General features: G+C 42.5%; 3 protein-coding genes across 4 annotated transcripts in view; 2 read left to right on the forward strand and 1 right to left on the reverse strand.

The window, feature by feature from the left end:
- Positions 1-10,840: 10,840 nt before the first annotated feature.
- On the reverse strand, positions 10,841-25,972 carry anapc11 (APC11 anaphase promoting complex subunit 11 homolog (yeast)). Its single transcript, XM_052141102.1, has 3 exons — positions 25,903-25,972; positions 11,171-11,284; positions 10,841-10,986 (listed from the first exon to the last, which is right to left on the reverse strand). Exons 2-3 carry the CDS (start codon positions 11,277-11,279, stop codon positions 10,841-10,843), a joined length of 255 nt encoding a protein of 84 aa, XP_051997062.1. The 5' UTR covers positions 11,280-11,284; positions 25,903-25,972.
- A 264-nt stretch (positions 25,973-26,236) lies between these two features.
- On the forward strand, positions 26,237-94,535 carry ccdc40 (coiled-coil domain containing 40). The gene is made up of 20 exons (XM_052141339.1): positions 26,237-26,431; positions 26,537-26,639; positions 26,854-26,938; positions 27,217-27,347; positions 27,555-27,638; positions 27,762-27,981; positions 29,177-29,334; positions 29,485-29,607; positions 40,082-40,203; positions 40,294-40,537; positions 43,325-43,507; positions 46,035-46,280; positions 46,874-47,087; positions 47,836-48,005; positions 66,247-66,338; positions 66,792-66,912; positions 67,104-67,292; positions 69,502-69,660; positions 82,858-82,995; positions 93,749-94,535. Exons 2-20 carry the CDS (start codon positions 26,541-26,543, stop codon positions 93,863-93,865), a joined length of 2,895 nt encoding a protein of 964 aa, XP_051997299.1. The 5' UTR covers positions 26,237-26,431; positions 26,537-26,540; the 3' UTR covers positions 93,866-94,535.
- Positions 94,536-97,033: 2,498 nt separating this feature from the next.
- Positions 97,034-144,179, forward strand: part of card14 (caspase recruitment domain family, member 14) — a 50,265-nt gene continuing 3,119 nt past the window's right edge. Inside the window, exons 1-16 of one of the 2 annotated variants that reach the window (XM_052140210.1) lie at positions 97,034-97,366; positions 97,772-97,909; positions 122,275-122,481; positions 122,685-122,803; positions 125,416-125,574; positions 125,674-125,793; positions 126,107-126,232; positions 126,822-126,971; positions 127,159-127,284; positions 130,203-130,306; positions 130,690-130,760; positions 130,943-131,000; positions 131,102-131,309; positions 133,284-133,410; positions 136,495-136,732; positions 136,977-137,040. In XM_052140210.1, the coding sequence (XP_051996170.1) occupies positions 97,156-97,366; positions 97,772-97,909; positions 122,275-122,481; positions 122,685-122,803; positions 125,416-125,574; positions 125,674-125,793; positions 126,107-126,232; positions 126,822-126,971; positions 127,159-127,284; positions 130,203-130,306; positions 130,690-130,760; positions 130,943-131,000; positions 131,102-131,309; positions 133,284-133,410; positions 136,495-136,732; positions 136,977-137,040 (2,226 nt within the window). In that variant the 5' untranslated portion in view covers positions 97,034-97,155. Of the gene's footprint in view, positions 97,367-97,771; positions 97,910-112,886; positions 113,781-122,274; positions 122,482-122,684; positions 122,804-125,415; positions 125,575-125,673; positions 125,794-126,106; positions 126,233-126,821; positions 126,972-127,158; positions 127,285-130,202; positions 130,307-130,689; positions 130,761-130,942; positions 131,001-131,101; positions 131,310-133,283; positions 133,411-136,494; positions 136,733-136,976; positions 137,041-144,179 lie in introns of those variants that run through there. The other variant, XM_052140211.1, reaches the window with a different exon arrangement.

Raw genomic sequence — 144,179 nt, forward strand, 5'->3', positions numbered from 1 at the left:
CTTTTATGAAAATACTGATACATAAAATACATTTGAAACGGGACATGACTTGGTATCATTTCTTAATTTATCTCATTGTCGCTGTGTAACTTCAAACGCTGTGTTTCATGAGCATGACGTTTTATTTTGCAAGCCATCTTAAACTGATCATTAACTTTATATGTCATTCTTATGATAAACACAGTTAACTGATGAACACAGTTACACATACTTAGACTATACATTACAGTTTACATAGAGATAGATGGATTCACATTTATAATATTTATTTTAACAAATAGCATCAAAACATATTTACATACATACAAGCTTGTCCTGTATTATAAAATAGTAACAGAACTTTTACTAGAAGGTAATATTACTTAAATAATAAACCAATCTGATGCCATTTTAGTACTTTCATCAGTTGACCCTCACAATGAAATGCTTACTGTTTTTCTTCAGTCAATGAATCAGATCATAAGCAGAGAATATGAAATGTAAGTACTGAAGCACTCTTTTAACATTTTAAAAACATGTTTTCACTGTAATGTTCTTATTGCAAAATAGACTGTAGAAGATAAAAGTTGAGTTTTTAAGCTTTAATATGATTCCAAGTTTCTGAACATTGATGACATTTTTAATATCAAACAAAACACTCAAACTCAAAAAGGGCATGAAAGACAGCCTCTGCAACACCCCATGTCACCAAAATTGTAATTCTCATCAAGCTAGACAACTTTCAGAATTATAATTATTAGCTCCACCCATCAGGAAGTCAACTATGTTGCATTCTTTGAATATTGGATTCTAGGAACTTTTAAATACTACTAGGGGATTCATGTTGCCATAGCGAGGCATTAAATAATGGCAAAATGGGAAACAAGAAGTGTCTCATGTCTTCTTATGTGCAATGTGTGATTTAGATTAAAACTGAGATGTTGGGGCTAATCAGATGAATTTTCTCTGCCAGCCCCTTGAAAATTGGATTTTAGGAAGGCCTTTTCACCTAGTCACTAACTTTGTACACATATAGATCTCATCAAGCTGGACAACTTTTACCCTCATAGTCATAGGCTCTGCCCAACTGGAAGTCTGCCATTTTGCATTGTTTGAAAAATGCATGCTCTGGAATTTGAATTACTCCTCCTAGTGGATTTATGTGAGGCAATAAATTAATGGTGAAAAATGAAAAACAGGAAGTGCTCATATCTTCGGTGTGCATTGTGAAATTTAGATCAGAACTGAGATTTATGTTTGGTATTGGGGTGTATGACTATTGTAGGGAACAGTCATAGCACCAGCAACTGGCAGCAGGAAGTGTGGCACATTTTACAGACTTTGGAATATCATTCTTATTTTTATCTGAACTGCAAATTTTTTTTATAATAATGTCAAGACAGTACAGATTTAAAATTATGAAGGGATTTTCGATATCTTAACTACTGTTGCCATGGCAACACATTAAACACTATTATTCCTTTTTATGTATATTCATGTTTTTGAGGTACTTAGCATGCTTGAATTTTTATGATCTTTTGCACACACATCAGAATCGTCGGCCAGTAGGGCTGGGCAAAGGTTCATTCATTGGCATGTAGAGGGGACTCTGTAGTGCCAAATAGAAAATGGCCATGTTCAGGGGACTCTGTAGCACATCCCTTTTCAGCTACAGTCACCAAACTTTGTACATACAGTATGTAAATCTCATCAAGCCAGACAACTTTCACACAGCAGACATTAACTTCACCCAACAAGAAGTTCTATCTACAAGAGTCTGCAGTTGTATATAAGTGTGTCTATTTCATTGTTTTATATTGTTACAGAGTGGTTTTCATTGTTAGATTTGTGCTGTTTGTCTTCAACTCACGTCACTTAAACGTGTTGTTGTGTGTGTGTTATATTGTTTTGACTTGTCCCAGAGTATTCACTGCTAGATTTAAGTTTATGTAAAACTATTGTTGTTTTTTTAGTGTCTGTAAACAGTGTTTTATTTGCGGTGTATGGAAGTCGCGTTTGTTCCCGTTCTTGTCACCTCACGCGACCCTTAGTTTCAGTTGACCACGTGACAAGATTTGTTGTGCTAAGTAGCATTAAGCGTGTCCTGCTTTAAATCGTGTATATATTTGACTGAATGCTGACGTGGCAGCGGTAGTGGTAGCCCTCGTGTAAAGCCCTCCTTGTTTGAAGAACTTTTTGTGTTAAGACTCTACCGAGCAAGGACACAGACAAGGCTCCACTCACCATTACACTTAAGTATCATTTACTTTTATCTCTTCACTTACAGTGAGGAAAATAAGTATTTGAACACCCTGCTATTTTGCAAGTTCTCCCACTTGGAAATCATGGAGGGGTCTGAAATTGTCATCGTAGGTGCATGTCCACTGTGAGAGACATAATCTAAAAAAAAAAATCCAGAAATCACAATGTATGATTTTTTAACTATTTATTTGTATGATACAGCTGCAAATAAGTATTTGAACACCTGTCTATCAGCTAGAATTCTGACCCTCAAAGACCTGTTAGTCTGCCTTTAAAATGTCCACCTCCACTCCATTTATTATCCTAAATTAGATGCACCTGTTTGAGGTTGTTAGCTGCATAAAGACACCTGTCCACCCCATACAATCAGTAAGAATCCAACTACTAACATGGCCAAGACCAAAGAGCTGTCCAAAGACACTAGAGACAAAATTGTACACCTCCACAAGGCTGGAAAGGGCTACGGGGAAATTGCCAAGCAGCTTTGTGAAAAAAGTTCCACTGTTGGAGCAATCATTAGAAAATGGAAGAAGCTAAACATGACTGTCAATCTCCCTCGGACTGGGGCTCCATGCAAGATCTCACCTCGTGGGGTCTCAATGATCCTAAGAAAGGTGAGAAATCAGCCCAGAACTACACGGGAGGAGCTGGTCAATGACCTGAAAAGAGCTGGGACCACCGTTTCCAAGGTTACTGTTGGTATTACACTAAGGCGTCATGGTTTGAAATCATGCATGGCACGGAAGGTTCCCCTGCGTAAACCAGCACATGTCAAGGCCCGTCTTAAGTTTGCCAATGACCATTTGGATGATCCAGAGGAGTCATGGGAGAAAGTCATGTGGTCAGATGAGACCAAAATAGAACTTTTTGGTCATAATTCCACTAACCGTGTTTGGAGGAACAAGAATGATGAGTACCATCCCAAGAACACCATCCCTACTGTGAAGCATGGGGGTGGTAGCATCATGCTTTGGGGGTGTTTTTCTGCACATGGGACAGGGCTGACTGCACTGTATTAAGGAGAGGATGACCGGGGCCATGTATTGCGAGATTTTGGGGAACAACCTCCTTCCCTCAGTTAGAGCATTGAAGATGGGTCGAGGCTGGGTCTTCCAACATGACAATGACCCGAAGCACACAGCCAGGATAACCAAGGAGTGGCTCTGTAAGAAGCATATCAAGGTTCTGGCGTGGCCTAGCCAGTCTCCAGACCTAAACCCAATAGAGAATCTTTGGAGGGAGCTCAAACTCCGTGTTTCTCAGCGACAGCCCAGAAACCTGACTGATCTAGAAAAGATCTGTGTGGAGGAGTGGGCCAAAATCCCTCCTGCAGTGTGTGCAAACCTGGTGAAAAACTACAGGAAATGTTTGACCTCTGTAATTGCAAACAAAGGCTACTGTATCAAATATTAACATTGATTTTCTCAGGTGTTCAAATACTTATTTGCAGCTGTATCATACCAATAAATATTTAAAAAATCATACATTGTGATTTCTGGATTTTCTTTTTTAGATTATGTCTCTCACAGTGGACATGCACCTACGATGACAATTTCAGACCCCTCCATGATTTCTAAGTGGGAGAACTTGCAAAATAGCAGGGTGTTCAAATACTTATTTTCCTAACTGTATTTTCCTTCTACATACTAACATGTCTACTTGAATAACACATGCCTTCAAGCACATCCCTTTTATCTGTTGCAGACCGTTAACACGATATAGATGCTAGACCTAACGCAACCCACACAACCTATGGCCACTTTGCACTTCAGCACCTGCTCTGCTCACATTCTCAGTGGGACTCTGGAACTGCCAGTCAGCTGAGAACAAAGCAGACTTCATTCCAGCCTTTGCCACACAGTCCACCCTCAGCATTCTGGCACTGACGGAGACATGGATACATCGAAAGGATACAACAACACCTGCTGTTCTCTCCAACAACTTTTCGTTCTCTCACACCCCTCGACATACCAGCAGGGGTAGGGGGAACAGGTTTGCTCAGTCATAACAACTGGACCTTTTCACCAAAGTCTTCACTATGTAACAATACATAATTTTAATTCCATGCCATTACTACAATGCAACCCACAAAAATGCATGTTGTTGTCATCTATCACCCTCCAGGTCAGCTGACAAACTTTCTTGAGGAGTTGTATGTCCTGCTGTCCTCCATGCCAGAGAATGCTAGGCCACTTGTGGTCCTTGGCAATTTCAACATACACCAAGACAAGCCCCAGGCCACTGAACTGAATACTCTTCTCACTGCTGTCTCTATCCCTCTTCCCACAATAAATGTATTTTCCACGCTTGATGTAAACACTGCCATGGACACACTAAGCTCTACTTTGACAACCTGTCTAGACAACATCTGTCCTCTCTCCTCTAGGCCAGCACATACTACTCCACCCAGCCCCTGGCTCTCTGATGTCCTTCGTGAACATCAAAACCTCCTATTACCAGACCAAGATCAACAGCACCACAGACACTCACAGCTTGTTTAGAACATTCAACACACTTCCCTGCCTCCTCCTCAATCAATTGACACATCACTGACAACAGATATCTTCACCAAATTTTTTACTAATAAGGTTACAATGAACAATACATTCTCAGCACCACACCCTGCCAAACACCTGTCTCCTGTGTGCAACTCTTCTGTCTCTATGTTCTCTCCTCTGACTGTCACTGAGGTCTCTAAACTCCTCCTCTTCAACCACCCCACTACCTGATCCCTTGACCCCATTCCTTCCCATCTTCTCCAGGCCATCTCTCCATCCATCCTACCTGGACTCACACACATAATTAATACGTCTCTACTTACAGGCACCTTTCCCACTACATTTAAGCAGTAACCACACTGCTGAAGAAACCTGCACTTAACCCCACACAGATAGAACACTAAAGACCAGTCTCTCTCATCCCATGCATGGCAAAAACACTTGAAAGGGGAGTTTTCAATAAAATCTCAAATCCAGATCATCCGTCCTGGTTCTGCTGGACCTTTCTACAGCCTTCAACACGGTCAACCATCAGATCCTACTCTCCACCCTCTCCTTGCTGGGCATCACAGGAACTGTGCTTGACTGGTTTACTTCCTATCTCTCAGGTAGGTCTTTCAAGGTAGCCTGGAGAGGTGAGGAATCCGAGTCACATCAGCTAATTACTGGAGTACCTCAGGGCTCAGTGCTTGGGCCACTTCTCTTCTCTATATACACAACATCACAGGGACCCATCATTCAGTCACATGGTTTCTCTTACCACTGCTACACTGATGACAGGCATCTCTACTTGTCTTTCCAGCCCAGCGACACCATAGTGAATCACTACCTGCCTGGCAGACATCTCGGCCAGGATGAAGTAACACCACCTGCAACTCAAACCGGCCAAGACCAAACTCCTTGTCTTTCCAGCCAACCCTGCTGTTGAACACAACATCGCCATGCAGCTGGGTACAACCACCGTATCACCTTCCAAAATGGTCAGAAACCTAGGGGTAACCATCGATAATAAGCTAAATTTCACAGACCACATCTCAAAGACCGCAAGATCATGTGGATTTACACTCTACAATAGCAGAAAGATAAGACCCTTTCTATCTGAACATGCCACACAACTGCTTGTTGAGTCACTTGTCATAACTAGACTGGACTACTGTAACTATCTCATTGCAGGCCTGCCCGCAAATGCAATTAGACCTCTGCAAATGATCCAGAATGCAGCAGCACGTCTGGTCTTTAATGAACCAAAGAGAGCACATTTTACACCACTCTATGTCTCTCTCCACTGGCTGCCGGTTGATGGACATATCAAATTCAAGGCTCTGATGCTGGCATACAAAACAGTCACTGGGTCTGCTCCAGCATACCTAAAATCATTTCTGCCTGCGGTCGGCTAAGGAATGTCACCTTGTACCAACACAAAGAGGCACAAAAACACTTTCCCGGACTCCCAGTTTCATAATACCACGTTGGTGGAATGACCTTTCCAACTCCATCCGTGAAGCTGACTCACTCTCTGGCTTCAAAAAATGACTTAAAAGCACATGAGCACTTAACCAGTCACAAAATAAATAAAAATAAATCTTGTTGCACATTAATCTGTTTTGAATACTATTCTGATGCTAGTGAAACTTTGTAGTATGGCACTTTTTGTACCACTGTCTCCTTAAGATGATTCGCTTATGTTATCCTCTTTTGTAAGTCGCTTTGGATAAAAGCATCTGCCACATGAATAAATGTAAATGTAAGTCGGCCATTTTGGATTGTTTGAAAATGGTATGCTCTGGATTTTGAAATACTTCTCATAGGGAATTCATCTTACTAGCACCAAACTTAGGCACTGTCATGCCAAAAATTTAATATCCTAAATTGCGAACAGATTGTTTATGTCTCAAATTGTGTCTCCATGGTGACATGATAAATTAACAAAAAAAATGGGAAGAATTTTCTCATATCTTCTGCATGCATCATGTGATTTACATCAAAATTGACCCGTATGTCTGGCCTTGAGGGCTGATCACATTGATGTATGTACTGTGGGTCACGGTCGTAGCGCCACCAACTGGCAGCAAGAAGTGTGGCCCTTACAACAGTCTTTGAAAAATCCACTTACATTTAACCTGTTGACCCCCTTTTTGAGCACAAACCATGAAAATGACATACCTGAACTTAAATGGTTGTATTTTACTGGACCCTTTGGAGTATGGACACAGTTGTAGAATCTTTTGAAAGAAGACACTTCAGCCTGTATTTCCCAAGTTTCAGAATTAAGTTAGAGAAGCTGAAGTTTATAGTAATGGAAATATTTTGTGCTGAACATGTTTTTATAATGTAAAAAACAATAATAAATGTGCCAAGAAAACCCCAAAATACTATGTTCTCAAAGCCACAAGTCTAAAGAAGTTATGTTTCATATTTGAAGATGATCGAACAAAAACATAAGGTTCCTGCGAGCTTTTTTCTCTGTAAAATCGCTGGAAGCATACAGAGTAAAATTAAGGCTCTGATTTTCAAGACAACACAAAATAGGATTGCACTGCTTGGCTATTATGAATAAAACTATGCCGCATTTTTTTAAAATAGACTTTGGAGACAGGCTTGTTTTGTTTATGAGACTCTAATATATAAGATAGTATAAAGTTTTACAACATGAATGCTGCTCAGATTGCATAGTTGCCACCTAGAATATGGTCATGTTCGTGGAGCTATGTAGCACATCCCTTTTGAGCTTCAGTCACCCAACTTTGTACACATATACATCTCATGAAGCTTGCTCAGGAATTTGATATACTCCTCCCAGGGATTTTATGTTACAGGTACCAAATGTGGGAGACATCATGCCAAGACATTGACGATGCTAAATTGCAAAAGGGTTTTTGATAAAATAACAAAAAAATGAAATAAGGAAATGACTTACATCGTCTGCATGCATGGTGTGATTTTACATAAAAATGTTGCCAAATATTTGTCCTTGCAGGCTGATCACATTGATGTTGCTATTGTGGGTCATGGCCATAGTGCCACCAACTGGCGGAAGGAAGTGTGTCACGTTTAACAGACTTTGAAATATCCCTATTATGTTAACCTGAATTGCTTCCAAAAATTTTGAATAATGTCAAGACAGTGCAGATTTAAAATTCTGAAGGGATTCTTGATATCTTTAATACCGTTGCCATGGCAATATATTAAATCTCATCATTCCTTTTTGTGTATATTCATATGTTTTGAGGTATTTTGCAATTTTTGAATTTTAAATACATTTATTTAAAAAAAATATCAAATTAAATGTAAAAATACTAGAAAACCAAAATCATATTTCTAACCCAGTGCTGAATGGCAATTACAAGAAATTAGAGGGAATCCAAGCTCCATTGTGATCTACACTGTGAATGATTCCCAACAGAACACTTCTCAGTCAAGAAAGGGCAGGGACTGCTTGTGGGAGTTCATGAGTTCTTTTCCAGATGAATTCAACAGACAAATGCAAACAATTGTGTCCCCACTCAATATATACATCAACTGAGGTGCAGATGCAATCTTTGTTGATTAATATGTTAATTAATAATTGATATTTGTTTTATATGGATGGATTAGAACCTTTAACATCTTATTAATTAGCACTAGACCACTCAGTCGGACTCTTTTTTTTTTATCAGCGCTGATTTATGTACTTCTCCACTGACGTACAATATCTCATGACCTACAATAGCACACATAGACTTGAAGTTATCAAATGTATTATGGGAATCCCATCTTTTTCCTTTATGTTTGACAGAGGCAAATCAAATGCTTAAAGTCTGAAGCAGTCGCAACATTTCCAAATATACAGTAGCTATTTGTATAATCTACATATTAACGACGTATCCTTCTAAACATTCACCTGCCTGCTGAGAATGAGACACAATTTAAATTATAATTACATTTCATTGCACAACTAATGGGGATTTTAAGTGAATGTTAGGGATTTTTTGTATAAATGCGCATTTATACAAAAAATCCCTAACATTCACTTAAAATCCCCATTAGTTGTGCAATGAAATGTAATTATAATTTAAATGGTTATTAATACAGTAGGAGAGAGCGGGGCACAAAATAAAACTTTTTGGTTTTCTTACGTTTGAATAAATGTACTTGGGGTTCTATGTAATTTTCTTAGCTCATATTAATTTCACACGTGTCTTTTACACATATGGGGTCTTGTTTCATGAATACAGTGTGTACTTTTTTCGCAATCTACCTCGAAAAAAAGAATGTGAAACAGGAGAGGGACACATTGTAGCAAGACCATATAACAGCTTAAAACCCCCCTCTAACAACTGTATCTGATCTCACAAAAGACATAGAAGATAAACAAAATTTTCATGTCAATAAAAGCCATTTATTAACTTTACTATAATTTTGACACTTGATAATATATACACAACAAAGCCACAGCATTGACCGAAATAATGCGTGGATTGATGAAAAAACACACACACATGACATAATCAATAAATGTAAATGACATATCTGATTGCATGAAACTGCATATCGTTTTTTGGAATTGGGGCAGATTGCAACGCAGTGTTACAACGTGCCCTATTGGCGCATCTGAGATTTAAACCTGTCTGGTCTCTTCTGCTGGCTATCTGAGAATTAAAAGTGCAAGATGTAATGTAAGATGCTAGCTAAAAGATTGGAGATTAAAGTGATACCAAGTTTGCCTTATTTTAAATAAACAGTAAAAACAGAGATTAAAATTGATTCGTGTGAATTTTTACGTTTGCTACTTTAAAATAAACTTTTGGCGATATCTTCCAAAGTTTTTTTAATTTTTCCGCAATTTTTTTTTATCTGCACAGTGTTGATATGCAACAAGTAACAAAGTTATGTTTCGTCTCACCAGCATCCGTGGAAACGTTTAAACCACGTGTACGACAACTAACCCCACGTAAGTTTGTGCCCTGCGCTCCTCTACACTAAGAATCTGAAAACTCGAATTGTATTTGAGTTTGTGGTCGTCACTGTCTGAACTTCGGAGTTCGCTGGGTTTATTTATTTATTTATTCAAATATAGAATGGTCAATAAATGTATTTCCACTATTCTCATCTCCCCGCATCTTTTATTGCATTTTATTTTTAAAGTGTAACACCCATCCACTGACATACAGAGGCAGATATATTGATTTCTTTGTATTTAACAAGACAGATTTTTGGAGCCGTGAATTGATTCCAAGTTTTTTCGCAAGTGAACAGCCACAGTATTCAGCTCTGAATACGTTTATTAGTTTTAATTCTACTAGAAGCTGGCGCGACTTGTGTTGACGGTGTTTGTGTAATCACGTTATAGTCATATTAGCTAATATTAAAAATATTTTTTTTGCAGTGTTTGAAATCCTGTCTCGTGCCTTTCACATGCTTGAATACATATGTGCAATGTGTGATTTAGATACAAATTCAAGAATTCCCATTTGACATAATCAGGGCAAATTAGTGAAATACTGGTACAGATCATGACAAATATGCATATCACATTCAAAAGTTAATTACTTTCCTGACTTCTGAGCTAAAAGACTAGACATACCAGTCATGTTTAATGGTCATTACTTTATCCTTTATTAATGAAGGCAAGAGTTAGTGGGATGTCGATTTTAAATCAAATTTGAAATTGTGTGATAAGCTTAAGTTTCATGTTCATGACAGTGTAGTCCCTTATTTTAGATATGCACAAATACTGAGCATGGACAATGTCCTGTGACCTATCATTATATACGGTGTTAACAATATAAAATTACTGTCCCTTGGGCTGGAGAGCAGTCATATGTTATTTCTATAGTTAGCCATTTAGTACAAAACCTTACCATGTCATTTTTATTTTACTATATTTTATTTGGTAGGATATGTAAACACAGCTGCACTTTAGGATGTCAAATTTTACAGTGTAAAAACAAACAAAAAACAAATAAAAGCACCAATCTCTTTGTGTACTTAATCTCCTCATGAAGTTTCTCCCCTAAATGAAAGAAAGACCATACATTATTGTGAAAGTCATCAAGATATATTTTAAAGAGTCGACAAATCTTATGGTAAAAAAATCAGAGTGTGGTGTTTGACAGGTGAGCTCACTCTTTAAACTTCCACTCCTGACGGCACATGGGGCACTGCTGCTGCACCTGCTGGGAGTTCAGCCACTTCAGGATGCAGTGCATGTGGAAACAATGAGAGCACTGACCCCAGACCAGCGGGCAGTCGTCTCCTGGAACCTTACCTAATTAAACCAGAGAACATTTCATTGTGTTTCAACAGTGAAATATATATATATATATATATATATATATATATATATATATATATATATATATATGGCAGTGGCAGAATTAGGGTTTCAAAATAAAGCTGTTTAGGTGCAGATGGCATTCTTGTCTTTGATAAAGTCAGATCAGGTCACTCACAATCTGGACAGCAGCCGTTGAATGGTGCTCGGCAGATGCCACAGTTTTCATCATTAGCCACCCACAACCAGGATGCCACACCATTCCACTGCTTAATTTTTACCTTCATTTTCTCTGGAGATTTACAAAAAACACAATACAGAAAAAACACTTGGTAAATTTTTCATAAACAAAAATCATACCCTGACAAAAAAGCAATCCAGCTATATAATGGTACAGAGCTGGTATTTGATGGTACTCGTTCAGTGCCATGGTAGTACCATTTTCATATACCATGGTATTAAGGAATAGTTCACCCAAAAATGAAAATTCTCTAATCATTTACTCACCCTCATGCAATTTAAGATGTGTATTACTTTTGTTTTTGCAAAACACAAATTAAGATTTTCAGAATATTTCAGCTTTGTTGGGCCATACAATGCAAGTGTATGGTGACCAAAATTCTGAAGCTCAAAAAAGCACGAAGTCAGCAAAAAAGCAATCCATAAAACTCCAGGGGTTAAATCTATGTCTTAAGAAGTGATATGATATGTGTGGGTGAGAAACAGAAGATCAATATTTAAAGGGTTAGTTCACCCAAAACATTTAAATTCTCTTATCATTACAGGTGTGTATGACTTAATTTCTGTTCAGTAGTACACAAACAAAGATTTTTAGAAGAGTATCTCAGCTCTCTAGGTCCATAGAATGCAAGTGGATGGTGATCAGAATTTTAAAGCCCAAAAAAGCACAGACAGTCATAGCAAAAGTTATCCATACAACTCCAGTGATTAAATGAATATCTACTAGGGCTGGGCGATAAAATGTTATCGATATATCATGATAAAGAAAATCCACGATAAGCTTTTGAGGAATTTTCGAACACAAGCAGTTGGGCTTTCTCAGGCTGCGTTTCCACTGGGGTGGACGATCTTACAATCCACCTTGCGAGCATGATGCTCGGCTTTCATAGGAATTAATTGAAAACGCTCTCAGCTTCGCTCACAACACGCTAGTGGTAACGTAGGGTCAGACTGGATGAACTTGCTAATGCTAGCTTCCTTGCTAACAATTAGGTTACGTCGGACACCGGATTGATTCCATCCGCACCACAAGACTTCATGACAATGGTTGCGCCCTCTCATCGTCTCTAGTAAAGCGTGCAACAGAACAACAGTGATGTGGACAATAGCTCTGATCTTTCTGCGCTGTAATCTTGAATATTGTTCTCTAGCACCAAACATGCATAATTTCTGCCCTCTTTACCCTGCATGTGTGTAGACATGAAGCGCCGCATGAGTTAACGTGGTTTCAAAGCACCTTTTAGACCATATCGGTTTTCCCTTATAAATGTATCTTTATTAATCAGAATGTTACGAGCCTTTAATAATAAACAAATCGAATAATCAAATCGATTTCTGTTCTAATTTTGTGAAAATTTATTTGATGTCTGGAACGGATAAGGAAAGACTAAAATTACTAGTTGGTAGACTAGTCTCACTTTAATGAAAATATACAAATGTTTTTTTTTTAAAACGTTTTCTAAATGTTATCTCGGGACACCCCTGAACCCACATTCAGCATCATTCCACAGTCACAAGAGCTTCTATGCCCCATACTTGGGTATCTGAATCTAAAGAAATATAAAAAATATTTCATTTTAATGTAAAAATATTCCAACAAATACTGCACTGCTGTCACTATGCTTCAGAACAAACAGATGAGCCTTTAACATTAATTTTCAATTGATAAACGGTAAAAGACGGTAAAATTGGTAAAAGATCCCACAGACCCCACTGCTTGGCCATCTCTGGACCCCCTGTGCAGTTTTGTAGAGACTAATTTGACTGTTTGTATTTTTTCTTCTTTTCTTCCGTCAACTTTGAAATAAAAAAAAAAGAAAAGTGCAATGTGTAAATGTATATCGTGGTAAAAAGCGATATCGAACAATATGAAAAAGATTATCGTGATTACAATTTTGGCCATATCGCCCAGCCCTAATATCTACTAAAGCAATACGATCACTTTTGGTGAGAAACAGATCCAAACGAGTCCTTTTCACTATAATTGTTTACTTCTGGTCGCTCTATTCCTTTAATATTTCAAAATACATATCTAAAAAAAAAAAAAAAAAAAAAAAACTTAATTAACATGGCACTACTATGATACTATGTCCCAGGTATGCAAACTCATGGGAGATGAAAAAGGTGAGAAAGTCAAAGCAGGTGTTCCGGCCGATGCCAATATCCAGAGAGCAGGGTGGCCGACAGGCAAATACAATGCAGATACATAACACAATTTAATATAGAAAATAACATAAACTTGCTAAATAATTATAATAAACTCTTATTTAGCACTATATTTATTCAATTACGCACAAAACTTTAACTTTGTAAAAACATAATCCCAAAAAATATCGTATTTTAAATGGTTGATAGCAGTTTCTTCTGATTTCTGTTTAGTTATCAAGTTAGTAGTAATTTTTTTGCACATGAAGAAATTGTTATTAGGAAGAAGGAAATAACAGTACACACAGTTGTCCAGCAACCATGGATGGAATGTGCACAATAACAATTGCATTTTCTCAAAACATATCGAATCAAACCAATTGTACATACAGTGCATAGTGAAGAAGTAATTTACTTATAGCGCACGTGAAGCGCTTTTACTTTGTTAAATAGTCTCTGGTGCAACTTCAGAGGCGAGCCACATCTAATAAAATGAATGGGACAAATGAGAATGCCCAACTGCAGCCAACAGTCAACAGACGAATATAGGAAGTCCTGCTTTACAGGTTAAAGAGCCAATCACCTTTTAGATACAGACATCTCATGTCGATCAACTCGAGAACACGCATTAGCTATAATGTTTTATATATACACATGTAAAAAAAAATTGTGTAATCTGAGGTAAAGAAGCACCTTTTATAATACCAGTGTTGACAGATTTTACTGCCGATTTGAAATATGTTCTTTGATCGTAATCTTGACAAACCGTTTGAGATTTTGGTCTTTCCTCATTCAAGTTAATAGGAGCTTAACTTTCATGACTGGAAAAAGCCTCCTGAGAGCATTCCAAACATGGCCTACAGTGGACTAACTTTCTAGAAAGACTTTGGTTGCACTCACATGCTCATGTTTAACCAGCCCAAGCAGCAATCTCCTGACAGTTCGATTGGCCTGGATTACCTGCTTGGATTGTCATCATGATTTGTGAATCAGTGGAACTTTTGATCTTGTGCCTGGTTGCATAAAGCAGTTTCCCTTAAACTTTAGGGTGTTGCAGAAAGTAACCCTTAAGTGTTACTATAGGTTTTCCATTAAGTATTTATTTTTCATTTAAGTATTACACCGATTCTAAAAAAGAAGATTATGGCTGAGCTTTGCAATGGAGCATCTTAGCAATGAAAAACTGTTGCAGGATTACCGATTTCACCATTGTGCAATGGGGCGACCATGACCACACAGCACTACCACTCACTACCTGATAGCTGATAGCAATGCAATTTTTTTTTTGTTTTGTTTTGCAACTGGGAGTTTCCAGTCAGTAGTGGGAAATGTTTTCCACATACATAAATAGTGAGTAGAGTTGTTCACCGGGTTGTAGGACCCCTTTGCCATCATGTAAATAAATGTACAATTAGTGTGCGACAATCTGTGCAAAAATCACAAATGTTGGTGCATCGTGGCCCGGAAGCATACACAACTCAAGGATTTTCTCTTTTGTAAGTCGCTTTGGATAAAAGCGTCTGCCAAATAAATAAATGTACATTTTGGCAGAGAGCAAGATTAGGAGAGACTTTGAAGCTGGAGTGCACAGTGGCCTCCTGCTCGGGGACAGAAGTTACCCCTGCCGACCATGGCTCATGACACCCTCCATGAATCCCCTTAACTCTGCACAGGTATGTAAATTACACATAATGAAACACTTATGTATATTTTATTTAAATTAAATTAATTAGTGCCTAAAAGATTTGCATGCGCAAATATTTCTTTTTTTTTTAAAATGTCAATCAAGTTGTAAGCATAAGATATGCAGTATTATAATATTTTACATCGGTGTATAAAGTGTTGTGAATCTGCATCTCTACATATTTTCACAAGATAAATGTGACCTGTATTCTTCCAACTTTAATTTTGTGCACTTACACTTTTGGCAAAAACATTCGCAAGCAGGGTACATTTTGAGCGTGAGCAATCATTCTCTGAGCGAGAGAGCAAGGAGAATGGCATTGTTGAGATCCTTCACCCCTTTCTTCTTTATCAAATTGCTGATCATACCTTTGCAAAACTTTTGGCCTTAGAGTAGGGAAAAAAATAATAATTGCCAAATGTGTAAGTGCACAAAAATGAACGTTGGAAGATTATGGATCACATTTATCGTGAAAATATGTATAGTTGTAGATTCACTGTCTCCAGCGTGTTGAGCCTTCAAGGGCTTGCATAATTATTTTTGCCTTAGTAGTGTTATTCAGATACATTTTTTTATTGATTTCATATATTAACAAATAAAAGCAAAAACATTTACAAATAGAATCAATACTTAACCCCACCCCCTCCCATAAAATCAAATATATATTATTTTTTTTTACATTTAATAAAATATAATAATCACACACAACATCTACACCTCTCTCTGTCCCTCCCCGAGAGCCATCCAAAAATGCCAGATATTTCCCCACTTTCCCAAAAAACAAGTCCAAGCTGCCACCCTCTCCATCTCCACCACAGAAAAGATGACGCTCCGTCCGACTTCTAACCCCTTAAAATTACTTGTCTGCCAATCATAACACTTGTCAGAACCCAATGTTTTATAAATATGTCCCCCAAATTTATGACCGCCCCATCGTCCAAAATACAAAGTCTGGGGCAAAATAAAACTTAGTGCCCAAAACATTACACAAATAACTCTGAACCCTCAACCAAAAATCCTGAATCTTAACACACCCCGAAAAGACATGAGTTATGACTCCAACTTCTTATTGGCAATGCCACCAGGTGCGTGTGTCTTAAAACCAAGCCTATAGCGGCTGGGAAGGGTCTGCTGTCACAGGATGAGAGCGGCCCCTATAAGCGAAATAAAAACCATCACTGATGCCTCGGTTGTTTTGACACGTGAGACTGCACGTTGAATGCAGCGGAACACTGCACGGAGCTGAACAATGCAGATTTAAAACACCAACAACTAAAAGGTATGTATACAGTACATGTTGTCATATCATTATAAAGTAATTCATTTCTTGAATAGATGCTGCATAACAGCAGAATGTTTGCCGACAAGGCTGAGAGGACGCTAACATTAAAGCTAACCTCAAGCGGTTAGAACAATGTGACAAAAAACATGCCTAGTTCGACCCAAATGTTTAAGAAAAATGTATTACCATATATTTGCATTAGTTTATATACAGTCGCGTTTAGGCTTTAGCCAGCCAAGTTATATATTTAAAGGTAGTGAGAGATTTAAGAAAAATATCTTAAGAAAAATGTATAAACAAATCAGAAATGCATCTGATTTTAATGAATTTTATTATCGTCACGGTAATATGTAGTTTTGTCATTTTAATAAAATAATCATCAAGTGATCAGTGTGTGACGAGTTTCTCACGGAGAATTTAAACGAGCATAACAGCGAAAATACAAACAAAAAACATCTCTGAATCTTATAGAAGCGTTAAAAAAAGCATTGCAATTAATTTATTTGTTTGCCCTTCTCACCAGAAATGAAGTGATCGTTGTCTTGGTTTTAGGGTAATAGAGCATTTACCTCATGCTTTTCATGAGAAGAGAAACCCTAAGGCATGTAAAAAGTGACAAATATAAAATACAGCATGTAAAATTATGTGTATACTGTTCATTTCAACATTTATTGAATACATTTTTGAAAAATGTAAGTTATATCTCAACATTAGTTAATCATCCAGCAGTTCAATTTGGATGTATATCTATTATTTACTTTAATATTAATTAATATAGTTCATATATATATATATATATATATGTGTCACGTGTGTCTCTTATTGTTAAGTAAATCAGCGATACACAGCTCTATTAAGAAAATAGAGTTTGTTTTTGTGAGTTAAAGATGGATCAAAGTGAAAATAAAGGTCAGAGAGTGTGGTCTTAGCCCATTATACACTAAGACTACACAAACTAAGTTTTTGATCAGTCTTTTTTGGCTTGTTTTCCAAAAATAATATCTAAAACTCCTTTAAAACAATGTACATATACATTAGTGAAGAAAACATTGTTATTGGAGAATGTTGAATACAATATTTAATATTTTTAAATATCTAAAAACAGCTTAATTAAAACAAGATACATTTACCTGAGAAGCAACATATAAGATATTTAGACTTGCTTTTAGAAAATGTGGAAAACAAAACTCTTGATTACAATAGGTTTTTTGCAGTGAATTTTTACTGAATTAAACTTAAGAAAAAGTTTTTTTCCCTTGCAATTCAGTTAATGTCATTTAGAGATATTTTTAAAAGATGATTTTGTCCTCTTTATTGATAGTAAGCATGTTTAATACAACCTTTTAAGTCTAGGCACAAGCTGAATAGTCGGTTAAGAGCTAATGATTAATCGTTGCAATCAACCATATAGTGGAATAATCATTCTAATAATCATTAGATTAGTCGATTATCAAAATAATAATTAGTTGCAGCCCTACTCTGAATTAGCAGGGAGTAATACACAGATGCCTCATAACCTTTTCCAAAAGCAGTAATCACCTCTCCCAAAGCATCTGCCACCTTAGGGGTGTATGTGCTACTCACAAAGAACGTACGGAGCATGTGGCACAGCTGTAGATACCTATAAAACTCCCAAAATTATGACCAAAATTCTCAAAAGATCTCAACACTCCTCTCTCATACAAGTCACAGAGTGTAGCAACCCCCTCACAATCCACTCTGACCAACAGAAAGGGGACTTATTGATATATAATTTGGGTTCAGCCATGTGCTTGAGGCAACATTTAAATAAACGTCTGAATTAAACACTCTGGCCACTCTTGTCCAAATCACGTGCAAATGTGAGATAACAGTTTGTGACTTAACTTTTCAGATTATTTTGATAGAAAGGATTTGCAATGGCGAAATAGGGGCAAGGACTTCTTTCAGGTGGAATCGTCCAATGAGCCAAATGCCTGAGACCGAATGCATAATAATAAATCAAAATCATGTGTAGGCCTAGCCCACCTTTATCAATCGGTCTATATAATTTGTTGAAATGTAGTCTGGTACGTTTACCATTCCAAATGAAGGACTTCGCTATGCTGTCACATTGCTTGAAATAAGAGTGGGAGACATCTATAGGGAGTGACTGTAGCAGGTAGTTGAATTTTGGAATACAGTTCATTTTAATAAAATTAATCTTCCCAGTCATTGATAAATGTAATGAAGCCCACCTGTCCGCAGAGCTAGAAAACCTTTTAATTAAAGGGTCAAAATTAACTAACTAAATCAGACAAATTTGCTGGGAATAAAATAGACAAATATTGAATGCCCTGTTTGGGCCACTGGAAGGCACCCGGCTGGAAGGCCGTAACTGGACAATATGCTGTCAGAGCCAAAGCTTTGACAATTTGACAATTAATCATGATTAAAATGGTCACGGTTATTAAACCATAAGAATCTGGAAGCTATGGCTAAAAACCTGAAAAAAAACACCATGTTCTATATTTTTTTGTTTTTTTAAACATTTAACTGAAAAGGAGTCTTTCAGTGTGGGTCTAACTACTGCGCAAATGTATCCTGCCCTCTGCCTGGCTGGCTGTGAGGCTGTTAATATGGTAACAGAGTTCACAAGGTGATTGTCTAGGTAAGGCGGGCGTGTGCAGAACCTGAACTTTCTCTACTCTAATAAGATTTCAGTGAGCGTAAAAGTGCTGTGATTATCCGGCTTATCGTAAGATTACTGAATAAAGAAAGAAGGTTCTCCTAGCCTAACACAGTTTTATTTTAAACATATGGTTTAAGTTATAGATGTTTTTTTAGTTTTTGGTTATTTATTTATTTTTTATTTATTGAAAGGGTATACATACTTTTTTGTTGAAAAGGTAAAGTACGTTTTGGTGTCAGAGGGCAGACAGAGAAAATTGCACCTACTTAAATAGAAGTACTTTACCTACTTGTTGTCAACTTGTTTTCAGTTAAAAGTAGGAATATATATGTTAACTGCATGTCCTAATGAATGCTGAAATAAAACTTAAGTTATGATATGTTTGTGGAGGTTTCTATTCTTGCATAATAGGTAAATTTGCAAATAACAAATCGTGAAATCATGATTTTTTTTTCATCAGACAATAATCGAACCAATACAAATTCACATTGTGACATCCCTAATTTAGACCAATTGACTTTGTATCCTGAGAAATTGGAAAAGGAATTAATAATTCTGTGGAGGCAAGGCATATATCTACTAGGGTCAGAGACAAATAATAATATATTATATATATATATATATATATATATATATATATATATATATATATATATATATATATTCACAAAAAGCTATTCACATAATGCAAAATAAAAGTATGCATACGTAAAATACATTTTGCAAATGCAAAACATACTTCATAGATATACAACTAGTCGCAAAAAGTTTCGAATGTTTAAAATGTACGAGTGTATCAATGAATCTGAATGTGCAAATCATCATTCACGTGTGAATCCCCTCGGATTTGTGTGTGTGTGTGTGTGTGTGTGTGTGTGTTTTTGAGACTTTCCTGGCAGAGCTCTCTTCCCACGTGGGTCTGTCGTACTCTTTAGACAATCAGATGCGAGCTTAACCAATCATATCATAAGCCACTGAGAGTGCATTCAAGGAGCACGATTCTGCACACCTTTTGCACAATATGGATTAATTAGAACGGAAATGAAGCCTTTACATCAGTAATCCAGCATGGCAAACGAAGAACAGGAAGCACGGGTAAGTGAAGTAAAATGTTTTTGGACAATAAATGTATTGTGACTGAAAAAATAATGAGGATAGTATTGATAATGAAGCATGCAATTTCCCTAGTTTAACTAAGCACATTGTTTAGCCTAATTAGGAGAATATAGAATATAGAATATTTTTCAACATTCAGAAATCATAGAGTGAATTATCAATGATTAGATATTGTAGCGGTTTCACCAGTGATCAAATAAAATTGCACTAGCATTTCGAAAACTTGTCAGAGTACAGCATTATACTGTATTCCTGTCATTATGGTTGTCTGGTCCAGGGATGCTTTTCGATTCTGTATTTGTGCATTCTGCTAAAGTTGTTTTGCAGATGTTCAGATGAAGTCACAATAATGGCAGAAGCTTTCTTTGCCAAAACATTTTGAAGTAAACCAAGCATAAGGTATTAAGTAACTACAGCCAATAAAAAAAAGGTATAACGTATAGAATTGTTGATTTAACATTAACTCATGTAAGGTTCTTGAATTACATTTTTTGTTTGACAGGCATTATCATCAGAAGTGGAATCAGCTGCAAGGGCTCTTATTGATGTGTTAGCCAGGGGCCTGGCTCCATCTTCAGCTAGTAGCATTGGTACATCAAGGAGTGTTAATACACCAACAAGAGAAAATGTGCGAATGAGTGGAACAAGTGCCATTACTCCTTTGCCGTCAGTGCCAGCACCAGAAAATAGGGTGAGGCAGGCATTAAAAAGGTAATTTTATGTATTTTCATTTAAACATTTAGCATTACTGAAATATTTTAAAAGATGGTAATGACACATTAAAACATATAAGAGAAATAACTTTTCCTCCAAAATGTGTCTCTTTGTCACTCTGGCCGTAGGCAGTTCCCAAGTATGTTTAGGACTGAAAATGACCAGCCTAAGGGAAAAAAACATTTCTCTTTGGCCAAACCTGTCAATGTGAAAAAGACAGATTTTCAAATATATATGCTCTCCGAACCAACCACGTTTACTCCAAAAGGAGATGAAGACTTAGAACTTGTACGTGCTGGGCTTGAGAAAAGGCTGTTAAGTGTTCCAGACACCTTTAAACACAGTGAGGTAATTGCAAACATAAACAAAACACGAGTGAATGTGAAGTAATGTGAGCTTTTTTTATACTGTAGGTGCGCGACAGCACAGCCAGACTGCTCCTGTCTGTATCTTTAACTCAGTGCTTCTCAACTGGTTTTGGTTTAGGACAGATTTTACATTGGACATCAAGTGTCGACCTGCCATAGATTAAACATAACCTGTATTTAATGTATTTAACCTGTATCCTGGGTTGCATTTCCTTTTATGTTGTATAGTTTTGTTCATGGTTTTCCAGTAGAAGGACATGCATCAAGTGACATTATCGAAACACATCTTGAAACTTTAACTAGAACTGCCACTGTTGATATAAAATGAAGTCTAATAGATTCTACCTTTAGATTATTTCATATGAAACTATAACATTTTGTCAAAATATTACTATTAAAATTTTTTTGCCGCATAGAATAGTGTTGCTCTTTTCTTCAGTGCTGTTTGGCATGTCAGGGCTGCTACTGTTTGAGAGGTTCGAATTGACAATCTCCATAACACTTTAAACTAGAAGTCTCGCTAGAATTGAAATCGGTCACAGTTTTGATGTCTGCTCGCCACAATATCGAGGGAAGCCCGGTCGTTGAACGCGCGAGCCAGTGAGAAGAGCAGATCATTAGCGCGAGCTCATTACACTAGCGAAAGTGCAGATGAGAAGTCTTTAGCTGTTTGCAAGATTATCATTAAATCTGCCTCGGCAGGTAAATACTCGATCACTTGGGCGGCCGCCGAAATATCTTCAATGGGAGAAGTTACCATGGCATTGTTATTTCCCTGCTGTCCGCGACCCAGTCCGAATAGGCCAGTTGAGAAACACTGCTTTAACTCACACACACACACACACACACACACACACACACACACACACACACACACACACACACACACACACACACACACACACACACACACACACACACACACACACACACACGACAGACCCCCTCGCTGCAGACATCTGCTGCATGTGTGTGTGTGTGGGGCGCAAGTTGACGAGTCTGACAGACAGTCGAGAAGGAAAGGAGATGTGCACGCGCATGTGAGAATCTCCATCCGGTTGCATTTTTTTCTCTCAATACCGTAGATAAGCAAATGTACATGGGATGATAACCGTCCATTTTCAAACCATGGTATACCGTGAAACCGGTATACTGCTGCAACCCTAGTAGGCATGTAGATATTTTTCGGCCATCCTTAGTATCTATTGTCAATCTGGCCGGGGAACTCCAGTGCAAAAGCGATCCTCCGTCAATGCAAATGTTTCTTGAAGGAATGTTATTCCACAAAACAAACTCAAGCCGCTAGGCGGAACCAACAGAAACAAAAATGGCACCCAGCTTCCTCAGACAGCCAGAGTAAGTACAGCGAGTTAATCCACTTTGGAGCTACATGAGAAAAACCTAATGTCTTACCCATTGTTTCTTTGAAAAACAGTGCTTGTTTGGGACATGAAAATACTTTGCGACCATCCATAGCATCTATTCTTAGTTTGGCCAGAAACATCAGTGCAAAAGTGATCTTCAGTTTATGTAAGAGTTTCTTACATTCCTTGAATCGATCGTGTTTCTCTCGTCAAATTCGCAAAGTCAGAGAACAAGAAAATATTTTGATTTTTTCCAAGAAAGCTTTCCTTTGCTCCAAGATCTTTATCGGATGACCTCAGAAATTTGGCCAGAATTGGCTCAGCGGATCTCAGAGTCAGGACTCTATGAGCTTGCTCGATTTCCAGCTTGTGGCATGTTATTTCGAGCAGACTCAGAAGAGCTCGTCTAGGAATTTCACCAGATCTCTGCCTTCTTCATGCTCAGGAATTCCAACAATTATTTTTTTTGGATCCTATTTTCCAAATCTTCCAGTTTTTCCAAAGTGCCCTCCATGTCTATTTTGGTCACCAGTGGATTAGCGGCCAATTCCCTTTCCGATGACTCCAGATAATCAATCAGTTTCTCAACATCTGCCACTCTTGTAACAAACTCAAAGACTTTTATTGCCATCGCCATAAACGATCAACGTATTACAGCGAGATCTTACAAGTCAGCTACAAACTTCGTTAGTATCAATGACATGTTGGACAGTTGACGTTAGATTTCACCCGCCAAGCCGTTCAAATCGAGTCCCTGGTCCGCAGGCCCATCAGGGGGTTTCAGCTTGAGCATGCAAGTGTCTTTTAATGTCTCCAGAGCATGAGTATTTTGACGTATTTGCCATGTTTACCTCCAAGAACTAATATGTAGCTGGGTGTATCGAATCTCACAAGATTATAACATAAAAATTATTAAAAACAAGGTGTTTAACAGCAGCTCTTCCCCACAGTGCTGAAAAGGTCTACGTATGAAAGAAATATATATATGACCAGTTTGGAAACACTTAACTGAATTTATGTCTCTCAAGATCTTAAAATAACCATGTATTGGCTAAGCCACAAGATAAAGTGTCATTTTGCTGATATGAGAGAATAATGTTGTCTCGACCTGTGTTACACTGATCCGCTGGCTCAGTTTCATTCTCTAAACTGCCAGGACAGGTGAGTCTGCCCCAAGGATGTCTTGCACCATCTTGGTAGAGTCTGACAACTCAGCTGGGGATGGCCCTCCACCTGTTTATCAATTTTGTTGACGTTAGCTCTCTTTGATACTTTATGGCAACAAGTAAACGCACTCAGCACTATGGTGCAGTGACAATAATACAAACTTAAAGTATAGTACAGTTTTATCTTACCAGTTTATCTGGACTCCCTCCTATAAACGCTCAATTCTTTTTTAGCGACCACAGACATGTTTTCATATTTTAATGACCTCCTGGTCAGTCCTCTTTACACAGATTCTTTGTGTAAAGTTTTTCCATTATTTCCTCCCACAGTTTCTGTTTTTTGACAGCAGTTACAATTGGATTAAAAAAGCTTTTTAAAATGTCTTTTCTTTTCCCATACTTATCTAAAAGTATACATTTCTCCTCTTCTGTCCAATTTGGGTTTTTTTTTGTTTTACTTATCCATTTTTACATTGGTTTCTGCCAAACTAACCACATACTGGGTTAACATATTGTGTCCATGGTAACTGTAGAATTAGTTTACGGCAAATCCTTGCTCACTCAAGTAAATCCCTTAAGGGTTTCTCTTAAGAGAAGTGCATAAGGCAGGGGTGGACTGGCCGCGGGCATTTTCCCGGCGGCCCGCTGCATCATTTGGGCTAGCCCATTGCGAGTGGAGTGGTGGTGTAGTGGTCTAAACCACATAACTGGTAAACTGGTAATCAGAAGGACGCTGGTTCGATCCCCACAGCCACCACCATTGTGTCCTTGAGCAAGGCACTTAACTCCAGGTTGATCCGGGGGGATTGTCCCTGTAAGAAGGGCTCTGTAAGTCGCTTTGGATAAAAGCGTCTGCCAAATGCATAAATGTAAATGTAAATGTAATTGCTGTGCAAGTACCGGACACTCCTACAGGCAATATAGGCGGCCACCCTGGGCTCCAACATGCCTGCGCGGACCCAATTACAGAGTGAATATTCAACAAACTTGTTGTGAAAAACTTCACTTATTTTTATTTTGAAATTACTTACAAATCGGAGGGCATTTCCGTATGTGTGCATTAACACCGTATTACACGTGGACCTTATTATTTGACATACAAATCACAATAATGGTGACAAAGACAACATTAAGTATAAGATGAGCTCTGAATAAATCACAAAATGACAAATAACTGCAAGTTAGAACAAATACAATAACATCAGCGTATATAAAATCTGCAAAAAGTAAAGCTATGAGCAGTACATAGCATAATTTATGCATACGGCAGGGAGCTGAAGTGTGGCTTGCTGAATAATGCTCACCCCTGATACAAAAGCAGAAAATCAGTGATGAAAAATATTACTTTGTGGGTATTGGAGTCTTTGAGGCTTACTTTGTTTAAAGGATAGCAGAGACAGTTCTTGTCAAAGCATAGGGCTTTTCACTTTTTCTCAAGAATAATCTGGGTAAGGAATTCAAACACAGCAGATATAAAGACTTAAAAACTCACATAGAGTGAAAATATGAGCAACAAATCTGCCAAATATCTGCAAAGATCTACACAAAGAGGTATGTTTATTTTGTTTTACATATATTTATATGTACAATTTGTTTTAAATAAACATTTACACGTCGTTATGTGAGTAACTGACGTGAAATGTTAAGCATGGTCATCAGTGTACTGCTGTGTGACGCTTGTAACAGCACCTAAAATACACACTTTCCTGTGTACTTACATTTTAAACTATATCTGAGGTTAAAGTAACCCTTTCCAGATATTTTAATGAGGAAAATGTAGAAAATGCAACCAAACATTTTGGGAAAATTAGCTTCAGAAAAGGTGACTTTAGCTGAATCGTGATTAGTTTGGATCCCTGATGTCCAAAAAGCATGTTACGTTTTGTTAGAGTAGCAAGAAACCAAACTGAGTGGTGTTCTACAACACTGTGACTTAGGATATACACACATCAAAACGTGTCATATGATTTTCTGAAAATATTTTTAAATAAGCAGCACAAACAAGAGCTGTAAAACCACTCAAGAAGCAGCTCTCAATACATATTCACACTTTCAGGCAGGCTAATGCCAGTGAAAAAGAAAATGGTCTGCATCTGTAAACTCGAAAATAAAATAAATGCAAACATAAAATACTTAGTACAACAAAGAAGACATAATTAAACGATGTTTGAACGTACTGACCCCCTCAAGTACGATCACGTCCTCCATCTGATTCGCGCAAAAACAACTTCAGCTTCTTCCACGCGCGCGATGAAGCCCACTGTAAACATAACACCGCCATCTATTGCATGGTAGGACACATAGCTAAATATATTTAAACGTTTCGCATAGATTTAAAAAATATATATTTTAAAACCTTAACGACAAAAACAAAACAAAAAAATATATATAATTTATTTTCTTTTAAAATAATTTTACATGTATAAGTACATTTTTTATTTGGTGTATTTTGTCTTGTACAGAGGAGAGCGTCCGGAAGAGTGTCGTTTCTAAGCAACAGAGAAGGAAAGAAAACATTGCAGGTCTACCGCTGCTGTAGGATTGGAGAAATAACACAGAAAAATTTATTTAAAGACATAAAATCATGCTCTTAATTCAGTTGACGAACTGCCTTGTTATATAGCCAATTTACGAGAACTGAGAAAGTGAAGAGAGAAAAAAACATTAGTTCATTACAGCTCTGCAAGTGACGCGAAGGCAATAGAGACAGGTGAAAATGTCAACACTTTAACAATTTATTATCCTATTCGATCAACGTATATTTTCAAGTGTCTGTGTATTTATGTTATTTTTATTTGTTTACGTATTGTTTTAGAGAGATGGATAGCGATGGAGGTCTGCAGGAGGATCAGATGAACAGACAGGACGTGACTCCTCGCCGTCCTGATGAAGTTACTGAACTCACTGTGCCTAATGAGGTCTAGAATTTCACCTGAACCTTTAATTTCCAACAGTTTAAAACTACATACTGTATATGACTAATTATAATACTCAAGAATTTCATAGATATGGTTTCAAAGGTGGTTCCAGTGCTTTTTTACCCTTTAGGGCAATAGGGCAAACCATATGAACTGAAGAGGTTTATTTGAGATTTTAGTTTGAGAGTGATGGTTTTTAATTATTTTCTCATAGGCTGGATCAATGGAGTGGTCAGACAGGCATGGGGGAAGCATTGGTCACTCTGGATCCAGTAGACCAGTGCTGTTGGCCAACTCTGGTGTGTGTCATGTGACTAATGATAATAGAATATAATAGAAAAGAAAAATTGTTTGTATGGACTAAAATTATGAATGAAATGGCAGTACTGTTTTCTGTTACAGATCCTAAACATTTAGTCTGTTACAAATCATAAACTTTTATGCTTTTAGAGTATTCAGTGTTTCTTTATCATGACAGAATATCAGCTTCATACACTCATTCATTCATCCTATCCAAAAGAAAATGCAAATGATTTGCTCCTAATATTGAATTTTTTTATTTGCTCCTTGCTTTTAGACAACATGAGATCACCTGTGCTACCCCAGCACTCCCTTTTGCTGGAGCTGAGTAGCAGTGATGCAGAAGGGAGAGTCAGAGAGGAAGAAGATGAGGAAGAGGAAGAACTTGTGGTTCTGGATCCCGAGCATGTGTGTGAACATGATCAATTGTGTTAAATGTACTGTATCTAAAGCAGTGACTGAATACCTTTATTCTCAATGTTATTTGGACAGCGTAGTATTTATCATCAATGGTAATCTTAACAATATATTGGCTCTGAGTAGTTTGATGCATGTACCCAGATCTAATGTTTTTTTTAATTTTTTTTTATTTTTTTACCATTTTGTACCCATCAGCCTCTAATGAAGAGATTCCAGTCTGCATTAAAAAAACACTTCAGTAATCATCTTCAGAGACTGAACCTTGAGCTTTGTGAGAAGGTAGTACTAGAAATTGATGCACTATTTTCCCTTATTAATGACTGATTCTGTTCATTTGAAGATATGTGCTTGCACACACACAAACAGAGGTAAAGAAAACTGATCAAAGCTGCTCTACCGCAGATGGAATTGGAGAAGGCAGAGTCTCAGAGGCGTCAGAAACTTGCTGAAGAGGTGTACATAGTACAGGAGATGTTGGCTAGACTTCAGGCATCTCTGGAGGCCACTCATGATGCCAACGCCCAGGCTGCAACGCAACGGAGATGGGCCCAAGATCAACTGGATGGAGTGAAGAATCAGTACCAAGCCACAGCCAATCAGGTGAACAAACAACGTACACAAGGTAAGAATTATACTGATTGAAAATTGTGATTTCCAGGCCTAGTAAAAAGTATGGAAAATAATAAAATCTTAAAGGGATAGTTCACCCAAAAATGAAAGTTCTCTCATCATTTACTCACCCTCATTCCATCTCAGATGTTTATGACTTTCTTCTGCAGAACAGAAATGACGATTTTTGAAGGATATCTCAGCTCTGTAGGTCCATTCAATGCAATCAATCGTGACCAGAATGTTGAAACTTCCAAAACCATATCCAAAAATCAAAATAATCTGAAGCAATATGATAGGTTTGGGTGAGAAACAGATCAATATTCTTATCATTTTTACTGTAAATTTCCACCTTTGACCAGCCACGACCAGTAGGTGGCAATAAGCACGAAAAATACAAATCACCAAAAAAAAAAGAATGAAAGTGGAGATTTATGGTTAAAAAAGGACTGAAATTATCTGCTTCTTACCCACACTAATTATATCACTTCTGAAGATATGGATTTAACCACTGGACTGCTGACTTTTGATTATTGGATCTATTTTATGCTGAATAATGTGATTTTTGGAGATTCAAAGTTCTTGCCACCATTCACTTGCATTGAATTGACCTACAAAGCTGAGATATTCTTTTAAAACATCTCTATTTTTGTTCTACAGAAGAAAGAAAGTCATACACATCTGGGATGTCATGATGGTAAGTAAATGATGAGATAATTTAAATTTTTCGGTGAACTATCCCTTTAAAAAGTCATAATAATTTCTATAGCGAATAAATATTTTTAGCTCCTCTGCACTAAATTATTTCATTGGCTAGAATTTGTCTTTTAGACTGGAATCTTTATATATATATATATATATATAAATAAACAAATAAACCTTATTGAGTCATTATGAACAAACTTAATGGTTCAGAAAGTCTGGGAACACTACAGCAGAGAGGATAATCCTCTCACAAAGAGCATCAGACCCTGAATAAGGCCTAAATCTTAGAAGATAATAATATGTTTAATGAATGATAGCTGCAGCTAAACATTATGTTTTGGCTGCATTAGGTGCTGTAAAAAGAACTTATTTATCTTTCCTTCATCTCCTGTTCTTTATTAATGCTGATCTCTCAAATAGCTATGCTGCTCTCCTCTATCCAGTCTGGCAGAGAATCAGCAAAATTGAAAATCTTGCCCTGATTGCCTGTGCTCTCTTTATAGTCTCTGAATTACAGTCTCAGGTGGACAGCTTTGCCCTGAATCTGCTGTACATGCAGGAGGCCAACATTGATCTGCGCTCGGACATCAAAGCCATTATAAACACTTCACACAAGGCCCAGAGGGAGAGAACTCAGGCAGAGGCGCATAAACACCAGCAGGTTGAGCTATGTGGCCTATACTGTATACTGTATGGTCAAATGTAACAATGTAACATGTGTTTTGCTATTTTAGCTCTCATTCATGACTTCAATTCTCACCAGTGCACTGAAACTCATACAAATATTCAAACAAATCTTTCTCTTTCTCAGGATCTTTATGTGGAGCGCTTGACCAAGCATGTGGAGAAGCTCTCAGAGCAGATCTCTCTTTATGAGGTTCAGATCATTGCTCAGACTGAGGAGACAAAGGCTGCAAAGGATGGTCTTTCAGAGGTTAGAAACCTCTGCTCGTGCATAACAATCAACTCTGCACTGACACTTTTTTATTTTTCAACATGAATTCACATTAAAGGGAGTCAGACAATATTTCACATAATTCCTTGGCTCCTAATAATAATTTTAATAATGGCTTGTAGGGGTGAGTGTTATGAACAAAATCTTTTGAAGGTATTAGTAATTTTATATCAGGGTTACAGCATAAATAAAAAAAGTTTGCTTTAGTTGCAAATTCAATGAAAAAATGGCTTATATTTGAAATAACCACATGGCAATGCCTATTTTTGGGCAGTCCAGTTAATTTAAAGGGGTCATGACATCTTCTGATATATAAGAGTTCATTGTACTATAAAAACATACGTTTGGTTACATATGTAACCTCCGTTCCCCGAGGGAGGGAACGACACGTTGTGTCGGAGAAGCGACACTAGGGGTCTCTCTTGAGCGCCGATATTCACCTCTGACCTATTGAAAAGGGCCAATGAGAGTTGGCAGTCAGTATTTGCATACCCCGACCCTGCATACGGGTATTTAAGCGGGGCAAATACGGAAGTTTAGTCAGGATTTATCTGAGGAGCCGGAAATGGTCCGGCCACAACAGTGGCTCGGTTCAGCGACATGGCGGAGGAAAGACACAACGTGTCGTTCCCTCACTCGGGGAACGGAGGTTACATACGTAACCAAACATTCCCCTTCTGTCGCTCTCTCCACGTTGTGTCGGAGAAGCGACACTAGGGGACCCATTCCAATCTTGCCATGTGCTGAACCGTGGACGTGAACTGCCGATACAGAGGCGGGCAGGGATTCATCCAGTGCCACGCATCGTCTGTACCCGGCTGCACGTACCCTTCCCCAATGCCCCATACGAACATCGGGATCCTTCTAGTTACCCTGAGAGGGGAACAAGGCGATGTTTGCCAACATGGGAACGGGCCAGCCTGGCTGGGCCTCTTTTCTCTCTATGTTTCTCGCATAGAGCAATCACGGCCGGGGCCCTTACACGCATATAGGGAAGGGGGTCTTACCCAGACCCTGCGGAGACCACACCTGCCCTTTTTCTTGGGGAGGAAAAGTGGTAGACACGTCGCACGGCCGTCTTAGGGCTCGTGTGGAAAGTATGGTGCGGTGGTAGATCCAGCCTCGAAAGGGGGGAGTTGCTACAGCACGGCGACCGGGGCAGCTGTAACTGCCTAAGGGAGACACGGGGGTCCGCTCGTAAGGGGACAGAACCGTGGAAATACACACAGGGGGAGTCCGAGCAGGAGGCCTTACCTGTGGAGCACCTATACCAGTACAGGGTAGCCATCAGGGTACCCGCAGTGGCTTGGGTCGGCGAGTTCCTCCGCTGAACTGCGGACCCGGAGGGCTGGGGAGGAATCGACTAGGGTCCCGACTCGGAGTGGGGCGCCCTGGGAAAAAAGGCGCACTACTTAACCTTGACGTCAGGAAAAGGGCGCTGGGCGCAAGCGATCCACCCGGCCGGTCGGTCTACGTGTTAACGAGTTCTACGGGCTCGGACCTGACAAAACACGAGACGCAACCGACTCAACGCGGAGGTTGTAAAACCTCGTGAAGGTGTTGGGTGTTGCCCAGCCCGCGGCTCTACAGATGTCTGCTAGGGAGGTGCCCTTGGCCAGTGCCCACGAGGACGCAACACCCCTTGTTGAGTGAGCTCGGACCCGCAAGGGTAGGGGCACGGCCTGGGGATGATAAGCCAGTGTGATGGCGTCGACAACCCAGTGGGCGAGCCTCTGTTTGGAGACGGCATTCCCTTTCTGCCGTCCCCCAAAGCAGACAAAGAGCTGCTCAGAGCGTCTGGTGCTCTGTGTGCGGTCCAGGTAAATGCGCAGGGCGCGCACTGGACATAGCAACGAAAGGGCTGGGTCTGCCTCCTCCCGGGGCAGCGCTTGCAGGTTCACTACCTGATCTCGGAATGGTGTGGTAGGAACCTTGGGCACATAGCCCAGTCGCGGTCTTAGGATCACAGACGTATCTGCCGGACCGAACTCCAGGCAAGTGTCGCTGACAGAGAACGCTTGCAGGTCCCCGACCCTCTTGATAGAGGCGAGCGCGATCAGCAGGGCCGTCTTAAGAGAGAGGGCCCTGAGTCCAATTGATTCAAGCGGCTCGAAGGGGGGTCTCTGGAGTCCTGCCAAGACTACCGAGAGATCCCAGGAGGGAACTAGGCCTGGCCGGGAGGGATTCAACCTCCGGGCGCCTCTCAGGAACCTGAGGATCAGGTCGTGCTTACCCAAAGACTTGCCGTCTACAGGATTGTGGTGGGCGGCAATGGCGGCAACATACACCTTGAGGGTGGACGGGGACAGCCTCCTGTCCAGCCTCTCCTGTAGGAACAGGAGCGCTGACCTAATCGCGCATCTCTGTGGGTCTTCAGTTCGGGAAGAACACCAATCTGCGAACAAGTGCCACTTTAGGGCGTAAAGGTGCCTGGTAGAGGGGGCTCTGGCTTGGTTAATTGTATTCACAATGGTCGCCGGTAAGCCGGCTAGCTCTTCCGCATCCCGTCCAGGGACCAGACGTGGAGGTTCCAGAGGTCTGGGCGCGGGTGCCAGAGCGTGCCCCGTCCCTGAGAGAGGAGGTCCTTTCTCAGGGGAATTCGCCAGGGAGGAGCTGTAGTGAGAAGTCTGAGTTCCGAGAACCAAGTCTGAGTGGGCCAGTAGGGGGCCACTAATGTGACTCGCTCCTCGTCCTCCCTGACCTTGCACAGCACCGGTACAAGAAGGCTCACTGGGGGAAATGCGTACTTGCGCAGCCCCGAGGGCCAGCTGTGTGCCAGCGCGTCTGTCCCAAGGGGAGCCTCTGTTAGGGCGTACCAGAGTGGGCAGTGGGAGGTTTCCTGGGAGGCAAACAGGTCTACCTGGGCCTTGCCAAACCATTCCCAAATCAGCTGGACCGACTGGGGGTGAAGCCTCTACTCCCCGCTGGGCAGGCGTTGTTGTGATAGCGCGTCCGCTACGACGTTGAGCTTGCCGGGGATGTGAGTGGCACGCAGTGACCTGAGTCGCTGCTGGCTCCATAGGAGGAGACGGCGGGCGAGTTGTGACATGTGGTGGGAGCGTACGCCGCCTTGGCGATTTATGTACGCCACCACCGTGGTGCTGTCCGATCTCACGAGGACGTGTTTGTCCCGAACTAATGGGAGGAACTTGCTGAGGGCGAGAAGGACGGTCAGCAACTCCAGGCAGTTGATGTGCCAACGCAGCGGGGCCCCTTTCCAACGGCCCGCTGCTGCGTGCCCGCTGCACACGGCACCCCACCCGGACCGGGAGGCGTCGGTTGTGACCAGAACGCGTCGAGACACCTGCTGCAGGGGCACTCCTTCCCGTAAAAAGCAGAGGTCTGTCCAGGGTCGGAGTGTTTTGAGGCAGGCGGGGGTGATCCTTACCCGATGCGTGCCGTGGTGCCATGCTTGTCTCGGGACTCGAGTCTGGAGCCAGTGCTGGAGTGGCATCAACCCCAGCGGCGCGACTGCTGTGGAGGACGCCATATGCCCCAGGAGCCTCTGGAAAACTTTTAGAGGGACCACTGTGCCTGGCTTGAAGGAAGCGAGGCAATCCAGCACCGACTGAGCACACTCGCTCGTGAGACGTGCTGTCATTGAGACTGAGTCTAACTCCAACCCGAGAAAAGAGATGCTCTGAACCGGAGTGAGCTTGCTCTTTTCCCAGTTGACCTGAAGCCCCAAGCGGCTGAGGTGCCGGAGCACCTGGTCTCTGTGTGTGCATAGTAACTCTCGAGAGTGTGCTAGGATAAGCCAGTCATCGAGGTAGTTGAGAATGCGGATGCCGGCTACTCGTAGTGGGGCAAGAGCCGCCTCTGCGACCTTCGTGAAGACGCGAGGGGACAGAGACAGGCCGAAGGGGAGGACTTTGTACTGAAACGCCTGGCCGCCGAACGCGAACCGTAAGAAGGGTCGGTGTCGTGGCAGAATTGAGACGTGGAAGTACGCGTCCTTCAGGTCTACCGCTGCGAACCAATCTAGATGCTGAACGCCAGCCAGAATATTTCTCTGCGTGAGCATTTTGAACGGGAGTTTTAACAAGGCCCGATTGAAAACCCGCAGGTCCAGGATTGGTCGTAAGCCGCTGCCTTTCTTGGGTACAATGAAGTAAGGGCTGTAGAAACCCTTCCTCATTTCGGTTGGAGGGACGGGCATTACTGCGCCCTTGGCTAAGAGGGTCGCGATTTCCGTGCGCAGGGAACTGGCATGCTCGCCGTGTACTGCGGAAAAGCGTACGCCCCTGAAGGGGGGCGGGAGCCGGGCTAACTGAATTGCGTAACCGAGTCGAATGGTCTGGTGCAGCCAGCTTGATGCGTTGGGAAGCGAAAACCACGCTTCCCAGCTCTGCGCTAGGGGCACCAAAGGGACGAGTATTTTGGACGTACCCGGCTGGGCCTCGCAGCGGGGCGGAACAGGTAATGCAGCGTCGGGCGGCTTCGTTGCGGCCTGAGGCTGGGGTGCTGAGAATAGACTCAAAGCACTTACCTTGCTCCGCGCACCCGGCAGGGGGCGGGTTCGTGACTGAGGAGGAGGTCTGCTGGCGTCCTCTGGACTCGTCTGAACCGGCCGGCCGGGGGGCAGTTGTAGGCAGGCGGAAGGCGGGATCGCCGCGTCCGGTGTACCAGGACTGTCGTAATCTGAAAGCAGATTGCCGTGAGAACGGCATTTGCGGGCCAGGTGACCCAGAGGCAAAGGAAATAGCTCTTTTATTGAGAATGTGGGTACCACAGCCCCCGTCAGGGTCTGTGGCAAATGAAAAAACAAAGGATTCTCCTCCCGGCCCTCCACCGGGGGACGGAGCAGTCTTACCACCTCCGGAGCTAACGTCTTGGGCTCTGGGTCAGCTGTCTCAGGAACGCTTGGGAGCCTTCCAATCCGGAGGGTTCCAATCCAACCCCACGCTCACGGCGGCCCGGGAAAGCATGTCGGACATCTGAGCGTCGGCCTCAGCCTGGGCCTGCTGGCCCGAAGGCGGCAGTCCAGGGGAGTCCTCGGCATCAGACATCGCACTCTCCGATGCAGCGGCGAGCTCATCTGCTTCAGACTCGGGAGGATAGACGGCCAGGCCGTGAAGTGAGCGGGAGGTTCGCGGGGGGCTACCTGGCGAAACCGCACCCGCTGCCGCCCCCAAATCGCCCCCAGCGCCAACCGCATCGTCCTCAATCCCGTGGGAAGAAGGAGCAATGCGGGGTGTGGCTGGGGCGGCTTGCTTTCTATTGAAAGCAAGCCGCGACCGCAACGTGGTCATGGTCATGTTCTCGCAGTGAGAACATGAACCATCCACAAACGCCGCCTCGGTGTGATCGCGGCCCAAACACACGAGACAGCGCCTGTGGCCGTCTGAAGCGGAGAGACTTCTACCGCATCCAGGAACGACACAGGGGCGGAAAGGCATCTTTAAAAGGACGTTCAACGCCGCTGTGTTTGCTCTTTTAGAGAAATTTGCTCTTTTAAAGGAAATCACTCTTTTAATACACAGTGTGTGTGTGTGTGTCTGCGCTGTCGAAGCGCTCAGGGGCAACAATGCACGCCGTGCAAAGTACAGAGAAAGCCGCTGTTGTGCGCCGTCAAATCCAACAGCAAGCAGATCGTCAGAGATACAGGAACGTTCAGGGTGTGTATTCTCGCAGCAGACTGCAAACAGACCATCGGCTCCGAAGAAATTTTCTGACTAAACTTCCGTATTTTCCCCTGCTTAAATACCCGTATGAGGGGGCGGGGTATGCAAATACTGACTGCCAACTCTCATTGGCCCTTTTCAATAGGTCAGAGGTGAATATCAGCGCTCAAGAGTGACCCCTAGTGTCGCTTCTCCGACACAACGTGGAGAGAGCGACAGAAGGGGAACTGTTAAGTTTTAAAACTCAAAACTTCCTCCTCACTACAAAAAGAGCATTTGTTCAAACCAAGCTGTCAGAACGAATCGTTTTCTACTTTCACATTGTGAAATCACACTAGCTATGTTTATATGCACTAATTTTCATCAATCTGAATAAATTAAATCCGATTGCAGATTCCGAATGTACTGTTTTTTTGTACCCTAAACTTTGCAATATGCTAAAAATATTTGTTTACATGTGCATTACATGTATTCTGAACAAAACTTCTGCACATTCGAAGAGCATCAGTCATTGCATTCTGAAAAAGCAGAGAAAAGATGAGAAAGGCACCACGCATGGCACCAAAGTCCATAATTGGCATTTTTGCTTTTTTGAGATATCTAAATATCTAAACAAAATATGCCAGAAGAGCTTCCTACTTATAGTATGTTTCTCACTTTACTCGGAAAACAAAGAATTAGAAGCAGTGTCCAAAATCCTGTCCTGTGTTTGCCTCATGCTCGTTCCTCCTCCAATATAACCGCAGGCATCTCTGGATGTGAGTATGAAATAAAGACAGGTGGGTGAGAGTTGTTCTTGTTGTCCTTAAAGGAGTTTACAGATGTGGAATGGAAACAAAATAATAGGGACTTTAAGCAACAGCAGCGGACGGGACGCTATGCAACAATCACCAAGCAATAATGACGGAGGAACAGTGCATTTAATAAAGAAAAAAAAGTCATTTAAACCAGCAAGAGAAAAGTTTTTACTCTAGTATGATATAAATAGCATACGTTTAAAACCTAGATATGATTATTAATAGGTGATCAAAACTTTTGTGTTTTTTCTTCAATGTCTACTCTAAATTAAACATGAGTTTTGAGGAAGACGTTTAGGCGATGTTTGTGTTCACTTTGCATCATCTCTTGTAAAAAATAAACATTTATTACTTCCCTAATCTGTCACATTGTATCGATTGTCACATGGCAAAGAAGAAATGCTTTAGAAATTATGGTTACGACGTGAGGAAGTGAGTGAGGTTGCATACATGCAATGGAACACAAAAAGGTGTATAGCTGCACCAGCTGTGTAAACTCCCTATTAAGAATGACACAACATTCTCTTTGCTTTATGTGATGTCAGGATCACATTTACTGTATGTGATGCAGAATATTCTGTGCGAGCCTGCATACCCTTAATAATGTGTGGTCATTGCTTTGTAGCAATTTGCAGGTCCCTGTGATGAGTATCATGTATGAACATATGCACCAGTGCATGCGCATGAGTGCAAGTTATTTTAGAGTCTGACTGAGAAAGAAGTCAGATGCAAATATTCAATCTGATAATTTTTTCCAGATTGAGGTGTTTACATGAAGGCTTTTCAATCCTATTGTGCTATCAGTCGTATTATAAACAGATTATTTGGTTGCATATAAACAGATTTTGTTGGTAGACATTTGCATCTGACTGCATTCATAACAAAACATCAACGCATACTTTACTTTTAATTGATCCTTTGTTAAACCCTGCCTTAAAAGTGCTTCTGACCAATCCTGTCTTATCAACTGTTGGCCTGCCATCATTACTCTTACACACGTTTGCTTACAGCGAATGGTGTGTTTGAGTTCTTTTAACCGGGATTTTATTAAAATAATCCCAAAAAAGTAAAACACGTTGTTACTGGTGTTGTGAGAAATCGAGTCCCTCCCTTAAAATCGGGTCTCCCTCTGGTGTCACAGCAATTCCACTGGCTGAGGGACCTACTAATGGGAACTATATTCACCACCTGAGTATAAATCCTTTAAAATGGTTTTATGATGTACACTTGTGGCCAAAAGTTTGGAATAATGTACAGATTTTGCTGTTTTGGAAGGAAATTGGTACTTAAATTCACCAAAGTGGCATTCAACTGATCACAAAGTATAGTTAGGACATTACTGATGTAAAAAAAAGCACCATCACTAGTCATTTTTGATCAAATGTAGACAGGCCCCATTTCCAGCAGCCATTACTCCAACACCTTATCCCGTAGTAATAAAGTTACTAAAAGTTGTTAAATGAAGCTTAACATTGCCTTTGTGTTTATGTTTTTGTTGCCACATTATGTGATGTCTTAAGGTCATTATAAACTCAAAAATGGCAAAAAAAAAAAAAAAACTTTACCTGGAAACTCGTCATTCAATAATTGTTTTGAGGAATGAAGGCTATACAATGCTTGATTTGTTCAACCAAATTGGCCCTTTTTGAATGGAAATCAACAGAGCTGGTTGATAGGTTACTCTAAATGGTTGCTAGGGCATGGCTAAGTAGTTTATATGATGATACATGAAGTCTGTTTGGTCATCCAAGTAAAACAAGCAAACTGGAATTTCTCTAGGACATTCTGATCCAAAGATATCAGTCAATGGGGCTGGTTGTTAGGATGCTCTTATTAGTTGCTATGGCGTTGCAAATTTGTTTCAAAATACATTGTCTTGTCATAGTAGGAAACAATTGTTTTCATGGGCAAGAGCCTTTCCATATTATGCTTCTGGGGCACTTTTGGGCTGGTTTTAAGGCAGCATTTTACAGTTTAATAATAAAAAGGAATATTAGTCATAATGGACCACACTAGTCAAATATATCAGATTGTATCCTATAGACGATTTAACTAATCAAATTTCTTTTGATATTTTTTTGCTTGCATGGTCTAGCGCTGACCTTGGCCAAGTTTGGTGAAGATCTGATTAACACCCTAGGATGAGTTTGAAAAAGTATGGTTTTCAGTAAATTAGATTGGCAGATACATTTTATAAAATGAAATAAAACTGAGATATACATTCTGTAGGACTTGACTCAAGGATTTAGAGGTAAAAACATTTTGATTTTAAAGAGCTTGGATGCCAAGTAATTAGCAAAAATGTAAATGTTTTTATTAAAGTGTCACATTGTGGCTGATTCTCACAAAACTTGGTACGCAGCCTCATTTTGACACTGTGTATGAATATGTCACGATTCCCTTGTTGTCTGCCCCATGTTTCACTTGTCTTTGTCTAAAAACTACACTTCCCACAATTCCCGGATCTCATCACTGCCATCATTGTGTCATTGTTCGCACCTGTTTGTCGTTTGTGATCCTCCTGTGTCTGTGTATATAAACTCTGTTTGTTCTCCACTCCTTGTCGTTCGTTGAATGTTGATGTTCTGACTGTTTTGACGTTTCACTGTCCTGATGTTCGCTCTGCTGCCCGTCTTGTCATATTTATCCTGCCATGTTTATCCGTTCCGTGTTCCTTTGATGTCTCCCTGTTTTAGTTTCAGTTTCCCCTCGTGGATGTTTCATTTGTTCCAGTTTTGTCTTATTTTCACTTTTGTTCAATACACCGCGTTTAGATCCCACTTCTTGTCTGCCCTCGTCTGCATTCATAACAGAATATCTCAAGTTTCATAATTGCCGGCCATTCAGATTTCACGTTATCAGCTGCTGAAATTTGATTGGCTGCTGACGGCCATGTTTTTAAAGTTATGCAACTGTGCTCTTAGACCTTGATGACACCTTGGACAAAGACAGTGCATGTAAATGTAAATTCAAGTCGATCGGACCAACGGTTCCATAGTTAGAGCCATTTTTAGTTTTTTAATTATTGTAGTGCCACCAAGAGGCACTATTTATGTGACCTCAGCATGAGCCCATACATAAGTTTACCAAATTTGGTGATAATACCTCAATCCAATCAAAAGTTATAACCGTTTTACAAAAATGGACTCGCCCACTATGAACGCTTTGGCGTACCGTTTGACGATAAATCAGAATTTTTAAATTCCTTTTATACTTTTGCTTGAACCCCTAATAATAATAATTAAAATCCTAACAAAAACAAAAGGTTTTGAACCCCTAAAATCCTGACAATTACAATAGGGTTTCAGCCATTCAGGCTTGAATCCCTAATAATACAAATCCTTAAAATTACAATAGGTTTGTAGCCCTTTGGGCTTGAACCCCTAATAATACTAATAATAATAAAAATTCTGACAAAACAATAGGATTCTAGCCCTTCAGGCTTGAACCCCTAAAAATCCTAACAAAAACAATAGCTTTCTAGCCCTTCGTGCTTGAACCCTAATAATAATAATAAAAATCCTAACAAAAACAAAAGGTTTTGAACCCCTAAAAATCCTGACGATTACAATAGGGTTTCAGCCCTTCAGGCTTGAACCCCTAATAAAAATCCTTACAATTGCAATAGGGTTTCAGCCATTCGGGCTTGAACCCCTAAAAATCTTAGCAATTTCAATAGGGTTTCATCGCTAAGCGCTTGAACTTCATATAATTTGATTATTTTTGTTTTTTTATTTGGAACTTGATGGGCATATACCAAAAGATGAGATTATATATAACAAATGAATTATATATCTGGCATGCAAGAGTCATGCAAGAGGTGATATATGCCCACCTGTGACTGCACTGTCTGCATTTTAATTCAAAGAGTTGAATTCTATTTTGATATGGCTAGTTGCAGTGTTACTCTGCAGCCGTAAACAACTAAATTCCAGTTCATATTGTGTCTAATAATACACCTTAATTCCTTGACACACAGATGCCATCATTATTGTATACATATTGCACCCATGTCTGTGTGTGTTTGTGTAGGCACAGCTGGAACTGGACTCTCTGGTTGTCGAACGTAAACAGTTACTTCAGCAATGGAACAGTAGCCTGTTGATGATGAGGAAGAGGGATGAAGCTTACACTACTATGCAGGAAGAACTAAGGTGAATAAAATGCTTATAGTGTTTGTGTGTGTACTGTATATATGTGACACAGACAGCTGTATCGACCTGTATTGACTCCTCCTCCTCCAGGTTGGCCAATGATCATATGCGCTCTCTGGACACAGAGATTGAAGGCTATAAAAAGTGTATCACACTGGAGGAGGAGCAGAATGAACATCTGACTCTGCATCTGAACCGAGCCCAGACTGACTGCACCACATCACGTAAACTCATCACACAATCCCAGAACCATCAGGAGATCCTGCAGGCCCAATACAGCACATACACCCAAATGTTGCAGGAGACAGAGAAAACCCTCAACACTCTGCGTGGGGTACCTCATTTCCATCAGCTTACTGCACAAATATTTCACAATATTTCATGTTTTTATACTGTTCATAACTGACCTTGGTGCAGGTTAATGAGCCAGTCATGGGTAATTTCCCTGAGTGGCTACTCTGGGATTCAGAGATCTAAGACTGCTTTCACACTTGGTTTGATTGTTTGGTCCTAACCAGAGTTTGATCCCACCTTCCTGCCCCCCAGAGGTTTCTTTTTATGTTTGCTGCATCTGAATTCCTGTTCTTCTATACCAATTTAGTATGTACTCATTTTGGATGAAGATCATACTTCTCGACCATTATAAAGTATGTTCTTTAGATATGCAGGTGTGTAGTATACATTATATGAATTACTTGAATGTTGTTAATAACTACATTATAACCACAAGGAATCTTCCTTGGTTAATTTATTCTAAGAAAAGACAATTATTCTAAAGCAATCAGCAACGAGAAATGCATTATACATAGTAAATTAGATTGGCAGATACATTTTATAAAATTAAATAAAACTGAGATATACATTCTGTAGGACTTGACTTAATTATTGTAGTGCTACCAAGAGGCAAAGGTGTGCAATATTTATGTGACCTCAGCATGAGCCCATACATAAGTTTACCAAATTTGGTGATAATACCTCAATCCAATCAAAAGTTATAACAAATAACATGCTAAAATTTCTTTTATACTTTTGCTTGAACCCCTATAATAATAATAAAAATCCTAACAAAAACAAAAGGTTTTGAACCCCTAAAAATCCTGACAATTACAATAGGGTTTCAGCCTTCAGGCTTGAACCCCTAATAAAAATCCTTACAATTACAATAGGGTTTCAGCCATTCGGGCTTGATCAGCAACAAGAAATGCATTATACATAATCATTTTGAACAGAAGCATGCAAAAATGAACTGAGATAAAATAGCTTTTTTTTTTTGTCCAGCCAAATGTGGATTATAAAATAGTCTCACTCCATTTTCTCTGAATCTGAGTAAAAACCTGTCTGTCAGAGTACAGATCATAGACAAGATTTTGGTCACATTAAAGGGTAACTAAACACCTGCTCAGAGTCTGACTCCACCCACTAGAAATATTTGAAAATGCTGGAAAAGTGGGCAGACCCCGGCGGGGATAGAGGGAACGAACCGAGTAGTGACGGATTAATTGACAGCTGCTGTCAGACTCTATGTTATTATTATTCCTCACACGGTCGCAAGACGACATGTACATGAATCTGGCATGGTGAGCTGGAACCTGCTTACGTCAGCTGTCACCGCTTATGTCACGAAGTACCGCAAACAGCCAATAGGAAAATGCAACTGCAGTAGCCACCGTTCAACCTGAAGAGGGCAGCACTCAGACGTTTTTACACCATATATTGTAGAATTAAAACACTTTATACACAAATGTCAAAAAAATTACTTGAATCAATGACCAGTACTAATAAAGCCCCATGCCTACAGATCATTAACTAAAAAAAGTTGGTTTAGGGTTTAGTTACCCTTTAAGAAAAAAAAAAAAAAAAGAGTTTTGCCTTTACAAATAGTGGTTCACTTTTGCAAGTTAGGCCAATTACTTTCATACTTATAGAAAACCAGTGTTGACATGAATCATACCCCAGATAAACCACACACCTTTTCAAGCAGATTCGGGCATGGTTATTTGGTTCTTACCTGAGTTCAGAAAACCACTTTTAGACCAACCAAATGAAACCGATCTTATGTCAAAGGATACACAGCCAGAAAAAAATCTGATTTTCCGATCTGACTCAAATTTTTTTAGGTTTTAGTAGTCTCAACAGGTTAGGGTTAGAATCCGATTTTTTTTCAAGCCACATCCAAACCACATTTGTAGGTGGTTTGAAATAAGATTAAAATCAGATTCTTGTTAATGCTCAATTTGAACAGTCATTTCGGTTTTAATGTTATTTTTCCACACCATGTTGTGCGTGACGGGTTGTTAAGGTCAGGACGAATAGTTCCTCACATCATAAATTATGCTTTAACAGGACACTTTGAAGGGAAAACAATAATGATGGCCACACTGTTAGGATCATTACATACAGAATGTTCAATTAAAATCAATTATCAAAGGGGAAGGCGAAAACGACCCAGACATTGACTTTATTTACCCAAAGAGATGCTCTTTATTGTGGTAACCCACACCGGTTACAAGCCACCACAATGTGCTAAAATACATTTCATCATCTAACCAGATCCCCTTTGAGCATTTTTCTCTGAATCTGAGTAAAAACCTGTCTGTCAGAGTACAGATCATAGACAAGATCCCCTTCGAGCATTTTTCCGCTTCAATACGGGATGTTTTGATGCCAAGAGTTTTAATTTCTGCCAAAATGTGTGACGTCCTGGCTAAAACAGGACAGTTGTCAACCCATGGCAGGAAATAAGATCACATATGCCACCTCTCCCACTGCCTGTGACAGATGTGTTAACATTTGGATGTTAACCTCATGAAAAACATAATCAGTGGCAAAATATTAATTGCTAAACTTCCACACATGATGAACGTATCCAAGTTTGTATAGTTCCTATGACAACAAATGTGGACATAAATGTGGAAAAGCGACTGCAGTCTGAACAGAACTAATATCAGATCTGGCCACAAATAACTTGCAAATATTTCTCAAGTCCAACTTTCCCTGCAGTGTGAAAAAGCCAAACAGACTCAGGTCCAGACCAAAAGCTCTAGTGTGAAAGCGCCCTGACAGAACTGGCCACATGCTTACTTTCACCCATATGAGGTGTCTTTTTCTCTCTTTCTTTCAGGAGCATGAGGCACATCAGTACAAGCTCAAGACTCTCAGGAAGAAATTGGAGAGAGAGTCTGCAGTGCGTTTGGACTTGGAAGATCAGATCATGAACAAACTGCGAGAGCAGCTTACCCACAATAATGCAGCAAAGTACTCACGACGACTGACTGATAAAAATGCAGCACAAAGGAGAGAAAAGGTGAGATTTCACCTGACTAGTACTTGTTCACACTTTCCCAGGTGCTGCTGATATTATTAGTAAAATTATGTTGGGATGAGGCCAGGGCCAAAAAACTGTGAATTTTGGGTTTTTGTGATGAAGTTAATTTTTTTGGACAATAAACTTTTCGCAATGATTTATAATGCTTCTGATCACTCTGCACAATAATCTAGAAACAATGTGAATCAACACCACAACAACTGAAGCAGAAAACTTTGCGAAACACTACATTTATGTCACTGCCAATACTTTTGGCCACTGCTGTACATTTATTCATTTTAATATCTTATATATTTCGTATGTGTTGAAACTTGACACCGGGCGGCAGACACAGGAAAGTGCACCATTAGGTTGGTTTCATGCTGAAGAAGTAAGTTTTTTTGCATAATTTTTTCTTTCGTAAAAGCTAACAAGTGTAAATCCCAACATCATATACTGTTTGATGAAAAGACTGAAGACTGTCAGCCAAAACATGAGCTCATTGATGTCATTAAATGAGTGCTTTTTAATTCCATCTTTTACTCCTGGACGGAAGATCCATAATATTTAGTTTATATGTAGGGTTAAATTCTACCTAAGTTTAATGGTGCAATGCTCACATATTTAGTAGTGGACAAATTTGGCTTGGTGCACATTTACGCCACAACTAGGCTCATTTGTAATTTATGTATAGTTGGTGCAACCGGCCCCAGCTGAATACTACTCACTAAATATTGTTTGCTAGGTTATCCCCATCTGGTTGCTAAGCAGTTACAAGGATGATGCATATCAAGGCTCATTGCCAAACATGAGTGAAATAAGTCAACCCGGAAGTCTCTACGATGTTCTGGTGCAGAGATATGTGATTTGTTACTTGGTTGTTAGGGTAACCCCATCTGGTTGCTATGCAGTCACCAAGGTGATATTTATCAAGCCTCCTTTACATCCTGTGTGAAATAAGTCAACACGGAAGTCTCTACAATTTTTCTTGTGCGGAGATATGTTATTTGTTACCTGGATGCTAGGTTAACCCCATCTGGTTGCTAGGCAGTTACCAAGGTGATATTTATCAAGCCTCCTTGCCATCCTGAGTGAAATAAGTCAACCCGTAAATCTCTACGATGTTCTGGTGAAGAGATATGTGATTTGTTACTTGGTTGCTAGGTTAACATCATCTGGTTGCTAGGCAGTTACCAAGGTAATACTCAACATGGCTCCTTGCCATCCTGAGGGAAAAAAGTCAACCCATAATTCTTAACGATGTTCTGGTGCTTAGATATTTGATTTGTTATTTTGTTGCTCTCTTAACCCCATCTGGTAGCTAAGCAGTTACCAAGGTGATACTTATCAAGGCTCCTTGCCATTCTGAGTGAAATAAGACAACCCAGAGGTCTCTACAGTATTCTGGTGCAGAGATATGCGATTTGTTACTTGGATGCTAGGTTAACCCCATCTGTTTGCTAGGCAGTTACCTAGGGGATACTTAACATGTCTCCTTGCCATCCTGAGTGAAATAAGTCAACACGGAAGTCTCTGCTATGTTCTGGTTCAGAGATAATTTATTTGTTACTTGGTTGCTAGGGTAACCCCATTTGGTTGCTAGGTAATTACCAATGTGATACTTAACATGGCTCCTTGCCATCCTGAGTGAAATAAGTATATACGGAAGTCTCTAGGATTTTATGATGCAGATATATGTGATTTGTTACATGGTTGTTAGGGTAACCCCATCTGGTTGCTAAACAGTTACCAGGGTGATGCATATAAAGGCTCCTTGCCATGCTGAGTGAAATAAGTCAACCCGGAAGTCTATACGATATTCTGGTGCAGAGATATTTTATTTGTTACTTGGTTTCTAGGGTAACTCCATCTGGTTGCTATGCAGTTACCAGGGTGATACTTATCAATACTCCTTTACATCCTGAGTGAATTAAGTCAACCTGGAAGTCTGTATGATGTGCTGGAGCAGAGATATGCGATTTGTTACTTGGTTGCTAGGGTAACTCTATCTGGTTGCTAGGCAGTTACCAAGGTGATACTTTACTTGGCTCCTTGCCATTCTGAGTGAAGTAGGTCAACACAGAAGTCTCTACGATCTTCTGCTGCAGAGAAATGTGATTTGCTCTTCAAGCACCACTAATAATACGTTTATGTAGAATATTTGTATGTTTGCTTTCTCAAGCCAACCTAATAATACATTTAAATAGAATATCAGTATGTTGGCTTTCTCAAGCCAACTTGGCTCAAAGCCAAGGCTTTGACAAGTCAACATAATAAGTTTAAATAGAATTTCAGTATGTTGGCTTTCTCAAGCCAATATAATTACCAAAAAATTATATAATAATTAACAGTAGTAGTTATGCTAACTAACAGCTTGATACAAATTGTTATCAGAATTATATGTTGTAATCTACTCGTATCTACCTTATATAAGTGCCATTTATACATTACAGTGATAAAATAAACTTGTACTATCTAGACATGATAGCTTACATTAAGAAGTATGTGTTTGTATTTGATTTCTCAGGAGGCACAGATAACTAAGCTGGAGAATGAGATCAGTGGAATAATCCTGGAAGGCCAGGAGTTGGCGACACATCTGGACTCCTTGGCTGTGCTGCTTGCTGAACTTGAGCAAGAAACGAGCCAACAAAACCTGCTGGTGTCTGCACGCGAGACAGAGATCGCTAAACATGTCATAGATATTGAACAAAAGCAGGCCACAATCAACATCTACAACAGGAGTATCAAGGAGATTGTGTCCATAACTGGGGTTAGAGCTCACACTTATTGGCTTAGATCAGTGCCATTACTGTTTTAAAAGGTGCTCTAAATTATTTTAAAAAAAATTGGTAATTGCTACATTTTAAAACAGAAATATATAAATTGTATTTTTTTGTAAAATATGTTTAAAATTATGTACTCTCACATTGAGATGAAGATGTAGAAAATCTACTTTATTCTATATTATGCTGTGTGCACATTGATGAGCACGACTTGTTGAGATTATATGACCAGTCGATTATTACTCACTTTGTCCTGATAATCCCCTGTAATTGGATGCTTTTCTCACGGAATAAATAAATCATGCCTTACTGCGAATTTGACTGCAAAACTGAGAAATGTTGCTTTGCGCGATGCTGAATCTACACCGCTAGGTGTCAGCGCATCATAAACCAAAAAATTACTGAGTTCACTCAGACTTTGGTTCACCTTACATCCAGACATAAACATCCCTTCTCTCTCTTGATACCAGTTATTCATTCTGTAGATCGGTATTAAGTTATTAAGTACCATAAATCAAGATAGCTTGAACCCTAAAGTGATTTGGCTGTTTCATATGTGTTTGTGTGTGTTTGAGAGTAGTATGAAGATCTGGGTCCTCTGGAGATCCATGCAGCTACTCTGTCCAAGGAGCTGGGGGAAGTTGGTGCTGAGATTAAAGAGCAGCAGCAGTTGTGGTTGTGGCAACAGGGGGAGCTAGTGAGATTCACCCAGATAAAACAGGCCCACAACTCCTCTGTACAGACCCTCCGCACAGAACTCACCATACTGCAACAGAGCAAGATCAGAAGAGAGAGTATGAACCACGTATCATACACATATACACACACTGACAGCCTTTTAGATGTACCCAAAAAATAATATTTTAACCTCTTTATGACTGTGATCCATTGTTAGATCAAACTGGTTGTCCTGCCCCAAACTCACGCCAATGACAGAGTCGTGCTCAGATTCTTTTATGCTGTTTACAAGGCCGAGGGGTGTCACAAAGTTTTTTCTCAGGACACCTATTTCCATTAAATCTGTCTGTTAGTAGGGACAGTTTATTTTTGTCTGGTTCTGCAAAAAATTGCTTAAAGCAGCTTTAAGTGCAATTTACCTTATTCACAGCAGCGCCATCTTTGATTTTTTGACAGGAATGACAATGAGGCTGTGAGGATAGAGCACAGCCTCTTCAATGGGCTGTACTGTAATTTAAAATGTTTTGAGTAAAATGTTTTGGGTTCGTTCCGCTGACAAAACATTAAAAAAATATCTTTCCAGATATTTCAAAACTTTCATGAGGAGCTTTGTACAGCTTTGTTCTATGCATGCCATTGAAGAGAATGTAAGTCTAGCCCTCACAGTCTCGTTTTCATTACAGTTAAAAATAAAAAATGGCATTTCTGTAAATAAGGTCTATTAATCTTCCAAATCTTATTCTGCTTTATACATAAAAAAAATGATCAAACTATAAATGGCAAGTACAATGCAAATGACTAATAAATGCATTACTGATATCTTTCTGTGCATATTTGTGTGTTCTATGTTTGTGTGTGTATCAGGAGAGATGGAGCAGGATCAGCGTGAGCAGGCAGATCTGGATAAACAAACCAAGACTCTTATGGCAGACATGGTGAAACTGAACTCTCTGCTCAATAAGAACAGTGATCTGAATCAAGCAATGCAGCAGAGCAACAGTCTGATGGAGACAGAGTTCAGACAGAAACTCAAGGTGAAGCACTAAACACTTTGGAGCTGTATAGTGTTTTTTTTCTTCTTTTTTTTCTTGTTTGATTGTTTTTACAATTAACACTTTTCTATTGATTCCAACATACAAATACAAAATAAAGCACAACATAAATTAACAGAATCATCAATTATCCCCTTTTAACCTGCATTAATTCCCCACCTCCCTCCCAATCCCCAACCCTCAACAAACATCATCATGGTCAAGTCTGAGTTGAGTTAACACACATACAATATAAACAACATTTTTTTTGGAGAAAGTAAAAATATAACAATCACCAAATAAAGAGAGATTTACATTTTCCACCATCTCTCTCCACATGGTCTTCACTGAGAGCCTTCCAGAAAGGACAAGTATTTGTCCTATTTCAGACCATACACATCTAATTTGCCAAGATGATATTACGACATCTTCTGCCCAATTCTGTGAACCATTCTTGAAATGAGGGTGCGCCTTTTGACTTCCATCCTCTAAGAATTATCTGTCTGCCAATCATTAAACTAGTTTGGACCCAGCCATTTGCATATTTGTCTCCTACTTTAAAGTGCTACGGTGTAAGGTTGAAGTGTTCCAATGTTCTATTGTGTTGTTATTTTGTGATGTTAAGCTTTATAGTTTGTTCCACTCCAGCATTTGTTCCACTCCCGCGTTTACTATTAAAAGATCAAAATGTATCTACTTCTGCATCTCCTCTCTTCCTCTCCTTGAACCCAGCGTTACAGGTAGGCCTAGCCCACCTTTATCAATCGGCCTATGCAGCTTACTGAAATGTAATCTGGGACGTTTCCCATTCCAAATGAGGGACATCTCTATGTTATCAAATTGCTTGAAATAAGAGAATTATTCATTTTAATTTTATTAATTTTAATAACATTAACCTTCCCAATCATCTATAAATGTAATGAGGCCCACCTGTCCACATCGCTCAAACCTTTTCATGAAGGGGTCAAAATTAAATGTTGTGATTAAATCACACAAATTTGCTGGAAATAAAATACCCAAATATATAATGCCCTGTTTGGGCACCTAGAAGGCACCTCCCTATCCAAAGTAAAATAATCGGAAATTAACATTTGTTTGTATTACCACTACCGGGTGTCTATAAAGCAACTTAATCCATCCAATAAACATACTCCCAAACCCGTATATTTCCAAAATCTTAAAAAGATAATTCCATTCTACCATATCAAATGACTTTTCAGCGTCAAGTGAGATGGCTGTGTCCGGAGTCTGATCATTTGCCACTGACCACATGATATTAATATTTTTACATATAGCTGGATCAGGGAAATTGGACGGTAACACATACACTCACTTGGATCTTTGTTCTTTTTAAGAATCAAACTAATCCAGGCTTGTGTCATGGTTGGAGGAAGCTTTCAATTCTTTAATGATTCCGTATAGACTTCTAACAAAAGTGGGGCCAGTTCTGTAGCATAAGAACTAAAAAAAATCAGCGGCAAAGCCATATGGCCGCGGAGCCTTACCAGTAGGCAAGGCCTTGATAACCTCGTCAAGCTCCTCCAAATTCATCTCAGAATCAAGAGAACTTTTTGCTCAGTTGTCAGCTTAGGGAGTTCTAATGATTCCACAAAGTTTCTAATATCTTCATCAGTAGACGAAGATGTGGAACTATAAAGATCAAGATAGAATTCTTTAAAAACATTATTAATATCAATGGCTGGTGTAAATTTTTCACCTCCAGCAGATTTCATTGAGGGAATGCTAGAAAAAGACTCTCTGTTTTATATATCTAACTAGATGTTTTCCTGCTTTGTCCCTGAATAGCTAAATCTCCACCTTCCATGACAAAATAGTATTATATCTGTATTTCAATCGGGTCAATTCTCTGAGGCCATCAGATGACATTTGGCGCTTCAGCTCTGCCTATTCCCTTCTAACTCAATGAGGCATACAGTATGATCCGACCCCTAAGAACAGCCTTAAGTGCCTCCCAAGCCACACCCACAGAGGATACTGAGGACCAGTTGGTCTCCATATAAACATTAATTTCAGCATTTAACATTTGTTGGAAATCAGGATTTAGCAATAGGGATACATTAAAGCGGCAACTATATGATTTGTTTTTGTCCGTATGTGGCAACACCTCTAAACTCACCAGGGTGTGATCTGACGCTAAGATGTTTCCAATTGAGCAATCAACAACAGATGAAATGACACACTTAGATATAAAAAAATCTATTCTAGTGTAAATCTGGAAGAAAAAAAAATATAGACCCTCCCAGATGGGTTCAAAAGTCTCTAAATATCTTTAAGACCAAAATTTGTACACATCCTGTGAAGCATCAAAGTTATTCTAGGGGGTTTACACACTTTTGTTTCACTAAAATCAAGGACTGAGTCCATCAAAAGATTAAAGTCTCCTCCCAGTATTATTCCAGCGGCTTGCAACATCCCTTCAAGCTCTATAAAAAAGCCCCATTCATCAGTGTTAGGTGTGTAAATATTAGCCAAAATCAACCTTTGCCCCTGAATTTCTGCTAAATTAATAATGACTCTTCCTAGTTGATCTTTAATCTGTTAGAGACATTGGAATTGTAGATGCTTACTTAACAATGTAATGACTCCCCTGCTCTTATTTGAGCCGGCACTAAATAAAACATGTCCACCCCTTATCATCCCAAATTTTTCAGCTTCCTGCGGGGAAAAATTAAGTTCTTGAAGAAACACTATATTATATTTCTTTTTATGGGGTGCCGCAACCCATTCACATTCCTCATGGAGAGAGATAATCCACTCATTATAACATTTGACATTTGGACATGTTAGAAAAAATTTATTGTGTGTCAAAAATAAAATGATAAAGACCACATTCCCCATTAGTACAACAATCAAACCCTGAACTTCCCCCCGAACCAAACAAACAGAAAAAAGAAAAACGTGCACATAACCCCATGCACGACTGCACCAACAGGTGTCCATCCCTCTAAACTAAAAAGGCAATGTACGCCTTCGAGAGTCCCTGCGACAACGTTCCGTCAGATTGCTCAAGTCCGGTGCTTCTATACAAATTTTGTGAGACAGAATTAAATAACAGAAAATAATCTATAAAACAAACTCCAGCCAATAGGCAAAATAAACACAAAAACCTGTATCAAAGGTGTGTTCCTTCACAAAACATACTCCAGCTGCTAACAGAACCAGCACAACAACAAAAAAACATTCAGTTTCCTTGGACAGTCAAACAAATGTTCAGTGAGCTGGCTGTTCATGAGTGCAGCAGATGACCTAATCCTTCCAATGTCCAGCAAAAAATACTCCACAAAACTAACTCCAGCAAATAGGAGGCAAAAGCACAATGAACGAGCATATTCATCCCCAACTGTCCTGAAGGAGTGTTATTCCACAAAACAAATTCCAGCCGCTAGGCAGAACCAGCACAAAAAGAAACAAGAAAGGTGCCCAGCTTCCTTGGAGGATAAAATGTATGTTCAGCGAGACAAGCTCACTTGGGAGCTATTTATTTTTAATTAATTTACTTTATCTTTTTTAAGAATGAGACTGACCAGGGCTTGCATCATGGTTGGCGGTAGTTCATTTTCTTTAATGACTTTTAACATAAGTGTGGCCAGTTCTGTGACATAAGATTTAAATAATTATGCGGCAAAACCATCTGGCCCCGGTGCCTTCCCTGTTGGCAAGGTTTTAATTACCTCTACAAGGTTCTCCAAAGTAATATTTGAGTCAATAAAGTCTTTTAGATAATTTTTCAATTTAGGAAGTTCTAATGGCTCTACAAAGCTGCTAATATCCTTATAAGTAGATGAAGATATAGAACTATAAATATCAAAATAGAATTCTTTAAAGGCCTTATTAATATTTGTACATTTATTTTTTATTTATTGATGCATTTGGCAGACGCTTTTATCCAAAGCGACTTACAGTGCACTTATTACAGGGACACTCCCCCCGGAGCAACCTGGAGTTAAGTGCCTTGCTCAAGGACACAATGGTGGTGGCTGTGGGGATCGAACCAGCGACCTTCTGATTACCAGTTTGCCAGTTATGTGCATTAGACCACTACACCACCACCACTCCATATCTGCGGTAGAAGTAGATATATTGCCTCCAGTAAACTTCACTGAAGGAATGGTAGAAAAAAAACTCTCTGATTTATGTATCTGGAAAGAAGTTTCCTTGCTTTGTTCCCCGACTCAAAGTATGTCTGTCTTGCCCTGAATATGCAAAGCTCTACCTTCTGTGACAAAATTGTATTGTACCTATATTTTAGCTGAGTCACCTTTCTAAGACCACTTGATTACATTCAGCGCTTAAACTCTGTTCCCCATCTGTCGCTCACTTCGATGTTGTGTCAAGTGAAGCGACACTAGGGGACTGTCTTGAAGGCCTCGGTTACATCTGAACTTGAGAAAAGGCCAATGAGAATTTGGCAGACAGAATTTGCATGTCCCTCCCCCGGACATACAGGTATAAAGGGAGGGAATCATGCCTCTGTTCATTCAGATTTCTTCTTTGGAGTCGAGCGGTTGTGCGATCAGTGAGCTGAGATCACTTACTGTTCCACTCACCTCTGCAGAGCATATGCTGCTGGATCTACTGTGCATATCAGCGGCTTTCTCCTTCTCTGCACGGCAGTGCAGCTTTGCCCCTGGGTGCTTCGATGCTAAAAGAGAATATTTGATATAAGTGTTTATTTTCTCTAAAAGAGCAATACACAGCTGGCGCTGAATGTCCTTTTCAGGACACGTCTTTATAAATATGCCCTTCCGCCCCTGTGTAGTTCCTTGATGCGGTCGATATCTCTCCGCTCCTGACAGTCATAGACTCTGCTTCGCGATCAAACTGAGGAGGTGTTTGTGGATGGTTCATGTTCTCACTGCGAGAACTTAACCATGGCAACGCTGTGGTCGCTGCCTTCTTAAAGAGGAACGCCACTCCATCCACCCTCCATGTTGCTCCTTCTTCCCACGGTATTGAGGATGACCCGGCTGGCAATGGAGGCGATTTGGGGATGGCAGCGGGCTCAGTTTCTCCGGGCCATGAAGGTCACAGTGCGGACTCTCTGGCAGGCAATGTCCACCCTCATGGTCCAGGAACGTCATCTATGGCTGAACCTGGTCGAGATGCGGGAGGTAGACAAAGCTTGCTTTCTCAACGCCCCGTCTCCCTGCTCGGCCTCAACCTGGGCCCAGCTCTCAGCCCCACCATCAAGCATCCCACAGGAAGCGCACGCCCTGTCTCCCGAATGTCCTCGAGGAACCGGAAGACTCCCAAGCATTCCTGAGACGGACGACCCAGGAAACGATACGTTTGCTCCGGAGCTGGTAAACAGGCCACTCCATCCCCGGTTAGCGATTTCCTAATTTCCTGGGTCATCTGGCCCACAAATGCCTTTCTCACAGCAACCCGCAGCCACACTCCAGCAGTCCCGGCAGCCCAGATGTGGACCCCTCGCCTCCAGACCCATGAATGCTGCCCCCCGGCTGGCCAGATCTGACAAGTCTAGAGGACGCCTACACGGGGCCTCCTCCTCAGTCACTAACTGAGCAAGGTAACTTCTTCGAGTCTTCTCTCAGCACCAAAGCCTGGGGACATGCTTTTGCCTCCCGACACCACACTACCTGCTCCACACCGCTGTGAAGCCTCTCCAGGTACGTCAAAAACGTTCATCCCGTTAGTGCCCCTCACACGGAGCTTGGACGCGTGGCTCTCACTTCCCAACCCGTCGTGCTGGCTGGCCAGGACCATCCGACTCAGCTATGCGATTCAGTTCGCCAGGCTCCTCCTTTCCACTTTACCTTGGTGCACGGCAAAGACGGCAACACCCTACGTGCTGAGATCACGACCCTTTTACTCAAAGACGTGATAGAGCCTGTCCCTCCAGCTGAGATGAAGAAAGGTTTCTACAGCCCTTACTTCATCATACCCAAGAAAGATGGCGGCTTACGACCGATCTTGGACTTGCAAGTTTTCAACCGGGCCTTGAACAAACTCCCGTTCAAAATGCTCACACAAAGACACATTCTAACTTGCATCCTGCATCCAGATTGGTTTGCAGCGGTAGACTTGAAGGACATGTACTTCCATGTCTCTATCTTGCCTCGACATTGACCCTTCCTACGGTTTCACAAAGGTCGCAGCGGCAGCCCTTGCCCTTCTAAGGGAAGTGGGCATCCTCATACTCAACTACCTCGATGACTGGCTCATCCTAGCCCACTCTCGAGAGTCACTGTGTGCCCACAGGGACCAGGTGCTTAGCCGTTTAGGGTTTCAGGTCAACTGGGAAAAGAGCAAGCTCACTCTGGTTCAGAGCATCTCTTTTCTCGGCATGGAGTTAGACTCAGTCTCAATGACAGTGCACCTCACCAATGAGCGCACGCAGTCTGTGCTGAAATGCATCACCTTTTTCAAGCCAGGCACTGCAGTTCATCTAAAACAATTCCAGAGGCTCCTGGGGCATATGGCATCATCTGCGACGGTCGCGCCACTGGGGTTGATGCATATGAGACCGCTTCAGCACAGGCTTCAGCCTCAAGTCCTGAGATGGGCATGGTGCCGTGGCACATACCGTATGTTCATCACCTCCCCCTGCCTCACCTGGACAGACCTCTGTTTTCTGCGGACAGGAGTCCCCCTACAGCAGGTGTCCCGACGCGTTCTGGTGACCACAGATGCCTCCAAACAGGGTTGGCACATCAACTGATCTCCGCAGGGTCTTTTCCCCTTGAAAGAATAGGAGTTGGAAAAGAACACCTTCCCTGATGCACGTGATAGTGTTAAGATGGCCCCAGCTGCTTTAACTCTATGCGAGAAACATAGAGAGAGAAAAGGCACAGCTGGCGGCCTGCTCCCATGCTTGGCACATCGTTTTGTCCTCCCCCTTTCGGGATGCCGGGAACCTAAAAAGTTTATGACAATTTTATGAGGTGTTGCGGAAGGGTACGTGCAGTCTGACGCAGCCTGTTGCTTTGGCACGCAACTGCCTGCCCTCACCTGCATCAGCAGTGCACGTACACAGTTCAGCACATGGCATGATTGAATAGGGACCCCTGGTGTTGCTTCACTCGACACAACGTCGAAGTGAGCGACAGATGGGGAACATCTAGGTTACTGTTGTAACCTCCATTCCCTGATTGAGGGAACAAGACTTTGTGTCCCCCTGGCCACGAAGCTGAACTGAGCCACTGCAATGGCCGAACCTTATTCTCGGCTCCCTGAATGAACAGAGGCATGATTCCCTCCCTTTATACCCGTATGTCCGGGGGAGGTACATGCAAATTCTGTCTGCCAAATTCTCATTGGCCATTTCTCAAGTTCAGAGGTAACCGAGGCCTTCAAGAAAGTCCCCTAGTGTCGCTTCACTTGACACTTCATTGGACTCAAGATGGCGCCGAGTATGGCTGCTACGTTGCGAGCTCCGACACAACACTGCAGTTTATTGTTTGTTTTGTTTACAGTTTTTTAATTTTTTGTCTTGGATGTTGTCTGCCTTATTGTATACGACAGACAAACGCTTTTCGACATTGGTTCTGCAATTACACACCGAAAACCGGACTTCAAATTCCTCAATGCCGAGCCGCTGTGGAGTCCTTTGTCTGGCTGCCCGGCCACTGAAATGCAGAAGGAAAAGGGGAAAAAGAGCCGGAGCTCATCAGAGTAAGACGTTGTGCAAATCGACCCCCGCTAACCAGTATACTACTGACAAATGTTCAGTCTCTGGACAACAAGCTCTGGGAGCTGAGAGCGTGGATCTCTTTCCAACGAGAGACAAGGGATTGCTGTGTTATCTGCCTTACAGAAACCTGGATGACTGTGGAGATTCCAGACTCGGCCATCAAACCCGCAGGGTTCTCCATGCACCGAGCGGACAGACCTCTGAGGTAAAAGCAGAGGTGGTGGTGTATGTTTTATGATCAATAAATCATGGTGTGATCAGAGGAACGTACATTTTATCAAGTCTTTCTGCTCTCCTGATCTGGAATATCTCATGCTTCTGTGTCGACCATTCTGGCTACTGAGGGAATTCAGCGGTCATTATCACAGTTGTTTACATCCGCCCACAAGCCGACACAGACCGGGCACTCAAGGAACTTTATGGGAGCATAAGTGAGCAGGAAACCGCGCACCCTGAGGCCGCGTTCATTGTTACCAGGGACTTTAACAAAGCCAATTTTAAAACAATACCCCCAACACAGCTTCAACATATGAGGGGACCAGGTTTTGGATCATTGCTTTTCTCCTTTCCGGGATGGCTACAAATCCCTCCGCCGCCCACCATTTGGCAAATCAGACCACTTTTCCGTTCTGCTTTGCCCGCTTACAGGCAGAAACTGAAACAGGAAGCACCCACCCTCAGAACGATCCAGTGCTGGTCGGACCAGTCAGACTCTATGCTACAAGACTATTTTGATCACGCAGACTGGGAGATGTTCCGGCATCGAGGTTTACGCTGATAGCATATTGAATTTCATCAGGAAGTGCGTAGAGGACGTTGTTCCGACCAAAACAATACTGATCTACCCCAACCAGAAACCATGGGTTAATGGTGATTTTCGCACGGCACTTAATGCGCGGACCTTCGCTTTTAATTCAGGGAATGCAAAGGAGCATAAACAAGCCAGTTATGCCCTCCGTAACTCTTATCAGAGCAGAAAAATGCCAGTACAGGCAAAAAATTGAAGGACAGTTCAACACCACCGACTCTAGAATTATGTGGTAAGGAATTAACATCATCACGGACTACAAAGGGAATAAAAACTCCGCCGTGAACACCGCTGCCTCTCTCCCGGATGAGCTTAATACATTTTATGCTCATTTCGCTGACAATAACACCGCCCACATGGAGAGAGCACTCGCGGCCGACGCTACAGAGGATGGTTCACTCTCCGTCTCGGTTGCGGATGTAACCTGATCCTTCTGACGGGTGAACATCCGTAAAGCCGCGTGTCCAGACGGCATTCCGGGCCACGTCATCAGACCGTGTGCGAACCAACTGGCTGGTGTTTTTACGGACATTTTCAACCTGTCCCTCTCCCTGTCTGTTGTCCACACATACTTCAAAACATCCACCATTGTGCCTGTACAAAAGCAATCAAAAATGACTTGATTAAATGACTGTCGTCCTGTTGCTCTGACCCATATCATCAGCAAATGCTTTGAGAGGCTGTCCACCTCTTTGGACCCATTGCAGTTTTCCTACCTCAACAACCGCTCCACTGATGATGCCATTGCATCTACAATACACACTGCTCTCTCCCACCTGGAAAAAAGGAACACATATGTGAGAATGCTGTTTGTAGACTACAGCTCAGCATTCAACACCATAGTGCCCTCCAAGCTTGATGAGAAACTCCGGGCTCTGGGCTTAAACAGCTCGCTGTGCAGCTGGATCATGGACTTCCTGTCAGGCAGACGTCAGGTGGTTAGAATGGGCATCAACATCTCCTCATCACTGACCCTTAACACCGGAGCCCCGCAGGGCTGTGTTCTCAGCCCACTCCTGTATTCCTATACACACATGACTGTGTGGCAACACATAGCTAGTTTGCTGACGATACGACGGGGTTAAGTCTGATCACTGACAATGATGAAACAGCCTACAGAGAGGTGGTGCACACCCTGACACGGTGGTGTCAGGAGCACAACATCTCCCTCAACGTCGGTAAATCCAAGGAGCTTGTACTGGACAGAACACAGCCCCATCACCATTAATGGAGCACCGTGAAGAGAGTCAGCAGCTTCAAGTTCCTCGGTGTCCACATTACTGAGGAACTCACATGGTCCGTCCACACTGAGGCCGTTGTGAAGAAGGCTCACCAGTGCCTCTTCTTCCTGAGATGGCTGAGGAAGTTTGGAATGAACCACCACATCCTCACATGGTCTACACCAGTACTGAGGAGAGCATCCTGACTGGCTGCATCACTGCCTGGTACGGCAATAGCACTGCCCATAACCGCAAAGCCCTGCAAAGGGTAGTGCGAACTGCCAGACACATCATCGGAGGTGAGCTTCCCTCCCTCCAGGACATATGTAACAGGCGGTGTGTGAAAAAAGCTTGGAGGATCATCAGAGACTCCAGCCACCCGAATCATGGTGTGCTCTCACTGCTACCATCAGGCAGGTGGTATCGCAGCATCAGGACCCGCAACAGCTGACTACATAACAGCTTCTTGCCCCAAGCAACTAGACTTTTGAGAACTTGATCTCTCACGATCAATAATCAGCACTGCACTTTATTAATCTATTAACTCACAGTGGACTGTCATAATTATATTCTCCACAATGCATCTGCTGTATATATATATATGTGTAAAGCAGTCAATATAAAGGAGGAGGTGAGAACCGGCTTTTCAATATAAATAATATTTTAATAATAAATTTAAACAGAAGACACAAACACACACACATGACGGACATGTCCTTAAACCATCTCTCTCTCCCGCACAATCCTCTGTAGTCGGCCTTTATCCCTCTCAGAGGATTGATTAGCCTGATAAAGGACTGGGTGTGTATAATCATGACCTGGCCCCGCATTCCGCCTTGCCACATTATATTTTTTATATACTCTTATTTTTTATTGTATGTGTATTCTATATTGTGTGTATTGTTTACTGTACATTGTATATTATTATTGTGTTGTGTAAATATGTGTACATTTGATATGTAAATTATGTTGTGTAAATATTTTTTTTATTGTAAATTTGTATATGTCTCGTCACTGTCATGACTATGCTGCTCGGAACTGCACACAAGACTTTCACCTACTGTTGCACTTGTGTTTAGCACTTTTAATACTCCAATTCCATGAATTCCTTTGCTTTGATCTTTTTATGGGTGAGGCATATTGTATGATATGCATCACTTAAAATGTTGCCCTCGTATTTCAGCCAAAACAATAATGACTCTTTCTAAATTATCTTTAATCTGTTTGAGATATTTAAATAGTAAATTATTACTTATCGACGTTGACTCCCCTGCTCTTACTCAAACCAGCACTACAAAACACATGCCCACCTCATGCCTTTCCAAGTTTTTCAGCTTCCTGTGAAGAAAGGTGCATTTCTTGAATGAACACTATATCATATTTCTTACACTTAAGAAAACATACAACCTTCCTTCTTTTAATAGGGTGCCCCAGCCAATTAACATTCCACATAAAGAGAAACATTTTACCTATATTATAAATGTGACATAATGGCATGCAAAGAAAAATTGTGTACCCAAAGCTAAATTATATAGACCACTATCCAACACTGATGTAACCATAAAATCCTTAACAACTCACAGAACAAAAAAAGATGCGCTTCAATCTCGTACATAACAGTCTGAACTGGCGTCCATCCCCCGGAAATCCGACGGTCCATGCACGCTCACAAGTTCCCCTTCTGTCGCTCTCTCCACGTTGTGTCAGAGAAGCGACACTAGGGGTCTCTCTTGAGCGCCGATATCCACCTCTGATCTATGAAAAAAGGCCAATGAGAGTTGGCAACCAGTATTTGCATGTCCCGCCCCCGGACATACGGGTATTTAAGCGGCGCAAATACGGGAGTTCATTCAGAAAATTTCTTCGGAGCCGATGGTCGTGTTTGCAGACTGCTGCGTATTACACACCGAGTTCCTGCTATCCTCTGCTGCATGCTGTTGGATTCTACGGCGCACAACAGCGGCTTTCTCCTGTTTGCACGGCTGTGCACTTCCTGCCCCTGAGCGCATCGACAGTTGCAGATAAGAAAGATCTCTCACGAGTCTTTCATTCATAAAAGAGTGATTTTATTTAAAAGAGTAATTTCCTCTAAAAGAGCAAAAACTCAGCGGCGTTGAACGTCCTTTTAAGGACGCGTCTTTTTAAGGACGCGTCTTTTTAAAGATGCCTTTCCGCCCCTGTGTTGTTTCTGGATGCGGTAGAGTACTCTCCGCTTCCGACGGCCACAGGCGTTGTCTCGTGTGTCTGGGCAGCGATCACACCGAGGCTGCGTTTGTGGATGGTTCATGTTCTCATTGCGAGAACATGACCATGACAACGTTGCGGTCGCGGCTTGCTTACAACCGTAAGCAAGCCACTCCAGCCGCCCCGCGTCGCTCCTTCTTCCCACGGGATTGAGGACGATGCGGCTGGCGATGGAGGCGATCCGGGATGGCAGCGGGTGCAGCTCCGCCGGTACGCCCCTCGGACCACCAGCGCCCGGCACGCTCGTTGACTCCGTCCCCGCTCGAGGTGGCGGCGACTCGCCTCACAGCCAGTCTGCCTACCCTCTTGCGATGGAAGCAGATGAGTTCGCCGCGACATCGGAGGGCGTGGGCTCTGACGTTGAGGGCTCCTCTGGGCTGACGCCTTCGGGCTTGCACGCCCAGGAGGAGGCCGACGCGCAGATGTCCGATATGCTTTCCCGGGCAGCCAACAGCGTGGGCCTGGATTGGAACCCTCCATCCTCCCCACAGCCATCACGGCTGGACGATTGGTTCTTGGGCGTGGGGCTCCACTCACAGCCTCGCCCCCCCCTGGTTCCTTTCTTCCCAGAGGTGCATGATGAGCTGACGTCTTCGTGGAGAGCATCCCTCTCCACTCGTCGCACCGCCACCTGCTCATCCGCCCTCGCCACCCTCGACGGCGGAGCGCGCCATGGGTACACGGAGATCCCCCAGGTGGATAGAGCTGTTGCGCTCCACTTATGTCCCGGAAGCACTACCACCTGGCGGGGCCGCCCTGTACTCCCTTCCCGGACCTGTAGAGCAACATCCTCGCTCACCGCGAAGGCCTACAGCGCTACCGGACGCGCCGCTTCCGCCATGCATGCCATGGCTCTCCTGCAGGTCCACCAAGCCAAGGCACTTCACAACATGCACGGGGGTGGCCCTGATCCCGACACGCTGCAGGAACTGTGCTCAGCAACCGACCTCGCCCTGAGAGCGACGAAGGTCACAGCGCACGCTCTCGGGCAGGCGATGGCCACCCTGGTGGTCCAGGAACGTCAGCAATGGCTGGACTTGGTTGAGATGTGTGAAGCCGACAAGACTCGCTTCCTCAACACCCCTGTCTCCCAGTTCGGCCTCTTCGGCGACACCGTTGAGGACTTTGCCCAGCAGTTCTCCCTGGTGAAGAAGCAGACGGAGGCCATTTCGCACATCATGCCGTGCTGCAAGCTTGCCGCCATGGCCCAGGCCCCACCTGCTCACCGAGGGCATCCTCCCGCGGCCAGAAGACCTTCTGCTCCGCCCCAACCTGGGCCCAGCTCTCAGCACCGGCGTCAAGCAAACCGCAGGAAGCGTACGCCCCCTGCCTCACGGACCCCGTCGAGGACCCGGAAGGCTCCCAGGCGTCCCTGAGACAGCGGACCCAGAGGACGAGAAGTTAGCTCCGGAGATGGTAAGACCGCTCCGTCCCCCGGTGGAGGGCCGGGAGGAGAATCTTTTGTTTTTTCATTTGCCGCACCACCTGACGGGGGCTGCGGTACCCAAATTCTCAATAAAAGAGCTATTTCCTATACCTCTGGGTCACATGGCCCGCAAATGCCGTTCTCACGGCACCTTGATTTCAGGTCTCAACAGTCTCGGTGCCCAGGATGCGGTGCTTCCGCCCTCAGCCCCACGACTGTCCCCCGGCTGGCCGGTTCAGACGAGTCTAGAGGACACGAAACCGCCACCTGCCGGATGCGCGAAACAAGGTAAGTGCTTTGAGTTTATTCACAGCACCAGAGCCTCGGGATGCCACAGCGCCTCCCGACGCCGCGTTACCTGTTCCGCACCGCTGCAAAGCCCCGCCAGGTACGTCCAAAATACTCGTCCCCTTGGTGCCCCTAGCCCGGAGCTTAGAGGCATGGCTTTCACTGCCCAGCTCGTCACGGTGGCTGCACCGGACCATCCGACTCGGTTACGCAATTCAGTTTGCCAGGTCTCCGCCCCCCTTCGTGGGCGTTCGTTCCTCCGCAGTGCACGGCGAACATGCCCACTCCCTGCGCGAGGAAATCGCCTCCCTTCTAATCAAGGATGCGATAGAGCCTGTCCCTCCGACCGAAACGAAGAAGGGTTTCTACAGCCCTTACTTCGTTGTACCCAAGAAAGGCGGCAGCATACGACCGATCTTGGACCTGCGAGTTTTCAATCGGACCTTGTCCAAACTCACGTTCAAAATGCTTACCCAGATACAAATTCTGTCTGGTGTCCGGCATCTAGATTGGTTCGCAGCGGTAGACCTGAAGGACGCGTACTTCCACGTCTCAATTCGCCCTCGACATCGACCCTTTCTACGGTTCGCGTTCGACGGCCAGGCGTATCAGTACAAGGTCCTCCCCTTCGGCCTGTCTCTGTCCCCTCGCGTCTTTACGAAGGTCGCAGAGGCGGCTCTTGCCCCGCTACGAGGAGTGGGCATACGCATACTCAATTACCTCGACAATTGGCTCATTCTGGCCTCCTCGCAGAAATTACTACGCGCACACAGAGACCAGGTGCTCGAGCACCTCGGCCGTTTAGGGTTTCAGGTCAACTGGGAAAAGAGCAAGCTCACCCCGGTCCAGAGCATCTCTTTTCTCGGTTTGGAGTTAGACTCAGTCTCAATGACAGCACGTCTCTCCAACGAGCGTGCTCAGTCAGTGCTGGAATGCCTCGCTTCTTTCGAACCAGGCACCGTGGTCCCTCTGAAATGTTTCCAACGGCTCCTGGGGCATATGGCATCCTCCGCGGCGGCCGCACCACTGGGCTTGATGCATATGAGACCACTTCAGCATTGGCTCCAGACTCGAGTCCCGAGACGAGCATGGCGCCATGGCACGCACGGCGTGGAAGTTACCACTGCCTGCCTCCAAACCTTCAAACCCTGGACAGACCTCTGCTTTCTACGGGCAGGAGTACCCTTGCAGCAGGTGTCCCGTCGCGTTCTGGTTACAACCGACGCCTCCAAGTTGGGTTGGGGCGCCGTGTGCCACGGGCGCGCAGCCGCAGGCCGGTGGAACCGAGGCCCGCTGCGCTGGCACATCAACTGCCTAGAGCTGCTGGCCATTTTTCTTGCCCTGAAGAAATTTCTTCCGTTGATACGTGGCAAGCATGTCCTAGTCAGGACAGACAGCACCACGGTGGTGGCCTACATAAACCGCCAAGGCGGAGTACGCTCCCTCCACATGTCACAGCTCGCCTGTCGTCTCCTCCTTTGGAGTCAGCAGCGACTGGAGTCACTGTGCGCCACTCACATCCCCGGCAACCTCAATGTGATAGCGGATGCGCTGTCAAGACAAACCGTGCCCGGCGGAGAGTGGAGGCTCCACCCCCAATCGGTCCAGCTGATTTGGGACAGGTTCGGCAAGGCCCAGGTAGACCTGTTTGCCTCCCAGGAAACCTCCCACTGTCCGCTCTGGTATGCCCTCACAGAGGCTCCCCTTGGGACAGATGCTCTGGCGCACAGCTGGCCTGCGGGGCTGCGCAAGTATGCTTTTCCCCCAGTGAGCCTTCTTGCACAGGTGCTATGCAAGGTCAGGGAGGACAAGGAGCAAGTCACTCTGGTGGCCCCCTACTGGCCCAACCGGACGTGGTTTTCGGATCTCACGCTCCTCATGACAGCCCCTCCCTGGCGAATTCCCCTGAGGAAGGACCTTCTTTCTCAGGGATGGGGCACGCTCTGGCATCCGCATCCAGACCTCTGGAATCTCCACGTCTGGTCCCTGGACGGGACGCGGAGGATCTAGCCGGCCTACCTTCGGCCGTCATAGACACTAGTAACCAAGCCAGAGCCCCTTCGACCAGGCATCTTTACGCCCTGAAGTGGCGTCTGTTCGCGGACTGGTGTTCTTCCCGAGCCGAAGACCCGCAGAAGTGCGCAGTTAGGTCAGTGCTCGTGTTTCTTCAGGAGAGGCTGGAGAGGAGGCTGTCCCCCTCCACCCTCAAGATGTATGTTGCCGCTATCGCGGCCCACCACGACACGGTAGACGGAAAGTCTCTTGGTAAGCATGACTTAATCGTCAGGTTCCTAAAAGGTGCCCGGAGGATGACTCCCTCCCGGCCTAACCTGTTTCCCTCCTGGGATCTCTCGGTCGTCCTTATGGGACTCCGGAGACCCCCCTTCGAGCCGCTTGACTCAGTTGGACTCAGGGCCTCTCTCTCAAGACCGCCCTGCTGATCGCGCTCACTTCCATCATGAGGGTCGGGGAACTGCATGCGTTCTCTGTTAGCGACACTTGCCTGGAGTTCGGTCCGGCAGACACTTTCGTGATCCTAAGACCGCGACCGGGCTACGTGCCCAAGGTTCCTACCACACCCTTCAGGGATCAGGTGGTGAACCTTTAAGCGCTGCCCCGGGAGGAGGCAGACCCAGCCCTTTCACTGCTGTGTCCAGTACGTGCCTTACGTATTTACCTGGACCGCACACACAGCACCAGACGCTCTGAGCAGCTCTTCATCTGCTTTGGGGGACAGCAGAAAGGAAATGCTGTCTCCAAGCAGAGACTCACCCACTGGGTTGTCGACGCCATTTCCCTGGCTTATCACACCCAGGCCGTGCCCCCCCCACTCCACCAGGAGTGTTGCGTCCTCGTGGGCACTGGCTAGGGGCACTGCCCTAGCAGATATTTGTAGAGCAGCGGGCTGGGCAACACCTAACACTTTTGCGAGATTCTACAATCTCCGAGTTGAGTCAGTATCGTCCCGTGTTCTCTCAGGTACCGAGCCCGTAGAACTCGGTGGCACGTCCACGATCTGACCGGGTGAATCGCTTGCACCCAGCACCCTTCCCCCTAACCAGGGGAAACAGTGCGCCTTCTTTCCCAGGAGATCCCAGGTTTGGGACACTGGTTGACTCCTCCCTAGCCCTCGTGGGTCGCAGTTCTGCTGGAGGAACTCGCCGACCCAAACCACTGCGGGTACCACTAGCTACCCTGTACTGGTATAGGTGCCCCACAGGTAAGGCCTCCTGTTCGGACTCCCCCTGTGTGTAAAACCACGGTTCTGTCCCCTCACGAGAGTTGACTCCGTGTTTTCCTTAGGCAGTTACAGCTGCCTCGGGTGCCGTGCTGTATGCTTCCCCCCTCTGCGAGGCTGGATCTACCACCGCACTACTGTTCCGCATTAAGACCTAAGTATAGGCCATGCGATGTATTTGCCACTCAAAATTTGCCTCCCCTCCCGGGTAGGTGTGGCCTCCGCAGGGTCTTCTCCGCCCTACTAAGGGCTAAGACCCCCTTCCTTCAATGCGTGTAAGGGCCCCGGCCGTAGTTGCTCTATGCGAGAAACATAGAGAGAAAAGAGGCCCAGCCAGGCTGGCCCGTTCCCATGTTGGCGGCCGTCACAAATATTTATATTTTGTATTTATTGTTTTAGATGTTTAGAGTAGGTCTACTGTTTATAATTACAAAAATGCTATAGTTTCTTTTATAGAAATCATGTTACATCTAACCATGAAGATCTATGCTTCCATGTGTTTACTATGGTCTTCTTACAAATACCACTGTTAAACTATAAAAAAAATACATAAATAAATACACATTTTAAAAAAGGCAGATGTAAAATATATGAACAATATCACATTTATTTTTAGTTTCTGTCTAGGCATTTTCATTTTATAGGCCTCAGATATAGCCCCCCATCTGCATGAAATCTGTTTGGTCTCAAATTCATGATGCGTAAGCCTGCTGAATTTATTAACAAAACTTGAAAATCATTAAGTTGCATTGAGCAAATTAAGTAAATATCACAAAATACTCAGTCTCAGTTTTTCAAGTTATGTCACATAATGGGGGGGGATATGTCTGGGGTAAGGGAATGAAGTAGGGGGGCATTCATCAAAGCTTGAGGATCACTAATCTACATAGATAAATATCTACGTATTTATCAACATTTCTTTTGTACACTTTTTGCATTTTGTAATATTGACTGCATGTTTTTATATCACAGGGTTTGGTTCATATCCCTTTCCCTCTTTCTGTGTGTAGACAGTCAATAAATACACTATAACACCAAAAATTAGGTTATATACTTTTATGGATATTGTGGATATAATATGATAAAGAATTTATCAATGAACATTCTAAAGACTAATAGATGAATTTAGCAGATTTTCAGTGTAGAAGTATCAAATACAGTCTAGATTCTAGATACAACCTGACATGTATTAATTCTCTCTCTCTCTCTCTCTCTCTCTCTCTCTCTCTCTCTCTCTCTCTCTCATGATTTATTGGTTTAAAGATAGATTATCCAGTGTGTGTGTTTGTGTGTGTGTGTGTGTGTGTGTGTGTGTGTGTGTGTGTGTGTGTGTGTGTGTTTGTAGGAGGCTGAGAGGGAGTTGGTTGAGACTCAGCTAAAGCTAGAGAGGGTAAATGAAGAGAAAGAGAGACTCATCAACAGCCTAGTGGAGGCAGAGTGAGTCAGACACTACACACACACACACACACACACACACACACACACACAGGATTTTCCAATGACTTCTATTGTTTTTATTCAAATTAAATTTAACCCAACTCTAACCCAATACCTCTTTGCATTTTTACACACCAAGACAGCAATCTTCAGCCACTACCGAAAACTGGCTGAAAATTGCTGCCTAGGTAGGCAAGTCACTAGGTTTGGAAACCCAGCTGTACACCCACACACACACACACACACACACACACACACACACACACACACACACACACTTTAAAGCGCAATACACACATACACTTAGTATTGTACAATAATGTATTGGTGTAATGTACTGTATCCTAATTAATCAATATAAAAGAGCTAAAGAATCAACAATATTTGGAGATAGTGGATTATGCTGTTTTGCTGCTTTTGTGTGTTCGTTTGTGTGTGTGTATGTGTGTGAAGGCGTCAGATCATGCTGTGGGAGAAGAGAACCCAGTTGATGAGAGAGACTCGCTCTGCCATAGACTCAGACATTGGACAAGGAGACATACGGACCATGAGAGCAGAGATTCACCGCATGGAGGTGTGTGTCTGTGTGCATGACTTATAAAGGTTGTTTGTTTGTATTTGTGGTGGTAGATCCAACTGTGGTTTCAAACTAAAAGGTGTTTTAAAGGTGTTAAAATGTGTTCAAACTAAATTGTGTTTTTGTGTGTGCGTGCGTGCGTACGTGTATGCGTGCGTGTGTGTGTGTGTGCACGCATGCACGGGCAGGTTCATTATGCTCAACTGATGAAGCAGCAAGAGCGGTTGTTGAAAGACATGGAATCAGTGGTTGCCAGGCGTGAGACTATTGTTGTTTGTAGTGAGGCTCTGGCACGATCCGACCGTAAGCAGCCAACAAACAACGACTACCACAACACTCTCCAGAGCCTCCGCCGAAAGACTCTCCAAACTAAGAAGGTGTGTGTAAAGCAGTTCAATGGAAAGGAGGAGGCGAGAACCAGCTTGGCAATATAAACAATATTTTAATGATTAACTTAAAAGACAAACACACACACATGACGGACATGTCCATAAACTATCTCTCTCTCCCACACCACTGTCTGCAATCGGCCTTTATCCCTCTCTGAGGCTTAATTAGCCTGATAAGGGACCAGGTGTGTATAATCACGACCCGGCCCCGCACTCCGCCCTGTCACAGTGTGTATGTAGGTATGTTTGCCCAGTATGACTGGTTTAAATTGCTTAGGATTTAAGTCAAAATCAGTTTTATTGTAATTTTTCTCTTAGCAGAAAACCGTGCTACATTCAACATTAAACATTTTTTTTTACAATGACACTGCAGCACAATGTTAAAGCTAATAAATGGACAAGAGGGATAATAAATACAGACTTTATAGAAACAAAAGACGAAGCATAAAAAACATCCTTGTGTAAACATTAGCCTAGTTTCCATCCACTTTTTGTGCTGTTTTGTTATCGTTAAAGTGAAAATGCATAAAACTAATTTTGCTGAATTTTCCGTCTTCTGCCTGTTTCCATTGAAATGGCCGTTTATTGATACAAATTGTGTGCGTGATGAAGCCATGCCTAAAAAAACACTTTGTCGCAAAAAGTTTTGGTTTATCGCATAGGAAATCTGGCATTAAGTTATTTCCATACAGAAATGTGTGTTCATCACTAATTCGTATCACAGATGTCCAAATGGGGACAGCATTAAGACAATTCATTGAAATTAGCCAGCTTAATGTCATTTTACATTTTAAAAATAAAAGCAATCAGAAGAGGAGGAATCAAAAGGGAACTGTTGCCCTTCTGATAGGACTGTAATATTGGTCCTGATGTTTTGCCCATTGCAGGTTGCCACCGGTTCCGACCCGAATCGTCATGGCCATGTTAAAAAAAAGCACACTAATGTTTTTCTCCAAGTATTGTGTATTTATTTTTAATTTTAAACATCTTTGTGCCCAGAAATTTTATGTTTTTTTGTGTGCTAATTCTGTGACTGGCGTCTATTATTTTAAATAGTTTGTAAAAGCATCTTTAATAAATTAACAGATTTTTCCACACACTCTCTCCACAAGTCCACTTGCTGCAATGTGGCAAGAGTTGAGGGGGGTCATCAAAAAGGCACAACAGGGGTAGCCATTATCACCAACCAGTTGACCCTGGAAGATCCTGTTGTCATGTGTCAATCCTGGCCATCGAGCCGCCAAGTTGGTGGCTTGGGCCACATCACACATGACTTGAACATTGATGGAACAGTAGCCCTTCATGTTGTGAAACAACTCTTCATTTTCTCCACCAGGGTTCTAAATCCGATTGTGGGTGCAGTCAATCGCTCCTATAACTCCAGGAAAACCAGCTCTTGAATAAAATCCAGCTGCTGTTCTGCCTGTCAGTGCAAATCTTATATACTGATCTTTCATAGTTGCAATTGCCCCTGATACCCTTCCAACAATTCTGCTCACAGTTGATTTATGAACTTTAGAAAGGTCCCCATCCACCATCTGGAAACAACCAGTGGCATAAAAGTGCAAGGCTATCAGAAGCTGGAGCAGTGGTGGTAGAGCTGCATTTCGGTCACTGCTATATTTAATTTGGGGTCCAATTTCTTTATTTAATATAATTACAGATTATGTACAGGTGTTGAATCTACACCTTTTGAAAATTCCTCATTGTCATAAAACTCAACAGGGTTCAGTCTGTCCTGTATTTTTCTTTTTTTTTTTATTTAAATCTGAGTTTAAAGTATTGGAGCAACAGGATTAAAATTAATCTAGATTTACTGTGAAATTTCAATCAGAATTTAAAATGGTTTAAATTTAACCATGATTATTTTTAAACAAGGTTTAAAGTGTGGTGCAACAGAATTATTAGATAAACCTTGATTTAATCTCAGTTTAAGGTTAATCCTTGTTGGTGCAACCCACCGAACTGATTTAAACTAATGAATATGAGATGACGAAATACGGACTACCATTAAAGGACATTTTTGTCAAAAGACTAAAACTATGACTAAAACAACAAACTGAAAATATTAACATTGGTCCATACTGAGAAGCTTTCTATTACTATGGAGATGTTTGTTGTAAGTATAATTAACACGCTTGCATTTGCAAAGATTTTGCTGTGTGTAAATACTTTATTTTAGTGTGTATGTGTTCAGCAAGCAGAAGAGTGTGATGGCGTCATAGCTCAGCTGGAGGAAAGGCAGCGTACTTTGATCTCCAGTCTCAGAGACAAACAGATGCATCTCAGTAACCTGCAGAGTTCCAGAGACGTTCTCACCCAGGACCTCAGTGCACTACAGGAGACAAAAGAGAGAGTCAGTACACACACACACACACACACACACACACACACACACACGCTCTAACCATGGGTTACTTTTGAAATGTAATCTGTTACAAACACTGATAATAATTAAAACATGTAATCAATAACTTAATCCAGTTACCTTAATAAAAATAATGTTATCAGATTACTTTGTTACATTTTGATTGCCTCAAGATTGCATATGTGAATAAAGTCAAGAGAATAGCAATACATTCTTAAAGACTTTAAATCATGCCTTCTGAATGCAAACAAACCGTGTTTGAGTTATGTAGCTATTATTATATATAAGAGGTGAACTTTGCCGCCTCATTAGGAAAACAGAATATGTTAAATTGTAGAACAACAAATTTTTAACCAGATCAGGTGAAATCTCTATCTGTTATAGACTTTTTTTTATTTTCTCATAAAGCAAATACAATTAAAACAGATGCACTGAATTATGTCTTGGTTAACATTAAACAAAATTTTACTGGATAAATCTCAGATTCAAAAATATACCAAGTTAAATTCTGCCTTGTATTGCATTTAGTATGTAGACTAATCAGTACTGACCATTCATTAACTTCTGATTGCAAGAGGTAGATCACAGGCTATCTTCTTCATCATAATTATTATTATTATTATTATTAATGCCTCGAGTGTCTGTCCTCAACTTGCTCATGATACAGAGTTATCATGCTTATATTTAGGGGTGATTCTGTTTATGTTTGAGGATTTTAATGACCATAAAAATATAATAATAATAATACAAATAAATAAATAAAATCTTATTTTAAAGAAAATATCGAAATAGAATTAAACCTTTTAGTGTCTAGATTTTCTTATGCCAACTTTCTATGAGTTTTAAATGTTACATTTGCCAGTATTTCTGCCTTACCCATACTTTTGAACTGTTCTCTACAATACATGTATAAGTATCAAAATCAGATAAATTATCCATTGCAATTTTCCCCTAAGAACCAAATAACATTTTCAATTCATTTGGTATTCATTTGTACAAACTGGATTTTTTTAGAAAAGAAAAAAAAAGGAAATGCTCCCAGTTACTGTTGTCATTACAATATTTCAGAGAACATTTCTTGAGTTTCAACTGATATTAAGATGAAAATGAGAAGTCACAAGTTTCAACAGTATGCATCCCGTCTCCAGAATACTGTTCATTCACCGGGGGGAGTGGACGCTTCTATTCCTGCTCCTGAGAAAACGATTGACATACTTTCAGACTGCAAAATTAGGGAACACTTATGACTAGAGCCTGACCGATATTGGATTTTTGAGACCGATATCGATTTTAGAGGGGGAAAATTCACAGATTAACGATATGGTGTCCTATATAGTTCATTTTTGAGCTGGAATGAAAACAGACCTTTTCTTTTTTACCTTTCCGATTCTGCACTGATATGACTATGCAAAGGTACTCAGAAGGCCGCTTTCTTAAATATTTTTATAAAATAATATTTTACATTATTATTATACACTGTCAACAAATTGTAGAAATGAACACGGAAAATTAAAGAATAAATAAAAATACAATAAATAGCTTTAAAAAACTCAGTACTGTTTAGTATTAGTCAATTGCTGACCATTTAAATAAATAAAAATACAATAAATGGCTAAATAAAAATCAGTTCCCCTTCTGTCACTCACTCGATGTTGTGTTGCCCTGTGGAGGCTATTGCCGTTGATCCGAGGCAAGCATATGTTTGTCCGGATGGACAACACAGCGACAATTGCGTACATCAAACGCCAAGGTGACCAACACACTCGTTGTATGTCGCAACTCGCCCACCGTCTCCTCCTCTGGAGTCAACAGCGACTCAAGTCGTTGCAAGCCACTCATATCCTGGGCCACCTCAACAGCACAGCGGATGCGCTATCGTGGCAGGTCATGCTCAGGGTAGAGTGAAGACTCCACCCTCAGGTGGTACAGCTGACTTCGAGTCGATTCGGTCAAGCGCAGGTAGACCTGTTCGCTTCCCAGGAATCCTCCCACTGTCCACTGTGGTATTCTCTGACCGAGGCTCCCCTTGGCACAGATTCGCTGGCACACAGCTGGCCGTTGGGGTTGCACAAATATGCATTTCCCCCAGTGAGCCTACTTGCACAGATGTTGTGCAAGGTCAGGGAGTACAAGGAGCAGGTCATCCTAGTGGCTCCTTATTGCCCCCCGGACTTGGTTCTCTGACCTCACGCTCCTCACGACAGCCCCCCATTCGAATTCACCTGAGGAAGGACATTCATTCACAAGGATGGGGCACCATCTGGCACCCGCAACCTGACCTCTGGAATTTCCACGTCTGGCCCTTGGATGGGACGTTGAAGACTTAAGTGGCCTACCACCTGCAGTGGTAGACACGATCACTCAGGCCAGGGCACCCTCGACGAGGCGCCTGTATGACCTGAAGTGGTGTCTGTTCACTAAGTTGTGTTCTTACCCGAAACGAAGACTCCCAGAGATGGACCACAGAATGACCTTTCTGCAAGAAAAGTTGGAGGCACCTTGAAGGTGTATGTAGCCGCTATCTCGGCACATCACGATGCAGTTGACGGTAAGTGTTTGGGGACGCACGACTTGATCGTCATGTTCCTGAGATTAAATCACCCCAGACCGTGCCTCGTTCCCTCGTTGGACCTCTCTGTGGTCCTTCGGCGCCTACGGGGAGCTCCATTTGAGCCCCTAGAGTCAGCTGAGTTAAAGGCGCTCTCCTTGAAGACTGACCTCCTGACGGTGTTCACCTCCATCAAGAAGGTAGGGGACAGGCAGGCGTTGTCTGTCAGTGAACCGTGAATGGAGTTCGGTCCGGGTTACACTCACGTCATCCTGAGACCCAGACCGGGCTATGTGCCCAAGGTTTCAACGACTCCGTTCAGGGATCAGGTGGTGAACCTGCAAACGCTGCCCCAGGAGAAGGCAGACCCAGCCTTGTCGTTGCTCTGTCCGGTGCGTGCTTTGCGCATCTACTTAGATCGCATGCAGAGCTTTAGATGCTCCGAGCAGCTCTTTGTCTGCTTTGGTGGACAGCGGAAAAGAAGCATTGTCTCCAAATAGAGTCCACTGGGTCAATGACACCATCCCTATGGCTAATCACACCCAGGACGTGCCAACCCCTGTGGGGCTGCACGGCCATTCTATCAGGGGTGTAGCGGCCTCCTGCGCTCTGATGAATGGCGCTTCTTTAGCAGACATCTGCAGAGCAGCGGGCTGGGCAACACCTATCACCTTTGCAAGGTTCTACAACCTCCGGGTTGAGCTGGTTTCATCCCATGTATTTTCAGGTTCAAACAGGTAAGTCTCGGGACAGCTGGCCAGGGTGTACTGCTTGCGTATAGCACCTTTCCCCTGCCTTGAGCTGAAGATGTGCGCTCCTCCCAGTTCACAAAAGTGTGGACCCTGGATATCCTACCTCCTTAGCCCTGTGGTTGGTGAGTTTTCGGATAAACTTGCCGCCGGCCCAGTACATGTGTCAATTAGGCCCTGTACTGGAATAGTTGCTTCACATGCATTGGTTTGCCCATTGATAACCCTGTGATATGTATTTTACGCAAAAGGGTTTCCCTGTTGGTAAACTGCATCTTCTTTGGGAAGAGGCCTCTCTGTCCCCGTCATCATGGACATCCCCCTTCGGGTAGGATCTACCACGGGGTCCCTCCACATGACGTGCTGTGAGACCATGTGACGTATTCCCACTCTAAAGCCTGTGGTCTCCACGGTGCCCTCCTCTTTGGAGGGACACCCTCTGACGTGGCCCTTATATGGCCCCCAGCTGAACAATTTAATTATTTTTGGGGAGAAAAAAGAGAAGAGGCCATGGCTGGGTCAGCCGGTCCTTATTTTTTGAGTAGTCGACTTGTCCAGAGGTGCAGGGGACCGTTTGATGCCTATGAGTGTGTTGGGGGGTACGTGACGGCCTGGTGCACTGGCTACGAGGCACACAGAGCTTTGCCTGCCTTGCACCACCAATCCATGTAGCACAGTTCAGTATTTATGGCATTTTTCATAGGAACCCTTAGTGTCACAACATCGACACAACGTCGAGTGAGTGACAGAAGGGGAATGTCATAGTTTATTATCAGTCAATTGCTAACCATTAAAATAAAGAATAAATTCAAATAAAATAAATAGCTAAATAAACATCAGTACTGTTTAGTATAAGTCAATTGCTGACCATTTAAATAAATAATAAATAAAAATACAATAAGTAGCTAAATAAAAATCAGAGATGTATGGAAGATAATATTTACAGTTAAAAAGTATAAGTATTGTTTTGTTTCTCAAAATAATCAATTGTTTGCATTCAGAAGAACTTTATTTGTCGACTGGAGTCCTGTGGATCATTTTGATGCACCCTAAATATACATTTTGGACCGTCAAAAAAATTAGTATATTTTCTTACATTGTTTAGAGGAGGAGGCCTGAAATTAAATCCTAAATATCTTATATTCTGTTTTGATGAAGAAAGAAACTCTTAGATGGCCTGAGGGTGAGAAATGATCAGCACATTTTCATTTTTGGGTGAACTATTCCTTTAGCACCTCACAAATTAACTCCGCCCTGTTTGTAGAACCATGGTCAGCTAAGCTCTGTAAACAGTGGAGTCGGAGCGTGCTCCGCTGGACAAATGTCACCAATTCTAAAGTATTGTTTTCTGCATTATATGTTCTGAAAAAAGTTTTCATATCTCCCCATATCGGTAAACATATACGCCGAGACCAATATATCGGTGAAAGGCTAATATTGGCCTTTCATAATCAAGCACTACTTATGACTAATTTTAGCTATCCTAGCTATCGTGATTTTCATGTGGGTCTTACCTTTAAAAGCTTCATATACACTCACCTAAAGGATTATTAGGAACACCTGTTCAATTTCTCATTAATGCAATTATCTAATCAACCAATCACATGGCAGTTGCTTCAATGCATTTAGGGGTGTTGTCCTGGTCAAGACAATCTCCAGAACTCCAAACTGAATGTCAGAATGGGAAAGAAAGGTGATTTAAGCAATTTTGAGCGTGGCATGGTTGTTGGTGCCAGACGGGCCGGTCTGAGTATTTCACAATCTGCCCAGTTACTGGGATTTTCACGCACAACCATTTCTAGGGTTTACAAAGAATGGTGTGAAAAGGGAAAAACATCCAGTATGCGGCAGTCCTGTGGGCGAAAATGCCTTGTTGATGCTAGAGGTCAGAGGAGAATGGGCTGACTGATTCAAGCTGATAGAAGAACAACTTTGCCTGAAATAACCACTCGTTACAACCGAGGTATGCAGCAAAGCATTTGTGAAGCCACAACATGCACAACCTTGAGGCGGATGGGCTACAACAGCAGAAGACCCCACCGGGTACCACTCATCTCCACTACAAATAGGAAAAAGAGGCTACAGTTTGCAAGAGCTCACCAAAATTGGACAGTTGAAGACTGGAAAAATGTTGCCTGGTCTGATGAGTCTCGATTTCTGTTGAGACATTCAGATGGTAGAGTCAGAATTTGGCGTAAACAGAATGAGAACGTGGATCCATCATGCCTTGTTAACACTGTGCAGGCTGGTGGTGGTGGTGTAATGGTGTGGGGGATGGTGTGGTTTTCTTGGCACACTTTAGGCCCCTTAGTGCCAATTGGGCATCGTTTAAATGCCACGGCCTACCTGAGCATTGTTTCTGACCATGTCCATCCCTTTATGGCCACCATGTACCTGTAACGATTACCCTGTCTTGTTTCTCTGTTGCCCTTTTGTTTACCATTTGTTGTCACTTTTGCATTTCTTAGTTTTCACTTTAGTCCCTTATGTAATTCCATAGTCTCTTTGTTAGCGTTCGTGTTTTCCTCTGTTCATTGTTTTCACCTGCCCTTGTTAATTTGCCTTTGGTTTCTGTTAATCACATTGTTATCTTGTTTGAGTTCTGTTCTTTCATTGGTCCCTTTTTTCCCTGTCTGTGTATTTATACCCTGTGTCTTTGTTCAGTCTTCGTCGATCGTTGTTTGATGTTTGCCTGATGTTTGCGTCTCTCCCTTGTTCCCTGTTTGTCTCTACCGTGATTACCTTATCTAGTTTATGTTTCTTTTCCCCATCGTGGGTTGTTCTTTTGTTCATTTAGTGTTTTGTTATCAAATAAACTCTAACTGCGTTTGGATCCGCATCTCTTCGTCAGCCTCATTATTCAGATGTAACAGTACCCATCCTCTGATGGCTACTTCCAGCAGGATAATGCACCATGTCACAAAGCTCGAATCATTTCAAATTGGTTTCTTGAACATGACAATGAGTTCACTGTACTAAAATGGCCCCCACAGTCACCAGATCTCAACCCAATAGAGCATCTTTGGGATGTGGTGGAATGGGAGCTTCGTGCCCTGGATGTGCATCCCACAAATCTCCATCAACTGCAAGATGCTATCCTATCAATATGGGCCAACATTTCTAAAGAATGCTTTCAGCACCTTGTTGAATCAATGCCACGTAGAATTAAGGCAGTTCTGAAGGCGAAAGGGGTCAAACACAGTATTAGTATGGTGTTCCTAATAATCCTTTAGGTGAGTGTGTATATATATATATATATATATATATATATATATATATATATATATATATATATATATATAAAATGAATGGACTTCGTGTTGCTGATGGCACACTGCAAGAGTGTTTGTGTTTGTAGCCGCCTTAGGCTGCTTAGCATTGCTTATTCTTATTCTAATACGTTCATCGTTTTATCCTCTTTCATTTTACCGAGTGTTTCAGTTTTTCCTCTTTTCTACGGTTTCATCTGCGTGTATTTTACCTGTTGCTGCTGGTGCCTAGCTCGAGTCTGTGTTTGTAGCCTGCTAGTTTTTTTTGTTACATCGCTTATATATCTGTTTTCAGCCTTTAATCTTGAACATCTGTCATTTTTCAGCGTGCATCGTGTTTCCCCCCGCATTATTCTCTTATAGCGATTCAACTGTGCATTTTCTACGTGCATCCACGTTCTATTTTTATCGCGATTAATCTGCATGCATTTTTCAGCGTGCACCTATTTTCTCCTCTGTGTTACATGGATTATTGCATCGATCTCAAAGGGCCGCTTATCAAGAACAACCAACAACAACAAACAATTGCTTGAGGGATTCACATCAATCTCAAACCCTCACCCTTCAGGAACAACCAACAACAACAAATAACTGCGGTAAGTCATGGCATCCGCTCATGTTATTTGTTCCTGCATTGCATGTCACATGTTTACAATAGCCTCCTCTGTCAGCAGTGAGGGATTAGCATGTGATAAATGTAAGTAATTAGTCAGGCTGAAGGTTAATGAGTTAGAGACACGCATCCGAATGCTAGCTAGTGGAGGTCAGTGAGAAAGAGAAGCTGATAGATACTGTTTCGGAAGCGAGTAGTACAGAGAGCAACACACACACTTTGGTTCCGGCTGTAGAGCCCCCGCAGCAGGGCGTTTGGGTGACGTCTCGGCGGCATACTCGCTCAGCAAAGAGACACCACTCTCCCATTCCTGTTAGGGTTTCCTTCGATTCTCCACACTCAGTGATGCACCCACTGAGAATCATGTTGTAAGGAACGTGGAAATACAGACTCCAGCCACTATTGTTAATTGCATTTCGGGTGCCAGAGTGTCTGACATCAAATTAAATTTACAAGTGCTGTCTAATGCTAAACGTAGATTTTCTAAAATTGTTATTCATGTCAGGACTAACGATGTCTGGCTCGGTAGTCGGAGATCACTAAAAATAATGTTAAAGAGGTGTGTGAATTTGCAAAAACGATGTCAGGGACTGTAATATGCTCTGGTCCCCTTCCTGCTCGTCATGGTGATGAGGTTTATTGTAGATTAGTGTCACTGAATGGCTGGATGTCTGAGTGGTGCCTGGAGAATAGAATAGGAATTATAGACAATTGGAAGAGTTTTTGGGGTAGACCTGACCTGCTAAAGAAAGACGGACTCCATTCCTCAAGGGAAGGTGCCACTCTCCTCTCTAGTAATTTGGCTCCTAGTCTTAATAATGATAGTATTTGACTAACTGGGGCCCAGGTCAGGAAGTAGATTAACTGGTTAATCCGAACATCTGCTAGCTGACTTGAAATGTCACACAGGTCACGTAAACAACAACACATAGAGACAGTATCACCTAGTTCCCCTTCTGTCACTCACTCGACGCTGGGTCAATTGTAGTAAAACAAGGGGTCTCTTCTGAGAGCCTCGCTTACCTCTGAACTCTGAATTGGTGTTCTTCCTGATCTGAAGACCCGCAGAGTTGCGCAGTTCGGTCAGTCATGCAGCAGCCTGCTTGCACCTGGCTCGGCAGAAACGTAACACGGGTAGTGCATGGCGTTTTGAAGTGGGACCCCTTGTGTCACTACAATCGAAACAACGTTGAGTGAGTGACAGAAGGGGAACATCATGGTTACTGTTGTAACCTCTGTTCCCCGATGGAATGAACGAGACGTTGTGTTCCCCTTGCCACGTCACTATCCCTACCACTGTAATACACCGTAAACTTATTCTCGGCTCCTCAGTGAAAACCTGTCTGACAGTCGGTCGCCTGCTCCCCTTTATACCTGTATGTCCGGGGGCGGGGCATGCAAATTCTGTCTGCAAATTCTCACTACAATCGATACAACGTCTCGTTCCTTCCATCGGGGGAACGGAGGTTACCACAGTAACCATGACGATATCTCATAGAGACTCTGTCTGTTCCCCGAAATACCAACCACAAAACGCTCACTAAATCATTTAGAAAGAATTTGATTGAGGTCAAACTTGAACAAAACAAACAAATTAAAGATAAACATCATATAAAGCTATAGCTAATAAACATTAGATCGCTTTCTACGAAAGCACTAAATGTTAATGAAATTATTACAGATCATAGATTTGATGCGCTCTGTTTGACTGAAACCTGGCTTAAACCGGATGAATATATTAGTTTAAATGAATCTACTCCCCCAGGTTATTGTTATAAACATGAGCCTCATCTGAAGGTTCGAGGAGGTGTTGCTACAATATACAGTGACGTTTTTGGTGTTACCCAGAGGATAGGATATAAATGTCTTTTGAACTAATAATGCTTAATGTGACACCATCAGATATAGGTAAATAAACGATGTCATCTTTTAACCTTGCTACAGTGCATAGATCACCAGGGCCTTATTCTGATTTCTTTGGTGAATTAGCAATTTTTTTATCAGATCTTGTAGTTACTGTAGATAGAGCTTTAATTGTTGGTGACTTCAACATTCACATAGATAATGAAAATGACACATTGGGATTAGCATTTATCGATATTCTCAACACTCTTGGAGTCAGACAAAATGTAACAGGACCAACTCATCGCCATAATCATACACTAGATTTAATTCTGTCATATGAAGTTCATTTTGATAATATTGAAATTCTGCAGCAGAGCGATGACATCTCGGATCATTACTTCATCTCTTGTATGCTGCGATCAGCTAATGTTAATCAATCTACACCATGCTATCATTTAGGTAGAACTATTCTTTCGACCACTAAAGATAGCTTCACTAATAATCTATCTCAAACACTCAGTAAACCCCAAAGCCCAGAAGAACTTGATGACATAACAAAAAATATAAATGCTGCCCTCTCTAGCACTCTTGATAGTGTCGCCCCCCCCACCCCCCTTGATTAAAGAAAATTAAAAAATAAGCCCTGCACCATGGTACAAAGATCTCACTCATGCCTTCAAGAGAGCAGCTAGGAAATTGGAGCGCATGTGGAAGAATACAAAATTAGGAAGCTTGGAAGGATAGTGTCTGTAGCTATAGACAAGCACTAAAAGCTGCCTGGTCAGCATATTTTAGTAAACTCAAATAACCACAACAATCCTAGGCGTTTATTCAGTACTGTGGTTAAACTAGGAATAAAGCCTCAACAGAACCAGATATTCCATCGCAGCATAAGAGTTATGACTTCATGAATTTCTTTACAGATAAAATTGAAATAATCAGAAGTATTGGAATTATGCAATCATCTGTCATAGGACCTCAGAAAACAGTGTCTCATAATTTTCCTCACGTGCAACTTCATTCCTTCGCTGTCATAGGTCATTTAGAGCTAACAAAACTTATCGAAACATCAAAAGCCACAACATGTTTGTTAGATCCAATACCAACTAAGCTCTTAAAAGAGGTATTTCCTGTCATTTCAGCACCTCTTCTTAATATTATTAACTCCTCGCTATCCTTAGGACATGTCCAAAGAAACTTTAAAATGGCAGTTATCAAACTGCTTACTAAGAAGCCACAACTTGATCCTGGAGAATGTAGTATATTTTTATCAAGTTAATCAGGAATAATCAATTGTTGATTTATACCACAGTTATGTCTTAGGGGCAAACATGCAGTTTACTGTATGTAAAGGCCTGTGACGTGATGAATATGTGCTCACATATGTTTGACTATTTGACTGTGTGTGCAGAAACATAAATAGCATTACTTAGGGGGGAGAATTGATCTCTTCCAAAGGACTTTCTGTTACTTCTTAATATGGTCAGACCAGAGTCAATGAAGAGCATGATAGATAATACATGTAAGCCCCACCTTGTTTGAGGAGATGTATTTAAGTAAAACCAAACCAGAGATGCTTCAGTTGTTGTTGGTACTGTGGTTTCACCGTAGGCAACTCGGCTTTATTGTGTGATAATAAAGTCTATTCTTCTGAAATCAAAACCCCAAAGATGCTGAGTGATTTTTCACAAAATTGGCATGAAAAACTACTACAAGAACTGGCTAACTATAGACTGATTTCAAATCTCCCATTTATGTCGAAAATACTAGAAAAGTAGTATCCTCCCAAATATGTTCATTTGTACAGAGAAATAGTATATATGAACAATTAAAGTCATAATTTAGGCCTCATCACAGTATAGAGACTGCACTTATCAGAGTTACAAATGACTTGCTCTTATCATTTGACCACTGCTGCAATTCACTTCTAGTGCTTTTAGATCTTAGTCCAGCATTCGACACGATAGATCACGACATTCTCTTGAATAGGCTTGAGAATTATGTTGGCATTTGTGGAGTTGCATTAGCATGGATTAGGTCCTATTTAGCAAACATTTGCCACTTTGTCTATGTAAATGAGGAATTGTCAAACCAAACAAAAGTAAAGTATAGAGTGCCACAGGGATCAGTTTTAGAGCCTCTGCTTTTCTCCTTGTATATGCCTCCCCTGAGAGATATTATCAGGAATCGTGGAATAAGTTTCCACTGTGTGTGGAGTGTATTAATGAAATAAAGATTGGATGGCCAGAAATTTCCTTCTACTCAATTCTGACAAAACAGAGGTACTAATTATTGGACCAAAAACCTCAAAAAAAAAAAAAAAAACAAGCTGCTAAAATATAATTAGACTCTCGATGAATATACTGTTACATCATCTTCAACAACGAAGAACTTATGTGTTATAGTTGATATCAATCTGTCCTTGAAAATCAAATTACCAATGTTTGTAGAACAGCATTCTTCCACCCAAGAAATATCGCTAAATTACGGCACATGCTTTCTGTTGCTGTTGCCGAAAAACTAAATCATGCGTTCATGACCTCAAGACTAGATTATTGTAATGCATTACTGGGAGGATGTCCAGCAAGATCAATAAATAAGCAGCCAGAGTGCTAACAAGAACCAAGAAATATGATCATATTAGCCTCGTTTTATCATCGTTACATTGGCTACCTGTTAAATTTCGTTTTAATAAAAAATTCTGTTAACTGCATACAAAGCTTTGAATGGTCTAGCTCTGCAGTACTTAAGTGACCTTCTACGATGCTATTTTCCATCACGTTCATTACGATCGCAAAATTCTGGCCTGTTAATAGTTCCTAGAATAACAAAATCCACAAAAGGAGGTAGATCCTTTTTGTATTTGGCTCTTTAGGAGCTATGGAATAGTCTCCCTAACAATGTTTGAGATGCAGACACACTCCCTCAGTTTAAGTCTAGCCTAAAGACTCATCTATTTAGCCAGGCATACACCTAATTTAGCCTTCAACCCTCAATTAGGCTGTTTTAGTTAGGTCTGCCAGAACTAGAAACCAGAAGCATAATAATGATCTATAACAATAAATTGAATGGCATCTACGTATGCTAATATAATTTTATTTGTTTTACTCCTATCCTGAGGTCACCAGAACTGGCTGGATTCCTGCTTCGTGTTGGACTCCACTGCTACGTGTCGCTGTGTTATGATGACTAAATGCAGCCGTTGCCAGCCAAACATCACTTCAGTCAATTATGATGGACTTCAGAAGATGAACTGATGCCAACTCCAACCATAAGACATGAGATACTTCATATGCCATTGTCTGAATCTTGGACTTAAGATGGACCACACCGAACCTCACCGAAATTACCCGCCAGGTTGAACTGCGATGCACCTCACTGATCTCTGCCTGCATCTCCTTGGTCTATTGATGGACTACACTCTTGAAATGGGATACATAGACTATCAATTGCCAACAAAAGCCTTCATCAGCCAATTAACAAGGACAATTGTATCTATGTGAACTTCTGCAGTTAATATAGGATGGACTTCAAAGACATTAGTCATTAATCTTACAGTTCATACAAAATCTACTGTATGTTTAAACACTGTCCCTTAACAGTTAGTTAGTTGACTCATAGACATTATAGACAGTTTTATCTTCTGTTAATGCCTGATCTTCTGTAAAGCTGCTTTGAAATGATTGTGAAATTGTGAAATGTGTTGTGAAAGGCGCTATAGAAATAAAAATTACTATATCTATCTATCTATCTATCTATCTATCTATATATATATATATATATATATATATATATATATATATATATATATATATATAAAATTGTAATCCCAATTTTTACCAAATGTAACTGTAATCTGAATACGGTGGCTTTTTATGTAAATTTAATGGATTACAGTTACACAATTTTTGTATCCTGGTTACGTAATAGTTACAAGTTTTCAGTAACCCCCCAAGCCTGACTCTAACAGCATACACCCCACAGTTACTTGCTTCAATAGAGGACAAAATGCCACAAACACAAACTTTTTCAACACCCTAAATTTAATCCACACCTCTATATTTCGAAATAAGTAATACATTCCAATCTGAGTTTAGTGTGTGTTTTGAAACTTGCACTGATATTGTGGGATCACCAATGGTTCTCTGCTCTTCTCTGCAGAATTTGTCTTGTCTGGTCACCCTGCAGGGTCGGGCCAAACACCTGCAGGCTCTTAAGGAGGGACGATACAGTCCTGTGGCAAGTGGAGTAACAGCACTGGAGGTGGCTAAACAGAAACAGGAGGAGCAATTGAAAATGGTCTGCGTAAAATCCATTAAATATCATATGATAAAATTGAATAAGCAGAGTACAAAAACATACTATATAATTTCAACAACTACAGTGATTACTAGGTAGCCTACTAACCATAAACCTAACCCCTACTCTAACCATAACCCATATTAAGTACATGTTACCTAATATTACTCAGTACTTTCTTGGGTAATTAGCCTACACAAGTATACTGAAAGTACACATACTGTAAAATAAAGTGCAACCGTTATGTTTATATAGCCTTTTGCTTGTATGCAAAGCTTGCTGCAGACACAAAATTCACTTCACAAGCACTTCAGTTAATGTCTCCCGTATAGTTAATATCGTATATTCTAACCGACTGGTCCATTGCAAGACAACCACTGGTTGATCTCGTTATCAGGTTAAACGATAAAGGGAATAGAGAGAAACTACTCAAATAACACAATTCTTAAAGATCACTTTTTATTTCCTCATTTCACCTCGCACACATTTGGATTTTTTGGACTTTTTGTGTGCGTTTGTTGTGAGAGCGCTCACGTAATGCGGATACGCGGCTGTGTAATGTTCAAAGACATTTCAAAATGACTGTCTTTTTGAGGGATACATAGAAACACAGTCAGTTATGTTGAAGTAAGCATAAACACAAGCAGTGCCTCTCACAGGATTTTGTGAGACTGTGGTGGGTTGACCACGGACCCTCTAGAGGGGTATAAAAAATATACTGGATGACGAGGGCACCTCGTCATTTCCCTGTTCAACTTTTTAATAGTAAAATGTAAGCTTTTAGCCAAAAATAGACCTATTTCGACCGAAAAAATATTTGGGGGCCAAACCCAAATATTGGGGTCTGTTACGTATGTAACCTCGGTTCCCTGAGACAAAGGGAACGAGACATTGCATTGTAACGCATAAGGGGTGTGCCTTCTTACACGACCTAGTTGAAAACTATCTAAAATAATGGCAATATTCTAATATTGGCTATGGTGTTTGAGCCCCGCCAGTTTTGGCGCAAAACTGTCCGCTATAAAAACAGGTGCACAAACACCATTTCCTCAGAATTTCGGACTGAGAACAAGGAGTGCATTGCTCATGGCTGAAGAACTCTGAGTCTTGTAGTGCGGATTTTTTTTTGCAATGTTTTGTTACCTTTGTCTCAGGGAATGTCTAGGTTATGTATGTAACCTCCGTTCCCTGATGGAGGGAACGAGACGTTGTGTCAGAGAAGCGACACTAGGGGTCTCTCTTGAGCGCCGATATTCACCTCTGATCTATGAAAAAAGGCCAATGAGAAGTTGGCAGTCTGTCCGGGGGTATTTGCATGTCCCGCCCCCGGACATACGGGTATTTAAGCGGCACAAATACGGGAGTTCATTCAGGATTTTTCTGAGGAGCCGGAAATAGTCCAGCCACAACAGTGGCTCGGCTCAGTGACATGACGGGGAAGACACACCGTCTCGTTCCCTCCATCAGGGAACGGAGGTTACATACGTAACCTAGATGTTCCCCTTCTGTCGCTCTCTCCACGTTGTGTCAGAGAAGCGACACTAGGGGTCCACTTATAAAAGTGCCATGCGCTGAGCCATGTACGTGAACTGCTGATACAGGAGCGAGCAGGTATTCTTATGTGCAGGATGACCAACTGTATCAGACTCCACGTACCCTTCCCCAATGCCCCATTCAAGCCATCAGAATCCTTTTCGTTACCCTGGAGGGGGGAACAAGTTGATGGCTGCCAACCTGGGAACGGGCCAGCCTGGCTGGGCATCTTTTCTCTCTATGTTTCTCGCATAGAGCAACTACGGCCGGGGCCCTTACATGCATTGAGGGAAGGGGGTCTTAGCCCTTCTTTCAGGGGGAGAAGACCCTGCGGAGGCAACACCTACCCGGCAGGGGAGGCAAAGAGTGGAAAATGCATCACATGGCCTGTTAGGACCTATGTGGAAAAGTTGGTGCGGTGGTAGATCCAGCCTCGTAGAGGGGGGAAGCATACAGCACGATGACCGAGGCAGCTGTAACTGCCTAAGGGAGACACGGGGGTCCGCTCATGAGGGGACAGTACCACGGAATTACACACAGGGGGAGTCCGAGCAGGAGGCCTTACCTGCGGAGCACCTATTCCAGTACAGGGTAGCTTTTGGGTAGCGGACCCAAAAGGGCTAGGGAGGAGTCAACCAGCGACCCGAAGATAGGGTCTCCTGGGAACGGAGGCGCACTATTTTACCTCAGCTGAGGGAAAGGGCACAAACGATTCACCCGGCCAGAACGTCAGCGTGTTACCGAGTTCTACGGGCTCGGACCTGAGAAAACACGGGACGATACTGACTCAACACGGAGATTGTAAAACCTCGAGAAAGTGTTAGGTGTTGCCCACCCTGCTGCTCTGCAGATGTCTGCTAGGGAGGTGCCCCTGGCCAGTGCCCATGAGGACGCAAAGCACGTACTGGACACAGCAACGAAAGGTTGGGTCTGCCTCCTCCCGGGGCAGCACTTGCAGGTTCACTACCTGATCTCTGAAGGGTGTGGTAGGAACCTTGGGCACATAGCCCGGTCGCGGTCTTAGGATCACATATGTGTCTGCCGGACCGAACTCCAGGCAAGTGTTGCTAACAGAGAACGCTTGCAGGTGTCCCGACCCTCTTGATGGAGGCAAGCGGGATCAGGACCACCCCCGTGGATGTTTCTTAGTGCCTTGGCTTGATGGACCTGCAGGAGAGCCATGGCATGCAGGGCGGAAGCAGCACATCCGGTGGCGCTGTAGGCCTTTGCGGTCAGCAAGGATGTTGCTCTACAGGTCCGGGAGGGGAGTACAGGGTGGCCCTGCCAGGTGGTAGGGCTTCCGGGGCATAAGTGAAGCGCAACTGCCCTATCCACCTGGGGAATCACCGTGTACCCGTGGCGCACTCTGCCGTTTAGGGTTGCGAGGGCGGATGAGCAGGTGGTGGTGTGACGAGTGGAGAAGGGTGCACTCCACGAAGACGTCAGCTCATCATGCACTTCCGGGAAGAACGGGATTGGGGTGGGACGAGGCTGTGAGCGGCGTACAGACCCCAGGAACCTGTCGTCCAGCCGTGATGGCTGTGGGGAGGATGGAGGGTTCCAATCCAAGCCCACGCTAGTGGCTGCCCGGGAAAGCATGTCGGTCATCTGCGCGTCGGCCTCAGCCTGGGCATGCAGGCCCGAAAGCAGCAGCCCAGGGGAGTCCTCAGCGTCAGATACCACGCCCTCCGATGCCGTGGCGAGCTCATCGGCTTTGATGTCAGGAGGGTAGGCGGACTGGCTGTAAGGCGAGTCACCGTTGCCTCGAGCACGGACGGGAGTCAACAAGCATGCCGGGGTGCGGGTGGTCCGAGGGGGCGTACCCAGCGGAACTGCACCCGCTGCCATCCCCAAATCGCCTCCATCGCCAACCGCATTGTCCTCAATCCCGTGGGAAGAAGGAGCAACGCGGGGGGCAGCTGGAGTGGCACTCTACCGCATCCAGGAACAACACAGGGGCGGAAAGGCATCTTTATAAAGACGCGTCCTTAAAAGGACGTACAACACCGCTGTGTTTTGCTCTTTTAGAGGAAATTACTCTTTTAAATAAAATCACTCTTTTATGGAAAAAACTCGTGAGAGTTTTTTAATCTGCACTGTTTAAGCGCCCAGGGGCAGGAATGCACAGCCATGCAAACAGGAGAAAGCTGCAGAATTTGCATCTCCCTCCCCTGGACATACGGGTATAAAGGGAGAAAATAGTGCATCTGTCCATTCAGGTTTTGCACTGAGGAGCCGAGAATGAGGTTCAGCCATAACAGTGGCTCGGTTCAGCGTCGTGGCCGGGGGGACACAGCGTCTCATTCCCTCCATCAGGGAATGGAGGTTACGACAGTAACCTAGACATTCCCCGTCTGTTGCTCACTTCAACGTTGCGTCGAATGAAGTGACACCAGGGGTCCCTATTCAATCACGCCATGTGCTGAAACATGTTCGTGCGCTGCTGATGCAGGTGCGTGCAGGCAGTTGTGTACCAAGCGACAGGCTACGCCAGACTGCACGTACCCTTCCCCATCGCCCCATAAAATAGAATTTTTAGGTTCCTGGTACCCCGAAGGGGGGAACAAAGCAACGTGCCAAGCATGGGAGCAGGCCGCGCCTTTCTCTCTCTATGTTTCCTGCATAGAGATAAATCGGCTGGGGGCATCTTAACACTATCACACGCATCGGGGAAGGCGTTCTTTTCCAACTCCTATTCTTTCAGGGGCAAAAGACCCTGCAGAGACCACAACCTGCCCAGGCTGGGGGGAGGTAAAGAGTGGCAGAATATTTCACATGGGTTTTCAGGCCACTTGTGGGAATGGCACGGTGGTAGATCCTACCTGCTGCAAGGGAGGAGTTGGTACTACTACTGGTTGATCGTATCTAAGACAGCAGGTGGTAGGCCAATTAGATTTACCGCATCTTGTCCAGGGGCCAGACATGGAGGTTCCAGAGACCTGGGTGAGGATGCCAGAGGGTGCCCCGTCCCTGAGAAAGAAGGTCCTTCCTCAGAGGAATTCGCCAGGGAGGGGCTGTCGCAAGGAGCGTGATATCCGAGAACCAAGTCCGTGTAGGCCAGTAGGGGGCCACCAGAGTGACTTCCTCGTCCTCCCTGACCTTGCACAGCACCCGTGCAAGTAGACTCACTGGGAGAAATGCATACTTGCGCAGCCCCCGGGGCCAGCTGTGTGCCAGCATGTCTGTCCCAAGGGAAGTCTCCATTAGGGAATACCAGAGTGGGCAATGGGAGGTCTCTTGGGAAGTGAACAGATCTATCTGTGCTTTGCCAAACCGCTCCCAAATCAGCTGGACAGCCTGGGGGTGGATCCTCCACTCTCCGCTGAGTGTACCTTGTCGCGTCTGCTGCCGTATTGAGGTTCCCCCGGGATGTGTGTGGCGCGCAACTACCTAAGTCGCTGGCTCCAAAGGAGGAGATGGCTGAGTTGTGACATATGACGAGAGTGCATGCCGCCTTGCCGATTTATGTACGCTACCGTTGCGGTGCTGTCTGATCGAATCAAGAAGCACTTGCCCTGTTTTAGCAGGAGAAACCTCCACAGGTATTACAAGCAAGTATTACCTCCACAGGTATTACAAGCACAGGCAAGTATTACAGCCAGCAACTCTAGGCAGTTGATGTGCCAACCCAGCTGGGGCCCCGTCCAGGAGCCAGCAGCTGTGTGCCCATTGCACATGGCATCCCAACCCTGTTTGGAGGCATCTGTGGTGACTAGAACACATCGGGACACCTGATGTAGGGGGACTTCTGTCCGCAGAGTTTGAAAGTCTGGTGGCAGGCGTGGATGATGAACACACGGTGCGTGCTGTGGTGCCATGCCCATCTCGGGACTCAAGTCTGGAGCCAGAGCTGAAGCGGTCTGATATACATCATCACCAGTGGTGCGAACGCCACGGAGGATGCCATATGCCCCAGGAACCTTTTGAATTGGGTCACCTAGCCCGCAAATGCCATTCTTACGGCAACCCGGTGCCACACTTCAGCAGTCCCGACACCGAGGTACCGCTGTGCCTGGCTTGAATAAGGTGAGGCATTTCAGCACTGACTGCACACGCTCGTTGGTGAGGCACGCTGTCATTGAGACTAACTCCATGCCAAGAAAGGAGATGCTCTGAACTGAGATACTCTTTTCCCAGTTGACCTGAAGCCCTAGACGGCTGAGGTGCCTGAGCATCTGGTCCCTGTGGGTGCACAGTAACTCTCTAGAGTGGGCTAGGATGAGCCAGTTGTCGAGATAATTGAGTATGCAGATGCCCACTTCCCTTAGCGGGGCTTGGGCTGCCTCTGCGACCTTTGTGAAGACGCGAGAGAACAGGGACATTCCGAATAGGAGGACCTTGTACTGATATGCCTGGCCATCGAATGCGAACTGTAGGAAGGGTCAGTGTCAAGGCAAGATGGAGAAGTGGAAGTACGTTTCCTTCAGGTCTGCCTCTGCAAACCAATCTTGATGCCGGACGCAAGTTAGAATGTGTCTATTTGTGAGCATTTTTAATGGGAGTTCGTGCAAGGCCAGGTTGAAAACTCGCATGTCCAAGATCGGTCGTAAGCCGCCGCCTTTCTTGGGTATGATGAAGTAAGGGCTGTAGAAACCCTTCTTCATCTCGGCTGGAGGGACAGGCTCTATTGCGTCTTTGAGTAAAAGGGTCACGATCTCAGCATGCAGGGTGTTGGCGTCTTTGCCTGCAAAAAGGGCCGGGGTCCTGGCAAACTGAATTGCTTAGCCGGTCCTGGCCAACCGGAGCGATGCGTCCAAGCTCCATGCGAGGGGCACTAAGGGGACAATCATTTTTGATGTACCTGGTGAGGCTTCGCAGTGGGGCGGGGCAGGTAGTGTTGCATCCCGAGGCTATGGTGCTGAGAGAAGACTCGAAGCACTTACCTTGCTCCGCACACCTGGCAGGGGGTGAGTTAGTGACTGAGGAGGAGGTCCCGTGTAGGCGTCCTCTGGACATGTCAGAACCGGCCGGCTGGGTGGCAGCAGTCGTGGCTCCGGAGGTGAGAGGTCCGGGGTGTCGGGACTGCTGAAGTGTGGCACCGGGTTGCCGTATAATGGCATTTGCAGGCTAGGTGACCCAAGGAAAGAGGAAATTTCTCTATTATTGAAAATGCAGCACAAAGGGGGTGCAGCAAAGAAAATACCTTGAACTGAAGATTCTCCTCCCGGCCCTCCACCAGGGGACGGAGTGGTCTCTCTACCAGCTCCGGAGCAAACATCTTGTTCCCTGGGTCATCCATCTCAGGAACGCTTGGGAGCCTTCCGGGTGGCCTTAGTACCCTTGGGCCACCCCGCCGTCGAGGGTAATGAGAGCGGATGAGCGAGGAGGTCAGTTGCGAGCAGTGGAAGGTGCCCTCCACGAGCTCGTCAGCTCATCATGCACCTCCGGGAAGAAAGGAACCAGGGGGACATGCCTGTGAGCGGCGCCCGGACCCGAGGAACCAAGGAACGCTCTTCGAAGCAGCAGAGAACTAATCATCCCGCTCGGGAGGCTTGAGGGAGTAAGCAGACTGGCTGTGAGGCGAGCCGCTCTCACCTTGAGCCTGGATGGAATTCAACAAGCGTGCTGGGGTGCGGGGGGGTTCGTTGGGATATACTCTGGGGATCTCCAGATAAGGAGAAAGCCGCTGATATGCACCGTAGATATAACAGCATACACTCTATAGAGATTAGTCGAACAGTAAGTGACTGCAGCTCGCTGATCACACAACCACATCCGCGTAATGTTTCAGAGGGAAATTTGGTTTGCTCACTGTATGAAATGATGCAACGCTCACTATAGGGAAGCGGATGTGCATAATGTGTGTGCTTTGAAGAGGAAAAGGGCTCATTTTTGAGAATGCATTTGCCACAAATGCTGGATTTTGTTTTTTGCACTTTTATTGCATTTATTTCAGTGCAAGACACAGAAACAACATTTTGAACAAAATTGTGAACAACAATATTCCTTTTCTGGCTAACACTAGTGGGGAGATGGGGAATAGTGTTTTGTGGGTTGTGCCCATCAGGAGCACTTTTGCTGCATGTTCTGATATGCAAGTGCCTCTGAGGCTGGATGTATGGGGCTTTTAGTCGGGCGCTGACTCGACACAGAGCACGAACGAACCGGCTGTGATAAACTCTGTTTGGGCATAAAGTGTCTCATAGCTTGTGACTGCTGCTGAGTCGCAAGGTAACGCTCAGAAAACTTATTCACAGAGCTGCCAAAGAAGCCAGCTGTAGACAATGGAGCATCCAACAGTGGCTTTTTCCTTATCACTCATTTCTGTAAGGATCAGCCATATATGTCGATCCAGAACTGGCAGGTTACCTATGGACTTGCCGATGGCCTGCACAGTGACTTTCGTGGCATGCAGCGCTAAGTCTGTAGTGCTGCGGAGCTCTTTGAATGTCTCTGGATCGAAGCCGTGCTCGTCCATTTGCCTGAGGAACTTGGCTTGTAATACCTGGAGCACTGCCATTGCGTGGAGTGCTGATCCAGCTTGTCCTGCCACTGAGTAAATCATTCCAGCAGTGTGGCTGTTTGTCAACGCAGTTTGGAAGGATGTATGGGGTGGGATTTCCAAGGCCTGTTACTTGTTGGGCAGAGGTGCGCCACCTCCACAGGGGTAATTGGGCATAACCGTTTTCTTTCCCGTGAACTACATTAAAGAGGATGGCGTCATTGCATGAGCGTGGCTAGAAGGGCAAGCGCCAGGACTTAAATTGTTTGTTATGAACTTCAGGGAAGCATGGGGCAGATTAGCGGGACACTGCCGTTTGACGGCGTCCAGACTGCAGGAACCATTCATTGAGGCGAGACTGTTCAGGTTCCTCTGGGGGAGACCACTTGAGGTGAAGCTCTTCAACCACCCTTGTAAGGACGTCGAGCATGTCCCTGTCAGTGGCGCATTCACATTCATCTCCCTCGCTGGGGGGAGGGGTGGCAGCATCATCCACTGATCACTCGCCTGATGCGGAAGCAATGCCGCAAAACACAACATTAGAGATCTAAAAATATTTTCAGTTCATTATGAAACTGTGGTGGGACAACACGGTCTAGGTAATTAATGGGAAACACCGGGGACAAAAAAAGAGTCTATGAATCAAAATATCAGATTAGGACTTGCAGTGGTAAATGCAGCCTGATAGACCTGCCACTGACTGTCATTAATATGAACAACAATAACAAGAAAACCATTCATTGCACTTGGCTGAATAACTTTAGCTTTAAAATAAATTATTAATGTATTATAATCATACAGTAAAGACCCATAATTCATGAGAATGTAAGAATGTTTACTTGAATGCTTGACACTGCTGTTAGACATATTAAGCACTGTTTTCTTATTTATTTATTTCTTTGTATTTTATAACTGACTGGTTCCTTGCTTTAATAATTACTTGAACTTGAAACAATTTTTACCCAATTAACACATTAGTAAGTATTATTTTTTTTTTTTTAAGAATCATCCAATTTCAATGGTAGGCTATTGGTTCTGATTGCTAAAATGTTATAATGACAACACTGCCTACAGTATACAGGTGAAACTCGAAAAATTAGAATATCCTGCAAAAGTTCATTAATTTCAGTAATTCAACTTAAAAGGTGAAACTAATATATTATATAGACTCATTACAAGCAAAGTAAGATATTTCAAGCCTTTATTTGATATAATTTTGATGATTATGGCTTACAGCTTATGAAAACCCCAAATTCAGAATCTCAGAAAATTTGAATATTACATGAAATCAATAAAAAAAAGGATTTTAAATACAGAAATGTCGGCCCTCTGAAAAGTATAATCATGCATATGTACTCAGTACTTGGTTTGGGCCCCTTTTGCATTAATTACTGCCTCAATGCGGCGTGGCATGGATGCTATCAGCCTGTGGCACTGCTGAGGTGTTATGGAAGACCAAGATGCTTCAGTAGCGGCCTTCAGCTCTTCTGCATTGTTTGGTCTCATGTCTCTCATCTTTCTCTTGGCAATGCCCCATAGATTCTCTATGGGGTTCAGGTCAGGCGAGTTTGCTGGCCAATCAAGCACAGTAATACCATGGTCATTGAACCAGGTTTCGGTACTTTTGGCAGTGTGGGCAGGTGCCAAGTCCTGCTGGAAAATGAAGTCAGCATCTCCATAAAGCTTGTCTGCTGAAGGAAGCATGAAGTGCTCTAAAATGTCCCGGTAGACGGCTGCGTTGACTCTGGACTTAATAAAGCACAGTGGACCAACACCAGCCGATGACATGGCTCCCCAAACCAACACAGACTGTGGAAACTTCACACTGGACTTCAAGCATCTTGGATTGTGTGCCTCTCCATTCTTCCTCCAGACTCTGGGACCTTGGTTTCCAAATGAGATGCAAAATTTGCTCTCATCAGAAAAGAGGACTTTGGACCACTGAGCAACAGACCAGTTCTTTTTTCTTTAGCCCAGGTAAGACGTTTGACATTTGAAGCCCATGTCCAGGACCCGTCTGTGTGTGGTGGCTCTTGATGCAGTAACTCCAGCCTCAGTCCACTCCTTGTGAAGCTCCCCACACATTTGAATGGCCTTTTCCTGACAATCCTCTCCAGGCTACGGTCATCCCTGCTGCTTGTGCACCTTTTTCTTCCACACTTTTCCCTTCCACTTAACTTTCTATTAATGTGCTTTGATACAGCACTTTGAGAACATCCAACTTCTTTTGCAATTACCTTTTGAGGCTTTCCCTCCTTGTGGAGGGTGTCAATGATGGTTTTCTGCACAACTGTCAGGTCAGCAGTCTTCCCCATGATTGTGAATTCAACTGAACCAGACTGAGAGACCATTTAAAGGCTCAGGAACCCTTTGCAAGTGTTTAGCTGATTAGAGTGTGACACTTTGAGCCTACAATACTGAACCTTTTCACAATATTCTAATTTTCTGAGATTCTGAATTTGGGGTTTTCATAAGCTGTAAGCCATAATCATCAAAATTATATCAAATAAAGGCTTGAAATATCTTACTTTGCTTGTAATGAGTCTATATAATATATTAGTTTCACCTTTTAAGTTGAATTACTGAAATTAATGAACTTTTTCACGATATTCAAATTTTTCGAGTTTCACCTGTATATTTAAATAGTGCATGGTAGATCTTACTGTAATTGCATTATATAAAAAGTAGATCTCATGCCATAAAAATGTGAACATCACTGATCTATAGTTTCGACTTGTGCTAATACCATCAATTTTCATATCTGTGCTCTGATCTCAGGTCAGCTCTATTCTTCAGCGTTTGACTCAAGAGCACCCTGAGTACCACAGCGCCCTCCACAGGATTAACCTCACAATGGCAGGACATGTAGACCATGGACTTCAGAACAACCAGTGACCACAGAAATATTTATACATAAAATACAAGACATATGTGTATGTACAATATGTACATACATGTTTGAAAGTAGTAGGACTCTAAATCAGTATGAGGTATGATTGATTATATGAAAAATAAGAGAGGGTGAGAAAGAGTCTCGAAGGCCCTGTGTGAATTTATGAAGTGGTCAGTTGACTTTCAAGCAATCTGCTGAACAGGTAACAGCCAAGAACTTTAATACACAATCTGTTAAGCTACAGCCTGAAAGACCATTTAGATTGCAATGTTCCTGTATCAGTATAAACACAGCTGCAGCCATAATTGCTTTATACAGCTTTGTGATGGAGTATCCTAAATAAAATCTGTTTTACAATTTTTCATCACCAAGGTTTGCTGTATCCTACATTTTTACAAGGAAGGTGGATGATTTTTTCCAGATAGAATTTACCGTTCTAGAAGTGTCTTGTTTCAGGCTTTCACCCTGCCCTCTATTCAGACCTGGGCAGTGACTGCCTAACTCATTCATACAGGCTTTGCTTCCCCTTTGTTTTATTTAGAGATGGCAGATTATACACTTATTACATTACTGAGTTGCAGTCCTGCATAATATGTATCATGAACAAAAAGCCAGTGAGCTTCAAAGTATGATTAAATGCTTGTTAAGTAAAACCAACTGAAAATGTTCCCATAATCCATATACCTGTCATTCATGTTTTTGTTTTTTTAGATCATTATAATCTCAGTGCTGTCAGTACAGCATTCTTTCTATTTCGATATTTACAGACAATAATTATAACAATGCACCAGCAAGAACCATTGTGATTGCTGGTGTTTTGTTTCTTAGTGACTAAGTGGAAAAATCCATTGTATGTTGACAAACTAAGCAGATAGTCATTTACAATGTGTCTCATAATCAGATAAAAAATGGTAAGCTTTTTCAATAATTCATTAAATTTATTTGGATTTATCCCCAAAAAATCTTTTTTTTTAATTATTATTATATCTGTCTGTATGTTTGTCTGTCTGTCTATCTGTATGTCTGTCTGTCTATCTATCTGATTTAGAACTATTACAATAATTATCATTCCCTAAACATTAGGAAATTAATAATGATAAGTGTAATTTATCATTAGTCTAAAATAATAACAATAGGACTGCAAGTGCCCAAGCATTTGCGTTCAAAAGATTGTTTCATTTCAATACATTTCACAGTGCATAACAGTTCAAATCAATTCACAGATAAATTAAAATTCACTTTAATTGCATATTCTTAAATATGTCCATTGTTTATCAAATCAAACATCATATTCTTCCCTATCAGAAAATTTTAATTTATATCTGCTCATCTGAAAAGCCTGCCTAGCTGCTATCATCACCTTGCCCCTCACTGACTGTGATATATCCACATAGGCCAAAAAAAAAAAAAAAAGATTTCTGTGGACACCTTTAACATCTCCATTGAACACACAACGTTTTACTCATAGGCTTTATCAAAGCATGCTCAGATACACAGGCAAATATCAAGCTTATTTAACATAATGTATTATTACATACAAACATTCAAAGCAATAATGTAATCAAACAATGATGTAAATAATATGAATTTATTCTTTTAAACTTGAGCAATCATTAACAAACCTCTATAGCGTTAATGTAGTGTAAATGCTCCATTTACAAATGCCTATTCACCAACTACTCAATTTACACGACAACTCATATTGCATACTTGCAATCTACTGGTATCTATGCCCCGGGATGAGTCAAAATGATTTTGTTTTGGTGTAAATCAACATTATGCCACAAATGCAGTTGATTGAGCTTAACTGTACTGAATCACAAATATTCCTTTAAGCAACTTAATGGGGATACAAGCACAACCTGCATCTAAAACATAACATACATGCCTCAAAAATAATTTGAACACTTAAGCCACACTAAAATGCATTAATGTCATTGCATTAGATAACAAATGTTAAGTGGCATCTGCCAACAAATGGTGCTAATTATTTTTTTAAACAACAACATTTTATTTATTTATTACTCATTTTTGCAATTACCTTTTACCAAATCATCTCAGGAGGGAATTTTAATGTATGTATGATGTCAGTTCCCTTTTAAGTTCACACAGGTGACTTCCTAATCTTCAGAAGTCATAAGACTGAATCAATATCTCTGGAAAAGTGCAGCTTGGACATTCTGCTACAAATAGCAAATGTTTTGTTCCACAGAAAGTGTAGGGGTCATAGGGGTTTCGACACTGGGTAAGCTTTGTTTATTTTCAGTGGTTTGCTAGCAGGTTTTTAGGAGGAACAGGTTTGTTGCAGTCACATAATAGATATGCTATCACAAAACTCAAAAAAGTGTTCTGTTCTTGAACTGTTTTACTTGCCATAAACAATCAAAACTACTTAATAATACTTGTTATAATTACTAGAAAAACATGCCAAATGTGGATCCTTGTGCATGCTTTAGAGCTACAAGTTTTTACGCCTTCATACCATCTTCTTACGATTAGTTGAATGTTTTGCATGTCATCATGACATATACAGACCTTGTCATCTTACCTAACCAATGTAGGTGTTTTACCTTGTTTTTTTGTTTTGTTTTTTTTTGACAGACAACTTGATTATTATTAGCCATGATGTACTTGGTGTGTTTGCATGTGACCTGTAATTTCCTATAATTACAAAATCTCTGTTTCATTTCCCTTTTTTTGCTGGACTTTGAACCTGTGCACAGTCTGTTTCATTTGTTTTAGATAGGAAAAGTATGCTTTCATTAATGAAATCATGCCAGGAAAACATGGATCACACATGAAAAATGGGTGAATATGTGTTGTGGGTTGCTTTGTGATTAAAAACTATATTTCTTAAGTGATACAGTAAATGGTAATCCAAACCACACTACTACCTCATGTAATTCAGCCAATCCCCATAGAAATAAACAAATTGTAGACATCTTCAAATTGCATTTGAAATAATGTGTGCTTTTATTTGTATTATTATTATTTTGGTTGAAATCCACACTACATGCTCTGTGTATGTGTGTATGTGTTTGCGGGAAATCTCTCCTTGTCTTTCAGGTTTCCTCATTCAGGCACCTGTGGGGTGTGAAGGGGAGGAGATTTATTTTAACTCCGTGACAATCTCACTCCTCCTCATTTCTCATTTCACTTCTGCTCTTGCTGTGTCTATGCCTGTCTGTGCCTAAGTGTTTGTTTTGATTAGATGTAGTTTTTTTCATCATTTGTAAAATCCTCTGTGTTTGTCTGTATTATATAGCAGTGGGTCTGATTTGGGAATTTCAGCATGACTGAGAGTGTTCTGAACAGTCTGGACCTGAAAGATCTGGAAGAAGTGGAATTATGGGATCTAATCAATGACAACCGTCATGCCATCTCTCTCGGTGTACATCCCTGTTTGCTCATTCCTTACCTGCGGCAGGCCCGTGTGCTTACAGATCTGGACGAGGATGAGATACTCAGCTGTTTCAGGCTCACCAACCGCAGTATGAGGACCAGTAAGACACTCATGACTCAAGGGAATTGGGGGAGAGGGGCTGGAAATATACTAGAGTATGATAGCAAGATGGATTATGAAGTAGAGCTAATTTACAATAGGTATGATTCAGACTCACACTAAAGCAAGTGAAGTGAAAATATAATTTTTTTTTACATTCAAAAACTAAACCTGATCTTTGTTTTGGGATTATATGAGCAGAGATGAAAATGAGCAAGTATTGGAGATATGGGGAAATATTAGATTCAGACAAAGATGTCAGCTGGATCAGAGTATGCTGATATGAGAAGAAAACAAAGCGAGAGATGAACAGAGCGGGATTGTATAGAATCATATTGGAAAGTATGCTACTTATGTATGTAATTTATGATGATGTAAGGTCTGAAAAGCAAATCTCCTTCTGCAGGTTATATGCTGGACCTATTGCATCTGCAGGGCCGCAATGGAGCCATGGCTTTACTCGAGAGTCTGATGATCCATTACCCAACTCTTTACACAAAGATCACAGGCCGCCAGCCCAGCATTGAGCCTTCAGGCTTCAGTGGTGAGCCAGTTTTTATTTTTGTCCCTGGAAATAATTTTCATGGGCATTTTTATCTTTATGAGGGCTTTTTTATTTTGTTTCACTTACAATAAAAAACAAACAATGTGCAGCCCATAAATGTAAAATACATTATTTGAATAATTTAATCAAATTAAACTCTTAATCTGGAACACTTTTTCACTTACTAATCAAATCAAGACAAAATACAAAATTATCTGTAAATAATTGTTAGATTGTACAACTTTTTACCTTCATAGATTTTGATGTTATTGCTGATAAGTATTTTTTTTTTTTCAGATTTTTTTATTGATTCATATATTAAACACAGAAAAACAAAACATATATATATACACAGAATCAATATTAACCCCCACTATTCCCCCTCCCCCTCCCAATCCCCAACCCCCTACCCCGCCCTGGCACTCAACAACATCCTAGTGGCCATACATGATTATAGACAATAACAAAAAACAATATATTTTGAACAGATATTTGGAGACTCTTATCGAATCCCGGCCCACACGACTCCACATGCCAAAGTGTCCTTGGGCAAGACACTGAACCCCAAGTTGCTCCCAATGGCAGGCTAGCTTACATACCTTACATAGCAGCTCTGCCGCCATTGGTGTATGAATGTGTGTGTGTATGGGTGAATGAGACGCAGTGTAAAGCGCTTTGAATACCATTAAGGCTTAAAAAGGCGCTATATAAGTGCAGACCATTTACAATTTTGAACCCTTCTGGGAGGGACTACATATTTTTTTCATCAGTCCATACGATTTACTCTAGAATAGATTTTTTTTAATAACTAAGTCCCTCATTTCATCTGTTGTTGATAACTCAATTGGAAACATTTTAGTCTCAAATCATGCCCTGGCGTGTTTAGAGGTGTTGCCACATATGGAGAAAAGGAAATCATATAGTTGGTGCTTTAATGTATCCCTTTGCAAAATCCTGAATTCCAACAAATGTTGAAGGCTGAAATCAGTGTCTATATGGAAACCAACTGGTCCTCAGTATCCTCTGTAGGCGTGGCTTGGGAGGAACTTAAGGCAGTTCTTAGGGGCCAGATCATACAGTATGCCTCATCCACCAAGAAATCCAAAAGACAAGAACTCGTGGAATTGGAAGGGAATATTAAAAGTGCAGAGGTAGAGCTGAAGCACAGAATGTCGTCTAATGGCCTTAGAGAATTGACCCAATTGAAAAACAAATATAATACTATTTTGTCATGGAAGGTGGAGTTTTGGCTATTCAGGGCAAGACAGTCATACTTTGAGTCAGAGGATAAAGCAGGGAAACTCTGGCTAGATATATAAAACAGAGAAGTCTTTTTCTATAGTTCCATGTCTTCGACTACTGAAGAGTATATTAGAAACTTTGTGGAACCATTAGAACTTCCTAAACTGATGGCTGAGCAAAAAAATAAAAATGTCTTGATTCTGAGATAACCTTAGAGGAACTTGACGGGGTAATTAAGGCCTTGCCTATAGCTGGCTTTGCCACTGAATTCTTTAGATCTTTTGCTACAGAACTGGCTCCACTTTTGCTAGAAGATTATACGGAATCATTAAAGAATGGAAAGCTTCCACCAACCATGACACAAAAATCAGTCTGATTCTTAAAAGGGACAAAGATCCAAAGGATGCAAGAGTTACCGTCCAATTTCCCTGATCCAGCTAGATGTTACAATATTGTCAAAAATTTTGGCCAACCGATCAAGTAAAGTTATGACATCTCTTTTACATACAGATCAGGTGGGTTTATTCTGGGCCGTAACTCTTCTGAAAACATTAGGCATTTCATTAATATCATGTGGGCAGTGGCGAACGATTAGACTCTAGTAGCTGCTGTCTTGCTTGATGCCGAAAAGGCATTTGATTTGGTAGAATGGGATTACCTTTTTAAGATTTTGGAAATGTATGGGTTCCTGGGTTTATTTAATAAAAAATTGGGCAGTTATTTAGCCTTTTTAAAGGTTCTCGGGGAGGGACAGTGGAGAGAGATTTGTAGTTTTAAATGTGTGTGTGCAACCTTATTGTTTTTTGGAAGTATACTTTTTTTTTTAATTTATGTTTGTTTTATGTTCGGGGTGGAAGGGATATCATTTTATATAATTTGATTCCACATTTTCTGTTCTGTTTATTTAATTTATTGTATGGAATCAATACAAATTCAGGAATACTTTTATTGGGTGGATTAAGTTACTTTATAGACACCCGGTAGCGGCGGTTCAAACTAATTGATTTATTTCAGATAATTTTATTCTGGATAGGGGCACCCGGCAGGGTTAACCTCTTTCTCCATTATAGTTTTTTCTTGCCCTGAAACCATTAGCAGCCACGATAAGAAAGGAGGATGATTTTCCAGGGGTGATGCTGGGAGGTGTGGCGAATATGCTTTTGGTTTATGCAGATTATATATTATTATTTGTCTCTGACCCTACTAGATCTATGCCTTGCCTCTATAGAATTATTCATTCCTTTTCTAAGTTTTCAGGATACAGAGTGAATTGGTCTAAATCCGAAGCTTTGTCTCTGACAGCGTACTGGCCGGTACATTTTATTATTATGCATTCAGTCTCAGACATTTGGCTCATTGGTCGCTTCAACCTGAGAGAGCCCCTCCCTGGATTTGTATTGAACTGGAAGTACTTACCCCTATTTCACCATTGCAAAGCCTTTCTATCAAACTAACTGGGGAAGATAAGTTACACCCCATTATCTTGCATTTAAAATGTTGCCTCGAACATATGGCTGAACCCAAAATTATGTATCAATAATTCCCCTTTCTGCTGAACAGAGTTGATTGTGAGGGAGGTAAATATGCTTGGTGACTTATATGAGAGTGGAGTGTTGAGATCCTTTGAAAATATTGTTCAACATTTTGGGATTTCCAGGTCTCAATTCTTTAAGTATTTACAGCTGCGCCACCTGCTCTGTACTATTTTTGGGAGTAGCATACATCCCCCTAAAGTGGCAGATACTCTGGAATACTCTGGATACTCTGATTACTGCTTTTGGAAAAGGTCATGAGGCATCAGTATTACTCTCTGCTAATTCAGAGTAAGGGGGACAGAGCTTCAGCAGATAAGTGCAGTGTAGGTATTTTATGTTTGTGTGTCATTGTCAGTTTAACTTTTGAAAAAAAACACAAAAAAAAACCATTCCATCCTTGACCTTCATAAACACTTACAGTTGAAGTCAGAAGTTTACATACACCTTAGCCAAATACATTTAAACTCAGTTTTTCACAATTCCTGACATTTAATCATAGAAAACGTTTCCTGTCTTAGGTCAGTTAGGATCACTACTTTATTTTAAGAATGTGAAATGTCAGGGCCTGGATTGCTTAGCGAGTATTGATGCTGACTACCACCCCTTGAGTCACGAGTTGGAATCCAGGGTGTGCTTAGTAACTCCAGCCAGGTCTCCTAAGCAACCAAATTGGCCCGATTGCAAGGGAGGGTAGAGTCACAATGGGTCACCTCCTTTTGGTCGCGATTTGTGGTTCTCGCTCTCAATGTGGTGTGTGGAAAGTTGTGTGTGGATCACGGAGAGTAGCATGGGCCTCCACATGCTGGGAGTCTCCACAGTGTCATGCACAATGAGCCATGTGATACGTTGCGCAATGCACTGAGTTTGAAGGTAGACCTTAAAATACATCCACAGGTACACCTCCAATTCAGTACACCTCCTATCAGTAGCTAATTGTATAATTGTCTAAAGGCTTGACATAATTTTCTAGAATTTTCCAAGCTGCTTAAAGGGACAGTTAACTTAGTGTATGTAAACTTCTGATCCACTGGAATTGTGATATAGTCAATTAAAAGGTAAACAATCTGTCTGTAAACAATTGTTGGAAAAATGACTCATGTCATGCACAAAGTATGTCCTAAACAACTTGCCAAAACTATAGTTCCCCGTCTGTCACTCTCTTCAACGTTGTGTCGGAGAAGCAAAACTAGGGGTCTCTCTTGAGCACCGAATATACCTCTGATCTATGAAAAAAGTCCAATGAGAAGTTGGCACTCAGTATTTGCATACCCCGCCCCTGGACATACGGGTACAAAAGTGAGGCAAATACTAGAGTTCATTCAGAAAATTTCTTCGGAGCCTATGGTTGTGCATGCTGTTCGCGTGAAATCACACCAGTTCCAGTATTCCTCTGATGCTCTGCATGCTGTTGGATTGAGGACGCATTACAGCGGCGATTTCTCCTTCTTGCATGGCAGTGCAAATTGCAAATTGACAGTGCAGAAACCCAAACCCAAAAAGAGAGTTAAAAAAGTGATTTTCTCTAAAGGAGCAATACACAGCGGCGTTGAACATCCTTTTCAGAACGTGTCTTTTTAAAGACATGTTTCCGCCTCTGTGTAGTTTCTGGATGCAGTTGATTTCTCCTCACCTCTGACGGTCATAAAAACTGCCTGGCATACCTGGGTTGCGATTACACGCAGACAGCGTTTTTATGAATGGTCTATGTTTTCAGGGCGAGAACATAGCCATGACAGCATTGCGTTTGCAGGCTTTGTTTTGTCATGAGATAAAGCCATTTCAGCTGTCCCCGTGCCTCGCCTCTTTCCCACGGGATTGGGGCAGGCGCCGCGGGCGATGAAGGCGATTTGGGGACAATGACGGGCTGTGCTCGCCGGGTAAATCCCCGTGAACCACTCGCCTCCCCGGCACGCTTGCTGGCTTCCGTCCAAGCTCGGGATGAGCGATTTCTCTCCAATGGGTTATGTTCTCAGTGCGAGAACATAGCTGAGGCAGCATTGCGGTCGCGGCTTTTTTGTCATGAGAGAAAGCCACTTCAGCTACCCCCCACGCCTCGCCTCTTTCCTACGGGATTGAGGCAGGCGCCGCGGGCGATGGAGGCGATTTGGGGAAAATGACGGGCTGTGTTCGGCGGGTAAATCCCTGCGAACCACCCGCCTCCCTGGCACGCTTGCTTGCTCCCATCTGAGCTCAGGATGAGTGCGGCCCGCTTTGCGGCCGGCCTGCCGGTCCCTTGAGCTCCCGGAATTGGATGACGATTATGATGTTGATGGCTTGTCTGCGCCGCCACCTTTTGGTCTGCGCGCCCAGTCTGAGCCTAATGCACAGAGGTCCGCTTTGCTTTCCCGGGTACCGCGAGCGCGAGGCTGGACCGGGAAAAGAAATGCCGTTCTAACGGCACTCTGCCTTCAGCCCCACGTCTGTCCCCCGGCCGGCCAGTTCTGACGAGTCCAGAGGACGCCATTACAAGACCTCCTCCTCAGTCACTAACCCGCCCCCTGCCGGGTGTGCGGAGCAAGGTAAATGCTTTGAGTCTTTTCTCCACCCCGCTGCGAAGCCCTGCCGGGTACGTCAAAAATACTCATCCCTTTGGTGCCCCTAGCACGGAGATTGGATGCATGGCTATAACTTCCCAACCCATCTCGCTGGCTGTCCCGGACCATCCGACTCAGTTACACAATTCAGTTTGCCAGGCCCCCGCCCCCCTTCGCGGGCGTCCGCTTTACCGCAGTGCACAGCCAAGACATGCCAAACTCCTGCGCGCGGAGATCGCAACACTTCTACTCAAAGATGCGATAGAGCCTGTCCCTCCAACCGAAATGAAGAAGGGTTTCTACAGCCCTTACTTCATTGTACCCAAGAAAGGCGGCGGCTTACGACCGATCTTGGACCTGCGAGTTTTCAATCGAGCGCTGGTTAAACTCCCGTTCAAAATGCTCAATCACAAGTGTATCTTGACATGCGTCCAGCACCTAGATTGGTTCGCAGCGGTAGACCTGAAGGACGCGTACTTCCACGTCTCAATTCTGCCGCGACACTGACCCCTCCTACGGTTCGCGTTCGACGGCCAGGTGTTCCAGTACAAAGTCCTCCCCTTCGGCATGTCTCTGTCCCCTCGCGTCTTCACGAAAGTCGCAGAGGCAGCTCTTGCCCCGCTCCGAGAAGCCAGCATCTGCATACTCAATTACCTCGATGACTGGCTCATACTGGCCCACTCCCGAGAGTTACTATGCGCTCACAGAGACCAGGTGCTCAGGCACCTCAGCCGCTTGGGGCTTCAGGTCAACCGAGAAAAGAGCAAGCTCACCCCGGTTAAGAGCATCTCCTTTCTCGGCATGGAGTTAGACTCAGTCTCAATGTCCGCACGTCTCACCAACTAACATGTCCTAATCAGGTCAGACAGCAGCACTGCGGTAGCGTACATAAATCACCAAGGCGGCGTACGCTCTCGCCACATGTCACGACTCACCCGTCGTCTCCTCCTTTGGAGCCTCAGGTCGCAGTGTGCCACTCACATCCCCGGCAAACTCAATGTGATAGCGGACGCACTGTCACGACAACACTTGCCCAGCGGAGATTGGAGGCTTCACCCCCAGTCGGTTCAGCTGATTTGGGAACGATTCGGCAAGGCCCAGGTAGACCTGTTTGCCTCCCGAGAGACCTCCCATTGCCCGCTCTGGTATGCCCGAACAGAGGCTCCCATCGGGGCAGATGCGCTGGCACACAGCTGGCCCACTGGACTGCGCAAGTACGCATTTCCCCTGTAACACAGTTATTGATGGGCAAGGAGGAGGCGAGAACCGGCTTGTCAACATAAATTATAATTTAATTAAACTCCAACCAAAGCACACAAACATAAACACACATGACGGACATGCCCGTAATTGTCTCTCTCTCGAACCATCGTCACCGGCCGCCTTTATACCTCGCGCGCCTCATCAGGCTGATTGGGGATCGGGCGCGTGATATTCTGACCCGGCCCCACCCCCTCCGCTCCACACTCCTCCCGGCGTTCTCTCAGGCCGGGGTGCCACCGGCATGATGTACATCCCCCCCATCCCTGGGGCGGGGTTTATCTTGCGTCCCTTGTGGACATCCCCGCCTTCCTTGACCTGGGAGGAGACAGGAGGGGAAAACAACAACAAAAACAAAATAGGCGAGAGAAAAAGCTCATTCACCGGTTCTCTGATGTACCGTCGCATGGTCCTCGAACACTCCTCCACACTCTCTGGCGGACGACAGCCGCTCCTCTCCGGGTGAACCGGAGTCAAATCTCCGACCCCCAGCGGACAGAACGCCCCTCTGCTTTTCTTGCGGCACCTGGGGACATTCCTCCGCCCCTGGCAAAGGACCTACCGCTCCAGGCGATCGGGGAGTTACTTCCCTCCTCCCCTCGCGGATGGCGGTCTTCACTCGACCCCTCCGCGTTTCTGGGGGACGGCAGGGCACTCCTCCACCCCTGGCAGCGGCTCCATCGCTCCAGGAGGTTGGGGAATCCAGTCCCCACTCGCCCCGTGGACGGCGGCCATTCCCTGCATCCGGGCGGTCGGGCTACTCCGTCACCCGGCAGATGGCAGCGGTGCTCCCCTGGGTGGACGGCAGTGTCGAGGACTCTGCAACGGGCAACCCTCCTCCTTCCCGGCTTTCGGCACCAATGTAACACAGTTAAGGATGGGCAAGGAGGAGGCGAGAACCAAAGCACACAAACATAAACATGCCCGTAATTCTGTCTCTCTCTAACCATCTCTAACCGCCTTTATCCCTCGCGCGCCTCATCAGGCCGATTGGGGATCGGGCACGTGATATTCCGACCTGGCCCCGCCCCCCTCCGCTCCACATCCCCCAATGAGCCTTCTTGCACAGGTGCTGTGCAAGGTCAGGGAGGATGAGGAAAAAGTCACACTAGTGGCTCCCTATTGGCCCAACCGGGCCTGGTTCTCAGACTTCGTGATCCTCGCTGCAGCCACTCCCTGGCACATTCCCCGAGGAAGGACCTTCTTTCTCAGGGGCAGGGCACGCTCTGGCATCCGCATCCAGACCTCTGGAAACTTCAAGTCTGGTCCCTGGACGGGACGCAGAAGATCTAGCTGGTCTACCACCTACCGTCGTAGATGTGATCAACCAAGCCAGAGCCCCTTCTACCAGGCAGCTCTACGCCCAGAAGTGGCACTTGTTCACAGATTGGTGTTCTTCCTGGGCTGAAGACCCACAGAGGTGCACAGTTAGGTCAGTGCTCTTATTCCTGCAAGAGAGGCTGGAGGGGAGGCTGTCCCCTTCCACCCTAAAGGTGTATGTCGCTGCTATCGCGGCTCACCACAACACAGTAGACAGCAAGTCCCTTGGTAAGCATGACTTAATCATCAGGTTCCTAAGAGCCACCCGGAGGTTGAAGCCTGTTCCCCTCCTGGGATCTCTGTGTAGTCCTCGCAGGCCTCCAGAGACCTCCCTTCGGGCCGCTAGAATCAGTTGGACTCAGGGACCTCTCTCTTAAGACTGCCCTGCTGATTAGTGATGTGTCGTTCATGAACGATTCGTTCATTTTGAACGAATCTTTAATATGACTCGGGACTACCGAGTTGTCTCAGAGAGTGATTCGTTCATTTTGTGTTGACCGCGCATGCGCGCAACATCGCATAAGGTACATGAAGTCATAAATGATTAGTTCATCTTTCGCGAGTCTTCGGGTTCGGCCGGGTCCGAGTCTTTCGTTCTTCCTGTCAGTCCCATAGAGACTATGCTGTCAGTACCGGAAAGAGAAATGATTAGTTCGTCTCTTCGGTTTCGAGTCGTTCGTTCTTCAAGTCAGACTCACAAACCCATAGCACTTAGGGACTGACAGGAAGAACGAAAGACTCGGACCCGGCCGAACCCAAACCCGAAGACTCGAGAGTCGAGACTTGAACTAATCATTTATCTTTCCGGATCCGGACCGGTATGCTGCATGTGCATGCAGTCAGTGAGTGCATTGGCTGCTGTGTCACACCACATGGCCCACACACAGACACTGACGAGTCGACATCGACAACTAAGTATTTTTAACGTTTTGAAGTTCGAACCCGATGACACAAGAGGCGGAGAAAAAGGAGGTGAGTTGAACTAACTGCAATAGCTTAAACTTAAGACCCAATTAATAAATTAACATTTCGGTTTCTTATAAATTGGCTTTGGCTGCATTACCCTATAGTTTATTTTTATTTATTTATTTCAAATTGAATCAACATTTTCGTAAGTAGACTACTTGATGTTTTGGGCTATTTAACATGACATTTAATTATATTCTGCTGAAATGAACGAAATGACTCGAAAAAAGATTCGTTCATTTTGCTGAACGAGACTCAAAGATCCGAGTCAGTAAAATGATCCGAACTTCCCACCACTACTGCTGATCGTGCTCGCTTCCATCAAGAGGGTCGGGGACCTGCAAGTGTTCTCTGTCAGCGACACTTGCCTGGATTTCGGTCCGGCAGACACTCATGTTATCCTAAGACCGCGACCGGGCTACGTGCCCAAGGTTCCTACCACGCCCTTCAGAGACCAGGTAGTGAACCTGCGAGTGCTGTCCTGGGAGGAGGCAGACCCAGCCCCTTCGTTGCTGTGTCCGGTACATGCTTTGCGTACCTATCTGGACCGCACGCAGAGCTTTAGACATTCTGAGCAGCTCTTTGTATGCTTTGGGGGACAGCGGAAAGGAAATTCTGTCTCTAAACAGAGGCTTTCCCACTGGGTAGTAGACGCCATTTCATTGGCCTATCACACCCAGGCCGTGCCCCCCCACTTGCGGGTCAGAGCTCACTCAATGAGGAGTGTTGCTTCCTCATGGGCACTGGCCAGGGGTACCTCCCTAGCAGACATTTATAGAGCAGCGGGTTGGGCAACACCCAACACCTTTACGAGATATTACAGTCTCAGGGTTGAGTCAGTTTCATCCCGTGTTTTCTCAGGTCCGAGCCAGTAGAACTCGGTAACACGCTGATGGGCTGGCCGGGTGAATCGCTTGCATATAGCGCCCTTTCCCTCGGTTGAGGTAAAATTTCCCTGGAGATTCCACATCTCGAATCACTGGTCGATTCCTCCCTAGCCCTCATGGGTCCGCAGTTCAGTGGAGGAACTTGCCGACCCAATCAACTGCGGGTACTCAGTCTATTCTGTCCTGGAATAGGTGCTCCGCAGGGTGAGGACTCCTACTCGGACTCCCCCTGTGTGTATTTTCTGCGATACGGTCCCCTTACGAGCGGACATGCATTTTCCTTGGGTAAGTTTTGGCTGCCACCTGGTCACCGTGTTGTAGAAACTCCCCCTCGCTGAGGCTGGATCTACCACCACGCCACTTCCAAGTGTCGCCTAAAAACACATGTGATGTATTCCCACTTTACCTCCCCGCTGGGTAGGTGTGGTCTCCGCAGGGTCTTTTCCCCCTGAAAGAATAGGAAATTGGGTAAGACCCCCTTCCCTCAATGCATGTAAGGGCCCCGGCTGTCTATTGCTCTATGCGAGAAACATAGAGAGAAAAGAGGTCCGGCCAGGCTTGGCCCGTTCCCAGGTTGGCAAGCGTCGCCTTGTTCCCCTGTCTAGAGTAACCAGAAGAATTCCAACAACTTTTTTGGGGCATTGGGGAAGGGTACTTGCAGTTTGACATAGCCGGTCGTTTGGCATGTAAGAAATACCTGCCCGCTCCTGTGTCAGCATAACACGTACACGGCTCAGCACATGGCGTAATTTGGACCCCTAGTGTCGCTTCTCCGACACAACGTCGAAGAGAGCAACAGACGGGGAACGTCTAGGTTATGAATGTAACCTTCTCTGATGGAGGGAACGAGACGTTGTGTCTTCCCGGCCACGTCGCTGAGCCGAACTGCTGTAGTGGCCAGAACCATTTCCGGCTCCTCAGAAAAATCCTGAATGAACTCTAGTATTTGCCTCGCCTTTGTACCCCTATGTCCGGGGGCGGGAAGACACAACGCTGCTATAAAGTAGTTCCAGGTCTTGACTGCATAACGGTTTCTTCTGAAATATAAAATTATTTCAGTTATTTTAAAGAGCCCTACAGGCTACTACAATACAATAAATAGTTCAAACAAAGTCATTGGTTATGTGCATTGGTTAAAAACGTCAAAAAAATGTCTAAAATATCCTACATTTTTTAAACTGTTGGTTTAAAAGAGCACTTGCGCTCCCTCATCTCCCCCGCACTTACACACGCTCGCACGCACACACACACACACACACACACACACACACACATTCGCACATGCGTGCACACATACACACACACACCAAATGCACTACCTTTTTACTATTATGCTGAAAAGCAGCGCATACTCTGTTGCTATTTCTGTTGTGACGTTTTTGAATTAGCAATGAAGGATTGAGCTGTATCAAAGTTTATCTAACATTATCTAAAATATCTGTGTGAAAAAAACCTTGTGCTCCCCCTCTCACACACAAACACTCCCACAGTCGTGGACACACATTATACGCATAATACACACACTTAAGGCCTAAACATACTTGTGAGAGAAAAACAGAGTTGTCATGTTAGCACACTCCTGCATCTCAGTGGGGATGAAAAAGTTATTAAGGTTTACAACGTGAATGAAGCGATTACTTCTGATGAGAGCTGCAACAAAAAGGTAATCCCAGAAGTAAGATATCTAATTTTCTCAGTTTCTCTCTTTTGATCCCTCAAATACAAACTCACATACTAACTCGCGCACACACACACACACACACACACACACACACACACACACACACACACACACACACACACACACACACACACACACACACACACAAATGCACTAACTTGTTACTCTACTGCTAGTTCTAAGGTGACGTTTACAGGCTCAGACTGTAGTAAAGCAGGATGCTGAATCTGTGGTGAAAGAAAGTAGTTCCACTCATAAGAGAGTTTTAGGGACAAAAAACAGAAAATGTCTTGAGATGACAGTGCACGTCACTGGAATTCCTGTTCCTGTTGCTGACGGCACGCAGCACAAGTGTTTGTAGTCTGCTTAGCACTGCTTATTCTTATTTTCATATGTATATCTTATATCCTTTGTCATTTTACAGCATGTTTCAGGTTTTTCCACCTTTCCACTGTTTCATCTGTGTGTATTTTACCTGTTGCTGCTGGCACCTAGCTCATGTCTGTGTTTGTAGCCCGTTAACTTTTTTAGCATCACTTATATATCTGTGTAAAGCGGTCAATGGAAAGGAGGAGGCGAGAACCGGCTTGACAATATTAATAATAGTTTAATTATAAACTTAAAAGACAACAAACACACATATGACGGACATGTCCATAAATGATCTCTCTCTCCCCCACACAATCCTCCGCAGTCGGCCTTTATCCCTCTCGGAGGCTTGATTAGCCTGATAAGGGACCGGGTGTGTATGATCACTACCCGGCCCCGCCCTCCGCCCTGCCACATTCCAACCTCGTTCTCTCAGGCAGGGGAGCCCCGGCATGACGTACAACCCCCCTTTCCCTGGGGAGGTGCGTGCCTTTTTGCCCCGTCTGCCGGCAGGTCATCCCAGTCTACCTGGACGAGGGCGGGGACAAGGTGAGGGAAACAGAAATAATTAAATAGGGGGGTACTTCCTGTAACAGTGTAGTACCCCCCAAAAAAACACTGTAAAATTTAAACGAGAGAGAAAAGGCCAACGCGGAGTGGCAGTGAGAGAGAGAGAAGAGATATAAAAAATAAAAAAACGTACTCGTCAGTTCTCCGTAGCTTGTTCCTCGGCCACTCCTCCACCCTCTAACAGATGCCACAATCTGTTTTCAGCGTTTAATCCTTAACATCTGCCATTTTTCAGCACATATCAGGTTTTCCCCTGCATTATACTCTTATCGCGATTCAACTGCGCGCATTTTCTACGTGCATCCACTTTCTATTTTTATCACGATTCAACTGTGTGCATTTTCTACGTGCATCCACTTTCTATATTTATCGTGATGAAACTGCGTGCACTTTACAGCGCACACCTGTTTTCTCCTATGTATTACACAGATTATTGCATCTATCTCATAGCACTGCTTGTCAAGAACAACCAACACAACAAACAACTGCGGTAAGTCATGGCATCCACTCATATTATTTCATCCTGCATTGCATGTCACATGTTCACAATAGCCTCTTCTGTCAGCAGTGAGGGATTCACATGTGAGAAAAGTAATGAATTAGTCAGGCTGAGGCGCAGCTGAACGCTAGTGGAGGTCAGTGAGAAAGAGAAAACAGTAGATACTGTTTCGGATGCAGGCAGTACAGACAGCAACACACACACTTTGGTTCCGGCTGTAGAGCCCCCGCAGCAGGGTGTTTGGGTGACGGCATACTCGCTCAGCAAAGCAACACCACTCTCCCGTTCCCGTTAGGGTTTCCATTTGATTCTCCCCACTCAGTGATGCATACACTGAGAATCATGTTGAAAAAGTCCTTGTAATTGGTGATTCTATTGTAAGGAACGTGGAAATAGAGACTCCAGACACTATTGTTAAATGCATTTCAGGTGCCAGAATGCTAAACTTAGATTTTCTAAAATTGTTATTCATGTCGGCACTAATGATAAACCGGCTTCGCCAGTTGGATATCACCAGAAATAATGTTAAAGAGGTATGTGAATTTGCAAAAACGATGTTACTCTGGCCCCCTCCCTGCTTGTCGTGGTGACAAGGTTTATAGTAGATTTATGTCACTGAATGGCTGTGTCACTGAGTGGTGTCTGAAGAATAGAATTGGATTTATAGGCATTTGGAAGAGTTTTTGGGGTAGACCTGACCTGCTAAAGAGAGACGGACATCCCTCCAAGTAATTTAGCTCATAGTCTTAATAATGATTAACTAACTGGGGCCCAGGTCAGGAAGCATACAAACTGGTAATCTGAACGTCTCCTAGATGCCTTGACACATCAAACAGGTCACATAAACTACAACACATAGAGACTGTATCACCTAGATATCATATAGAGACTGTGTCTGTTTCCCGAACATTAAACACAAAACCCTCACTAAATCATTTAGAAAAAAATTATTAACGTCAAACTTGAACAAAACAAACAAATTAAAGATAAACATCATATAAAGTTAGGGCTACTAAACATTAGATATCTTTCTACCAAAGCACTAATTGTAAATGAAATGATTACTGATCATAGTTTGTATGTGCTCTGTTTGACTGAAACCTGGCTTAAACCATATTAATATATTAGTTAAATGAATCTACTACCCCAGGTTATTGTTGTAAACATGAGCCTCGTCTGAAGGGTCGAGGAGGAGGTGTTGCTACAATTTCTAGTGACGTTTTTGTTGTTACTCAGAGGACAGGATATAAATTTAAGTCTTTTGAACTAGTAATGCATAATGTGACACTGTCAGATATAAATAAAAAGCTCTGTTGTCTTTTGCCCTTGCTACAGTATATAGATCACCAGGGCCTTATTCTGATTTCGTTGGTGAATTTGCAAATTTTTTATCAGGTCTTGTAGTTACTGTAGATAGAGCTTAAATTTTTGGTGACTTCAACATTCACATAGATAATGGAAATGACACATTGTGATTAGCATTTATCGATATTCTCAACTCTCTTGGAGTCAGACAAAATGGACAGGACCAACTCATCACCATAATCATATGCTAGATTTAATTCTATCATATGGAGTTGATGTTGATAATATAGAACTTCTGCAGCAGAGCAATGACATCTCGGATCATTACCTTGTCTCAGCGATCAGCTGATGTTATCAATCTAAACCATGCTATCATTCAGATAGAACTATTCTTTCGACCACTAAATAGCTTCACTAATAATCTTCCAGATCTTTAGAAAATATAAATACATCCCCCCCCCAATCGATTAAAGAAAATTCAAGAAAAAGGCCCTACACCATGGTACACTCATGATGAGATTTCACATTTCTTCAAATTAGAAAAGTGTATCAATAAAATAAAAGATTGGATGGCCAGAAAATTCCTTCTACTCAATTCCGACAAAACAGAGGCACTAATTATTGGACCAAAAATCTCTAAAAATAAGCCACTAAAATATAATTTTACTCTCGATGGATGTACTGTTACATCATCATCAACAATGAAGAACTTAGGTGTTATATTTGATACCAGTCTATCCTTTGAAAATCAAATTACCAATGTTTGTAGAACAGTTTTCTTCCACATAAGAGAATTGCTAAATTATGACACATGCTCTCTGTTGCTGATGCCGAAAAATGTATTAATGCATTCATGACTTCAAGACTAGATTATTGTAATGAATTACTGGGAGGATGTCCAGCAAGATAAAAAAATAAACTTCAATTGGTACAATCAAAATGCAGCAGGCAGAGTGCTGACGAGAACCAAGAAATATGATCATATTAGCCCCATTTTATCATCGTTAAATTGTCTAACAGTTAAATTTCATATTCATTTTAAAATTCTGTTAACTACGAACAAAGCTTTTATAGTCAAGCTCCGCAGTACTTAAGTGACCTTCTACCATCCTATATTCTATCACGTTCATTACAATCACAAAATTCTGGCCTGTTAATAGTTCCTAGAATATCAAAATCCACAAAAGGAGGTAGATCATTTTCATATTTGTCTCCTAAACTAAACTATGAAATAGTCCCCCTAACACTGTTCGAGATGCAGACACACTCACTCAGTTTAAGTCTAGACTAAAGACTCATCTATTTCGCCAGGCATACACCTAATTTATCCTTCAACTCACAATTAGACTGCTAGGCTGCATGATAACAGTGATCATGATCTATAACTCTGCAATAAATTGTATGGCATCTATGCTAATATTATTTTATTTGTTTCCCTGTCTCAACCTCGGTACTCCTATACTGAGTTCACCAGAACCGGCTGGATCCAGCTCCATTCCTGCTTCGTGTTGGACTGCACTTCTATGTGTCGCTGTGTGATAATGACTGATAACAGCCGGTGCCAGCCAAACATCACTTCAGTCTATTACAATGGACTTCAGAGAATGAACTGATGCCAACTCCAACCATAAGACATGGGATACTTCATATGCCATTGCCTGAACCATGGACTTAGGATAGACCTCACCGAAATTCCCTGCCAGGTTGAAATGCGATGCACCTAACTGATCTCTGCCTGCATCACCTCGGTCTAATAATGGGCTACATTCTTGAAATGGAATACATAGACTATCAATTAATTGCCAACAAAACCCTTCATCAGCCAACTAACAAGGACAATTGCATCTATTGGCACTTTTCCACTGCACGTTACGGTTCGACTCGACTCGACTCTACTCGTTTTACTTTTCTGAGCTTGCTTTTCCTCTGCTGTTTAGTGCCGCCTCAATGTGGGTGGGATTATAGGCTGATCATCATAGTTGCGCCACGTCTACTGCTGTGACATCATCTTAAACGCGACACAAAACAATAAACAATAACACGACTGTTAGCTGTTATCTTCTAGCTCATTGTGCTGCATAAAACAATTGTTCCAAGGTGATTTTACACAAATGTAACAGTTAAATTGGCATGGTTGTTTTAGAAGCAAGCTTTCCAGAAGCTGGTCAACTAAATAAAGTGAAGCTTTCAAGCAAAGTATAAAGCTTACGTACCATTCTCCATCGGGGACTGTCCAGGGCACTCTCCTTCCCATTGCTCGCCAGTCTAGATTGCATCCATTTGGTCGAACCATTTCCGCTTTTCCTTGATTGTTCTTTAGTCACTTTTAAGTTTGTTTTTTTTACTTTTCCCTAGACTGTTGGTAGGTTCGGTGGTACCCATGTCTCAGCTGTGCGGCCAACAGCTGAAACACTTCCTGAGATAATTTTTTGTTTAGTTTGTCGCTAACAAAAGGAACGTCTGCGCCTCATATATTGACCATTGTGGTTTTGCACACAGCCATTTCTTTTTACAATTCGAAAGTCGCGTGAACAATGATACTGCTATAGCTGTAGCTAACTTTAAAACTAGCGGGTTCATGTCCCATGTCGAAAATCCAGTGATGCTGGTAGTGACGATTCTCTCTGACCAATCAGCAATCTGCAGGATTTTGATGTCACATTTCGTATTGGCTCGCTTGGAACCTCAACCGAGGTAGTACAAAAAAACATTACCAGGTATTCTCCACAGTGAAAAACCCCCAAAAATCGAACAGAGTCAAGTCAAGTTGTACCGTGCAGTGGAAAAGCCCCTTATGTGAATTTCTGCAGTTAATCCAGGTGGACTTTCAAAGACATTAGTCATTAATCTTACAGTTCATACAAAATCTTTGTTTAAACACTGACCCTTAACGCTTACTTAGTTTAATAATTTTTAACCAAGACTTGCGCTATACATAAGTAATATTGGCATTATATTCATGATGTTAGCCAAAGGGAAACTGACCCCAACTGTGAGTCTGGTTTCTCCCAAGATTATTTTTCTCCATTAACCAACATCTTATGGAGTTTTGTGTTCCTTGCCACAGTCGCCTTCGGCTTGCTCACTGGGGTTATAAATACAATTATTATTTAACGACTTATTTTTAAACACAATTCACAATCGTATTTTATCAAACTACACAATGATGACTCTAAGACATTATAGATATTACTGTTTTATCTTCTATTAATGCCTGATCTTCTGTAAAGCTGCTTTGAAACGATGTGTGTTGTGAAAGGCGCTATACAAATAAAAATTACTTGACTTGATAAAAACCTGAATGATGTCTTAAGGTGTGGTAACTGCGGTATAGGCAGAATAATTGACTCCGGCCCGTTAAATTGTTTAAAAATAATCTACACCCGAGGTGTGATGGCATTACCACCTCGGGTGTACATTATTTTTAAAGAATTCGACAGTCCATCGTCAATTTTTCCTTAATTAGGCCTCATCCACACCAATGGATTTTCAGTTGAAAATTCAGTTCCCTATCGAGAGGTCTCTTCTATTGCGTAAGTAGCTTACACTATGGGAAAACTCCGTTTCTCGAGAAATATTGAAGTCTTTATGTAAAACGCATTGCAGCTGCACAGCAGACAGCGATGAGCGAGGCAGCTCGGTCATTGGCTGTGCCGCGGCAACTGCTCGAACCAATGACGGGGCGACTCTGAACGCGCGACCAATGGGCGCGCTTCGCGTTCGCGCGCTCAGAGCCTGCCGAAATTAGCATAGGCAGGCTATATAATGGGTACCCCGTCATGCGAGTTCCTTTAGATTTAATCTCCTTCAGCGAAGACCTTCTCTTCGCTGGATCCTCCTGATTGTCGGAGTCTTTCGCCGCCGTTGACAAGCTTACAGCGGGACTGCTAAGAGGACGCCGGAGCCTTCAGCCGCCTTTGAAGCCTTCTGCTACGCCATCCGGCGCGCATCGCATATCCTTTACTGCAAGCGCTCGCCCCCGCGATGCTTTTAAAAGTAAAAGAGTAATTTTCCAAGGCGTTGTTTCAAATGCCTTCAGCCTGCGCCTCGTGCAGAGGCCCTCTTCACGACGGCGATCGGCACATCATCTGCACTCGCTGCCTGGGTCTGGACCACGCAGAAGCTGCACTCATTCAGGGCGGATGCCCCGCCGCCAGGCCATTTCACGAGAGCGGACCTGCACCCCTCCAACAAAGTGGTGGGTCTCGTCTCGTTCGGCACATCAGGGGACGACGATGGAAAGGATGACAGCCTCTCTCTTGACGCTGCATCCAACGACTGGCCGGGCTTGTTCGACCCCGCGCCATCGACATCAGCGGACACGAGCGCGGGCACCAGCATGGACTCGAAAATCGTCCGTATCCTGTCAAAAGCCGTGGAAGACCTCGGGCTCGACTGGTCTTCCCCGGAAGAACCCGCCCGCAGCCGGCTGGACGAGTGGTTCCTGCAGGGGCGCCGTTAGGCCCCCCAACAGAGACCCTCTCCTTTCTTCCCTGAGGTCCAAGACGAGCTCACAAAGTCGTGGAAAGCCCCGCACTCTGCTTGCCTAAAGCCTTCTTTTTCTTCCTCGCTCTCCTCAGTGGACGGCGCGAGAGAAAGAGGCTACGTGGCAACTCCGCCCCTCGAGGAGACCGTGGCCAACCATCTATGCCCACCCTCCACCGCTGGATGGAAGGCCAGAGCTTCTCACCCCTCCAAGCCCTGCAGAACCACCTCAGCTCTCGCCGGTCGCGCATACGCCGCCGCCGGCCAAGCTGCATCAGCGCTGCATTCGATGGCGGTCCTACAAGTTTTTCAGGCCAAACTCCTCCGCACCATGGACGAGTCTGGACCTGAACCCGAGGCTTTCAAGGACCTGCGCAGCGCTACGGACGTAGCCCTGCGAGCCACAAAGGCCACCGCCCAATCCATCGGCCGGGCCATGGCTAATTTGACCGTCCTTGAGCGCCATCTGTGGCTAACGCTAATGGAGATGAAGGACGCGGATAAGGCACCATTTCTTGACGCGCCTGTCACTCCAAGCGGCCTGTTCGGACCGGCGGTGAGAGAATTCACTGAGCGCTTCACTGAGGCTCGGAAGGATTTGCAAGCTATGCATCACTTCCTGCCCAAGCGCTCCAGCTCATCTCAGAAACCGCCCCGGCAGCAGCAGCGAGCCAGGGCAGAGCCGCCCGTCTCCCAGCCGAAGAGCAGACCTGAAAAGGATGCTCGACGCCGCTCGCGTTCCGCTGGCCGAAGAAAGCCGCACGAGCAATGAGGTCCTCGGCCCAGAATCACTCTGAACACGGAGCCTCGTAAGTCTTCCTAGCAACAGGAAGAAAAAGAGAGAGTACGTGTCTCGCAAAAGCCGGACCGCTCTCTCTCAAACATCTAAAACATTACCCAGTCCCCTTACAGGCGGCTGGAAATGTCTATAGAGCAGTCAATGGGCCAGTCATAAAACTCGCTCACCTGCAATCAAACGCCGTTTTTACGGTGACACACAGAAATCAAGAAAAGAGTCATTTTCTGCCTGTGTCACTAAGGGTTCACATGTCCACACTAAAGTGCGCATTCCCACATATCAATACTGTCCAAACAGTGCCAAATACCTCCCCAGTTCAGGCTGGATGTCCCAAAAATGTAGATCGTGTGCCTATTGTCATGTATGCACCACTACACACAAGCACTGTTCCCACAGTTATAAACACTTCCCCAGTAAAAGCGGGAAATACTATAAGTGTAGCCGCGTGCCTGCTGTACTGCACGCACCCCTACACACAGCTACCCATACAGTTTCAAACAGCTCTCTATTTCATGCCGCAAGCATCACAGATGCAATGCGCGAGCAAAGAAACTCCCGCTAAATGCGGAAAGCTTTATGAATGTGGCGGCGTGCCTATTATGATGTATGCACCCCCACCCCAAAACACTGTTCATACAGTTTCAAGCATCTCTCCGACTCATGCTGTGAGCATCTCGGAGATAGCGCACGTGCCTGTACTCTCACACGCACCCCTGCACTCGGCACTCAATACGGCTGCTCAGCGCGCACCTGCGCCTCTGAGAGCCGTAGACTCTGTGTTAGCACAAAGCGATTTGCCGGTGGGGCCCATACGTCACTGCGACACGCCCCCAGCCAGCATTCAGCCCATATCTGTGCGAGCAGAAGCCTGGGAAAAAATCCCCGACATGCCGAAATGGGTTTTGAACATAATAAAACACGGATACTCACTTCAGTTCGCTCGCAGACCACCCCGCTTTTCAGCGGTGGTCGAGACGAAAGTGAGAAAAGATGTGTCACATGTTCTACGCACCGAGGTGCTCAAACTGATAGAGAAGGGCGCTACAGAAACTGTTCCTCCCTCTTTGAGCGAGGCGGGTTTTTACAGCCGCTATTTTCTCTTCCCGAAAAAGGACGGTGGCCTTCGCCCCATCCTGGATCTCAGACATCTGAACAAAGCTTTAATGATTCGCTCGTTCAGAATGTTAACAACCAAACATATCCTCGCGCAAGTTCGCCCTGGGGATTGGTTTCTATCAGTGGATTTGAAAGACGCTTACTTTCACATTCCGATAGCGCCTCATCACAGGCCCTTTCTGAGATTCGCTTTCGAGGGACAGTCATACCAGTACACAGTACTACCATTCGGCCTATCATTGGCCCCCCATACATTCACGAAATGTATGGACACGGCACTTTCCCCCCTGAGACAGCGGGGAGTGCGAATACTGAATTACCTCGACGATTGGCTAATCATAGCACAATCAGAGGACCAGTTAATGACGCACAGATCTTGGATTATCAGCCATCTAGAATGCCTGGGTCTGAGAATCAATTTTGCAAAGAGCGTGCTATCCCCCAGCCAGAATATCTCTTTTCTGGGAATAGTGCTAGACTCAGTGCAGATGACAGCGTGCCTCTCATCAGAGCGCGCGCTCTCTATTCAACGCCTTGCAACATCGTTCAAACGATTTCAAAGAATGCTCGGTCTCATGGCCTCGGCATCAGCTGTACTCCAGCTAGGATTGTTGCACATGCGTCCTCTCCAGCGCTGGCTCAAGAGCCATGTCCCCACTCACACGTGGCGCTCGGGCCACTTTTTGATCAGAGCGAATCACGGCTGTATAAAAGCCCTGACGCCCTGGAAAGCCATCAACTGGTATCAAACCGGCGTGAGTCTGGGCGTGAGTACGCGGAGAAAAATGATCATGACAGATGCCTCCAAAATAGGATGGGGGGCCCTTTACGAGGGCAGGCCTGTCTCCGGGTTTTGGTCAAACCCGGAAAAGCGCCTACAGATAAACTGTCTGGAAATGAAAGCGGTCGCCTTGGCTCTCAGAGCCCTGCTTCCGTACCTAAAAAACGAACACGTCCTGGTCCGAATGGACAACATGACGGTAGTTTCGTATATAAATCGCCAAGGTGGACTCAGGTCGAGCTCCCTGCACTCTATGGCCAGGGAGCTCATCCTATGGTCACAACACCACCTGCACTCGCTAAGGGCAGCGCACGTGCCAGATGTCCTGAACCAAGGAGCGGACATGCTATCCAGAGACAAGGTTCTCCCAGGAGAATGGTCTCTCCACCCTCTGACGGTTCAGTGGTTATGGCAAACCTTTGGCGAGGCAGAGGTCGACCTCTTCGCCTCCAAGGAAAACGCGCACTGCCCTCTCTTCTTCTCAAAAAGCACAGACGCGCTCGCCCAAGTTTGGCCGAGCCGCCCCTTGTATGCTTTTCCCCTGATCGCGATGCTACCTCAGGTCATCAGTCGGATCAGGGAGGTGAAATGTGCAGTGCTCCTGGTAGCCCCACTCTGGAAAAACCAGATGTGGTTTCCAGAACTGATACAGATGATGCAATCTGCCCCATGGCCGATTCCGCTGAGGCAAGACCTCCTCGGACAGGCCAGCGGGATGATTCTTCATCCCCGCCCCGATCTGTGGGCCCTCCATGCATGGCCCCTCAACGGGTTCCCGAGAACCTCCCCAGTGGAGTTTTGAGAACCATTACTGAGGCGTGAGCGCCCTCTACGAGGCGCTTGTATGCCCGAAAGTGGAAAGTGTTCAGTGACTGGTGTGATACCAAGAGTTTGAACCCCAAAACGTGCGAGATACCAAGTGTACTCGCCTTTTTGCAGGAGCTGCTGGAGGCGGGCCGCACACCCTCCATGCTCAAAGTCTATGTGGCTGCCATAGCGGCGTCACACAATCCTGATAAAGGACATTCATTAGGGAAAAACGATCTGATCGTTCGTTTCCTAAGAGGCGCTAGGAGGATGAACCCTCCTCGCCCACCTTCGGTGCCGATCTGGGACCTGGCCACAGTCCTGGATGCACTCAAGGGTGCCCCGTTCGAACCTCTCCGAACCGTGCACCTTAAGCAGCTCTCGCTCAAAATCGCGCTCTTGCTGGCGCTCGCTTCAGTTAAAAGAGTGGGCGACCTGCACGCGCTGTCATCAAGCGCTGCTTGCCTGGAATTTGGACCTAACGACTGCAGAGTTGTCCTTAGGCCAAAGCAAGGGTATATTCCTAAAGTGCTCTCTACACCCTTCAGAGCACAGGTGATATCTCTGGCAGCGCTATCGTCCCCAGCAGACGAAGGCGACGCAAATTTACTCTGCCCGGTCAGGGCGCTCAGAGTATATTTGGAACGTTCTGCCCTGTTCAGACAGACGGAACTAAGGGTCTCGCTGTGTCAAAGCAAAGAATATCGCGCTGGATAGTGGATGCTATAGCGCTGGCTTATGAAGCCAAGGGCCTTCAATGCCCCTTAGGCATCAGAGCTCACTCTACGAGGAGCATGGCCTCCTCGTGGGCGTGGTCGAGTGGGATACCCATTGAAGATATTTGTGCGGCGGCAGGCTGGGCCTCGCCTTCGACATTTATCAGGTTTTATAACCTACAGGTCCCCTCATTGCATTCCAACATTCTATCAGCCTGACTATAGAATGGAATAGAGTGTGTGTATGCTGGGCATCACCTCCTCCCTTATAAGGTCCGTCTCTGACCGACTTAGAGGATTTATTATGCGTACCAGTACATAAAAAGCTCAGTACATAAGATGTGTGCTTGTGTTTGTACAAAGAGCGCCCCGCCTTGGGCAAGGACGCTCTGTAATATCCCAGTATATAGCTCGCCGTTGGCCAGCTCGGGGAATAATCACTTTGCTTTAAAGCTCAGGCACCTGCCTCTGGTTTTATAGAGCGAAGTCAGCACACACAGCGTTTTACATGGTGTTCCCATAGCGTAAGCTACTTACGCAATAGGAGAGACCTCTCGATAGGGAACGACTCGGTTACTAGCGTAACCTCGGTTCCCTGAGAACTTCCCTTCTCAAGCTGCCGTGCTTGTGCTTGGTCAGTTCGCTTCAGTCGATTGAACCTAAAGGAACTTGCATGACGGGGTGCCCATTATATAGCCTGCCTATGCTAATTTCGGCAGGCTCTGAGCGCGCGAACGCGAGGTGCACACCCATTGGTCGCGCGTTCAGAGTCGCCCCGTCATTGGTTCGAGCAGTTGCCGCGGCACAGCCAATGACCGAGCTGCCTTGCTCATCGCTGTCTGCTGTGCAGCTGCAATGCGTTTTACATAAAGACTTCAATATTTCTCGAGAAACTGAGTTTTCCCATAGCGTAAGCTACTTACGCAATACTCGTTCCCTCCTCTCAGGGAACCGAGGTTACGCTAGTAACCGAGTCGTTTTCTCTTTCCGTCATAGATCTTTTTTCCCAAGTATGCCATACTGGGGAGCATTTATGAAATTCTGTTTTCCTTTTCACTCTAACACTCTAATTGAAAAACAAAGCATTTTCCTTGTCTGTGAAGCATTTAGAAATTGTTTTCCATTATGGAGTTTTCAACTGTAAACAGATTGGTGTGGATATGGCATAATACATATTTGTTTGAAAACCCATTGATTTCGCTACTTTGTGCCTCCACGCTAGAACAGTGTTTTCCTACACTGAAAACAGTGTGTTTAGAAAACACTCCATTACCGCGTACTTTGGAAAACAATGATGTTAAGAAACTGAAATCTGCATTTGAGTTTGAATGTGGAGGAAATCACCGTTCCAGTGTTGATGTGTAAATGTAGCGTTTTCAGTCGAAAACATATTAGCGTGGAGCCGTTAATGTGGGCTCAATCCCAAGTTAGTCCAAAGGGGCTAAACCTGTAAGTGTACAGTAGTAGTGAAAGCTTGCTTCTGTGCTTGCCAGGCCTGATAAAGTACACCGAGTTGACAGAGTACCTGGTTCGTGCGGTGAGCAGTATGCAGACAGAGCTGCAGGAGGCACGACATGAGGTTGCGCGACTGCAAACCCGATGCAGTGAGCTAGAGGGGAAACTGGGGCAGGCACAACAGAATGTTGAAGAGTACAGCCAGATGCATGGAGAGCTTGAGCGACTGCGCAGTCAGCTGGCAGGTGTGTATTTAGCATAGCATAACATTAACACATAATTTATAAGCATATGTAATGCTTTACAGATCAGTAGTATATGAACATTAAAATATGAATATATGAATATAATTCTTGAATGTAGTTACTAATTAAAGTTTATATTATTAAAGTGTTATGTGTTAAAGTGTATGTGTAGATGCATAAATGTTAGGCTGTCTTTTATGCAGGTTTACACAGAGACTGGCTGAAACAGAAAGATGAGAAGTATGATCTGTATGTCAGATACACCACAGCTGTGGAGGAAAAGTCTGTGTCCAGTGTACGCAACAGAGACCTACAACTGCAGGTGTGGAAGTGAACTCTGAGAGTGCTTTGTGTGTGACTGTAGTTTCCCTTCAGCAAACATGAAGTAAACCAGTTGCTTTCTCTCCTTGGCTTCCACTACTAGATGCAAATGTTAACATAAGTGATTTTAGGATGTGTGTGTATGTGTGTTGTCATTCTCTCTTTTGAATATATATATATATATATATATATATATATATATATATATATATATATATATATATATACGGTATATCCATCCATCCATCTTCAACCGCTTATCCGAAGTCGGGTCGCGGGGGCAGTTGCTCCAGCAGGGGGCCCCAAACTTCCCTATCCCGAGCCACATTAACCAGCTCTGACTGGGGGACCCCGAGGCGTTCCCAGGCCAGTTTGGAGATGTAATCTCTCCACCTAATCCTGGGTCTTCCCCAAGGCCTCCTCCCAGCTGGACGTGCCTGAAACACCTCCCTAGAGAGGTGGCCAGGGGGCATCCTTACCAGATGCCCAAACCACCTCAACTGACTGCTTTCGACGCAAAGGACCAGCGGCTCTACTCCGAGCTCCTCACCCTATCTCTAAGGGAGAAGCCCGCCACCCTTCTGAGGAAGCCCATTTCGGCCGCTTGTACTCGCGACCTAGTTCTAGTGTATATATATATATATATATATATATATATATATATAAGCAATATCACACGAGCAAGAGTGCGATATGGCCCTACAAGAGTCGATTACTATAGAAACCGCAACGCCCTCTGCCATTTTAAACAGCACCCATTGTGTAATTAATCAGTCTGTTGTGTCTCTCAGCTGCGATGAGCCAATGCTGAAGTTATTTGTTTAAAGCCATTTAAAGCTATTTTCTAGCTTTAGTAGTGTAGTGTAGTAAGTGATCACGAAGAGCTGTTGTATGTAAACAGCTGACGTGGATTCACTTCACGTCACCTAACTGTAGTGATGTATGTCTCGAGACCGGTCTTCTCGAGACCACTTTTACGTGGTCTCGGTCTTGTCACGGCCTTGACGGTCTTTGGTCTTGGTCTTGTCTTGGTCTCGGACCTCTCGGTCTCGTCTAGGTCTCGCTGTCTCAGACCGACATAGTGGTCGGAGGATTTAGCAATACAATACTACAATATCCACGACGACACAACGTTCGATAATGCAACAGTATTATTATTTCGCGCCCTTCAAATGCAACCAATCACATGTAGTTTTTTTTTGTGACACAGCCGTTGGCGCTCATCCATTCATATAACATTATGCCTCAGTGAGTGAGTGTAGCGTAGAGCGTAAAGAGCACAGTCAGTCAGTAGCATGTCAGCGAATTCCTTGGTCATAAAATTTGCTTTCGTAGAACACAATGAGTTCTTCTGCACATCGTCAAATAAAAAGAAGCATTCGGCGAAATTCTGCAAAGTCTGCTTGACAAAGACAGCCGGGACCACCTCAACGTTCACCAGACACCTGGAGCGTAAACACAGGGAAAGGTAAAGCTATCTACCCATTTGCAAACTCTTTGAGGTAAAACCTTTCCAACCACCCATGACCAAACAGATCATGTATCTGCTGAATTATTGTTGTTTATCATGTGTTCTTCTCACACGTACGGTATAAGTTATTTAGGGACATATTTTTTGCAAGCCTCTCTAAGGACGTAACTAACGTTAACCTGGTGAAGAGTGTAACTAACGTTACATGCTAATTAACGAGATTTTGTGTAACTGCACAACTGACAGATGACTTTGAGCGCACCGCCAACGTGTGTGTGTGTGTGTGTGTGTGTGTGTGTGTGTGTGTGTGTGTGTGTGTGTGTAACCATAGCGACAAAACGATGAACTTTCAGATTTTTTTTCCCCTCCGGTCTCGACTTGGTCTCGGTCTTGGTCTCGACTTGGTCTGTCTTGGTCTTGGTCTCGATACCCTCTGGTCTTGGTAGTGTCTTGGTCTCGGTTTAGGCGGTCTTGACTACAAGTCTACCTAACTGGCTCATATTACACTCAAAATTTTCTTTTGCAACCACCTGCTGGCTAACATATATAATGTCAAAGAAAAAAAAACAAACAATAGCTCTTCACAGATCTGCACTGCTCTTAAACTTTAGTTTAGAATGGCATGAACACAAGCGGAGTTACACTCACAGAGTGAAGCGGCGGAGCGCTGATGGTGTCAGATCATCAGATTCGAGGACCGCAACTAACAGTTGTATATATCTGTGTAATGTATTACATAGCTTTCATAAAAATATTGGTGATCACTTGTATTTGGCCCAATTTTACTAAATTTGTATAGTACTGTTTATGTTTCCACGTTTACAGGGTAGTCGAGTTTAAGCCATTTGTTTACAGAAACTTGAACCCATATCATTTTCATTTTTTGCTCCATTAACAAAAAAAATTAAAAATAATAATGTTTTCGCTCTACCACACTTACTCTTTAATACTGCAGAGCTTGACCATTCAAAGCGAACGTTTTAAAGCATCAAACACAATGCTCTTGTCAGAGAACCAATAATAGGACCAAAAGAAATACTATAATCATCACAAAAAAACTTTTTTTGGATAACAATCAACCAAACAGGTTTCTGTGGGTTGTTTTTCAGTAACTTAAGGGCATAATGCAAACTCTTTTCCAGGTTTACCAGCTACAATGTGAGTTAAGGAAGGCTCAGAAAGAGACAGACTTCCAGAAGCACTGTTCCTTAAGGAATAATTCTCCTGGTGACTCACAGCAGCTCCAGGAAGAGGTCAACGCTCTACATGCAAAGTTAATTGTGCTTGAGAAATTCTCACCGGTGAATAATTTTTTTTTATATCACAAGTGAAACAATTTTGGAACTCAACTTTATTTTACTTATTTTAATTGTTAATCTGTCTATCTGTCTTTCATTCAGGCATGCCAAGATATCCTGTCTCTTGATCTGAAGGAGGCCAGAGACAGACGTTCAGAACTGGCTGAGGAGATTAATAGACTCAGAGAGGAGAATGAACAACTCCAGCAAGAGAAAGAGGAGGTAAGAGTCTTCATCTTTAAGCTTAGTACTGTCTATTTTTTGGCTTTCAATATATATATATATATATATATATATATATATATATATATATATATATATATATATATATATATATTTATTTATTTATTTTTTCAGATTGTTCTGCATTAGACCATATTATTTTAACACTGGCAACATTTTAACACCTTTCAGGAATTTATATTGTTTATTTCTTTGCATCTTGTACCTTTCTCTTTATCTCTTTACCTTTTTTCTTTTAAATATACACCTTTTTTATGACACACTCATCACACTTCCCTCCTTCACTCTTCAGCTTCTGGAACAGAAGGACTGTTTGACCCTGGATGTGGAGAAGTTGACTGTGGACTGTGAGATGTACCAGCACAAGAGCGCACTCTTCCAGAGTCAGCTGGGAGAAGTCCAGGCTGAGAGAGACAGGGTCAGCATCATCAGACTTCTTTATGACTATACAAATTAATTATACCAATCTTACAAAGGCTTAATGTTAAATGATGCTGAAATCAGCTTTTACAGTATCTGTATAAAATCCGGTTTAGTCTTTCAAAAAATGGAATACGGTATAGAGAATTTCTCTATATTTGTGAGGAATGTCAATAAACAAAATATCACTACATGCTTCCAAATGTCACTTCAACATATGTTTATAAACATTGAATCTTTAGACACCTAGAATCTATTAAGTAATAGCAGAGTACAGCTCAGAGGTGGTCTATTCCTTTACATTTAACTTTATTTTCACATGACATAACAGCTACTTTTAGAAGCTGGGGTATCAGGCTGGCAGACAGTTAATCCTGATAGGAAAAATACCTTAGTGTAACACCCCATTTACTTTAAAGAAATAAAAAAAAGACTGACAACTGTATTCCAGATTGGTCCTGCTGCAGGTTTCACTTTCCTAGATATATATTTCTTTTTCGTTCTGAAAGAAAATGTTTGTGTCAAGTCACTGTTGGGAAATGGAAGCTTTCCAAATAACATATGATGGATGTGAGTTTTATCTTTAGGCATATTTGTCCCGTGATGAGGCACAAGCCCACATTGCACGAAGTCTCATGGAGAAGGACACAATGAGAGGCCAACTCATGGAGCTTCAGGAGAAGGTGTTCACCATGAACACCTATAGCAGACAAAGAGAAGGAAGAGAAAAATCCAGGGTAACATTCACTCATCAGCCATTCCCATTTTAAAAGAAATTTGAGACCTTGTTCAACTAGTCTAAATTGTTGACTGGGTAGAATATGCTCACAGTACATATAGAAAAATACAGTACATCTGTGTGACCTAAACACAAGCACATAAAGCCTTTTTTCTATTTTTACATTATGCCACATGTATGAACAGGACAGGATGTTCAGTTGGGAGAGCAGCAGAGACTTGTGCAGTGAGTCCCCCCCATGCAGCCCCCGAGCCAGAGCTCAACAACATGCCCATCCCCCTGAGTGTTACCGCTTAAATGACACCTCTGAGGTAACGTTATAACATTTTTCTCATCTAGTGAATCACACATGGATGTGTATGGAGGCATCATTGCCATTGCTTTTTAAATATTTAATCGATATCACACAAGCAAGAGTGCTGTTGTACTGTATATCAGCACGGTCGTGATTTGGCCGTAAGCATGAGGGTGCAGCCCAGAGTTGCGAAGTTAAGCACAGATTCAGTAATACATGATTGGAACATTTCAATAAATAAGAAGTTAATATCAAGTAACTTGGTATGGCCTGTTATTTTGTCTATTTTTACTTGGATAATGGAAATAGTTTCAAACCAAGCCAAAGCAGAGTCAACCATTGCTTGTTACAAAGCAATACACAGTCTGAATGGTGTGGAAAAGGCTGTTTTTTCGCAGAAAAATGGAGTTAAGGGGATCTGCCAAAATCCCTTAGTTAAATCCAGTGTTGAATAAAATTTAGCTGCACTCAACTGATCAAGCAGTTCATCAATTCGGGGCATTGGGTACGTGTCAAATTTAGACACCGTGTTGACTTTCTGGTAATCAACACAGAACCGGACTGACCCATCAATCTTGCGTACAAGAAGAAACAGGCTCGCCCAATCACTGCACGATTCTTCTATTACCCCCATCTCAAGCATTGCCTCTAATTTGTCCCGAATCACCTTTTTTTGTGTTCGGGTATGTGGTTTGGCCGACTACGCACTACCACTCCTGGTGAGGTCTCAATATGGTGCTGTATGAGGTTAGTCTGACCGGGAAGAGGAGAGAACACGTCCACAAACTCTTTTTTGCAACCTGGCCACCTCCGTGAGCTGGGATGGCGAGAGGTGGATCGGCTGTGAACTTAACCTCTGGCCTGAGCTAAACCCTCTCCGGAACTACCTTCACCATGGACATGGGGACAGCCTCTCTCCATAATTTAAGGAGGTTGATGTGGTAAATTTGACATGCCCCACCTCTATCTATTTGTTTTTCATAATCGAGGTCCCCGACTCGCCATGCAAACTTAAAGGGTCCTTGCCAATTGGCGAGTAATTTCGAGCTCGATGTGATGAGTAATACAAGTACTTTTTCTACCGGTACAAATTCCCATAGCTGGGCAATCCTATTATACAGCTGGATTTGTGTCTCTTTAGCTTGGAGCAAATTCTGTTGTGATAACTGACCCTAGCAAGTGTAGCTTTGCTCGAAGATCAAGGATGTACTGAATTTCATTTTTGCTAGCACCCACGGGGCCGGAGTCCATACAGGAGCTTGAAGAGGGAAAACCCCATGGAGGCTTGAGGGACCACCCTGACTGCAAATAATAGGGGTCCAACCATTTGTCCCAATATCTGGCATACTTGTGTACGACTTATGAATCATGTTTTTCAGGGTGCGATTATATCGTTCCACCATCCTGTCAGTTTGCTGGTGATAAACACTAATGCGAATCGAATTAATTCCCAGCAATTCATAAAGTTTGCGTAGTGTTTGTGAGATAAATGTTGTGCCCTGGTCGGTGAGGATTTCTTTCGGAATCCCCACCCGAGAGACGATTTTAAAGAGTGCCTCGAAAACACTGCATGCTGAGATGTTGTGTAAAGGCACTGCTTCCAGATATCGCGTTGTATAATCCACCAGGACTAATACAAACGATATCCGCGTGCTGACCATTCTAAGTGGGGCCTTTATTAATGGTAATGGGTACAATGACGCTCTTGGGGTGTCCAGTGGATTCACCAGCTGACATTCACGGCATGCCGCAGATCCCTATGAACGCCCGGCCAATGAAAGCGGGCCTTTAAATGGTGGAGTGTTCTTTCTTGCCCTAAGTGACCCACCATAGGATTGTGGTGAGCCACATGGGAAAGTGTTTCACAACGGCTCCTCTGGAGTAATAACTGGGTTGTATTTTCTTGGGTTTGAGTGTCCTGTGACACTCGATACAATTGGTCCCTAATAATTGAAAAATATGGATATGTGAGGGCAATGTCAGTCTGGAACTGCTGGCCATCGATTACTCTCACTTGGACAAAGAAGGGTTTCATCATGCAAATGCTCTAGAGGGAAGTCCCCCTCCGGGAATTCCCTAAGGGCAGAAATGCTGGAGGATTCCCCTCTGCATCATTCTGATGCTGAGCAGATGCAGACAGCCCGGCTCTGCCTCCCCAGCCATCACATCACACATCATGTTTACAGGACCCATCCACAAACAATGCTTTTAATAATATTTTAAACGGTTAAATGCTCCAGCACCATCAGGTTAATAAGATCCTCCACGCTGCGCCCTTCCTCGGCCAGCACCCATTTTGGGCAGGCATCACAGAGCTGCTGGGCAAACGTGAATGGGCGGACTGGCGTCTCCCAAGGTAAGGAAGTGGAATTGCTGGCAGTAATTTAGTATAATTTAGCTTCATGGAATGTTAGGTCTGTTACATCTCCGTTGTCACTGCAAAGATACACAGGTGTTTACGCCTCATTAATCACCAGGCGATGGCCCTTACCTTCTCCTCGCTCTCCAGTGACAGACACATGACCACGCCTTGCTCCACAATTCCTTTAGTATTACTAAATCAACCTGAAAAATAGGTTATAAATAGGCTTTGTTCAAGTAGAAATAGATCCTTGAGGTAATATTTGCAGATACCTCACTTTTCAGCAAGCAAGGTGTTCCAGCACCTGATGAGTTTTGGAAACATTTATAAAAGACATTACTGTTTAAGTAAATATGTTGAAGTGAAATAGTTATGGTTACTAAACAGTTGAGATAGGATTCTAGAACTAACCCTCCATAAGAGGTGGAAAAAGCCAGTAGTTAAATGTGCTCCAAGGCAAAACATCATCTCAGTATCTGGCACCTTTATCAAAGGTGCTCCGTTTGTAAATAAAAATATATTACCATGCATTAAATCTTGGAATTCAGTTTGTGTGTGACAATCTATAACAGTTCAATGAAGAAGGAATCGGCAGTGTGCATTCCAGTCAAGTGGAGCCTCCCTGTTCTGAATCTCTCCGCAGACGAGAGTTTGATTTCCCCTTCAGCAATGACAGGTGAGATATTTACAGGTCAACCGTAAACATTATTGTAAGAGGCACTTCCTCCCACCTTATACATCATAGCTACATCTTATTTCTGTCTGAGGCACATTTGTTTATTGCTAAAGATTTTCTGTTTGTACGTCTTCTACAAAATAGTAAGACCATCCATTAGATTAGTGACACTTATTTCCTAGTCTTTGTGGTCCTAACATAACATGTAATTATATTATGAATTATGTTCCACTGACTTGAGGACATGATCATAAAATTAAGTCATAAACTGACGGCGGTCATTGTTTCAGTGTGTACAAGATTAATGATGTCATGTATTATGTGTGTGTGTGACTGTGGAAAATTGGTGTTTGAAATAAACAATTATTTGTTCCTTTTCTCAGCCATAAGGTGCTGACAGATGACTCTTCCTGCGGGAAAGGCTGGCACAATGATTTTGCTTTCAATCATGGAGGTACTTCCCCCAACATTCCATTGTGGCTATCCACAATATTTAAAATATAATTCTGTTACATGTGAGTGCACTCAGTGCCCATATCAGTGGCTATTGGAGTGAATCATAATGGGACATTCAGCCCCTGTTGACCTCCATTCTGAGAGCAATAACAAATACTACGTGTTTATAATTTAATGTAGATGATGATGATGATGAAGAACCAAAATCATCAGAATCTCTTCCCTGCCATTCTGACAGGTACAATGACCATTAAAAGTAAAACCTAATGATCAAATAATTTTTTTTTTAAATGGTTATACTCACAAGCAATTAAATGTGTATAAATCAATTGTCTCCAGAAAATCATCCCCACCCTTCCTAATGCGCTCCAGACATCAGGCCCTGCGTATCAGTGGTCGTGTGATCAGCATCTGTGTCCATGGAGAAAAGCTTTTGAACCAGCTACAGGTAATCGGGGGAAATAAGACTGGTGTGTTTGTGTATCATGTGACTGAAGGATCATCAGCTCATACCGCCGGCATCAGCCCTGGAACTCAGATACTCCAGGTGAGATATTTGTTTTTTATACCAGCTCTAAAAGTTGCTTTAAGTGATTTTAGGCATTCTGGAATTTCCACGAGACTGAGCTGTTGAATTACCAACATGATCACACGTGAAATCGGCATGACGTTTCCAATAGTTTGGGTATCCTAGGATTGGCAACTGTATGCCGACGCGCTGACATGCAGCATTCTTATCAGATATTGGTCAACGTATAACAATTTTGATGAAAGAAAAGTCGGTCTACTCTTTCCGAGATCAGGCTATGAATTACACACGTCCCCTCTTTACAAAACACCTCTCTCCAACGATAGCATTGAGAGCAGTTTCTCACAATTGTCAAATGCAACAGTAGCAAAATAGCACTCTTAGCTGACAACTGTTATGAATCTGAATATGGCATTACACCTGAATTATTTGCTTTAACTTCTACACTGTGAGAATGTGCAAAATTATTGACAGTCTGAATTAGCACATTGAAGTCTTCTAATTGGCTGATCAAAGAATGTGTCTGCGTCCTGTGGTCACATTTTTGTGTACTGTCTAGTGCCTCCACAGAGACCAGTGAGATGTCTCAGGACACTTATTTCAGTCATATCTTTTAGGGAGAAGGAACATTTTCTGCATATCATTCCATAAAAAAATGGAAGCACTTTATTTTACAGTAGTGTTCTACATTTACGTACTATATAATTATGTACTACTACAGTAATTAATAGATACTCAACCTAAACTTAACCTCTACCCTAACCTTAAACCATATTAAGTACATGTAGTAACCTAATATTACTCAGTGTTTGAAGGAAAATCTGCAGAATTCTTTGGAAGGGATTTTCAATATTATTGGTAGTTGAAAGCAAACACAAATTAGCCAAAAATTGTTACTGGTAATAAGGGGTGGGGAATGTGTTGAACTTTTGTGAATGACAGAACCTGCAATTCTGCATTGAATAGATATTGATTATTATATTGAGATCCAAGGACATTCTCTGTAAAATATTTGAAAATGTACAGTTATTGGGGTAGTATAGGGACAGTGTTGTTGGGGTAGTATAGGGACAGGAGAAACTATGGTGATTAATATAATGACATCACGTACATGTAGCCGAAGAGCAGGGGTGTCAAACAAATTTTAAGTCGCTGAATGAGGTTGCCCTGTGACACTATCACTCACAGATCCAGTTTCTGATGAAAAGCGCAAATTCTCGGATGTGGTATGCGCGAGACCTTGAGTGCTGATTGCCACCACTGGACATTAATTGGACATGGCAACACTTTGTTCGCTAAAGCATCCAGACCCACCCTTAGCTACAGCCATAGTGCTAATTACACGCCGACATTCACAATCTTGAAGTTACAGTGCTTGAAGCGCATAGTTACAGCAAATAGAAATGGATCAGCTCAGATTCCAATCAGGTTATTCGCAAAATAACTTTTCTGGGGATTATGGTTACATAGGCCCCCGAGACCACCCGTAATTCACACCCTGGCTATGCCAGTGAGCTTATCTAGTGATGTGTCATTCATCCCTGAGTAGACAACATTCTGTTATGTCACCCTCAATGTATATTCAAACGATGCAGCGTGTAGTATTAACGCTTTTTTTTCCTAAAAAGGTCTAAAAAATGTGGCACTCTTGCGTGAGACAATAAAAACCAGTGAGCCACAGCACAGAAAGAAGATGTCCATCTGTGCATGTTTACATAAAAACAGCTTGCAATTTTTATTTGTCACTCTTAAAATTTACTTTACCATCAATAATAACAGTAACAAAACCAGTCTGACTTGATAGTGAAGAAGTTTCCTTTGAAAAACAGCAGTAAGGGATATTAGGAGAATTTAATGATTAAAGCAGTGGCAAAGTCTTTGCTTTCTCTTTTTCTTTTGAGTTTTTGTATCCCTAGAGGGAAATGCAGACTTAACAGCAGCTATAGTTTGATGGAGTTGAAACTAATCAAAGCCAATGTTTTGAATCTGCAGCTGAAGTATGAGCGGGAGCAGAGAGCTGTACAGATGGTTCTGGAAGATACCACATTGGAGGAAGCTCTGTGGGCCCTGGGGCAAGTCCAGGGACTTTGCCACATTACACTGAGACCCAGCCAGGATGGTAAGAGCTAAGGTCAACAGTCACAAAATAATACACCTCAAATCTTAGCTTTAAAGGGATAGTTTACTTAAAAATGCAAATTATGTCATAATTTTCTAATGGCCATGTTGTTCCAACCATAAATTACTTTATTTCTTCCATGGAATACAAACAGAAATGCTAGGCAGAATGTTAGGACTAGTGGTCGACCAATATATTGCTGAGGCCGATAAATCGGACGAAATTCTGAATTGTTTAATTATCGGCATTAGCCGATAAATTTTCCCATTTGTCCGATTTGTTACTTGAGGGCGCTGAGAATTGGCTGCTTGCATGTGAAGTGACTGAGACATATAAACAACCATTTACAGTTCATTTTGTTATTACATGCCATCGTGTTACTACAATAATAAACGATGTACAACAGTCTCATTTAAACGGTCCACATGTCAGTGCCATGGCTGACACGTTTGAGCTCTTAATGTTTAAGTGCTCGCCTGTTTCATTCTCCCTCTCTCTCCTCAACAGTTCATTGTAACTGTCTTGTCTAAAAATAAAAAGGCAAATTTCAATAAAACAAATTGAACCACCTTCAAATATTTACATATCTCGTTTAAACAGATGTAATAAACCAACCTCACACAACTTGAGCAAAATGCCCATATATCTTCCTCTGAAGCACGTATTCTAACAGTGTCTCCTTAACGTTTCCCTGTTTCTTTTACCATTCTTTTCTAATGATAAAAGATAAATATCAATAAAACTTCTATTATATACCATCTGCAAATATGCAGATACAGTATCTCATTTAAACAGAACGCTAATCTAATATCCTCCTCTGAAGTGTGTATTCTATCAACCAGAATCAAAACTTAAGGATCAGGATAAAAATTTCCACTGATTCACAAATCATGACGGTAAGTCTGTGACAATCTAAGCAGGCCGTTTAAACTGTCAGGAGATTGCTGCTCGTGCTGGATGTGCAAGAGTGAGTCGGTGCAACTTCAAAGGAAATGCGCTTCACATGTGCTATAAGTATATGTCATATTCACTATGCACTATGTGCAATTGATTTGATTCTGTATTTTTTTTAGATAATGTGATTTACTGCGCACGTGCCATCCATGGTTGCTGGACTACTGTTTATACTGTTATTTCCTTCTTCCTAATATATTAACAATATCTTCATGGGCAAATTAATTATTAAAATTTGATGATAAACAGAAATAAAAAGAAACTGCTATCAACTATTTAAAATATAATTGTTTTTTTTTTTTTATTCTTTTTTTACAAAGTTAAAGTTTTGTGTGAAATTGAGTAAATATAGTGCTAAATAAGAGTTTATTAATTTATTTAGCAATTTTGTGTTTTTGTTATTTACTATATTAAATTGTGTGATATGTCGGCATCGCATCGGCCACCCTGCTCTCTGGATATCGGCATCGGCCATTAAAAAACCCATATCGGCCAATCACTAGTTAGGACTGAGAGCCTCAGTAATCATTCAGTTTCTCTGAATACAAAAAAGATGGTGGCTATCAGTCCCTAACATACTGCCCAACATCTCACTTTGTGTTCAACAGAAGAAAGAAAATCATACAGGGTTCATTCAGGTGAGTAAATGATGAGCAAATTTTCATTTTTACGTGAACTATCCCTTTAACTTCTGAATGAATGTGCTGTTAAAAGAATCACTTCCATTCTTTGGAACCTTAAACACAAAAGTGAAATCTAAACTATTTGAAAAACCTGCTGTGTGAGCTTTGGTGTAAGAAGCCATTTCAGGAATGCCGTCCAACGGCAAAGCCCAAAAATATTATCTTCATTGCATACTTCATAGCCCTGTCCTTTTTTTGCACAGCATACAGTTTTTATCTCAAGTACCTCATTCTTCTGCTATTCTCATTCTTCAGACATGTGCAAACATCACCTTTCTTCGATTAACACTAAGATACAATCTTATCACAAATAGAATATTCTCAGCACAGCATTTTCAGTATTCAAAAGCACTTTTTTCAAAACTTTGCAGTATTATAACATGTCATCCATTATTGCTCAACTGTGCCATTCGAATACAATAAATACCTTTTGTATTTATAAATGTATGTACAATCAGTGACTTAAAACTGTTGAAGGAACAAAAACAGAAAATGAATGAAATTTTTTGTAGAACGTAACCGAAAACAGGAACAAAGTGATTTTCTATTGTTCCGGAGTGAAAAACGTATTTTAAAATCCTGGTAACAGGTTATAAGAAGTTAATTACATTCAGATAATTGTTTCATAAAAACCAAAAGCCAAAGGGTTTATCACAGTAAATCTTTGGAACTACATCATTTTATGTTAATCCAGGTATAAGGAAAATATTATTAGAGGTAAAAAATTTAATTTCTCTGTTGTCTTCACTGAAATAATGTTAAATATGATGCATTAATACAGATTTGATGCTGTCGGGTTTTGAATAAGAAGCAGAATTGTAATTCAAATTATACCTAACTGTTAATTAACTGTATGCTTGTTATGATTTCTGCTGGAAAATCCATCAAACTGAAAACATTTAATTGCTTATTTTGGTGAGGCAAGTGGCTAAATTTGGCTTGTTTTTCCAGACCAGGCTGCTTGTTTCTCTTGCAAGATCTGGCAATACAGCAACTGGTATTTCACCAACCCCTTAGTGCAGAGTACTGTCATTTGAAAAATAATTTTATTAACTTTTATTTTATTTTGTTCAAATCAGATGCCATTTGGAAAGGAGGCTGTGGAACGGAGAGAAAGAAATACAGTTTTTGCTCAGAACGTTTTTAGTCCTTGCGTGCAATTACATCATAATTGTAGACAACCCTTTTGCTGTAGAGAAGTTGTTGCTTTTCAAGCTCACAGATATAAAATCTTATAACAGATGGGGGAAAAACTTTGTGCAGCCTGAGATTCTAGAAATATGTGAGCCTATTTACCAGTATATTACACAGTGTGTATATCCTATGTAATAGACCTATGAGCAATTTGTAATATTTAACTTGTAAGTAGTGGCAATAACTAGTTAAGACTGGAGACTAATTCAACCAATTCCTTATGATCCGTAACAATCTGCTGATTTCTTCCTAGCCTACGAGAATATGGTGCAGCAGCTAAAGAGCGGTGAGGTAATGTCGGGTGATTCATTTTATGTCCGTGTGAACATGGCTTTGGCGGGGGATGTGTCTGGAAATCTGGCAGTCAAGTGTAACGACATACTACATGTGACAAACACTCACTATGGCAACGACGGCTCCTGGTGGGCCAGTCAAGTACACACCTGCCAACTGATGGACCTGAAGAGTGGCACTTTACCTAACTACTACAGGTGAACTACACCATCATTACTCAAAAAAACTTTTTGTTGCCAAAGCTGGACAGTCATGGCTCTAATAGTCAAAGTATTTCATGGCATTACATTGCTTTCCTCTTTTATTTGTTTGCTATTCTTGTTAACTATTAACATTTTAGACATGCAGTTTCAATTAGTCTCTGTACCATTACAGATCTTTCTGTTAATTTCCTCAGACAGTATGTAATTTTAATTAAATTAATCTCTGCAAATTTTTTAGAGCACAGAGGCTGTTAATCAGAGCTATAGAGGTTTTGACCTACCCTTGCAGAACACACAGAAAGGTGAGAATCCATCAGCATTTTGATAATTTATATCCATTTCAAATATATTTGTTTTTTAAGCTTACACTCAACTCTATATAGAAAACGGTGGCGATGACATTTTTATGTGCATGTGTGTTTTATGTTGATACAATCACACCAACATCAATCAATGGAATGCTGCACACTGAAACTGAATTAACTAAATTAAAGCTCATTGTTTTTGCTCCACTGACATATCTCTTCCTGCCCTGTTGACCATGATGCGTGAAAAGATTAGTCATGATAAGGTGTCATTTAATTTACTGCACAGTATATCAAACAGTGATCACAAAAATATCTCAAACATTATTTTATTATTTTAAGTACAAATGGTATGTTAAACATAACAGACATGTGCTGATGTTGGTAGTAACATGGTTGCAGTAGTCTAATGCATATCTTCTTGAGTATTTAGTCATTCTTATTTTTCATTTAAAGGGATAGTTCACCCAAAAATGACATTTCTCTCATCATTTACTCACCCTCGTGATATCCCATTTGTGTATGACTTTCTTACTTCACCAGAACACATTTGAAGAAAACGACAAAAATATCTCAGTTCCGTAGGTCCTTCAAATGCAAGTGGATGGTGATTTGACCATTGAAGCTCCAAAAAGAACAGATAGTCAGCATAAACGTCATCCATACTAACTCTAAATGTAAAATGAATGTCTTCTAAAGTGACACGATCACTTTTGGTGCGAAAAAGATAAATATTTAAGTACTTTTTTTAACTCTAAACTCAGGTCAGCAGCAGTATGCATGTGTGACGTAATCGTGTTGGCACGTGAGACATGCGAGAACTGAGGCACATGTGACACATCGAAGAGCGGTGCTGTTTACAACCGAGTAGAAGATTACTTGATTTTGGTTTAGATTTGTATTTATCTGTTTCTCACAATGGTGTGTTTGCAGGGGCGTGTCTAGAGCATTTTCAGTGGGGGGGCCATGCTGGGGCACTGCCTCCAAACGGGGTGGCCGCCAGTGACCAAAAAAAAAAGCTAAATTCTACAGTATATTACGTAAATCCTATTGATTTTATTATTTTTTTTTAACTTGAATAAAGTTACTTGTAAACAAATGAAGCTATAAAGCACATTTTTGATTAATTTAGTTTTTTGTCATCCCTGTATATATCCATTAAGTTAAATTTGAGAGCCAGTGTTTATTATTTTTAGTGTTTTCATAAAACTAACAAGTTTATAAAATAAAAGCAATTTTAATAATGAGCAATTTTAAAAACCCAGAATCAGAAACAATGTCAACTATTTTCTTTTAATTAGTTTGGCCATTACAATATACAGTAGTTTTATTCACAATCTCTTTCAAATAATAATAATTAAAAAAACAAATCCCCCCACTGTAATAATTCAAATGGTTTGGCCAAAACATCATAGTGTTTCAACATTTCTGTCAGATTAATTTACAAAAAAGCTGAGTAACACAGAGTTAAAGTTTTAGCACTGTAACAGTTCAAATGAAAACACCACAGTTTAAAAATAAAATATGGAACCATTACATTGTGCTCTGCTAATATATTAAAGAACAGTCTTTAGTTTAGAAACAATAAAAACAGTAGCAGAAAGAGAGGAAAACAGTCGAAAAAGAAAGAAGGCAGACCTCAACTAAAACAGCTGGATTCTTCTGTTTCGGTGGTGACTGGCAAGCTCAACATTATTATTTATAATGGTTGCAGAGTTATTATCTATATTGATTAAAAATAATGGTATTGAAGGTCTTTCAGTGTTGGATAGACATATACTTATAAGCCAGTTTGCTGACAATACAACATTGTTTCTAAAGAATGAATATCAAATTCCATTAGCTTTACATTCTATTAACCAGTTTTCTAAAGCTTCAGGGCTACATTTAAATCTAAACAAATGTGTAATGTTAACCCTGCATGAGTTTCCTTTGCAGTCATTATCTAATATACAAATTAAAAGGGAAGTTAAATATTTGGGGATTATTATTTCTAAAGATAAAGATGTTATGGAGAATAAAAATGTGTTGAATAACAGATAAATGTAAGTCCATATTGAATAGATGGCTGCAGAGGGATCTTACCATTTTTGGAAGGGTTCTTTTATCTAAAATGGATAGTTTGTCCAGACTCATTTATCCAGCCTTCTCCTTGCCCATATCGACACAAATGATTAAATTAATAAATAAGGTGAATGTTAAATTTATTCGGAGAAATAAGTGTCAGTACATTAAAAAGGAGGACATGATTAAAAAATATGAAGACGGTGGGGTGAATGCTATCGATTTTGACATTATGAATGGTGTTTTGAAATTGAAATGGTTAAAATCCTTCATTCAAAATAGCCACTCCTTTTGGTTTATTGTCCCCAATGCTATCTTTAACAAACTGGGGGGAATACACTTTCTGTTATGTTGTGACTTTGAGTACACCTCGTTACCAGATAAACTTTCAGCCTTCCATCAGCAAGTGCTGCTCTATTGGAAACTATTGTTCAAACATAACTTCACTCCTCACAACACTCCAGTTTTGAATAGTAGATATATAAAATTTGGCAGAAAATCTGTATATCTTGAGGAATGGATATCTAAAGGGATTTGGGCTATTGCCCATTTCTTGGATGATAATGGAAATTTGTTACTGTATAGAGTGTTTTGTGAGAAATTCCAAGTACAGTGTACCGTTAATATTTTTAATAGAATGATTAGAGCTATACCAATTCCGTTAAGATGGTTAAAGAAGACATGTTGTAATCCAAAATCTCCCCAGTACTGAGACTGTCACGATTCCCTTGTTGTCTGCCCTGTGTTTCACTAGTCTTTGTCTCAAACTCCTATTCCGTTTGTAAAAACTACACTTTCCATGATTCCCGGCCCTCATCACTGCCAGCCCTGTGTCATTGTGCTCACCTGATCGTCGTTTGTCATCATGTCTCCTGTGTATTTAAACCCTGCTGTTTCTCCATTCCCCTGTCGATTGTTGATGTTTGTGGATGCCTGTTTCCATGCTCGTTCTATGTTTCTCCTGCCTGTACAACCTTTCTATGTTTTCTGTGTTTTTGTTTTATTTCCCTATTGCGGGTATTTCCTTTGTTCCTGTTTTGTCTGTTTTCAAGTTTTTTCAATAAAACCTGCAAATAGATCCTCACTCCATGTCTGCCTTCATCTTATCCGTAACAGAGACAGCTCTCCTTAGAAGGTTATGATTTTTGTGATAAAAAATGTACAAATAGAGTCATTAGAATTTTTTTTTTACAGGCTTATTACCCAAACCCAATTAGACTGGAATACGTGCTTAAAGATTTTGATAAGGTTGAAATATAAAAAATTAGGAAAAATTATTTGTCTTTTCCTCTCCCTCCTAAAGCTAAGGAGGTGAATTTCAAATTTTTAAATGAGATTTATCCTACTAAAGAATTTTTAAGATTGAAATTTAATTTTGATGTGAATAATTGTGTATTTTGTGAAACAAATATTGAAAATCTAGAGCATGTCTTCTTTGATTGTGATCTGGTGCAACCCTTTTGGAGTGAGGTGCAGAATTGGTTAAGGTCTAGGAGGGTTGAACTCCCACCTCTCACGTGGAAGTTAATTAGGTTTGGTGTTTGTCTGGAAAAGAAAGATTGTGATTTTGTTATAATTTCTTGTTATGTTTTGGAAAGTTTTTCATGCATAAATGCAGATGGTTTAAATCTAAACCCAACTTGAATCACTGGATGAATGAGGTTAAACTCTTGTGCAAATCTTTAAAATTTGTTAAAAATCAGAAAGCCCTTAAACTGATTTCTCTTTTAGATACGTTTAAATTAATTTAAAAAGTCCCTTTTTATTTATTTTTTCATTTTATTTATTTTTGTTTTTTTTCTATTTAATTATTGGTTTGTTCATAGTGTGTTTTCTGTTCTTTGTACTAGCTATGCTCAACCTATGGCTGAACAAATGAGGTTATATTCAGAGATTTGTTGATGTACCTTGTTTGTTTGTGTTGTTGAAGGATAATAAAATTTTTTAAAAAAGTATGTCGAAACAATTTACGGCAATTGTAGACAGTAGTTATTTGAGAAAATTGTTATGTATATTTTGATAAGTCACTTGTTATTTGTATCATTTTTTTGGGCAATAAAGATGACTTTATTAAGCTTTAAAAAAAAAAAAAACTTTTTGAATCACGAACTTCAGTAGAGTCTATAAACTGATTGGCCGTAAAATGAACCAATCACAAGACATCTTATAGGGGGGGCACCTGGGGTGGCCAATCGAATTTCAGGGGGTTTGTGTGTGTGTGTGGTTATCCTGGATGTCTCAACCGAGTTGAGAACGTGAAATTACGTCCTTAACATGCCAACGTGAATACGTCACACGAGAGACAGCACGATCTTCACCCTCTCATGAAGCTTATGGGAAGCGTTGTATTATCCACTTGCATTTTAAGGACCTACTGAGCTGAATTTTTCTTCAAATGTTTTCTGGTGAAGAAAGTCAGACATATCTGGGTGCGACAGGGCAGAGGGCCGGGCCGGGTCGTGATTATACACACCCTTATTAGGCTAATTAAGCCTATTAACCAATCAGAATTGAGTATTCCAGAGAGCCATGTAATAAATATAAATAAATCAGTAATCAGGATTTTAAAATGCCAAAACTTCCCTTACCTGAAGCTACTTAAGGGTGTGTCAAGTAGAGCCCAACCGATGTGGGATTTTTGAGACCAATATTGATTTTAGAGGGGGAAAATTCACAAATTACCGTTATGGTGGCTGATACAGCTAATATTTGAGCTCGAATTAAAATGTTCTATGTGGCTTGTGCTCCAATTTTGCACCGGTGTGACTATGAAAAGGTACTCAGAATGCTGCTTTCTTAAAAAAATGTTTTTATCAAAGAATATTTGCCATTCTTATTATACAATGTCAACAAATAATAGAAATTAACACTGACCATTTAAATAAAGAATAAATAAAAATACAACAAATAGATCAATGAAAATCTGTACTGTATGTTCAGTATGTTGCTGACATGTTTACACATTAGCCTCCACTCAGCTGACAAACAATGGAAGTAGCTACGTGGTTAGTCATACAGGGTATAAAAATTATGGGGTCATTGTTTATTAACGTTCCAGTATGTATTTCACAAACTAGTTAGCAACTTATACGCTGATACGTTATATATGTGAAAGGATAATATCAGCCGACGATTTCATTAATCCACCAATTGTATTTGAATGAATATGTTAGAACAATGAAAGCAACCAATTGCATTGTTGAACAGGCTATTGTGGACTGCCACACACAGTTATACTTTAGAATGCCACAAGTGTTTTTCCAAGTATCACGCAAATGTCAACCACAAGTTATCCTTTTTTCATGGCTTGCCATAGCATGTCACACATGACTCTCAGCTACAGTATGTGTTGTCATCTGGGCCATATACCAAGAGAGAACTTCCTCCAATTTTAAAGCTATGGCAAAAGACATATGGTAAAAATCTGGCACACATGTGTTTAGCCATGCCATATCTAGGTCAGATGAGAAAGCTAACTTCCACATTTCGTCAGAGGTTCTTGCTATCTGGGTATGCACTTTTTGGGGGGATTTTATGTTTTGTAGATCTTATATAAACCATAGATAAACCATTCATTTGCATATGCAAGAACATGTTTGTAGAGTAAAAACCTACATTTCTATCAATTGAAAAATTAAGAAAATATTCAAATATGCCATGTATTGGGGGCAGTAAATGCTGCAGTGTTCTGTGCAGCCACCTACTGTGAATTAATTAAAAATGTTATCACAAGTTATTTTTTTTTTTGATTAACTGTTTAGAAGTATCAGTTTTTGCAAAAATAACATATTATGTATACTGTTAAACATGAACTGGTGTTTCAAAGAGAAGACATAGTTACCAATCATTTATTTCAAACATCAACATTTAGTAACTCAAAGTAATGTAATAATAATGTCAAGAAAATAAACCAGTAATTAACAGATATGAACAACAATGGAATATAAAAATTAAATTAGTGTAAAAAAAGAAGACTCAGACTTTGTTCTCTCTCTGTGTGTGTGTGTGTGTGTGTGTGTGTGTGTGTGTGTGTGTGTGTGTGTGTGTGTGTGTGTGTGTGTGTGTGTGTGTGTGTGTGTACGTTTTTGTGATATACCAGGACAATTTTGTAAGTTATAAACTGGTAATCACAAGGTTATTATGCTATAAATGTGCTTTATGAGGACATAGACTAGTGTCCCCATATTTCAAATCGCTTAAAAATCATACTAAACAATGTTTTATTGAAAATGTAAAAATGCAGAAAGTTTCCTGTGATGATTAGGGTTAGGGGTTATGTTAGGTTTAGGGGATAGAATCTATAGTTTGCACGGTATAAAAATCATTATGTCTATGGAAAGTCCTCATAAGGATAGGAAAACAAACATGTGTGTGTGTGTGTGTGTGTGTGTGTGTGTGTGTGTGTACAAGGGTATTGTGCTATAAATGTGGTTTATGTGGACATTTCTAGTGTTCCCATAATTCAAATCGCTTAAACATACTAAACAATGTTTTTTGAAAGTAAAAATGTTTTTTGTGACTGTTAGGTTTAGGGTTAGGCGATAGAATCTATAGTTCTTACAGTATCTTACAAAATAATTATGTCTATGGAGAGTCCTCATAAGGATAGAGTGTGAATGCTTGCGTGTGTGGTGCTCTACGTTCTGCCTTCTGGCTGTGAGTGTGAGTGTGTGTGCGCATTGTGGGTGTTATGGTTTTAACTCCTCATTTATGTTTGTGTGTATTCTGTATTGTGACTAATTCATAAAAAAAAATGTTACCTTTTGTGTTGTTTTCTACTTTTTGAGTAATTGATCCATCATTTTTTCTAACATATCTTAAAACAAAAAAGTAATAGGACATCAAAGCTGTTGTAATGCCTCAGTGTAGAATTACAGAAATCTTAATAGGGAACTGTGGGTGTGGTGTGAGAATGTATTATGACTGAATGAGTAATGCATAACTTCAACCCTGATACCAGCCATTGATGAAAAACAAACAAGTTGAACAAAAATTATTCATTTATCATTGTCATTAAGTGAGCAACTGTTTTATTGTCTTGTTGCTAAAACATGAATGAGTCACAAAAACAG

The sequence above is a fragment of the Xyrauchen texanus genome, chromosome 13, assembly GCF_025860055.1.
Source record: "Xyrauchen texanus isolate HMW12.3.18 chromosome 13, RBS_HiC_50CHRs, whole genome shotgun sequence".
Lineage (NCBI taxonomy): Eukaryota > Metazoa > Chordata > Actinopteri > Cypriniformes > Catostomidae > Xyrauchen > Xyrauchen texanus.

Coding starts and splice junctions, on each gene's coding strand:
- anapc11 (XM_052141102.1), bottom strand. CDS start 11,279: ATGAAGGTAAAAATTAAGCAGTGGAATGGTGTGGCATCCTGGTTGTGG. Junction 10,987..11,170: donor CAACGGCTGCTGTCCAGATT/GTGAGTGACCTG, acceptor TGGTTTAATTAG/GTAAGGTTCCAGGAGACGAC.
- ccdc40 (XM_052141339.1), top strand. CDS start 26,541: ATGGATAGCGATGGAGGTCTGCAGGAGGATCAGATGAACAGACAGGAC. Junction 27,639..27,761: donor ACCTTGAGCTTTGTGAGAAG/GTAGTACTAGAA, acceptor GCTCTACCGCAG/ATGGAATTGGAGAAGGCAGA. Junction 40,204..40,293: donor ACTATGCAGGAAGAACTAAG/GTGAATAAAATG, acceptor CTCCTCCTCCAG/GTTGGCCAATGATCATATGC.